The sequence below is a fragment of the Ochotona princeps genome, chromosome 5 (assembly GCF_030435755.1).
Source record: "Ochotona princeps isolate mOchPri1 chromosome 5, mOchPri1.hap1, whole genome shotgun sequence".
NCBI lineage: Eukaryota > Metazoa > Chordata > Mammalia > Lagomorpha > Ochotonidae > Ochotona > Ochotona princeps.
In genome coordinates, this window is record NC_080836.1 from 55,238,514 (window position 1) to 55,382,692 (window position 144,179).

At 39.3% G+C, this 144,179-nt stretch overlaps 1 protein-coding gene and 1 non-coding gene across 7 annotated transcripts; one reads left to right on the top strand and one right to left on the bottom strand.

Moving 5' to 3' along the window:
• Positions 1 to 9,675: 9,675 nt before the first annotated feature.
• Positions 9,676 to 98,573, bottom strand: LNPK (lunapark, ER junction formation factor). 6 transcript variants are annotated; one of them, XM_058664664.1, is made up of 14 exons: positions 96,739 to 96,875; positions 89,457 to 89,545; positions 85,767 to 85,808; positions 84,371 to 84,558; positions 69,371 to 69,429; positions 58,856 to 58,896; positions 49,864 to 49,947; positions 49,735 to 49,786; positions 38,368 to 38,580; positions 23,236 to 23,341; positions 20,143 to 20,213; positions 19,409 to 19,579; positions 17,814 to 17,896; positions 10,555 to 10,694 (listed from the first exon to the last, which is right to left on the bottom strand). In XM_058664664.1, exons 2-14 carry the CDS (start codon positions 89,481 to 89,483, stop codon positions 10,686 to 10,688), a joined length of 1,146 nt encoding a protein of 381 aa, XP_058520647.1. In that variant the 5' UTR covers positions 89,484 to 89,545; positions 96,739 to 96,875; the 3' UTR covers positions 10,555 to 10,685. The 6 variants fall into 6 exon arrangements, with proteins under 6 accessions (XP_058520645.1, XP_058520646.1, XP_004577094.1 ...); XM_058664662.1 differs by lacking the exons at positions 17,814 to 17,896; positions 96,739 to 96,875 and adding an exon at positions 98,528 to 98,573 and having other exon boundaries at positions 9,676 to 10,694; XM_058664663.1 differs by lacking the exons at positions 17,814 to 17,896; positions 96,739 to 96,875 and adding an exon at positions 97,448 to 97,478 and having other exon boundaries at positions 9,676 to 10,694.
• A 21,382-nt stretch (positions 98,574 to 119,955) lies between these two features.
• On the top strand, positions 119,956 to 120,142 carry LOC118757980 (U2 spliceosomal RNA). The gene has a single exon (XR_004995479.1). It is a non-coding gene; the product is annotated as a U2 spliceosomal RNA (small nuclear RNA).
• Positions 120,143 to 144,179: the final 24,037 nt, after the last annotated feature.

Genomic DNA, 144,179 nt, shown 5'->3' on the forward strand with positions numbered 1-144,179 from the left:
AAAACTGCTTCCCTTCTGAGACTTGTGATTCTATCTCCCTTTTTTTATTCTTTATTTTGTGACACAGTTTAATAGGTGTTGGGGTTTCCCTTCCTTAAAGCTAAACGTAAGTCAACACTTTCCCAAAGGCCTTTGTACATATGAGAATGTTCTGAATCTGAAACTATTAGCTTGAATTTAGAAATGCTTCTGTAGCAGGGTGATTTGTTGCAGATTATTATTCTAGCTTTTAAATTTTTTTAATTTTTAAGGTAATCCATATTTTTCACATTCAATTTAGAAAATACAGGAGAAAAAGCAAGCCCCATCTTACAACTAAAATATACTCAATCGAAACACTGTTAATGTCTCTGCAGCTTTTATATGTGTGCCTGTGTATATGTACTTATGTATGTATGTATATATATATATATATAAAAGATGAAATTAAAGCTTATTTTGTGCAAAATTTTTTGAAATTCAGCATACCAGACTACACGTGTATTCTCAAAGCCTATGAACAGATTATGTACAGTGTAACCTCACATCCATGTTTTCCTTAATAATAAGCATTTTCTCACTTCTTTTAAACTTCAAAAATATTGTAAATACATTAAAAATCCTCCCAATTCCTCAGAATTTTGCCACACTACCATAGTTAAAACTGTGATGAACAGCATTTCACAGTGCAACAGGATCTGAGCTGTAGAGCAGAAGTGGAAACTCAAACTCATCACACTGGGTGGGTGTAGAGGCAAGCCATCAGAGAAGATATTAGAGAAAGTAGTAAGGGCAGGCATCCAGGCCCCCAGCCTACCTAAGTAGGAGGAAGAAACAATCATTACTATTTATTTGACAGCTGTTCTATGGTTTATAGCAAGTTAGAGGGGACCAATCTCTTCCCAATGGCTAGATGTCCACATGGCCTCAAATGATACTGAGTGGTCAGTGGGGGACTCTTTGAGAATAGTAGGTGATGTGAGAGGAAACACAAAGTAAGGGTATCCCCACACAGAGTACGCCAGTCAGAGTTAAAGCCTAAGAATACAGGCAGGTACACTACAAGGACTAAAGGCTACAAAGGAAATACAAGAAGAGAATGCAATGAAATTTATTTTTTAAATTTTCGTCTTCTCATTGCATTTTGTACCTCTAAGCCTTAAACATGAAGAGGAAACAGGTTGGCAATGGTGAACAATACTTGTTTTACAGTCTCACTGTGAAAGCACGAGTGTCCATCAGGGGAGGGTGCTGGAAGCAACTTGAGAATAAACCAAAGATGTGGGGGGAATAATACTATAATACCAAATTCAGCAGAGTACCTTTGATTACTTATAATACTCCCATATTGCTTTCAAAACTCACTTTCTATGATTAGTCCGACAAATTTCAAGCTGTTCTCATTCCAAAAGTGAGTTTGATTTATTTCAGAGGCAGAGTTAGAGAGAGGGAGAGACAGGAGGAGATCTTTTATCTTCTGGTTCACTTCATAAATGGCTGCAACAGCCAGCACTGGGCCGAGCCACAGCCAAGATCCAGGAGCTTCATCTGCATCTCCCATATAGGCAGTAAGAGCCCAAATACTTGGGCTATCCTCTGCTGCTCTACTAGGTGCATTAGCAGGGAGCAAAATTGGAAGTGGAACAGCTGCGACTTGAACTGACACCCATACAGAATGCAGGCGTAGCAGGCAGTGACTTAGCTTAATGTATCACAACACTAGCTCTTAAAAGTGGTAATTGATTTTAAATATATATATACTTTTGTTCCTACTACTTTTGAACATGGCCTTATGACTTCTGGCCTTAGAGATACTTGGAAGGATTCTTTAATCTCCAAAGAACAGGTACTATACTTGAGAGTCAATTGGATTTTTTACATCATCAATCTAATCACACTAATGCTAAGTAATATCTCTCATAACTATTCTCCCAGAAGAGAGCTCAAACATTCCTCCTCTGTTGATTTATTGTGCTCATCAAAAACTAGATGATAGCTGTATTATCTTCCTGGAGAAATGGCCATGCACAGATTCAAACCACTGCAGGGAAATTTCCAGAAACCCTGGACTCCCTGCATCTGTGCAAACTTCTAAATCAGAAAGAAAAGAAGTTACAGAGAAACAAAATATGCTTTTAGATGACCACTGGGCAAAGATAACAATATATCATTTTTAAAAAGATTTGATTGAAAAACAGAGTTAGAGAGGAGATGGAGAGAAGCCACATCTTCTGGCTCACTGCCCAAATGCCAACACCAGCCAAGGCTGGACTCCACAAAAGCTAAAAGCGTCATCCATGTCTCCCTGGGAATCTGCTACTTTCCAGGCAAGTTAGCAGGAAGCTGGACTGCAAGTGGAGCGCCCACAGTTGCAGACAGTAGCTTCACCAGCTACATCACAATGCTGGCCCCACATGTTAACATATCTTGGCACATGTATGGTAAAACTCTTTTGCACTGACACAGTGTATAACCTTTCCGTAATGCACAAAGTGCCTTTAAATCAATTTGCTCAATAGCATAAGATCATTAACATCCTTTCTGAGTTAACTATTGGGCCTTATGAAAACACATGATGACATAAATATATAAATTGGAATTAAAGCACTAAAATTGTTAAAAGTGTGTAACTAGAACTTAAGGGCATTTTTAATTTTTGGTTTTGCACTAAAGATGAAAACTAAAGCTCCATTTCAATGTAGCAAGGGTAATTGCTGCATTTACTGCTCATGTCATGTTGATGTATGACTATGTATCAAAGGTCACTCTTCTGTACTCATACATTATCAAATTTGAAAGCACAATATTTGATTGTGACCAACCTTTAAACTGCCCACAATGTCTGTGAAAAATAGATGGGCATTCTACCTTGGGTTTTTAAAACATGAACCCATGTTTCGGAAGCAGAAGGGTCAAGAAGCCAGTGGCAAGGTTAAATGTCAGCACTATGAATCTCATACTGCCTTATCTTATCAATGAGGTCCAGTACAATGATTACAAGTGAAAATTCCTGTACTAATGAAGACAAAGGTCTCAAAAATTAAATAGCACAGGACCTCTGACAGGGGCAGTTCCTGGTGGACAATAATGCAGAAATAAGGACATAAATCACTCTTAAGAGACAATAAGACCTATAATGCACAAATTGGATTGTTTACATGCCCACTGAAAGCCCTGTTACACCCGAATGTCAGCCACTGTACCTCTTGTTCATCTGGAACACAGTGGAGGCAGGTCGTCTGTTTCCCACTCTGCTCTTCCAACTGCAAACACACAGCACTGCTATTCAGATCCAGGTAGCAGCCTTGTGGCACCCTGACTAAGAGGAGTGCTGGACATCCCACGTGATGCAAACCAATGTCTGCAATTGTTTGCCAGGAGGAAAAATTGATCTTATCAGAATGTACTAAAAAGCCAACAGCAGCTGCTCCCTCCTTTGGTGGTTGGGGTGCAACGGTGGGGGCAGCAGCAAAAGGAAAATTCCACTCATTTTCTATCACTGTGTTTGTTCTGAAACAAGGGAAATACAACTTAATGCTATCAAGCCAAAGTACAGGAGATTACCTTACAGAAAAGAAATGTTATACAAAAAAAGGAGAAAATGTTTAGAACCCATAATATCCTCCCCCAAACACATCTAGCATATCAATTTTATTTTATAGTCAAGTTATTTTCTAAAAATTCATGTGTTCTTTAGCTATACTAGCACTCATTATTTATAATACAAGTTCATTCTAAATAAGTTTTTTGCTGCTACAAATATTTAAAAAGCAAATCACAATATTTTAATGTCAACTTTTGAGTCTTTAGAATCCTTTTATAGACAGCAAAATACAAGTACTTTTAAGCTTTAAAAATAGCCCCAACTGACTACCATTCATAAAAATATAACACGTTAGTACGTGTTTTACCTATGTTTGCATATATACCTTACAGTTTCATTGTTCATTTGATCTAAATACCCAAGATCTGAAACCTAATGGCTACATCCTAAGAAAGCAAATATTCTTAAGTTCTATTGCATGACTCATCAGATGTGTATGTGCAAAAAGCACCAACATAAACCATAATTTCCTCAATTTAATATTGCTTATAGCATCAAATGAGTTAGAAATAATAAATAAAATCAGTATAAAATATTCCTAACACTTCATTTTATGGTAAAGAAAATACTGGAGCAGGGAGAACCATTAAGGATCTTTGAGAAGGGAACTTTGTTAAGTCAACCCAAACTAATTTATTCACAATTTGGCAATGTTATTTGAATAATGGACTCATGAGAACTGAACAGTTCCTGCATTACAACCCCACCCCAGTACCTGTGCTTGGTATAGGTCATCTCCCTCTCAGGTCACACATGGCTACTGAGCATCTCCTACATCAGGCACTGAAGGGACAAAAACAGATGAAATCTCTTGCAGGTCCATGTGATCACAATCTCTAGAGCCAGCCTTCTCACTTTGTACTTTTAATTCTGTTATTTGTAAGAATGTCAGGTAAAAGTAGCACACCAACCACTGGTGCTGACAAAGCCAATTCATCACTTGTTTATATGACTCCACGCTCTAGACAGACACATATCAGGCATCGTGCCAGTTATGGGTTTTGTCTGACTGAGATCAAGAGAGAGAAAAAATAAATAAAAATTGAGAACCATGGTCTAGGCGTCTGTGTTCATGGCGAAATGAGAAAATCCAACACAACAAATAACAAGAGGTCAGGAGACCACAGGTCACATATACAGTGTATAAAATACACTGGAGACAGAAAGTAAGTAACTGCTCAGGAAGTTGAGGGAGATGTCACTCACAAGGTTATAGATAAAGCTGAGTCTTGAAGAAATGAATTTAACAAGAATAGCATCACAGAAGAGCAGAGAATGACATTTCTCAGAAGTATGAAATACTCATCTGTGGCAGCAGTGTGAGGGAGAATATGGAAAACAGACTGGAAAAGTGATTTAAATTCCAAAGGCATCCCTGCAAGTTGCCCAAGGAGTCTCCTATATACAAATGAGTCACAGAATATTTTCAAAGATTTTGGAAATCTAACACTGGTGAGGACAACGGCTGGGTAAAAGCTAGTGGAACTAGTTGAAATTTGCTTAAATTGTGAGGAACAAGTTCTAGGGGCTTTTCCTTAGTGAGCATTTAAAAAAACTGAGATTTTTAAAATTCCCCATACTCTAAAATCTGCACTCAGACCACATCAGTATTTTCCATTATGTGTGTTGTTTGTGAGCACGCTATTTATTCAACAGATGATATTTACACTACATAATGGGAATACAGTGAATAAAAACAGATATAACTCTTTCTTTAACAAGTATATGATCTGGTGCAGGAGACAGCCTTATGAGAGAATTACAAAGAGAAGCCATATTTGAGCTATCACAAAAATGTGAGAAACCAAAAACAACAGCAATCACTAGTAAACAATTCACAGCCCATGAAAAGAGCAAAAACTTAAAATTCCCTTTACAACATCCATAGAATATTTTTAGGAAACGAATCTGTTTGACAGTACTCTCTTTCTTCACATGGTTGACAGAACTACAAGAGAATGCAGGAAGAAAAAAAAAAAGTACCTGGAACACAATCTTTGACCAACAGTAGGCATTTAATAAATGCGTAATTCCCCACTTTCTTCACCCTTCAAAATCTAGGAGAGAAATACTTATTTTCATGCAAATGATTTTTCCCAGTTTTCCTAAATCATGTGCCAAAGATCTGGTAAAAGTCATTGGCAACTGAAAATCTGGCCTATTCTCATAGATGTCTGGACTGAGAATTTAAACATCTAATTTATGAGAGATTTTCGAGAACACTTTTTAGTCTCCCTGCATACTTCCAGCTTGTCAGTTTTGCTGCCAAAGCATAAACACTTTTAAGAAAGAAAAAAGGCATTGAGCAGAAGATTTTCTTCTCTTATACATTAAACCATTTAACAGATGACCTGGAGGAGAAAGAACAGCAAATTAAACGGAATCTAAGGTTCACACAATAGTGATAATAAAAAGCAATTGAGGGTAAGGGACACTCACTATCCAATAAACAGCCACTTTTTTTTTAAAGGGACATTTTAAAATAGTGCTAATATAAAAAACAAAATTAATAGTTTATGAATTGATATTAGTCTTCAATTCTTTTTCATTGTTTTTCTTGCATTTTAACAAATGTACATTTTTGTACTTATATATCTGCCTACATTCTGAGCCCAAATATTTTTACATGACTGATAGAGCTGATATGCTTAAAATGCTAACACATTTGAAAGAACAAATTATAAAACTGTAAGATTTATCAGAACATCGTTTCACAAAGAGCATCTCTGTCTTGGTTCATCTTTGAGTATTTGGATTTAACAGCTCTTTAGGAGTTCAAAATATTAGCTCTTAATCTCTTCTACAACTTATCTGATGGAGTTATAACAGATAGTAATTCACTCCATTATTTCCTCCTGCTTTTCTAAAGCATCTTTCTCCATGTTCAATTTCAAAATAGCCGTCCATAGTTACATGCATTCCTTGACCTTTTGACAGATTTGCATACCAATCCAACAGGTAGCCCTGTAAGGTCATATTGTAAAATAAAAGTTTCATTAACAAATAGTCAGCCAAAAACACAAATAGCAGAAAACATGCTATAATCTTACACTCTGTCCTTGATATTGACAGGCTATTAAAAAAAAGTAGTCTCAGCTTGGCTAAGCTGCCTGCCATCCATTTGGCCTAGCGAAAAGCTATTTAGCATTTTTGAAACAGCATGTACTAGTTAATGATAATCATTACATAATCAGAGTTTCACTCAGGCTAGAGTGTATATAATAGATGGCAAGCAGACAAGATTGGGAAACCACTTTGGGAAATCCTTGATAATCTTGAATAATGGATGCTTGAATTAGAAGAGGAAGGCCTCTGAACTTGCTGTATTTAAATCCCAGATTTTGCATTTCTCAGGTGTGCCAGTTTGAATAAGTTGCTTATTCTCCCTACACTTCAGTTTCCGAATCGTCACAGGACTGTTGCTAAAGAACAAATTAACTACATACACATCAACTAGCATTCTTCATAGCATAAAAAAGTACAAATGTTTGTTAATATTAATGTGATGTGAATGAAAAAAGAAATGAGAATTAACTACAAGATGCTTAGGAAATGGGAATGGACAGCTTGGATACAAGCAAAAGGTTTGACTGGACAGACAAGCTTGGAAAGGGGTACTATCCGGTGAAATGAAAAAGGTGCTTACAGTCTGAAGGAAAAGCGATTATTCCTGACTACATGCATTATCAGAGATTTGCCAGCATGCAGGTGAAATGCTGCATAGAGCTACATAGAGCTCTGAAATGAATGAAACAGACCAACACTGGATACCTGAGATTAAGGAGCCATTAAGTCCATGGGCAATCATGAGCCTCCCTAGAGACTATGCAGAGAAACAAATGATGACTCCAGGAAGAATCTAAGCCGCATCAACACCTAGAGAAAGGACAGGCACGGAGAGGGTATGGTGCTACACTGGTTGCAACACCTACAGCCCATATCAGAACGGTAGGACAAAGTGTGGCCTCCACTGTCAATCCATCTTCCTGTAAATACACCCAGGAAGCAAAAGATCAGATGGCCCAAGAACCTGGATTCACATATCTGACACTTGCATTTAGCCTGGTACAGCCCAGCTGTTGTAAGCATTTGAGGATTGAACCAATGGATGGAAGATCTTCCTGTCACTCTGCCTTTCAAATAAATCAATAAACTGTTTTATAAAAGAATGGGTGGGCAAGGGAAGAAAGTCCTGCAAAGCACAAGGAGCAAGCAGCCAGAGAAGTTAGAAAAGCAAGATGCATTAAAAACTGAAAGAAAAACAGTGTTTCAAACAGGCAGTATTTTATATCAATACTGCCAAACAGTGAAATAAAAATGAGAATTTTCACCAGGTGTAGCAACAAAGTCGCTCATCCACATAATAAATGCCTCAAGTATTATGCCAGGGCTTCGAAATACAGACATGAATAAGTAAGACCCTAACACAGACTCTGCTGTAAAAATAGATGTACTTGAGCAAGTAAATTAAATACCTGTATTATGTGTCAAGGACCATAAGTAGAGTGACACGATAGAATAAAGGCTAACTTCAGATAGGCAGTTCAGGATGATGACATCCCAGAGGAGGGAAAATTTAAGGCACCTAAAGCAGGAGGAAACACACGTGACTCCAGCAGATAAGGAAGGGATGGAGAGAAGCTAGAATGTGTTTATACATCACACTGAGGGCAAGGTAAGAGTGGATGATCACAGCATTGAACTTTCTAAGAAGGGAGTTCAGATCAGTCTAGCCAATGATACGGAATAGCTTCATTTTCCTCATTGATATTAGTCTTAATAATCAGAAATAGGACATTTTACTATCCTTTCAAGCACTATTTATTTAACGTAAGCTAAACTTCTCTGTTTTAAAGGATACTACACCATTATAAGCATATTATTATTTCGTTAGTTTTACGTACTCTCTTTAAAGTTTTCTTCCTCACTAATATTCCTCTCATATATTTCCTATAACACCTGCTTGGTTCTATCATTAAATTGTATTTTTCTTAGGTGCTCATTTTCAAGCAATGTACATCAGAATTTGAATTTTTCATATAAGGATTCTATACATTTCATATAGGGATTCTACACATTTCCAGTAACACAAATGAATTGGTGAAACTGTTTAAGAAAAATTATGTTCCAGTTTGTTTCTTATTTCCTAAACCTAAGTATTTACATACATATATACAATAAAATTGATACATGAAACTTGTTTCATTTAAGCAGCTGAATTTTCATTCATTTTAAGTTTTGTTATCCACAACATGAAAAACTGTAAGGCCATTCCATATTAACAATGCTATCAACAAGAAATTAATTACTTATTATCTATAATTTATGAGGCAGTGAGCTAGGTTTATTACATAGCCTACAAAAAAATACAGTATTTCTTTCATTTTACAATCTCAGATGTAAGGTGACTAGCCCGAGACCACAGAACTGGGATTTAAACCCAATTCTGTATATTTGAAAACTATGGTCATTATATCAGGATGCTCAGATTATTAACAGATTTGGTTTCTCAAAAACACCTATCAGATATGATATTAAATCAAAAAATGAAATTTTAAGTGATAAAAATGTTTTATTCAATCTTTATTAAACTGTGTACAACTTAGGAACATTAGCCATACACACAATTATTTCATATTCACTCTCTGGCGTTAACAGTTTGATTTCAAATTCTTAATATTAGAGAAAAGAGACAAAAGAAAACTATAAAAGATAATGACACTGTATTTAATGTCCATGAATTATTATCATGATTCTAAATCTTTTCCAGCTTATACTTAGTATGTGTATTAATTCCAATGATTTATTGGCAATTTACTGCCTGTTCTCACAAAACAGTGTCTCTCAAAAAGATAACAAATGGCCCAAGTTATTCCTTAATCAGAAAAACCTAACCTCTGATTAGAACTTCTAAATCTCCTTAGTTCTCTGAATTTAAAAGGCAACACGTCTGAATGTATGCATCATAATTTGCTCTAAGCAGGATCTATGATTGACTGTATTATAAGCTCTTCCTACTAAGACTTTTCAGATAGCCAAAATATCTACCAAGACACTACTTGAAAAAGTCTATAAATATTAACCAAAAGAAATTGCTGCCATATAATCTTTATTTTCCTTAACAAAAATACACACAAGAGCACAAAATTCACTTATATATCATTATTTTACAAGCATAAATAATACTCAGAATTCAAGTACAGTCAAGTGCAGAAATATTTCCTATATGTTAATATGTAAACATAAACTAATTATGTACATCATGTGCCTTTGGCCCAGCTGCAAAATAAAAGACACCAAAAAGAAACACTGCACTTGACTGTTCAATTGCATTCCTATTGAGAATTCGTACCAATGTCTAATAGCAACAGTTAAAAAACTTTCATATCCCTTAATGTAAACACCTAAACACATTTCCCTCCTACTGGCAATATCTCAAGAGATAAAATTCTATTCATTTTTAATGATAATATTCTCCAAATCTTAAGTGTTCTTCATTCCCTTAAAAAAACACTATTAGAGAACTTGCTCTTAACCAAAGTTCTTTCTATGCAAATGGATATTATTTACAAGCTACACATACAGAAAACAATACGATTATCTTTAGAGTGGACCAAAAAAAAAATCCAAAAGTTATCCAAATAGTGTGAGTCTTTGTACATTTAAAACATTCTCCCTTTATGGATATCACTTGCTTTTAATTAATACCTAGAAGATTCAACTCTGATATATGGAACTAGCTAGACAATCTGAATTCAAATATTATCAAGCATCAACTCAGAGGTGCAAAAACAGAAGAAATCAAGTACCATCTAAAAACCAGTAACCAACATCAATAAGACTACACATAACCAGTTGAAGGCACGTAGAAGCATTTACTACTTTGTCACTGAAGCTTCTCCACTTAGTTCAGGGTTGGGAATACAATCACATCTGGCAACTGTAGATTCAGCTTCATTCACTGCTTCCTCACTCTCAGTCTCTTCTTTCTTCTCTGGTTCCTCTGAGATTGATGCTTTTTCAACATCCGGATTTATCTGCTCTGGAGTTAATATTTCTTCATCTACTTCCTCTGTACTATTTTCAAGAACATCTTGCTCTTTTAAAGGTTCTGAAAAGATAAAGATTTAAGACTTTAAGAATATCCAATTGTTTAAACTGTTAAATGAGGTGAACAAAATATACACACAAAGAGGCTAAAACAGAACGGTCTAGCAATGTCCTTAAAAATCTTTTAAAATAAGTACTTAACTCCCTATATCCCTACACCATTCAGAATATTACACAACTCCAAGACAGAAATGCAGTTAAGTCACTTGAATGTTACTATTTGAGAATCACAAGCAGAAAATAAAAGCAGAGAGGGCAAATGAAAATCTACAGACATTTGCAGACCAATTTTGCTCAAGGGCAACCAAGTGCTACTATGGAAAGCTTCCGGAGCCATCAATCAATTGTAATCCATGCTCATAAAATTTACCCAGAGGAAAACTGTAAGTTTTATACAACTCTTCTGTCACAGAACAATACTTAATAGGCAAAAGTTCTACAATTTGCTATAGCTTAACAAATCTTCTTAAGCAAACCAATAATGTCACACAGAGTTAAAAACCAGAAGCTCAGAATTTAGGATTCAACTCACCATTGTACATGTTTAAGTGAACACAGTCCTGGATAGATAATAATATTCTGTCTGACAAATTTTCTCAATACTGTACTGAAATAGGAGAGGTACCAAAGTTTAAGGTTTATTCTATTAAAATTTTGGTATGTTACTATTTTTCAGGAAGAGACACTTAACTACTAGCCAAAGCAACTAAATTAAAAAACTTGAGTGACCAAAATTTCCAGTAAATATTACATTTCAGATTTAGAACACACGAAAAGACAAAAAAACTACTGCAATGATGGGACTGACTGAAAGGAAGGGTATCGAGGGATCCCCTTGGCTATCATCTTAGAATTTTATCGATAAATCTGTTCTTTCATTAACAAAAAAATTTTTAACCAAATCAGCCCAGTGCCCATTGCACTGTCAGTTAAGTGTCTGTGTGCATTACTGTAATCCCAAATGGCGCCCATTCACATAATGGCTGCTCGACTTCTGATCCAGCTCCTTGCTAATACCTTGGGAAAGCAGCAGAGGATGGCCCAAGTCCGTGGGCCCCATGTTGGAAACTTGGAAAAAGCTCCTGGCATCAGACTGCCAAATTCCGGCTACTGTGGCCATTTGGGGAGTGAACCAACAAATGGAAGATCTCTCTCTTTCTCTCTCTCTATAACTCTGCCTTTGACATGAAAATAAATTTTAACAATCAAACAGCATATTTATGGCTTTTTTTTCCTTTCTGTATTGATTTACAGAAAAACCATTTTTTTAAAGATTTATTTATTTTATTGTAGTTAGATATACAGAGAGGAAGAGGAGAAAGAGAGGAAGATCTTCTGTCCAATGATTTCACTCCCCAATCAACCACAACTGCTGGAGCTGAGCCAATCCAAAGCAAGGAGCCTGTAGCCTCTTCCAGGTCTCCCACGCGGGTGCAGGGTACCAAGGCTTTGGGCTTCGACTGCTTTCCCAGGCCACAAGCAGGGAGCCGGATGGGAAGCGGGGATGCTGGGATTAGAACCAGAGCCCATATGGGATCCTGTTGTGCTCAAGCCGCTAGGCCACTACACCAGGCCCGAGAAACAATTTTTTTAAAAAGACTTATTTTTACTTGAAAATTAGAGCTACAGAGAGAAAGGGAGATACAAGAGAGTGAGAGGAGGGATCTTCCAGCCAATAGTTAATCCCCCAGATGGCCACAATAGCCAGAGCTGAGCTGGTCTGAAACTAGAAATTACTCATTTTCTTCTGGGTTTCCAATAGAGGCCCAAGGCCTTGGGCCATCCTCAATTGCTTCCCAAGGCCACTGGCAGGGAGCTGGAGTGGAAGTGGAGTAGCTGGGAATATGAACCAGCACCTATGTGGGTTGCAAGCTCTGTGATTAGATTACAGTGCCAGCCTCAGAAAAACAATTTACTAGCAATTACACTGTAAAAAGATGTTGATACCAGTCAGTTTAAAAGAGACAGGCTTGGGCCCAGCAGCGTGGCCTAGCGGCTAAAGTCCTTGTCTTGAATGCCCTGGGATCCCATATGGGCGCCGTTTCGTGCCCTGGCAGCTCCACTTCCCATCCAGTTCCCTGCTTGTGGCCTGGGAAAGCAGTCGACGGCCCAAAGCTTTGGGACCCTGCACCCGCGTGGGAGACCCGGAAGAGGTTCCTGGTTCCCGGCTTCGGATCAGCTCAGTACTGGCTGTTGTGGCTCACTTGGGGAGTGAAACATCGGACGGAAGATCTTCCTCTCTGTCTCTCCTCCCTGTATATCTGACTTTGTAATAAAATAAATAAATCTTTAAAAAATATATATATATATATATTTAAAAGAGACAGGCTTTTGATATAATTTTGTAAGAAGTAATTTAGGGACTGGCACCATGGCACAGCCAGTTAAGCCTCTGCCTGCAGTGACAGCATCCCTTATGGGAACCAATTAGAGCTCAAGTTGCCCCATTTCCAATGTAGTTCCCGCTAATGTACTAAAAAAGTAGTGGAGGATGCCCAAATGCTTGCATCCCTAAACCCACACAAATCAAAACAGAAGAAACTCCTGTCTCTTGAATTTGGACTGGCCCAGCTATGACAATTGTGGCCATTTGGGGAGTGAACCAGCTGACAGCAGATCTTTCTCTTTCTGTGTCTTCTCTTTTTGCAACTCTGTTTTTGAAGTAAAAGTAACATAGTTTTAAAAAGTAATTCGAATGAGATCTGAATAAACTAAGTGTAAAATTTCATAATTAAAGCACAGTACTCATAATGAGATTTACTCAACTGTTTCAAAAGTATTTACTTTGTTTCTATGGGAGAGTATTACTTGCCCATTCTAATAAGCACAGTGCATTTTTCTCCACTACACAACAGATGGGGAATAAATATCCAGAACTTAAGAACTTCAGATACTCAATATAGCAAAACAAACAACCCTGTGACGGAATCAGTGAAAGACATGAACAGACATTTTTCAAAAGAGCAAATTCAAATGGCTAACATGAAAAAATGCTAAGGCTCTCTAGACTTTAGGAAAATACAAATATAAACCACATTGAGGTTCCACCTAACTCCAACGAGATTGGCCTACAATGAGAAATCTAATAACAACACCTGCTGGGGATGTGGGGGAAAACACCCTACTCCACTGTTGGTGGAAGTGTAGACTAGTGCAGCCATTACGGAAGTCATTATGGAGAGTGCTTTACAACTGAGAATTCATTTATCATACCAACCACCCCTGGGAATGTATTTAATTGAAATAAAATATGTATATGGGAAAGCAACCTAAAATCCTGTATTTATAGCAGCACAACACACAATAGTGGACAAACAGAAACAATCCAGATGCCTGTCAACAGATGGTTGGGTAAAGAGATGGTGGTACATCTACTTTATGGACTACTACTCAGCCATAAAAAAATAAAGAAAACCTACCATTTGCAACAAAAATGGTTCCAAATGGAAACCATCATGCTTAGTGAAGTAAGCTAGTTCCAAAAGGACAAATATGGTCTCTCTGATATAAACAGACTTCAGGGTCTGGTGTGGTGGTCTAGCAGCTAAAGTCCTTGCCTTGAGTGCACTGGGATCCCATATGGACACCGGTTCTAATCCTGGCAGACCCGCTTCCCATCCAGCTCCTTGCTTGTGGCCTGGGAAAGCAGTCGAGGATGGCCTAAATCCTTGGCACCCTGCACCCACATGGGAGACCTGGAAGAAGCTCCTGGCTTCTGAATGGCTCAGCTCTGGCCATTGCAGTCATTTGGGGAGTGAATCATCGGACAGAAGATCTCTCCTCCTCTCTGTATATCTGACTTTCCAATAAAAATAAAGAATCTTTTTAAAAAAATAAAATAGACTTTTTTGTAAAGTATATAATAAATAGACAAGGGTAAACAAATACATACATATAGTCTCATAATGTATAGTGCAGACTAGCATAGCAGGATATAAGGATATGCTGCAGGACACATCTCTACTCCTCAATAAAAGTAGAACTTCCAATGGAACATTTAAATATAAAGTATGACACTCGATTTGCTGTCTTTGACTATACTTAACAAGTCATGAAACATTTAAATAGTAGAAAGTTAAAATTGTAACTGTTACTAAGGAACTATACTACTGTGATAATACAGGGGGAAACGGGGGGCAAACAAGGAGGGAGAAACTCGAGGTGGAGGGATAAATCCCTATACCTACAAAACTGTATCATGGAAAATAATAATTGATTGTACAGTTTTCCTCATAGTTTAAAATAGCTTGGTGGAATAAAAAACATTTCAGAAGATGTTAATATTTGGGCATAAAACACTAAAAGAGAAAGCAGTCTTTACATTAACACTAATTAAACTGCTACTTTTCCCTGCATGACCCAGTTTAAGAATATAACCTACAAAGAATGACCTAATTCCACCCATAAGAAAAATTTTAAATTAACTTTGGCAGAACACAATATCAAGAAAGCAACATATCCGTGTGATTAAAAAACAAAAATGGAATTTGCTTCTTTCCCCCTATGCTTTCCTAATATTCTTGAGAGAAAAACTTGTATCTTTTGTTTGGGTAAAGCTTAAACTCTGCTAGACAACTCGTAAAACTGAGTATAATTTTATAATGAATAGCACTGCCTCAGCTAAGCCACACACACGCAAAAACAGGCAAGAACTTCATCTTACCTTTAGGTTTTTAGCACAGCTCTTAAAAGAACAATTTGGAAGGAAATCATGGTCTAGCAGCAAAACAGCTTCTTTTTTTTTTTTTTTTTTTTTTTTTTGCTTTAATAACATTAAAATCGCACCCTTCTAGCCTGGTGCAGTAGCCTAGTGGCTAAAGCCCTCACCTTGAATGCACCAGGATCCCATATGGGCACGGGTTCTAATCCCAGGAACTCTACTTCCCACTCAGCTTCCTGCTTGTGGCCTGAGAAAGCCATCAAGGACAGCTCAAAGCCTTGGGTTCCTGAACCCGTGTGGGAGACCTGGAGGAAGTTCCTGGCTCCTGGCTTCGGATCAGCACAGCACCAGCCACTGCAGTCACTTGGGGAGTGAAATCATCGAACAGAAGATCTTCCTCTCTGTCTCTCCTCCTCTCTGTATATCTGACTTTTAAATGAAAATAAAATAAATCTTAAAAAAAATTGCACCCTGCTAACACATCAGCACTCACTTGTTGGGTAGATTATAAACTAACCCAAAGGAACTTTGTTAAATTGAAATTGACAGTCTGTCTTTGAACTTGAATGTTTTAAAAAAGGAAGTTTTTACAAGATTTTCATGCCTCAGGGGAAATGCCTAGTTACATTTAAGGAACAAAAGTATAGCTTTCATCCCAAATCAACATTTTGGACTCAACAAGTAAGAGTCAATTAAAATGCAACCCACGTATAAGAAAACAGCTAGTATTCAATACACAGAACACCATTTACCATTGTTGAACAAATGAATTAACCAAGGTATGAGTTTCATTATTAAGCAATGACCTAAAACTAAACTATTTTGTCAAAGTTTTTAAAAAAGGGACTCAGAAAGCCAACATTTCTGTGAAAAATAGACATGGAAAAACCTAGTATAGGGGCAAGTTGATATCTTCAGTAACCCACACATAATTAAACAAATGTATAAGCTTTTTGGCTCTGATACATACAACTAATTCAACCAAATTTAGACCATTAAATTGCTCAATTTCTTGGAGCATCAAATAAAAACACTAAAAATAGGAGTTTGCCTTTTTCATTGCAAGTTAATAAAACAGTATTTTCCATAAGGAAAGGGAGGGAAGAACAGAAGTCAAATTATCAAGATAAATTTCACCTTACATAAAGTTAACTAGTCTAGTATTGACTAGATTTCATTCAGTTGAATAAAAGCTGTTTACTATCAAAAAAATATGTAAGACATAGACAAGCACAACTGACAATGAAAACACAGTATTTTTAAAAAGCTAGTCATAAAGCTCTCTACTTGTACACATACAAAGCTAGTATTCTAATGATTATTATATCTAGCAAAAGGATGATATATATCCAGTCATTTAGAAATCGTGTATTTTTAAAGGCAAAACTGGTATTTTTTAAAAAAAACACTTCAATGTAACTCTACAGAGATCAAAATATTATTACAGTACTCATGGGATCATAACAGAAACTGAGGAATGTAAAAACTTTTTATTATATCTAGTATCCTCACAGATGTAAATAAATTTGGTAAATGTCTTGCATTTGTCTATTACCACAGTATCTGGGTTAACAGTTGTAGAAAGAAAAAAAAAACTTTGCAAAAACAAATGAGCAATTAGTGGGAGATATTTCTTCCAGGTTTCTTTGATGAAAATTTTCCAAGATTCCATAATGGTGTCCTAAAGAATGGTCCAGAAATTTTTAAATCCTTCTGCCTCATTCTAAAGGCAAACTTCTCCAATCTCAGAATACAGATAAAATTAAATTTCAAAATCTCATGTAAAAAATTGGAAAAAAAATTCTTCAATTAAATCTACATATTCATTCTTTGAAGTGGCTACTAATAATTGTTAGAAAAACAATTAAGATAGAAAAAGTTTCCTTTTGATTCCATCTGTGAATTCACTAATTTCTACATTTGCTGCTGCTGTTGAGGAACTGTCCAAATACATTTTAAAAGTAACAAAGTGTTCTCAGCTCTCAAAGTTCTATGTCATCAGAGAATTTAGAAATCAAAAATTGAAGTCCCTGACTATTAGCACAGAGTAGATGAGTGAGATAACATAGTTTACTATTTTAGACTGTTCCTTTTTTAGGTTTTGTTTTTGGGTGTTGTTGTTGTTGTTGTTAAACAGTGTTTCAATCAGGGTATACCACTGGCAATCGAAACAGTGTAGATTCATCGGTTCATCAGAAATATTTTCGGTAACTTGCTAAAGAAATCCAACTTGGAAGTGGTGACTGTATATACCACAGTATTGAGAAGTCTTGAAGGAAGGTCTGTCTTCTGCCAAGCTCAAGGAGAAAAGGTACTTGTGCAGCCTTGATGAATCCAACAAGAGGCGTGAGAGGCACTACTCTAGAAACTGTCTCAATCAAATGAAATTGTTGCTTCCATTTTTGAGCACTACAGTAATCACACCCTGTCTGTAATTTAGTCTTCACCTTTCGACATTACCTTATTAGGGTTGAGTTTGAGCCAGTTAGACTTCATTCCGGAGATTTCAGACAGAAAATGAGACATCGGGGATATAGCTCCTCCTAGATTAGATGAGAAGGAAAGGTATAGCTGGTGTTTGTTAACTATCCATCTTGACCTGAGCACAAGATAGAAAGCATGGGACTCATTACCAAGATTTTTTATTTTGCTGGCTGTTTTTTCCTTTCTTTTCTTTACTTGGTCCCAATTATTGACTTTCAAACATTTGTTTAGTTTTCCTAAGCAAGTTATTCATGGAAAGGACTTCAACTTTTCCTCTAGGCATCTTCAGTATGAAATTCTTTAGTTTTCCAGTTCCAAGAAGTTGCAAAGGCAAGGCAGATGATTTGTATATGACAGCATGCAGCTCAGAGCATGATTTAAGCAAAAGAAAAAAATTGACACTGTGTTTGGAGTTGACGTTGCTGAGCCGGAGAAGACGAATACATTGATTCGATGTTGGAAGTGGATATGACTCTGTCAGCGATCTGTGCTCAAACTTACTGTGGTATTTGTTAGTAAGCCAAAAAGCCAAGCCCAATTCAACATACATATTTAGGTTCAGTCTTCAAATAAACAAAAAAGGTATTCAAATTTCACAAAATAGATACTCAAATTTCTTACATCTTAAAACTTAATGCCTCATAATATTCCCAGATAATTTTGCAATATTCAACACTTTTTGAAAAATAAACCAAATACAAGTAAATGAAAATTTCTAGAAATTAAAGAGGAGGAATACTGACAAGTAAATAAATTATGTGAACTACAGATCCAATGTACATATTTTCTATATCAGGTATAGCACCAGAATTTTACGGCCCATGTGAAAATTTCAGTATTCTTTCTAACTCAGAGCTGATGAACAAAAAGCTGATCAAATACTAACAGCAGGTATACTTGACAATAGTTAGATCTTACATATTATCTTTCCACTTCTTAAGTAAAACTTCCTCAAGAAATTACAAAACAGAAGTGCATGATGAATTCTAACATTAAACAGAGTCTGATAAATTCTGTTTCTCTAAAATAAGACAGATTTTATATCAAAGGCAATGTCAATTTCATGGACATCTATGAACTGCTTCATGGAACATCAGTCATATTGATTACAGTCATACAAAAACTACAAGGAAGACTCTCAATTTCAAAGTTGCTTGCTTTCTGATGATTTCTACTGATTCAAGTAGTAGACAAGCCTATTTTATCTACAAATCTTACATCCTTTATCTTATGAATAGTAATCTACATGGTTCCAATAATCATCTTAACTCAGATAAATTGAAACAATGAGCCCATGAAATCAGAACTAGTCAAATCTTCAACAGCTATTAGGAGTGCTCGCTCTCACAGACATTTATCTGGCTAATGCAAGCAGCTGCTTGTCACAATAAAATCTGTATTTTAAAACAAGCACATCACGTGAATCACAAAAAGCCTATCAGAGCAATTGCCGACCCATGCAAATTGCAAAATGACAAATTCATTTTTATTAAAAATCATTATGCTTTTATTATTGTTAAAGAGCACACATTTTTTAACAGATAAAGCTATTTAACTGACAATATTTATACCTTCATTAAATTGGTTATCCGATGGAGGCAAACTTCCTGATGGCAAAGGATCAACTACACTTGGGTCTTCTACAGTCTGCTTCTTCTCAAAACTAAACTCTGGAAGCCTTGGAGCTTGGGGTCTAGTTTTTCTCGCAGGATTCAAGAAAAAACAGTAGGCACACCGAAAAGCTGCAGAAGATTTTTGAAAAATGAAACCACAAATCAAAGTTAAGTGCAAGGACTTAATAGGTAACTCAGAAAACTACTTTTCCAAACAAAGGACCCTTCAAGTTCTTTACTGCTCATGAAATTCACATTCTTTTAATAATATTATGGTAAGTGTTCAAACCCAAAATAACTCTAAAGCTCACTTGCTTATTACTAGTATTAAAACACTGACTTTAAATCAGAAAAGGTAGAAGTTACAGAGCAATATACTAGCAATAAAGTACTAACAACAACAAATTCACACTGTACAGAGTTTAAAAATGCTGATACAGACATATCACAGATCAACTAAATCAGACTCTGTAGGTGGGTCTTGGTCAAGTCTGTCAGGTGATTTTGACAAGCAATAAACTATGAAAACAACTAGATACGTATTGTACGAGGAAGAAATCTGCCTTCCTTCCCACTCAGAGTACCTGGCAGTGTACACAGACACAATATCCAACGTAAAATGCTATTACAATGGCATGTAATTAAATAGTCAAGGGTAATATATTTTAATTTAACTGCTCAACACTTCTTACCAATGTATTCAAATTCTTCTTTCAAAGCCATGCCATTATGAGAAAAACACTGTTGACATATAAGTGCATACCTACACAAAAAGAAAAAAGCAGATGAGTTACAATTGTAGGCAAACATCATGAGAGAGGCTACAGTTTAGTCTTTCTTGCTGAACTAAATTTTAACATGGCTAAATATGCCAAACATGTTAGACATTACTTAGTAAAACATTAACAATACTCTTTAAACAAAAGCCAAAATTAGCCAAAACCATTTCAAATATTGAAAAATGTAATTTTTGGGCTGGCGCTGTTGCAAATGGGTTAAGCTGACACCCATTAAGCTGCAAAATCAGCATCTTATATGGGCACCGGTTCCCCTTCCAGGCTGTGCAACTTCCCATTCAGCTCCCTGCTGGTACTCTTTGGCAAGCAATGGGAGAGGCAGACGGGGAAAAAGCTCCAGGCTCCTGGTTTTGGTCTAGCAGAGCACTAGCCTTTGCAACCATTCTGGGAAATGGAAGAGCAGATGGAAGGTGTCTCCCTCTGTCTCTGCCCCTCTCTCTGTGTAATTCTGACATTTAAATAAAGAAGTAAAATTTTTCTAGAAAAATTTTAATGTAACTTACAAAGTGAATTAAAAATAAGCTAAGCAAGGCCAGTGCAGTGGCATAGCACACTAATCCTCAACCTGTGGTGCTGGTATCTCATGTTTACATGGCTTCATTCCTAGCTGCTCCACTTCAGATTCAGCTCCTTGCTAATGGTCTGGGAAAGCAGCAGAGAATGGAACAAAGCCTTGGGCTCCTACTCCCCCAAAAGAGATCCATAGGAAGCTCATAGCTCCTGGCTTCTGATATGCCCAGCTCTGGCTGTGGCAGCTATTTGGGGAGTGAATCAGCAGATGGAAGATCTCTCTCTCCCTCTCTCTCTTGCCATCTATCTATCTCTCTATCTCTTCCCTTCTCACTCTGTAATTCTTTTAAAGATTTATTTATTTTTATTGGAAAGGCAGATTTACAGAGTAAAGGAGAGACAGAAAAATCCTCCATCTGCTGGTTTACTTCCTAAGTGGCCGTGGGAAGTGGAGCAGCTGAGACACAAACCAGACCCCACTAGAACCCCGGTGCATGCAAAGCGAGGACTTTAGTCACTATGCTCTTGTGCTGGGCCCTCTCTCCCTGTATTTAAAAAAAAAATAAAAGAAGTAATAACTAAGTAAGTGTTCCCTTAGTTAAGTTAGCAGAAACATTTAGTAACTGAACACTAAATTTTTATGTTTCCAAATGTGTATTTCTAGGAATGACAGCTCACAAATTAGTAATCAGATAAGACTAGAAAAGATAACAGCAAACATTTGACCTGGGGCTGAAGACACTAGTTGGGCACCTCTGGATCCCATATTTTAGACCACGTATGTTCAAGTCTCAGATCTACTTCCTATCCTAGTTTCCTATTAATGTGCATCCTGGAGGGCAGCTGGTAATGGTCCGAGTGGTTAGGTTTCTGCCTCCCACTCTGGAAGACAACTGGGGTTTTGGCCCCCAGCTTCTGCCAAGATTCTGGGTAGTGAATCAGAACAGAGGCACACTCTGCTTGCCTATCTGGGCATGTGCCTCTCCATCTGTCAAAACAAATACAAAAATCCCTTTTCTAAGTTGGTAAGGATGGAATCATCTTAGAGATTCATAATAAATATTAAAACCTCTGAAACACCCTGCAATTAAGAAATTTCATTTTGCTTAGTACAGTTCAAAGGTTAATTTGTATGTATGATTCCTACACCTTTCCCAGTTACACTTAAATATCTTATTCATTTTTTACTCATATACTTTCTTCTCTGTGCATATAACTCAACAAATATAATTTTATCTGTTTTGAATAAAATACAAATAAATTATAAACATTAAAACTGAATCCTTCGGTTACTGGCACAATGGCCTAATGCCTAAATCTTTGTCTTATAAACACAGGGATCCTTTAAGGGTCCCAGTTTGTGTCCTTGGCTGCTCCAATTCCAATCAAGCTCCCTGTTTGTGGCCTGGGAAAGCAGCAGAGGATGGCCTAAAGCCTTAGGACGGTGCACCGCAAGGGAGAACTAGAAGCAGCTCCTTGCTCCTGGCTTCAGATCAGCTCAGCTCCAGCCACTGCAGCGACGTGGAGAGTGAACTAGCGTATAGAGAATCTTTCTGTCTCTCCTGCTCTCTGTATATCCACCTTTCCAATAAAAATAAATAAATCTTTCCAAAAAAAAGTCTTGTCCTTTTCTGAAAAGGATCATGTTTACTATCAAGCATCTCCTTTAGTATCTATAAATCTTTTAAAAATCTATTCTATGACAATCGCACTACTCATATCATACTTACCTTCCTGGATCAAATAAGATAAAATTGGAAAAACAGTTTGAGAACTTTGAGTGTTAAATGCTGTACACTAATTTCATAACTATCAGGTGGTCATAACTACCACTGAGACAGTGTTGTGACACAGCACGTTAAGCTGCTAGCTATAGCAATGCTACCCCACAGCTGATCTCTAGCGTTCTGGTTGCTCTGCTAATGTACCTGGGAAAACAATACAAGATGAAACACGTGCTTGGGCCCCACCACCCACCCAGAGGGCTTAAATCAAGTTCCTGGATCCTGACTTAGACCTAGCCTGGCCTGGTCTGGCCAGTCCAGCCCAGCCCTGGCACAACAACCACTGAGACAATACGGGAAGTGAACAAACAGATGACAAGGCTCTATTTCTCCTTCTTTCTTGGTTATTCTGTCAAATAAATTTTAAAAATAAATAAAACACCATTTCTAAGAATTTATCAGGTTTTCACTATTTTTGTGCTCTCCCAGTTCAAGAGGTTCAATGCCCCTAAAAATGCTCATAATGTAGAGTTAATCTTATTTTTTCAAAATGGCTCTTATCTAGGCTACTTTGTCCAAACTACTAAAAACCAATTTAATATATTTTCTTTTGCAGGGCTATAAAATAGTATGTTCTAAAAGTTAGGCAGTAAGAGCCACAACCATCCAGTGTATCTATATATACAATTTGATAAAAACCTTTTTCATTTCCATTTCTCTGTCATACATTTCTATTTATCTAAGCAAACATTACCTGTTCTGTGGACCATCACCAACTAAATATTCAACAATTCTATCCAAAGCACCCCGTTCTCGGGGAAGAATGGGCCTTGCTAAAGGTGGACCTGGAGGATGGAGACCTGTTAAAATAAATAATATACATAAAACTTCACTCATTTACAAAGACATCAATGTTTGATAGCACTTTGAAAGATTTTTAACCAGAAAAATATTCATTTCTATAAATCTCTGTACAAAGTTCACATTTTTATTAAAACTACTGAGCTACACAAGATATATTAAGCCACCTATATAATCTATTAGGATATGAAGTTATGTTAGGTTCTATTCAAGTTAATTTTTAAAATATCTTAACTCTTAAAGGTGTTTATAATGATAAAGAAATTTCATCTTGGATTATAACAGAATAATGGGTCAGATTTGCCTTCCTATCTGAAACAACTAAACAAATGTACAAAATGTATGAAATAACAGTTTTAAAGACTGGATTTCAAGCAATGTAAGTTAATGTTCACCTATAGACTTAAAACAAAAAAACATATTACAATTACCCAGGGCTTATTACCTGAGTTTCCAGGTATTAAGGCTAAAAAGAAAGCAGTTTAAACACAGCTGTCTCCCAGAGACAGCTCAAACCACAGGGAGGTCAAAGTGACCCAAGTTCATAGGGAAAAACACCAAAGAGGAAAGAAGATCCAAAGAAGGAACACCGAAGAATGAAGATGAAAGTACTGGGTAGTGCCTGCGACAAAATTACCTGAAAATAAAGAACTATCCAGAAAGATGAAAGGAAACAGTGCTCACAAAAGGTCAGTAACACTGCCTGTACCCACCAGCAAGACAGGAAAATCTCCTGACACACAATTCATTGTGTAAAATACCCCGAAGAGTTTTGTACAGAAACTCCCAAAATCAGTATACACCCAGGTGAAGTTAATAACTTAGAGTATCAATTCAAAAACTAGAAAACACATGAATAAGCAGGAAAATATCATCTAAAATGAGGAATTACAAATTAAAAATCACACCAGAAATGACACAGATGGTTGAATTAGCAGATATGAATATAAGAGCACTTATCATGACTACAGAATCTAAAGAATCAAAAGGTAAGAGTAAGAATGCTAAGTACAAATACAAAAAAAACACTTTTTTAAACACTTAAGTTGAATTTCTGTGGATGAAAACTTTCTGCATAAAAATTCCACAGATGCAATAAACAGAAATTCAGAAACTGTAGGGAAAATAGATTGGTGAATAAGAAGAAAGATTAAAAATTTTTAAGTGAACAAAGCCTCAACAAACTTTAGAGCAACCATAAGTAATCTAACATCTGTATAACTGAAGTTCATGAAGAAGAGAGCAAGAAAAACATTTGGAGAAATAATGCCAGGGCAAGCATTTGTTAGAGCAGGAAAACCACTATTTCAAATGCTCACGTTCAACTAGGAGTACCTGGGGGTAAAAACCTCTTATCCCAAACCCAACTTCCTGCTGAGACACACCCTGGGAGGGAACATGAGTTCAGTCCCTGTCATTCAAGTTGGAGGACTGTACTGAGCTCCCCAGCTGTTGTGGGCATCTGAAGAATGAATCGGCAGCTGGAGCTCTCACTGTTTCTCCCTCTCCCTCTCTTTTTTTCTCAAAAAATTCTGGGTTTTGAAAAAAAAAATAAATGTCAACCCAGAATACTTCACCTAGTAGCTCCATCTGGCTTCACATCAGCTCAGCCCCAGCCACTGCAGTCACCTGGGGAGGGAACTAGCAGATGGAAGATATTTTCTCTGGCTCTCTTTCTCTTTCTAAAATCTTTCTAATAAAAAAAAAATTTTTTTAAAAAGAAATAAATAAAAATAAAATAATAGTAACCATGCACATAAAATAGATTTTAAGTTAAAAAATGTAAAAACAAAGAGTGTCAACATATAATTATCAAAAGATTAAGTATTCAATAAGGAAATACAAAAGTAGTAAATGCATATGTTCCCATCTTTGAGTACACAATAGTGCAAAGATTATTAGACCTAAAGAGAGAAATCAGTGACAAATCTTAAATTTTAAAATTAAATTTTAAAAAAACCCGAGTAAAATAAAGATAATAAAACACTGAAAACTACACAAACACATGAAAGCTGAATAACATGTTCCTGAATAATGTCTCACTAAAAAAAAAGTTAAACAAAAAATTCTAATGTTTCTTGAGGGACAGTATTTCTCCTATCAGTAAAGGCACCTTTATCCCGCATAAGTCTGGATCCAGCTCTTGACCCAGGTTACCTGCCAGTGTAGACCCTGATAGGCAGCAATGACCTCTCCAGGAATTGGGTTATAGAAACCTAGATTAACTCTGCAACTCTGTTTCAGCCCTGGTGTAGCCCCAACCTTTGTGGGTGCTGAAGAAGTGAAATAGCAGGTGGGATCTCTGTATTTGTTTTTCTCCCTTTGGCCCGCTCACACAGACATACATAAATACATAAAAATTAAAATAAACATCAAAAAATCCTTAAAATCAATGAAAATGGAAATACCACATACCAAACCCTATGGGTTACATTAAAAGCAATACAAAGAGGGAAGTTTATAATAGTAAATGCCTGCCAAGCTGAGTCAGAACAACCACTGACATGTGTGCGATCTAAGGAAACAGGCCCGGTTGGGGGGCTAAGGGGACACCCTAGCTGGGTGAAGGTTCCCACCAAGGGGCGCACGAGCTGGAATGGGGCTGTGTTCTGGTCAGGATACAGTTGTAGTCTCCCTTGGAGCTAGTGAGGACTGGGACAAGATGCATCAGGCCAGGCCAGACTGCAATCACCAGATCTGGAGGACCAGGGTAGATGTGGGACGGACCAGGCTAGGTCTCAACCTCAACTGAGCCATGTATAAGCTATATGTGGGTATGGACGAGCCGTGGCTGGGCTGAAACATCCAACAGCAAGAACCAGAATGGGTTGAAGGCCAGTTAGGAAAAGCCACTGTTCCTGCTAGGACAGGAGGTCAACTGAGTAGTGCTGGCTCATGGACCCCCTGGTATGCACAAAATCTGGCATTGGGAGGGGTTCTGATGGAGGAGCCTGGGCAACTCCTCTGGAGGACACAGACCCTGCAGGTAAGCACAAGAAGCATGGAAGGAAACAGCCAAGAGGTCATGGAAAGTGTACCGCTGGCATACATTTGGCATGGGTCAGACCAGGCTGAATCAGTTCACATCATCCACTGGCAAATCTGAACACTGGAACAGAGTGTGGGTCGAGCCAGGTTTGGTTGCAACAAAAGCAGTTCACAACACGGAATGCCAAGGTGAGGTTGCCTGTACTGGATGTGACCGCAGCACCCAACCAGCACACGTGAGAACCAGGAAGGGAGGGGCAGAGCTGGCAGGGGAATAAGGGGTGGTTCCCTTGCTGGACAGCTACTCCCACTGGAGAGTGTGAGCTGGGATGGGGACAGACTAGACTAGGCAGGGCTTCGGCACCTGTGCACCTCATGGGGACCAGATCAGGGAAAAACCAGGCTGGGCTGATTATTCATACTGGTGTAAGCATAAATTAGAGTGGGTGAGGGTTGTTGGGGCTTAGCTGCAGCATCAGCTGGCGGAAGCTGGCACTGGGGCTGGTTCTGTCAAGTTAAACCACAGAACCTCCTGGAGAGTGCATAATACGGGAGTGGGAGTGGCCTGGGAGGGAAATAGTCGGCTCCTCCCTCTTGGGTTACCACCCCCCAAGGGAGGGCATGAAAACTAGGACAGGGGCTGGGGTGGCTAGACAGAGACACCCAACAACATCCGTGAAGGCTGAATAGTTGAGCTGGTTAGATGGAACAAGGTTTTAATACCCATTGACATGTACGAGAGCCAAATGGGATGTGGGACAAACTAGACTAGTCTGCAACACATACTGGCAAACCAGGGTAGGGGCGGGCCTGGTGGGGGTAATTGTGGGTCGCTCCGGCTGGGCTGCAGGTCCCACTGGTTTATGTGAGGGCTGAGTATGTGCTGGGCAGAACCAGGCTGGACTGCAAACACCCATTGGTTCCAGTGGAAGACAGGGATGGAAACAGAACCGACTCAGCAATTGCAACCACCAGCTGATTGGGGTGATGGACTGTGCCGGGCCCTGTGCTTGCTAGTACATACGAGAATCTGGTCTGGGAACACCTCACACAAAGTTTCTTTGGGGATCTCCCCAATGGAATGGTTGGACTCAGAACGCTAACTGTCAAATGACAGAGGACAGAACAAGTCAATCAACCACCTCAGCTATATGTTGGCAATGAAAATACTGGGCAAACGGAGACTATATGATGGACTATGTCAATCGGTGGATTCTCCAACAACCGCATCGTGCTTGGAGTGGTGAGAGTGGCAGCAATTCATAACTGTTGAACTATCAAAACCACTTGAGCAAGACCCTCAGAGCATGCCCCACATCTGGGACCTGGGGTGGTTGGGAGACTGGGTGGGGCTTCTCCCTTAAAATCTCCTTTTACATCAGATATATTAAGGAAACAATAAAAAGAAAAATAACAAGTGTCGGAAAAAAAATAGTAAATGCCTGCATCAAAAAGTATAGATATCAGAGCTAACATGGTAGGTAAAGCAAACATCATCCAAGACACCAGAGTTCAAAGGAGCACAGGTTTGTGTCCTGGCTGATCCAATTCCAATCTAGCTCCCTGCTAATGGCCTGGTAAAGCAGTGGAAGATGACCCATGTGTTTAGGTTCCTGCCACTCATGTTGAAAACTTGGATGAAGCGCCTGGCTCCAGGTTTTGGTCTGTCTCAGCCCTAGCTGCTGTGCCCATCTAGGGACCAGCAGTTGGAAGACCATCCTGTCTCTAACACCTTCAAGTAAAAAAATTTTCAAAAAATATATCAAATAAACAATATGACACCACATTTTGAAGACCTGGAAAATATAAGAACAAATTTAAAGCCAACAGAAGGAAAGAAAAAAGATCAGGGCAGAAACTAAAGAAACAATATAAAGGACATTTAAAATGAAGAATTGATTCTTCAAAAAGATAAACAAAATGAACAATATTTTAGCTAGACTTAACAGCAGTTGCCACAACTTATTCCACAAAAACACAAAGAATTATTGCAGACTACTATGAAAACCATATCCCAACAAACTGAAAATCCAAGAAAAATTGAATAAATTTTTGGACACAAAATCTACCAAATATGAACCATGAGACATAGAAACTCTGAACAGACCAACAATGAATATGGAGATTGATTTAATGACTGAAAGTCTCCCAAACCAAAAAAACCCAGGGGATTTAGCAACTTCACTACTGAGTTCACCAAGATTCTATGGAAGAACTAACACCAATTCTCTTCAAAAACTTGAAGGGGGAAATCATTTTACAGGGCTACATTACCTTAATCCCAAGCCAGATAAGGACACAACAACAACAACAACAACAACAAAAACTATATATCAACATCCCTGATGAACACAGATGCAAAATTTCTCAACAAAATACCAGTAAATCAAATACAATAAAACATCCAAAAAATCATTTATCATAATCAAGAGGCATTTATCCTACAGGTTGTAGAGAAGGGGCTTAACATCCACAAATCACAAGAGACCAAGCCAACAGAACAAAGAATAAAATCAAAGAGTATCTCAAAAGACACATAAGAAGCATTCAATTAAGTTCAAGATCCATCTGTGATTAGAACCTGAACACATCAGATATAGAAGCAACACAACTAAACATACAGGCTATATATGACTAAACCATAGCCAACATCATATCAATGAGGAAAAGTTGAAAGCATTTCCTCTAAGACCAAGCTCCAAACAAAAATACACAGTTTCAGAATTTTTACTCAATACATACACAGCAATTTTAGTCAGAACAATTAAGCAAGACAAATAAATTAAAGGCATAGTAATAGAAAATGAGGAAGCAAGTTACTCCTATATATAGGTGACATAATTCTATACAGAAACCAAAAGACACTATCAATAAACTGCTAGAAATAATAAATGAACTCAGCAAATTTGCAGGCTCCACAATTAACACACTAAAATCAACAGCATTTTTATACACCTGTACCAAACTTGTCAAGAAACAATGGGGCAGGTGTTTGGTGCAGTGGTTGGGATACTGCTTATGACACCCACATTCCATATGAAAAATCCTGGCTTCCACTCCCACTACCAGCCTTCTGCTGATATGTACCCAGGAAGGCAGCATGTGATGGGTCAAGTTCTTGAGTTCCCACCATCAATGTGAGAGACCCAGATTGAATTCTTGGCTCCTACTCCAGCCTGGCCTCGCCTTGGTTGTTGCATGTATTTGAGAGGCAAACTAGTAAATGGACCTCTGTTTCTCTGCCACTTGAATAAGTGGTAAAACTTAGAAGCAATTTCATTCTTCACAGTTACAAAAACATGTAATAAAACACCTTTGATCAATCTAACCAAGCATAAAGAACACCTCTACAATGAAACTTACAAAACACTACTTAAAGAAATGGAAAAAATATAAAGAGTTGGAAACATCTTCCACGTACATAGCTTAGAATTTCACTTAAATGTCTACACATTTAAATTCTACATACAGCAATTCACACATTTGATGCAATCCTCATCACAATCATAGCACTAAAAAAGAAAAAAAAACCAACTACTTAGGAAAGCACAAATTAAATAGTCAAACCAATTTTAAGCAAAAAGAACAAAGTTGGAGGCATCACAATACCAGATTTCAAGACTTACTAGAGCTATCTCAAGCAAAAGGACATGAAACAGGCATAAAGATAAACACACAATGGAGTATAAAGTTTCAGAAATAAATTCACACATCTATAATCAAATGATCTTTAATAAAGGCATAAAAACATATCCTGAAGGAAGGACAACCCTCTAATAAATGGTTCTGAGAAAACTAGACATACATACATAGATGACTTATATAACTCCCTCACTCCCAAACCACACTATATAAAACTCAACTCAAAATGGATCAAAGATCTAAATATAAGGCGTGAAATTACTAAACTACTAGAAGAAAACAAGATATTGGCATAGGCAATGACTTTTTGCATAAGACCCCTAAGGCACAGGTGACCAAAGCAAAAATAGACAAATGAAATTATAATAAACTAACAATTGTTTTGAACAGCAAAGCAATCAAGAGTGAAGAGGCAACCAATAAAATGGCCAAAAATATTCACAAAATATTCATCTGAAAGAAGATTAATACCTAGAACACATAAGGATCTTAAATACATATATACACAAGGCCCGGCGGTGTGGCCTAGCGGCTAAAAGTCCTCGCCTTGAACACACCGGGATCCCATATTGGTGCCGGTTCTAATCCCGGCAGCTCCACTTCCCATCCAGCTCCCTGCTTGTGGCCTGGGAAAGCAGTTGAGGATGGCCCAAGGCCTTGAGACCCTGCACCCGCGTGGCAGTCCCAGAAGAGGTTCCAGGTTCCTGGCTTCGGATCGGCACAGCACTGGCTGTTGTGGCTCACTTGGGGAGTGGATCATCGGACAGAAGATCTTCCTCTCTGTCTCTCCTCTCTGTATATCTGACTTTGTAATAAAAATAAATATAAAAAAATACATATATACACACAAGACAAAGAAACAATTTGGTTAAAAAGAATTGACGCTAGATCTGAAAAAGCAGTTCTCAAAACAAGAAATGCAAAGGGCTAATATATACATTTTTAAAAAGTTGTGCATCACTATCAGAAAAATGTAAATCAAAACCATAAGGTACCCACTTTGCTTCAATTTGAATGGTTATTACCCAATAACAATAATAAATGATGATGAAAATGTGAAAAAAAGGAAGCCCTCATGTATTTTTGCTGGGAATGCAAAATAGTACAATTATGGAAGAACATAGCAATTCTCAAAAAAATAGAAAGACCTACCATTTAACCAAGCTATCCCATTTCTTAGTATATCTCCAAAGGAACTGAAATCAGCAAATTAAAGAGATAACTGCACTCGCATGTTCACTGCAGCATTATTCACGATAGCCGAGATATGGAATCAACCTAAATGTCCATCAATAGATGAACAGATAAAAGAAAATGTGGAATAGAGCATTATTCAGCCATAAAAAAAGAATGAAATCCTGGTATTTACCACTAAATAGATGGGACTGCAGATCATTACGTTAGATGACACACAAAGAGAAATACATTGTGTTCTCCTCCTAGGTGAAAAATAGTTGATTTGAACTTAGAATAGTGATTATTACAGGCTAGGAAAGGCAAGACAGAGGCAGTCAGAGAAAGATCAGACAACAGATACACCAAAACACAGTCAGGCAGAGGTTAGCACAGTAACACAGCACAAGGAAGCAACTGCAGTTCTCAACAGTATATTATATTGCAGCAGAGAAGTTGGGTGGCTCTAGACACAAGGAAAAAATAAGGAAGTGGATAAGATGGTTGCCTGGCTTGATTGCTTCAGGCTGTGTGTGTGTGTCTGTGTGTGTACATAACGATGACACCATACTCTAATAAAAAGTGCAACTACTGGGTGTCAATCAAAATTTGAAAAATTTAGAACCCACAGATCTGAGTATCAGAAATTCCAAAGCACACAGTTTAGAACCAAGACAGAAGGTGATTAAGAGTCTAAAATCAATGAATGATAAAGACAAAATTTTCAAGTAGCCAGAAAAGACACATTATAAACAGAGAAATAAAGAATGACAGATTTTTCATCTAGAAAGATTTATGCCAGAAGACAGTAAAACAATATTCTTAAAGCTCTGAAAAATCAACTATAAACACCTTTTTAAAATTTTTTTTATTTGAAAGGCAGAATTACAGCGAGAGAAGGAGAGATATAAAGACAGAACTTAGATTACTTCCCAAATAGCCATAATGGCAAAGGCTGGGATGGTGTGAAGCCAGGAGCTTCTTCTGGGTCTCCCACATGAGTGCAGGTACCAAGGACATGGGCCATCCTCCATCCCCAGGTCATTAGCAGAAAGCTGGAAAAGCAGTGAATCAGCCAAGACACACCTATGCCACTCTGTGGTCTCATGTTGTGGCTTTAACTATTACATTAAGCCTCTACATTTTGCATCCATATCTTATATTGGTATTGATTCAAGTCTCAGCTGCTCTGCTTCCAATGCAGCTTTCCACTAATGGCTTAGGAAAGTAGTGGACAATGGCCCTAAGACCTTGGGTCCCTGTACCCACTTGGAAGACCTAGAAGAAGCTCCTGACTTTGGATCAGTCCAGATGGAAGAGCTCTCTTCTCTCTATAAATCTGCCTTCCCAATAAAAATAAATAAGTCTTTCAAAAAAAAAAAAGAAAAAGCGTATGTTTTACCAAAGACGGGATTTTATGTGCTTTCTGCTTCCACCTTAAAACAAGCCAGAAAAAAAGCAAAAGAAATCTAAAATACAAATTACATTAAAGTGTAGAAATGGGTGTTTGGTCTAGCATTCAAGACACCAATTAATAATGCCTATGTCCCAAATCAGAGTGCCTGAGTTTGATTCCGTGCTCCCAATTCTTTCCTGAATACCACCTCCTATTGATGCAAATTCTAGAAGGCAGTGGTGAAGGCTAAGCCATTAGATGTTATCAATAACTTAGGAGACCTGGATTAAGCCGGGGATGAGGGTTAGCCACCAAATGGAGTGTGTGCATGCTTTCTTTGTCTCTCTGCTTCTAGAAGTGAGGAAAAAATATGTAACATGGTAAAATCTATAAAGATGTTACATAACAAGGGAATACATTAGCTTTTTGCCAGGTAAGTGCCACAGTAAGATATATATAAAGTCTTAGACTACCAAATTATAAAAATTCACTCAAGAACAGAGATAATGATTTAATTCACTATAATTCTGCTCAGAGAAAGTTTTCATTTACATTTTTGTGTGACATTATCCTATGGGACTTCTTTGTTTATGATTTATTTTTTATTTTTATTAGAAAGATAGATCATATTTTATGAAGAGGAGAGTCAGAGAGAAAGATCTTCCATTTGTTGATTCACTCCCCAAGTGGCCACAATGGCCAGAGCTGAGCTGATCCAAAGCCAGGAGCCAGGAACTTCTCCCAAGGTTTTTTGGCCATCCTTGACTGCTTTCCCAGGCCAGAAGCAGGGAGCTGGATGGGAAGTGGAGCAGTCGGGACATGAAAGGCCACCCATTTGGGATCCCAGCACATGCAAGGTGAGGATTTAGCCAACGAGTCATCATGCTGGATCCCTTTTAGGAGGAAATACTAATACTATGAGAACTACACTAATCTCATATCAAAATACAAAACAACAGGGGCAGGGGCAGTAGCATACATAATACTTCACCTATGGTGCTGGCATTCCATATAGGTGCTGGTTCTAGTTCTGACTGCTTCACTTCCAATTCAGCTATTGGCCGAGGAAAGCAGCAGTTGATGGGCCAAGGCCTTGAACCACTGCACCCAAGTATGAAGGTCTAGAATAAGCTCCTGGCCCCCAGCATATGACCAGCCAATTTCTGCCAACGGCACCCATTTGGGGAGTAATCCACTGGGTGGGAGATCTGTCTTCCCCCACTCCTCTCTCTGTATCTCTTTTAAATAAAAACTACACAAACTTTAACAAAAAAAGAAAAAAGAAAAAGAAGAGTAATACAGAGTAATATAGTATTTCTAGTGAATAATTATATAAATATTTTTAACAAAATGTTACCAAACTGAACCTAAATATACTTAATTGTTTATATACTTACACACATATATAATTTTATATACACATATGTGTGTATATAAAAATATATATACAGAGAGAGAAAGGTTACATATCATGACCAGGTGATATTTATTCTAAGAAAAAAAGATGGCCTAACATTTACTCAATGTAATTCACTATGCAAACATTAAAACAAAATGCACATTTCAATGCAAACATCAACAGATGCGTCTATCATCTACTGATAAAAACCTTCAGTTAACAGGAACAGGACACTCCTCCTTCAACCTGATAAAGGTATTCATTTTTAAAACAGCCAAAATATCTCCAGCATTGTTTTGAATGATAAAGAAGTTATTTACTAAAATCAACAAGATGTCCGCTACCTTCACACAGGTTCTAACCAGTATAGCAAGAATAACAAAAATGAGCAAAAGGCAATCAGATTGGAAAGTGAAAAGTAAATTTTTTTCCCCACAGACATTGTAATCATCTAAGTACAAAATGCCAGGTAAAACCCATAAAGTCATTTAAGAAACTCACAGGATAACTCACAAAATATAATTATGTTTATATACTTGTGTGTATATATACACATGGCAATAAAAATATTAATAAAACTATCATGTGTAAAACTATGAAAATGTGAAATAGAAGTAAATTTGATCCAAAAATGTGTAAAATCTATATGCTAAATACTACAAAACATCACTTAGAGAATTTAAGAATTAAATAAATTCAGAGACAAGCTATGTTAATGCAATAAATCAGGCAATATCAGGAGAAACTACTAGAAGAAGAAAAGCAAAATTTAGATAATGATTTATATTAACATATAAAAATAACAAAAATAACTGCACAAGCTGTTTATGTTGTAAATATATGACCTCTCAAAATCGAAAGAAAACTGGGTGATATATGGAATTGAGAAACATTACAGCAGAAAACACTGAAAGCCAAGTAAGAAAATAAGTAACATGTTATGTTTGACTTTACAAAACAAGACAAAGTGAAACTCAGAATAATCTGGGTAGCAATGGAGATTTGCACAGAGACCACAGAAAGATTTGAAATAAAATGGAACCATGCTGGAATGTCACAATACAAACATGTAAGGTTTCTAAAATAGCTGTGAGCGAAACTTTAAAGCATTCTAAGACTGGATTTACCATAACAATATTATATCGATGTTTTAAAAAAATAAGTAGAAGATTTTCGATGGAAATAATCAGAAACCCAAAAGTTCCTACCAACTAAAGGGTAATGGATATCAAAACTATATGTATGAATAGGGCCTGGCCCGATAGCATAGTGGCTAAAGTCCTCGCCTTGAACGCATCAGGATCCCATATGGGCACCAGTTCTAATCCCAGCAGCCCCACTTTCCATCCAGCTCCCTGCTTGTGGCCTGGGAAAGCAGTCAAGAAGAGCCCAAAGGCTTGGGACCCTGCACCTGCGTGGGAGAAGCTCCTGGCTCCTGGCTTCATATTGGCTCAGCTCTGGCTGTTGTGGCCGCTTGGGGAATGAACCATCAGACAGAAGATCTTCCTCTCTATCTCTCCTCCTCTCTGTAGATCTGCCTTTCCAATAAAAAATAAAGAAATGTTTTAAAACTATATATACCTATGAGTAAATGAAATTTGGGTTCTTATAAAAGTTCTTAGTATTAGAAATCAAGCTTTTTTTTTTTAAATGACAGGCCAGGTAATTGACCAACAGACCAGCTGACCAACCAGACCAACCAGACAACCAGTTGGCTAAGACCAACACCCCTTACTGGAGTATAGCCCTGAACAGCACATTCAGTTTTTTTGTTTGTTTTTTGTTTTTTAGTTAGATATTCAGAGAGAGGGAGAGACAGAGAGGAAGATCTTCCATCCATTGATTCACTCCCCAAGCAGCTGAGATGGCCAGAAATGTATCAATCAGTAGCCAGGAGCCAGGAACAAGAGCACCTTCCAGGTCCCCCATGTGGGTGCAGGGCCCCAAGGTTTTAGGCCATGCTCCACTGCTCTCCCAGGCCACAAGCAGGGAGCTGGATGGGAACCGGGGCCTCTGAGATTAGAACCAGCGCCTACCTGGGATCTTGGTGCACGCAACGCAAGGACATTAGCTACTAGACTACTGTGCCAGGCCCAAATATGAAGCACATTTTTAACACAGCAGACAAATCATTATTCACTTGTACTAACATTCAATTATCATTGAAAAACAAACCAGGGAGCCAGCACTGTGGTGCAGCAAGTAAAGCCAACACCTGAGGTCAAGTCCTTGCTGCTCTCTGACGCAGTTCCCTTCCCTGCTCATGGCCTGAGAACAGCAGCAGAAACGCTCAAGCAGCTGGGCCCCTGCTTCCACATGGGTGACCCAGCAGAGGGTCCTAGCACCTGGCCTCAGCCTGGCTCAGCCCTGAGCATTTGGGCCAACTGGGGAGCAAGCCAGCAGCAGATGAAGGATTCTGTAGCTCTGACTTCCAAATGAATAAATACATAAGTCTTAAAACAAGCAATAAAAACTTGTATGCAGATACTGTCATGGCCTATTATCAAATTTTCAACTTGAATGAACACACCAAATTAAATTTTGAAAGCATTTAAGCTAACCTAACTTTCAATGAAGTATTTCACTTCAACATGTCTCAAATGAGTTTATATACAAAGAAATCCAAATATATAAAACAAAAGAATTCAGAAAAACATCCTAAATCCTTGTCTTCCTAAATAAATGTCTTCACACTCATGCTGTTATGGACAACATACAAACATCAAAAGTAATCATTGTAGAAAAACTGGTCATCTTTACACAGCTTGGCAAACTATCAAGTACCTGCTGGTTATTAATTTTCAAACATATGGGAGCCCTGTGGTAATACATAGTAAATTGAATCTTTTACACAAATATGGAGTAATGAAAAATGAATTATTAATATTCTCTGTAATAAATCATTTAACTCATTCACTTTTGGGTAATTTAAATAGTCTTTCACACAGAAATTAGTTAAAAACATCAATATAACATGTTATATAATCATATAACCAAATCCATTATTCTTCCTTTAGTTCTACCATTATATACATACAGTTCTCACTAATGTTTAAGGGTATTTATAAAAATCTTTGGTAAAATAGAACTAAAAATGTGAGTTTACTGTGTTGAAAAACTTTTTCACAATACATGAAAAATGCACATTATTAAAAGAGCTTGAATTTCAAAACTAAGCATCAAAACAAACTCATACTTTTAACTCTACTTTCCATAAACATTCTGAAAGAGATCTTGTATACATGTTGTTAAGCTTTTATTTCCTAAAAAATTGTTACAATTTCATTAAACCAGAAGAACTGAAATTGGCAAATCATGAATATCCCAGATTAACTAGGAAACACCTGAAAGATGAATACTTTTCAATCAGTTTAACTGTTTTCAATTTTATAAAATACTTGGGTGCATTATAATGATGGCTTCATACATTAAATTTATTTTTAAATAACTATTTTAAAACAATCAGGTTTATATATATTTCATTTGTAGTCAGTCTTATTTATAAAATTTCTAGTCTTGTAAACTTCTATGTTGTATTTTTAAAGAAAAACAGGTTAAAAACGATTCATTTTTATTAATGACATCATTAATAAATTATAATAAATAATATTTCATTTCTATTACATAAAGCTGTTTACTCAATATCAATTTCTGCCTAGTATCAAAATCATTGTAAATTATGTTAATAACTAACTCTGAAATGCTAAACTATTCTAAATTAGCATTAAGAATCCTAAAATAATTTACATATTCAACAAACTGACATGAAAATCTATAAAAACCAATGCTAAAGCAGCAAGCCTCTATGCCCCAATCACACTCCGAAACCAAAACACAGGTTATTATATTACACTCCAGATCTCTTATCTAGAGATCGACTTCACTGAAAACAAAAAGGTAAGAAATAAGTAGTAAAGGCAATATGCAATTTAATGAAACTTTATGAAGTAACAGAAAATACTACAGTTCTATAACTTTAAAAAAAAAATCTACCTGCACCACAAGCTAGGAAATATTCTTCCTGAAATGTCAATTGCCATGTTTAAAAAATAATGTGCATGGTTTAGCAAAAAAAAACATGAAAACAGTCCAAAAGTGTTCTCTCATATCTTAAATAAATCTTGAGCCATTCTAAAGTTGAATATAAAAAGATATGTTATATTGTTGACTACAAATACTCAAAGTTTTACTGCCATTTAAACAAAGAAGTCATTACAGTTAAATGAGCTCAAGAAATAGATTTCAGCATCACAAGGTGCCAGCTGTAAAGAGTTATGGCTAATTGAATATGGAACTCCTGCTTAATCAGATAACTGCTCTGCTATTTCCAAATGAAATGTCATTTCCACACTGTCTGAAATGGCCTATTTTATTGGTAACCAGAGTAAACAATATAAACTGTAAATAACATTAAGTGCTCTGTTTACCCATTCCAGGCACAGAAGTAGCAGGGGATCCAAGGCGTCTTGGTAACATATTTGATGGTACGGCTGAAGTAACAGTTCTTTCTGGGGGTCCACCAGGGGCTGAAGTATCCTTTGGTGGTCCAGGAGATACTGGAACTTGAGGAGTAGGGCCCTGGTTAGAGGCTGGGGGTGCTGGCGACACACTTCTTTGAGCTGCAGTTCGCTGACGAATCTCTGATAAGAGTTGAATATATGCTGTATTTAATATCCAATATAGGGTATCAGTAATACCACAAATGATGTGAACACTTAGCAAAAATTTTGTTGCACTGAAAGGTATTGTAATGTATTTAACTGCATATAATGAGAAATTCATAAAACATAACAATGAAAACAGTTCCCCATTTCTGTACCTACTAGAATCCAACTGCAGGTGTTCATACAAATCTACTTGCTGATATGATTTTAAAAATAAACTGAAGAAATCACTTAATTGTATCTCTTTTATAATAAACCTTTTCAATTATAATAAAGAAAAAGTTAATTAAAATTAGTGAAAACAACAATTTGCTCATTGTTTTCCAAGCTTAAACATTGATGAATTAGAGTATATTCTGGAGTTATCAGATAATCTATAACATAATTAAGTAATTACAGAAATGTTGAAAACGTATTCTAACCAATGCCAACAAAATTGTATCAAAAAACAAACAAGAAATAAATTTAAAAATAAAAAGTATTCTAAACTACTACATGCTACTCTCATTTTCCTTTGTGTTACTGCTGTATTTCTTGGAAATTTTCTTTTCGCTAATGCATTCAAGATAAAATTCTACTATGTAAAAACAATGCTTCCATTGTAAATAAATCTTAGCTTTTGGTTGTAGAATAACGGATCTGCAAATGCGCGAAGTCCAGGCTGCCGCCCATCTTTGTAATTTTATTGGAACACAGTCCCACTCTTTGTTTACATATTGTCTATGGCTGCTTTCAAAAAGTTAAGTAGTTGCCATACAGACCATATGGTTCTCAAGCCCATTTATTATATTTACTACTGGTCCTTTGCAGAAAGTCTCATGATCCCTACTCAGTAACCTAAATTTAAACCTCATCATTCCTGAGTCCCACCAATATCTTACTTGATCTCAAATCAAGAGGCTCTTACAGCTTTTTACTTCTATTATTACGTTAAATCATCACAAATCCTGACTTAATCAGGTGAAACTACAAAAATTTTAATTGGCACCAATAGTAAAAATGCATACTCCCAGAAGGAAAACACTTTATTTGGAATCTATCTAAAAGCTAAACATTTTCATGAAAAGTTCATTGCAATTCAAAACAGATCACTAGAGTCAGATCCCAAATCACTCCAATCTACAATACTAGTTAAGAACCTGGGTCAGGATATGGGGAGGGAGGAAGACAGGAAAGGTAGGTATTCAAGTTAACCTATCTGAAGACAGGATTCCAACTAAACCTGACTGCGATGCCCAGGGTTTTTGTTGTTGTTGTTGCTGTTTTAAGGTTTCTTTATTTGAAAGACAGCTGAGGGGGGAGGAAGAAAAAGAGAGGGACAGAATCAGAGTGTGTTTCCTGACTTCAGATAGGCTACTGGACTTCAATAAAACAGATTTTAATTTGTGAAATTAGCACAGTGACATTCTTCACTCACAAAATTGATTTCAGGGTTAAATAAGATAACATGCTTATTATTTAAAATGATGATTGTCTCCACACCACTATTTTCAAATTATTTTAGTTATAATTACTAGGATGAACTATTTTCTATTGGTTCATAATTTAGTCTCTTATCAACCAAGTGCTATAAGTGACAAACCACTATCATTGTACAAATAGAACCATTTTTATGGTTGCTACTTTCTATGTAGTTTATGCAGAAAATTTCAACTATACTTTTGCTATTCATAATCTGACATCTTCAAATTAGCAGGCCATTTAATTGTCTTTTACTCACAGGAATAAATAGGTGGCTACATATTAGGAATAGCATTAAATGTTGCTAAAAGTCTAAGATCAATAAAATTATATTAAAACTTGTTTATTAAAAAAATAAAGCATCAAATACTCTAATTTTTAGCCAATTTTCAGGTAGGCATCATACAAAAATGTTTTACTAGATAATTAAAAGTTTAGTATTTTGGGGGTTATATTAAAGTAGCTATTATTCTTTCACTTGAACAATGATTCAACACTGCTTCCTCTGAATGTGTCTTCATTCTGCAAATATTAACATTTAAACATCAAGTGTCAACATCCAGTGCTACCTGGCAGCAGACTGCCCGGAGAAGGGGCTCTGGGAATGTATAGGAGTGGGAGCGGCTGAGGGCATGTCTGGCAAGGGAGGAATGACTTCTGAGGTCTTCAACAGATCAGGCCACTGCACTTGCAGGTAGGTGAAGAGGCTGAGATGAAGTGGTTTAGAAGGGGGAAACCAGAGGGCATGTCTGGGTCAGGCCAACTAACCCACCCACATGGTAGACCTGAGCTGACACATGCAAAGCTGAGGTGGGGGACCTGCCTGGCTGGGCTAGGTCCCAGAACCTACCCACAATAGTCAGAGCAGGGGTGTGCCATATCGGGCTAGACTGAAACACCCACCAGAATACAAAAGAACTCAATCTGAGGGCAAATTCTGTAGAATTGTGGGTGCACCTTTGTGGGACTGCAGTACCTGCCATTTTACACAGAGAGCTGGAGGCGGTGACAGGCTGAGTCAGATTGGGTCACAGAATTCACCTGACAGGGATCCACCTGACACTCACAGGAGCTGGGGCTGGGAGAAAGCTGGACAGGGCCAGGCTGCAGTACCTGCTAGCACATGCAAGGGCTAGTACTGAGGGCAGATCAAGCCAGACCAGTCCACTGCCCTGCTGGTACACATAAGATCTGGAGCTGGAAACAAGCATGGTAGGGGAACTTGGGGAACTCTCTTACTAGGCTTCAGCTCCCACTGCGGAACACAAGAGCCAGGGTGGGGACAGGCCAGGCCAGGCAAGTCTGCAGCACTTGTCAGCATTTATGAGGGCCAGATCTGGCAAGAAGATGGCCTGTGCCACAGCACCTGTGGCATACACAAGAGTTAGGCTAGGCTACAACACTGGTCAGTGAGAGCTGAGAATGCGGGTGGTCCAGGCCAGACTGGAGGAAAGCACCAGCCAGCACATACAAGACCCAGGGTTGGGAATGCGCCTGGTAGGGGAACCCTGGGGACTCCCTTGATGAACCTGCAGTTTCCACTGGAGAATGCAAAAGCCAGAGTTGTGGCAGACTAGGATGGGCAAGGCTGCAGGATCCATTGTCATACATGTAGGCTGAGTCTGGGGGTAGATCAGACTGGGGTAGGCTCCAGCACTTGCTGATGCTCACAAAAGACAGGATGGGTGTAGAATAGGCTAGGTTAGGCCACAGCACCCACTGGTTCACCTGAGAGCTACGTCTGGCAGTGGGCCAAGCTGGGATAGGCTGTAGCACCATCAGTGAGAGCTGGAATGGGTGCAGGCCAGTCACGCCAAGCTTCAGTACCTGCCGGTGAGTGCTAGGACTAAGGCAACGCCATCGGTCTGGGTAGCAGGATCTGCTGGCACGCTCAGTATCTCTTGCTGGGAGTGGGTCTTGTAGGGGAACCTGGGGAACATCCTTGCTAGACACAGCTCCCACAAGTGAGTATGTACAATAGCCAAGGCTGAGGGTAGGCTAAACCACGCTGGGCTGTAGCACCACTGACACATCTATGGGCCAGGTCGGGGATGGGCTGGGCAGGGTCAGTCCTCAGAACACTAGCATGACTGACAGACAGAATGGGATGCAGGCCAAGCCAGCTGGACCATAACACCCACCAGATTACACGAGAGCCTAGGGTTGGCCAAGCTTTGCTAGACTGCTGTACCCACTGGCAAGAGCTAGGACTAGGGGCAGGGTGGACTGAGTCAACCTGTAGCACTGCTGGCAAATGTCAAGACTGGGGTTGGGCCATTTCAGACCGGGCTACAGCACCTACTGGCACATGCAAGACCTGGGGCTGGGAGCAGGCCTGGTAGAGAAATTTTGGGGACTCCATTGCTGGGATACTATATCCACTGGTAAGCATGAAAGCTGGGCCTGAGGACAGCCTGAGGAAGGGCCAGGCTGGGATAAGCTGTTGTAGCTGTTGGCCTGCAAGATAGCAGTCCCTGGCAGGCACAAGATCAAGGGCTAGAAACATGCCTGGTAGAAGAACCATGGGCACTACCCAGTTAGGCTATCATTGAAGAGCACAAAAATCAAGGCTGGAGGCGGGCCAGGCTAGCAAGGTGGCAGCACTTGTTGGCATACATGAGGACCAAGCTGGGCCTGGCCCAACTTGCGTGCACAAGTGTGCACGAGAGCTGGACGGGATACAGGCTGGGCTGGGTCAGGCTGCAGGAGAGGCTGGCATGTGAAAAAATCAGAGTTGGGGGCAGGCCTGTTGGGGTTATTGGGTGTCACCCCAACTACACCATGGCACACGTGAGTACTAGATCTATGTACTATGGCAGGCCGTTTGGTTGGGCCATAGCACCAATCTTGTTCTCATAGGGTAAATTATTAGTTACACTGCATTGTGATTTGTGCCTCCCTTGTAGTCCTTTGCATACTAAACCTGCTTATTTACATATATATTTCCCTTTTAACCAAGAGCTAATTTGTGGAAGCTACACCTTGTAGCCTAGGGAACTACCAATGTAACTGGCATAGAATATGCACTTCATTAGTGGTGACCAAATGAATCCACTTTGCTCTTCTATTTCAATATGAAGTTTCCAACTGCCTTTTACCCAGCCTGTGTGAAAAAGCAGACTATTGGTTTCCTGAAGAGGTTCACATTCTTATTCCCACAACCTATAAACACACTATCTCACATATACAAAGAAGTAAGATTATACATGGACATAAGGTTGCCAATTAGTTACATTTATGTTGCATGCTGCATTAAGAATTATAGCCTAACTTCATGCAATTATGGGGGAAAAATTACTTTCAAGCAAAAAAAATGCTATTATACCACTTACCAACATTTAGCAAAGTTTCCTTTTTGCTACTGTTGTTATTAGCTACCAAATTAAGAATATATTTGGCAGGGCTGGCACTGTGGCATAACACATTGTGCCACTGCCTGTAGTGCAGCATCCCCTAGGGATATCAGTTGGATTTCAGGTGCTCCTCTGCTGATGCAGCTCCCTGCTAATGAGCCTGGAAATGCAGTGCAAGACAGAGTAAGTGCTTGGGCCCCTGCACCACATGGGGACCCAGTTTGGAGCTCCTGGGTTTGGCCTTGCCCTGCTGTGGATGTTGCAGCCATCTAGGGAGTGAACCAGTGGATGGAAGAGCTCTCTATCGCTCTCACTCTCTTGCGCTCTCACTCTTTCAACAAAATAAAGTAAACAAAATACTAACTTTTTTTTTTTTAGTTTTTTGGACATTTGCTCTTTTTTTACTACTGTGATTTACTTCTGGTCTGTTTACCTTCTTACTCAACTTTACAAAAACCTGAACCTCATAGTTCACTATGGTCTCATTTGGTAAATTAATGTTTTATAACACTAATAAAATCCAGGATTTGCTTCAAAAGAAGCTTCCTTTCATCTCCTTCCATTCAACGTATTTATTAAATCACTATAAATAAAGTACTAAACATGCACAACTAAAACTATTAGTATTCAAATGCAAAATAACTGGCATAAAAAGGAAGCCAACAAAGTACTGTGAAGAGTCCAGGCTGAGAGGTTAGTATTTACACTCCATAATGAAATACAGAAATAGTGATGGTGGCATTTGAACACCGAAAGGCAGAAAGGGAAAGAAATGCCTCTGTTATCTATAGTCACATTAAAATTTATATAGCAGCTTTCAAGTAAGTCTACAAAATCAAATTCACTTCCCAAGAACTGATGGAGGATATATCTGTACATCCTTCCCCTTGCAACTGTACTCTCTGATTGCCTGACTAAAGAGAAAATAGCTGTACCAATTTCCAGGTTACTTCTTCTCTCTTGGGATGTTTGATTCTGGAACCCAGTGATCACGTGACCAAGGCCAAGCAACCCCATGGAGAAGTCCATGTAAAGAGAAACCAACAGACAACACCCACTATCCAGCCATGTAAATAAACCATCTTAAAACCCAAACCAATAAATAGCTCCAACACTGTAAGCCCAAGATGAGCTCTCTCTGCCACACCCTTATCAAGTTGCAAATTAAAGACAAAAATAAACAAATATAAGCTAAAACTCTGGAATAGTTTGTTATACAAAACATAGTGAACCAAAACAGATTTAACTTAAGAACATCCAAAAAGTCAATTATTTTATAAGGCATTTTACAAATGTCCTTAATCAAATACATTCTCCAAAACAGCAAGATATGAATTATCTTTCTGCTATGAAGAACAGAAAAGACATTTCTCTTCTTTTAATTTTCTGTATATGCCAAGGAACACAAGTGAAAAATTCTAAAAATGCACTTAAGTAAGTTGTAATCCAGTCACCAAAACTACTAATTTTTATGCAAAAGCTGATATAACAAACTTATCAAAAAAACTATCATCTTGAGCAAAAAAAGAAAATATACAATACCAACTGATTTCTCCCCTAATATGAAAAACATCTGTCAAAATTAATAAGCTTCTATTAACACACTATTCACTAAAGCCTGAATTTATTCAGATTTCACCATTTTTTGCACTAACATCTCTTTTCTGTTCCAGGACAACACATTTCATTTGGTCACTGTGTTTCCTTCGGTTTCACTTTCTTTACTTTCCAGCCTCAATAGTTTTGAAGAAGTCTATTCAGGTGTTTTATGTCCCTCATTTAGAAACTGCTTAATGTTATTCTCGTAAGAGTGGGCTATAGGTTTTGTGTAAGAATTCCCCAGAGGCTAAGCAGTGCCCATCCAATGTATTTATCAGGAGGTACACAATACCAAGATAAATTATCAATGGCAAACTTAACTTAGATCACTTAAGTCTTGTCTGTGAGGTCTCTCCACTGTCTGTAGTAATAATTTTCTTTAAGTTAATATACCCCCCTTTCCATATCTTAGATCTCTAAGTGAGACACCAATTGAGCAGAGAACTAGAGAGAAAAGCGTGTACCTTCATGCCCTCCAAATTTGATGTGGTTCTCCTTGGTCTGTGTTTAAACATCCCAGCAGAGCACGTTTCTGAGACACGAATGTCTCTGCCCCTGTTGTGCACCATGCAACAGACTGCAGTAACACCCCAGGAGTTGAACATAAAGGGAGCCCCGGAGGGTAACTCTGAAAGATCATTTGGTCACGGCAGCATATACTATTTCCCACTTGTGAAAGGATGCTCACTAGGGACAAGAACTTGGCTGTCACTCTATCCCCTTTCTGTTCTGTTATCCATTCTCCAGTAACAAAGTTCCATAAGGGATGACTAACTCTACAACAAAATGACACATACTCTGTCACTCTTTCGTGTAAATAAGATGATCTTTTTAAAAAAAGATTTATTTTATTTGTATTGCAAAGTCAGATACACAGAGAGGAGAGACAGAGGGAAGATCTGTCAGCTGATTCACTCCCCAAATAGCTGCAACAGCTGCAGCTGAGCCAATCCAAAGCCAGGAGCCAGGAGCCAGGAGCTTCCCCCAGGTCTCCCACGCAGGTGCAGGGTCCCAAGGCTTTGGGCCATCCTAGACTGCTTTCCCAGGCCATAAGCAGGGAGCTGGATGGGAAGTAGAGCTGCCAGGATTAGAATCAACGCTCATATGGGATCCTGGGGCATGCCAGGCGACGACCTTAACCACTGCGCTATCGTGCCGGGCCCAGGCTACCAGTTCTTGCCTTTGTGCTAGCCCAGTCCCAGTAGTTGCCACCACTGAGAAACAAACCAGCAGATGTATGCATCTCTATCTCCTTCTCTAACTCTGCCTTTCAAATAAATGAATACTTTTTAAAACTGAATAATAATAAATGTAGAATTTTTTTTTCAAGGAAAACCACAGAATCTCCAGATTGGCAGAGGGTCAGTCTGGAAGAACCTAGGCTTCATGTCTGAGTGTGAACTTTCCCTTACAGTTCTCTACTTCATTATTGACTCCGTTAATGCCAATACACAGCTGTGTGGTATTAGACAATGCTCATTCAAAAGTGGGCAAAGAATTATCTCTTATTTTGCCTAAAATGAACTAGGGCACTGGGTCTTATTGGTAGTGAAAAAGGGCTTAGGAAAAAAAATAACATTTTGTCTATTTTGTTCATTACTATGTCCTCAGGGCCTGTAACAAATTACAGACATTCATAAACATTTACCAAATAGAGCATAACAATCAAACTTACGTCTACATATAAAACCTTGAAAAGAGAGTTAATTTGGGGCTGGCAGTACCACTCAGTGGCTTAAACTGCTACCTACCTACACCGCTGGTATCCCAATGGGCAACAGTCCAAGTCTCAGTTGCTTTAATTCTGACCCAACTTCCTGCTGATGTGCCTGGGAAAGCAGCAGCAGATGGCCCGACTACCTGGGCCTCTGCACCCATATGGAAGCCCCAGGTGAAGCTCCTCACTTCTGGTTCCTGGCTTCAGCCTGGCCACTGCAGACAATAGGGAAGCAAACCAGATGAAGGAAGATCTGTCTCTGCCTCTCCCTTTGTAATTCCGCCTTTCAAACAAAATAAATGTTTTAAAATACATACATATAGAAAGAAATTTAATTTTTTGTCAGCCCCAAATAACTAAATCTCTTTATTCTACAGAAGGAATTTGTTCTTTTCAGGAATTTATAATGGGACAAACTCCATTTTTTTTAAATATAAACACAAAAACTATTCATTTTTAATCTAATAAGGTTGTCTATCTCCAAGCCCATCCATGATTTCCATAAAAGTATAATATCACTATTTAATGTGCATAAATACAGATCTCCTTATTAATGTTTATTCCTCCACAGCAAACAATGACACTGATTTTCTAAGATTAAACACCACTGATTAATGATTTCTTATAACAAGTGAGCAGGTGGATTGGGAGAACAGTAGAAGATGGCCCAACGCCCTGGGACCCTGCCCCTGCATGGAAGACCAGGAGGAGGCTCCAAGCTCCTGGCTTTAGCTCAGATATAGCCATTGTGGCCATTTAGGGAGCGAAACAGTGGCTGGAGGATCTTTCTGTCACTCCTTTTCTCCATAAATCTAATCTGTTTTTCCAATAAAAATAAATTTTTAAAAAGTGATCAGGGTACAACTATTAACATCATCAAATACAAAGAACATCTGAGAAGCTATTACAGCTTAAGACGCAATAGTTAAATGCAATGTGGTTTCTGGCATGGGATCCTGGAACAGAAAAAGGACATTAGGCAAAAACTCAGAAAACTTGCATAAACTATGAAGTTTGATTAACAGTACATTCTGTAACCCTAAAACTGTTTAAAAAAAAAACAAAACAGAATCTACTAAAAGAGGTTTGGAGGTTGTCAGGTTGGATAGGTTAACTTCCCAATAAGCATGATATTCCTTTTCGTGAAAAACATAAGTCAAAGAATATTATCCTAGAAATTTATAATTAATCTCAGCATAGTTATGTATTATTAGCCACGCAGCAACAAAAGAAAAAACTAGGGCCCAGCATGGTAGTCTAGTGGCTAAAGTCCTTGCCTTGCATGTTCTGGGATCCCATATGGGCACCAGTTCATATCCCGGCTGCTCTACTTCCCATCAACTCCCCATTTATGGGCCGGGAAAGCAGTAGAAGATGGCTCAAAACCTTGGGACCTTGCACCTGCGTGGAAGACCCAGCAGAAACTCCTGGCTCCTGGCTTTGGATTGGCTCTGCTTTGGCCATTGCAGCCACTTTGGGAGTGAACCAAAGGATGGAAGATCTTTCTCTCTGTAAATCTGATTTTACCATAAAAATAAAACTTTTTAAAAAATAAATTAAATAACAGTTGTGGCTCAACAATCATGCAAGAGCTAGTAATAAGATCACAACTGGAGAGAGGTGCTGTGGTGCAGCACATTGTTAAGTCTCCGCCTGCGGCAACAGTATTTCCTCTCAGAGCACTAGGCTGAGCCTTAGCTGTTCTGCCTCTGATCCCTCTGCTAATGTGCCTGCGAAGCAGAGGATGATGACTCAAGTTCTGTCACCCACGTCAAGGACCTGGCTGAAGCTACAAGCTCCTGGCTTCAGCCTGGCAGCATGTGTCCATTTGAAGAGTGAATTAGCAGAAGGAAGATAAGTCTTTCTCTTTCTCTTTCTCTCTGTTTCTTCCTACCTCTGTAACTCTACCCTTCAAATAAATAAACCTTTCTAAAAGTATATGCATTTTAATCTACTTTTTAAGGATTAAAATTCCTGAGTATGAATTTCAAATTTTTCTATCAAAATAAATTTCTCTGAATTCCATTTACCATGAAAAATTTGAAGACCCCTCATATGATTATTTTAGTTATATAACCTTTACTTTTATCAAGAGTAGATTGAAAAAAGTAAAAAAACCAAAACCCTACTTTCAGAAAGATGGAGAAAGGGATTCTTCCCACAAAGGTCTGTCTAATAAAAAATCTAAAAGTATTACTGCTTCTACAGTATCCATGACCTTGTGGAAATTTATAAAAAGGATTATTTTTCCAAATTCTAAGCATAATCCTAACTTCACAAACTAGGCCACAATTCTGATGAACCATAAAGAATGGCAGTCAATTTAAGTAGTATGTTATATATTAGAATAAAAGCCTTGCAAACTGTAAGAGTCTAGAGAAAAGAACAAAGATGAAAGCCAATGTAAACTCAAATACTCTACATGCCAATCGTGGGACAATTCTCTACCTCCAAGACAATGATGCTTAAAATTTTATGCAATATTTAATGATATAATGCATGGCTTTACTAATATAGTAATACAAACTCATAATGGATAACATAATTGCATTGCAGTAATTCAATTCTTTTTTCTCATTTCTAAAGTACTTTTCTTATTAAAAAAATATTTTGGAAGAAACATAAAGCTTGTCAGACATTTTCACTACATACATAAAAGTAATTTAAAGTTAATTTTAATTACTTTAATCATAAGAGATATTTTAAGAGATTATTATTTGATGGAGAAAATCTAACAAAATATTGGTGAAAATTTTTCAAAATATTAAAAAACAATCATATATTTAATTTCAATAGACTTAACATCTTATTTAACACATATTCCCTAATTTCAAAATAAAACACAATTACTGCCTCAAGTCATAGCACAAATCAACCAAATACAAAGTAACACAAAAACATTCTACAAATGCTTTTACACACCACCAACACACTTTAGAACTCACTTGGGAAAATACGGATCTTTCCAACAGGAGCAGCAGTTTCTACAAAGTTATTTACCTTGTCCAGGTCTTGAAATTACAGCTGCTCCAGCAGATGGCGGCTCAAACTCCTGTCAATTATGATAATGTTACTATAGTGACCTATTACAACATGCAATTTATAATAGTAGTGATACTGGAGCCTTACCTTTGCTTTCTTTGAGTCTGGACCAAACCTTTCAAGAATTAATTTAGCCGTCTTATAAGTTTCTTTTTCCATGACTTCTTCCAGCTAAAAACAAATTTTTCCATAAATTGTCACATTTTAAAACAGTCACTACTCACATTTCTATAAGCCCTACTCAAAAAGTATACAAATACAAGGTTTAAAATAAGCAGCATATACTATATCAAGGCACAATTAAAGACTTCCTACAAATAAATAATTAAAATTCAGATTTAAAACAGCTACTAACCTCTAATATGTTACTTGTATTTAACAACCTTAATGCAAGAAAATACCATATATTGCTAATTGTTTACATATAATGAGGAGAATAATTACATGCACCAACTTCAATAATGGAATGTGCAAAAATCTATCAGCCATCATTACTGGAAGTTATTATACATGACAAGCAAATGACAGGCAATTCCTCCGATTTATTCCCTCATAGCACTTAATGCTATTAATTTAAAGAAGGTCGTTAGCCAAGAGCTTTACAAAATAAAATCTCTGTGCCAATTAAATGCTGTCAGCATCGATTTTAGATTATTTATTAGCAGAAGCAATTAGCTTGCTTCAAATGCAGGGAAAACTCACTAGCTGGGAGAGCAGCCATGGAATTTTCTCAAATGACTATAAAAACTAAGTTACCCCTCATTTTTTTTACTTACATTCAAACTTTAGAGGAAAGAACTAAACACAGAATGTAAGTAAAAATTTTACTGAGTTATATTCTTACACTAGGGACTACAACTAAAACACTTCATTATTATGGCATTGTATTCACAACGCACTCAACTCACTTCACAACTTAATACAGGAGTTTAATTTAAAAAGTAATCACTAGTAAAGCATCATATTCATAATTACAGTCCAATATCAGAAGAGGTCGAACTTCAGTACAAGACATAATTATGACAAACAGTTGAAGTGTAAAATATAATCCGTTGCAAAAACTGAAACAGGGCATTTTCCCTCTCATTAAATATCGTATTCATTCTAAAAGACACATGACTTAAATGCAACCCAGAACACATGTACTGCTAGAAATGTAATGCAAAATATGTTGCCACAACGGTAGTTAACAGATTGCTCATTAAACACTCAATCTAATATTTAAGAAGTTGAAGTGTTTAAATGAATGATTACTAATCCTGATTAATGAAATTAACAGTTTCAGTTATTTCAAAATTATCATAAATTCTCAGAATATACAACTTGAATTTAATTCATAACACTTTAGAATTGAGGGGCAAAATACTAGAAATGGGAGTAAAAGGAGAATAACTTCGGATTATTCCCAAATCCATACACTCTTTCATGGAACAACAAAGAAGTAAATCCCAATCTTATATTAGACATCTGATTTTAGGCAAATGCTATGCAACAAGAGCATTATGTTATGTCTATGCAGACATAACAGTAGCTACTGAACTATTTTAAGCAGTTGAACTGCTGCTTGTGTGACTAAGGAACTGAATTTCTTCTTTTATTTCATTTTAAGTAACATAAATTTAAATTTAAATACAGATCTAAACTAAGAGTACTTATTGGTAGGTGTAAAACACAGACTAGCAACAACTGTGATATTCAAAACAACATCCAAAACTCCAGACCAGAATAATGCTTCATCAAATTATTGCAATGCCTTGTAGTTTCTCTGGTTAGTATTTATGGATATGTCTGTTTCCTTTATCTTAAAATAATTTTTAAAGTATTGAAAAGTATAAATGAAATTTATTTTGCTTTTGTATTTTTTACTCACAAAAAGTTTTTACATAATGGCCCAATTAACACACTTATCCACACATTTAAGTGAATAATGTACTTTAAAAAGACGCTATTATCAATGAAAAGAACATGAACTTGATATTTCAGTAAAAAAAAAAATCCGGAATCAAAGTATATTTATTTCCATTCTTAAAATGACAACAGCAAGTACCTATGAAACTGTGTCACATAATACAATGTAACTAATGAATAAAAAAAATGACAACAGCAAGTCTGGGTCTCAGCTTCTCCTTTTGTTAGGGTGGATATATCAATATTTTGTTCTATTGTACTATAGTCGTGCAATAATGTAGGAGGAAAGAGTCAACAGTAGTAACTAACAAGGAAACAATTTTCAGTGACACCTCAACAATTCAGGATGAATCTAAAATTACAGTTTTTCCAAATGTCCAAGTTATCTCAGGGTTAATGAAAAAGAAATTAGAATTTGGGGGAGTTATTAAAGTCGAAGCATTGGCTACTTAGTAATATTTTCACAATAAAACATTTAAAATAAATAATAAAATTTAAAAGTGGATCATTTTTAGTATAAAATAAAAGTTTCAGGACCTTTTGAATTTTAAAATATATGCTATATTATTATTATGAATCTACACTGTGAAGAGTATCTATTTCAGTAACAAAAATTACTTTTATATGATAGAGCCTATTCACCACAGAAAATGTTGAAAGGACCCTAACACAAAATTAAAGTCCACAAAATTTTCTAGGGGGCCAAAAGTTTGGCTTAGCGAGTTAAGACTTGTTGCAATGCAATCTATATGGGCGTAGGTTCAACTCCCAGCTGTGTCATTTCCTATCCAGCTCCCTACTAATGCATTTGGGAAAGCAGAGACGGATGGCACACGTCCTCAACCCCTGTAGTCACATGGGAAACGGGGTAGAACTCCAGGTCCTGGCTTAGTCTTACCCCAACCCCAGCCACTGGGGCCACTTGGGGAGTGAATCAACAGATGGAAGACCTCTGTCTCCTCTCTGCGTGCGTAACTTTGCCTTTATAAACAAATGAAATCTTTAAAAAGAGAACTTTATATACTCAAAGAGAATTCTATGCATATTTAACACGGAAATGATCACTCCTTTTTTAAGATGTACTTATTTCTACTGTAAAGTCAGATATACAGAGAGAAAGAGAGACAAAGATCTTCCACCTGCTGGTTCACTCCCTAAGTTGCTGCAATGGCCAGAGCTGAGCAAACCCAAAGCCAGGAGCCAGGAGCTTCTTCCAGGTCTCCCATGTGGATGCAGGGTCCCAAGGCTTTGGGCCATCTTTGACTGCTTTCCCAGGCAGAGAAGCTGGATGGAGCAGCTGGGACATGAACTGCGCACCCATATGGCATCCTGGCACATGCAAAGTGAGGACTGTAGCCACTAGGCTACCACACCGGGCACAGAAATGATCACTCTTAAAATTTTAGAATACTTAACAAAGCATTATTTGCCCTATCTAAAATTAATCTTTAGTTTTTGACAAACATTCCAGATATACAAAATTTCTTTCTTTTTACACTGATTTTGGTGAAAACAGGAGTGCATACAAAAGAAATCTTCAATTCAAAGCAATAGGGAACATATATATGAAAACTTTTTTATTTATAGTGTTACTTTTCCTATAGGCGATTCAACAATAAAAACATTTTTAAAACATAAGGGTAGTGTTTCTACTTAAATACCTACAAAATAAGTTGATGATGCTTGCTTACTTCTTGCTTAAAAATGTGACATTCTTTGTATCTCACTACGAGCACTGAGCTCCTAAATCACCCCTGACATAAGCTGCTCCAAAGTGTAAAGCTACTCAATGTTGAAAAGGCTTCAGCTATAAACATCACAAACGAGCTCCCAGTAACAAGATCATTATAACCAACTATAACCAAGCCAATGCAATGCCAATTCATTTTTCTTTAGTCATACTGCAAGAGATGCTATACTGAACCATTCTATAGTGTTGACGTCTCATGAACCATTTAAATACAAAGAGCTACTAATCTCTGAACTGAATTCCTCAACTGTTATGCCCAAATTCAGAATTCAACTTCCTACCAATGAGTAATCTAGGAGAAAGCAGACGATGGCTCAAGAATTTTGATCCCAGTCAACAACATTGGAGATTAAAATTAAAAGAGCTCTTTCTCCTCTCTTCTTTCTCTCATTTATGTCCTCGCTGTTTCTATGCCTCTTCGAATTAAATTTTTTAAAATAAAATGTGTAATTTAAAAGCTTTTAAAAAAAAGATTTATTTTACCAGCGCCATTGTGGTGGTATAATCAGCTACTCCTCCACCTTCCAGGAACAGCATCCCATTTGGGCACTACTTTGTGTCTCAACTGTTCCAGTTCCCGAACAATCTCCTGCATATGACCTGGGAAAGTAGCATAGGATGGGCCATGTCCGTAGGTCCTTGCACTCAGTGTGAGACCTGCAGAAAGTTTCCGGCTCCTGGTGTCAGACCAGCGCAGCTGTGGCCATTGAAGTCATTTGGAAAGTGAACCAGCAAATGGAAGATCTCTCTCATGGTCTCTCCCCCTTTCTCTGTAACTTTGACTTTCCTACTAAAATAAGTATGTTTAAAAAATAGAAAATACTTATTTTACCTGAAAGAGAGAGAAATATTCCATCTGCTTATTCACTCCCCAAATGGTCATAACAAGTGCAGCTGGGCTGGTCAAGAGCTGGGAGCAAGAACTTCTTCCAGGTTTCCCACATGAGAGTACAGGGGCGCAAAGACTTGGGTGATCCCTCCTCTGCCTTTTCAAGCCACTTGCAGAGAACTGGATCTGAAATGAGCAGCCAGGACTAGAACCAGCTCCCACATAGGATGCTTGGGACCCCAGGTGGAGGATTAGTCTGCCAGCACTAGCCCCTTTAACAGTCTTTAAAAGAGTGTTTCCTAATCATGTGATGTCTGTTTCTAAACATTTTGAAATTTTTTGTTCTAATTTTTTTTCATTTTTTCTCTTCCTTGTCTTTTCTAGAATAGCCCCACTTTACTACACTGAGGGGGAATATCCCAAGACTTCCATGGATGCCTGAAATTGCAGGTAGCACCAAAAACAAGCATGGACTATGGAGTCCATCGCAGTAGCCTAGTGGCTAAAGTCCTCACCTTGCATGCGCCAGGATCCCCATAAGGGTGCATTGATTTCTGTCCCAGATGTGCCACATACCACACAGACCCCTACTTGAGGCCTGGGAAAGCAGTCAAGGACAGGCAAAGCCTTGGGATCTTGCACCTGTGTGGGAGACCTGGAGCAAGTTCCTGGCTCCTGGCTTCAGATCAGCGCAGCTCAAGCTGCTGTGGCCACACAGCAGTGAACCAGCAGATGGAAGATCTTTCTGCTTCTCCTTCTCTATGTAAATCTGACTTTCCAATAAAAATAAATCTTTAAAAAATACACACTATTTTTCTATGAGTAAAAGCAGTTTTTAGAAAATGGAATCAAAGTTCATTGTGGTGCAAAAAGAGTTGAAATCTAGATACACAGGGAGACTCAAAAAGTTTAATCACATGCATACCATAGAGAAATTATGTGTAGATTCCAATGTTTGCACAAAAAATCTTCCAAACCCTCTGTGAAATATACTTTCACATGTACACATGTACATAAATTAGACATAGTAGGAACACAGTAACACTAAAAATAATTAAAACAATGTCCTGAATAGATTTAAACCTATTAATTATTTCTTTCTGGAATTTCCATATACTCTTAGACTACTACCGAGCATGTGTAATTAACACCATGAAAAAAAAAACATAGATAATCACTTCTTGGCCTTTTGGCTAAGATCGAGTGTAGAAAAAACATAGATAAAAAGGTAGCATGGCAGTACTGCAATGTAACAAGTATCAGTTCATTTTAGTAGGAGCAACAGTACTACTGGTTCCTTTCATCTCATCAACAAATCAAACCAATCATAACACAGCTTCTACAACACTCAAACTATCGATAATTCACAGTTTTGAAGTTCTGAACTTCCAAAGCGTGCAGAATGATAAAACATACTAGTATAATGAGCATATCCTATATTTCAACTAAGGACAATCAAAAATCACCAACGCTGTTTTGGAAAATATTTCACAAAACACTGAAGAAGTATAACAAACCTAGATAAGGAATACTTTCAGAATTAAAGTTTACTTTTCAAGTATTTAACATCAAAACTGCAGTCTTTACTGATTCACCAAATATTTTAACATTAATCTTAACTGTCATATTTTACTAATTTTATACATAATTACTCATTACATTCTAGACTAAAACACACTGATCAATTTCACTCCATTAAATTTCACTAAGAAAATTTCCATAAATCATGATAATACTCCAAGCAATTACCTTTTTCTTGTTAAAGATTTGCTTATTTGAAGGGCAATGCTACATGGGGAGGGAGAGAGAGAGACAGAAAGCTCTTTCTTCTGCTGATTCACTCCCTAAATGGCTGTAACAGCAAAGGCAGACCAGGCCAAATCAAAGTCTGGAACTCCATCCATGTCTCCCACTTGGGTTGGGACTTACGTCATTTTCTAATACTTTCCCAGGAAACAAAGAAGCTTGGACTCTAACTGCAGCACAGATGAGATGCTGGACACACACACAGCAAATTAACCTGCAGCATTACCATAGTGGCCCTGGAAATCACTGTTTGCACACTTTAAAAAATTATAAGAAAAAACATAGGATCCTGCAAAAGTCCACGGAAAAAATGCAAATTATTGAAATTATGTACTTTGGGGCTTGGTACAGTAACCTAGTGGTTAAAGTCCTCACCTTGCATGTGGTGGGATCCTATATGGACGCAGGTTCATGTCCCAGCTGTTCTACTTCCTATCCAGTTCCCTGCTTGTGGCCTGGGAAAGCGGAAGAGGATGGTCCAAGCCCTGCACCCTGCACACATGTGGGAGATCTGGAAGAAGCTCCTGGCTCCTGGCTTTGGGTTGGCTCAGCTCCAGCCATTGTGGCCACTTGAGGAGTGAAGCAGTGGATGGAAGATCTTTCTCTTTGTCTCTACTTCTTTTTGTGACTCTGCCTTTCCAATATAAATAAATAAATCTTTTAAAAAAAAATACATATATATATATTGGGGGGGGTGGTCCAGTGCGATAGCTCAGTGGCTAAAATCCTCACTTTGCACATGCCTGGATCTCATGAGCACTGAGTCATGTGCTTGCCCCTCCACCTCCCATAGAGCTCCCTGCCTGTGGCCTGGGAAAGCCGTAGATGGCAGCCCAGCACCTTGGGGCCCTGCACCCTTGTGAGAGACGTGGAAGAAGCTTCTCGCTCTTGGCTTTGGAAGGGCTCAATTGTGGCCATTGTGGAGCGGATGCTAATATCCAAGTACTTCACCTTCTGCCTTGCAGTGGGCACACTAACAGGAAATTAGATAAGGAGTTGCTAGGACTCAATCCAGTCACTGCAATACAGGATACAAATTACTACTCAAGTAGCAACTTTACCACTACACCAAACACATGCACAAATTTCAAGTTTTGTTTACGAAAAGTTATAGTTCCATTTTTCTACAAAGTTCTGGAAGCAACCTCACATATCAACCTTTCAACACTTAAGGTCTTTCCTCATTTATTGTACTTGGTCCTTTTCCAGTGCTGTTAATTGGCTCGATAACAGATATGCATGTAATCATTATTATGTAATTCGCCCAGAAGGTGCAGTTAAGAAGATTCAGAAGCATAGCCACTCCCATGATACCAGCCACTCATCTCACAAATCCCATCCTTTGCTATGATCTCTGCTGAAACTAGAGAAAAGACTTAGGTGAAAAGCAGTTTAACATAACACAAATCAGGGCCCCGCGGCGTGGCCTAGCGGCTAAAGTCCTCACCTTGAACGCCCCAGAATCCCATATGAGTGCTGGTTCTAAATCCAGCAGCTCCACTTCCCATCCAGTTCCCTGCTTGTGGCCTGGGAAAGCAGTCGAGGATGGCCCAGAGCTTTGGGACCCTGCACCCATGTGGGAGACTCGGAAGAGGTTTCTGGTTCCCAGCTTCGGAACGGCACAGAACCGGCTGTGGCGGTCACTTGGGGAGTGAATCATCGGACAGAAGATCTTCCTCTCTGTCTCTCCTCCTCTCTGTATATCTGACTTTGTAATAAAAAAAATAAATAAATAAATCTTAAAAAAAAAAAACATAACACACATCAGTGCACTGGTAAGCTGTTACACTTGCATGTTTTCTTTTTTTTCAATTATTAATTTTATTAGAAAGGTAGAGACAAGTAGAAAGTGAAAGACAAACAAAAATCTTCTCTCTGCCAATTTACTCCCCAACTAAGCCAGGCCAACACCAGGAACCAGAAACTCAATCTAGGTCTGCTGTGTGAGTGACAGGCAGTGAGGCACTTGAGCTCTCATCTGCTGCCTCCCAGGGTGGACTTTAGCAGGACTGGAAAGAAGAGCAGGGCCAGGACTTAAACCCAAACATCTCAATATGGGATGCAGGCATCTCATGCAGCCACTTCCCTGTGGAGTCAAATGCTCACTATTTCTGAGGTATTCTTGATATCCACTCTCTTGGCTTCATGTTGTCCAGAACACAGGAGAACTGACCTATACAGAAGGTTGCGTCCTTTAATGGCTCTGTTAAACAATCTGGGCACCTACCTTTTTATCCTCTTTTGGTTCCATTTTGTCTTCCAATATGGTTCATAAGCTCACACAAGATATAAATTCTCAAAATTTTAAAAGCTCATCTAGATTCTTTTTTCTGTTAATCATTAAATAAAAAAACAATTCAAAACAGTTTAATTTTATCATCAAAATGCTCCCAAAAGGGGCCGATGTTGCAGTGTAGTAGGTGAAGCCATGGCTAGATCAAGACCTGCTACTCTGCTTCCCAACCTGCTCCTTGGTAATGAGGCTGGGAAAGCAGTGGAAGATGGTCTCCCTTGATACCATCTGGGAGGCCAAGAAGAAACTTGTGGCTCCTTGCCTTCTAAATATGGCCCAGGCCTGGCTACCACAGCCACTTGGAGAGTAAATCAACCGACGAAAAATCTCTGTCTCTCCCTCTCTCCTTCTAAATGTGCCTTCCAAAGAAAATGAGAATGCTTACTAAAAGCATTGTTCCTTGGAGAATCAACAAGTTATAACATATAAACATTAATTACTCAGTTTTAACTTAGTTTATGTAATATATAACTTTTAACAAATGTTAACTTACAATTTTTTTCTTCTGGGATTTTAAATCATCCAATGCTTCATCTAGAAAATAAGAATGAAATCAAAGCTAAATCAGAGATTAAGATTCTAAAATATACTAAAAAAATCATGCCAAATGATACACAATAAACAAATGCAAGAAAACAATCTCAATTTGGGATTTCTCTAAATGTGATATGTACAGATAAATTTCAATTTTTATCCATACTTAACTCATATTTTTCCTTTGTTATATGATAAGCCATTCGGAAAAACAGTGAATTTAATATAGCACTGGACACAAGATCTTCCTCTCGTCCCTCCTCCTCTCTGTATATCTGACTTTCTAATAAAAATAAATAGAATCTTTTTTTAAAAAATGCATGAGTTTCAAGTTTTTTTGCACTAAAATGAACTCTTCATTTAACTGCATTTTTGTAGCAACTTTTTCAAGTAAACTTGTATTTCTAGAGAACTAGAAAACCAATTAAATTTATAAGCTGACACTGAATTCATAAATTATATCATTAGAATTGATTCTCAGTGTCTCATCATGCCAATCTAAATAAGCAGTCAAGTGTTCATGTTTACTTTTTAAAAGATATTCATTTGCAAGACCATCCTCATTTATAACATGAAAGTACTTCAAAGTCTATAGAAAACTGAAACCAAAAGCTAACTTTGCTGAAGCCAGCATGGTGGATCAACGGGCTAATCCTCCACCTGCCAGAACCAACATCCCATTTGGGCACTGGTTCTGGTACCAGCTGCTCTACTTCCAATCCAACTCCTGCTTATGGACTGGGAAAAGAAGTAGAGAAAGGCTCAATGAATGGAAGAACTTGGGCCCCTGCACCAATGTAGGAATCTCAGAGGAAGCCCGTGGCTTTGGATCAGCTCAGCTTTAGTCATTGCAGCCATTTAGGGGGTGAACCAGTGAGGGAAAGATCTTTTTCTCTCTGTCTGTCCTTCACTCTGTAAATCTGCCTTTCTATTAAAATCCCCAAAAAACACAAACATATAAAAATAATTTTGCAGTAAGAAATTGTTTGCAAACTATGTTGTACTCTTTCACTGCAGATTTATTGCTAACGGGATGATGGGGCATGGGAAATCTGTTGACATCTTTAAAGAGATTGCATAGGAAAACCACCATCTCTAACATTAAAATTAGCAAACTTTTTCTGTAGAAGATTCAGTAGCAAATATTATAGGCTTTGTAGGCAAAAAGGCAAAATTAAGCTTACACCATTAAAACAAAAGAAAAAAAATTCCACAAACCTTTAATTGAAGAAAATAGTAACATCTGAGCACAGGAACAGAATGAGATTTGGGGAAAGGGCATAATCATTCACTGAACTCAAGTTTACAGCTACATTCTCTGCCATCAAAACCAACTATAAATGCTAACCTCTTCATGCTACTTTGAAATGAGATTTTGTACGTTTGAGTTTTGAAAGTATCTTCTAACACAGACAGGTACTACCAAATACTGATATCAATTCATGAGTGCATGATTTTAATTGAACATATTCATTGTTTGGAAGGCATTTATGCAATTCTATTAGATTTTTCTCTTGAATTTTGCTTTTTAGCATGTCATTATATTGCAAATTAATCACTTCCAATTGGAGACTAGTGGAAGTTCCTCAGTCATCCAGTTAAACAGCTTAGCAATATGGAACTCTCCTTTGCACTTAGACCGAGATCTCAAAAATGACACTGGAACTGTAGTTTAAGACCATGTATCTGTTGTATAGCTGTATGGGAATTAAGAGGTTCTACGTTTTCAGAGCACTTTTTGAAAATTTACTTTTCATCTTTACAATGTTAGTTGTTTTCCAAATGACTTCTCAGGCTAGGTTTTGCAATGCATGCATTCTTTTGTCTTGTGATCTCATGCTGAATGCATTATAAACTGGTACCAAGTCAGCAGTAAAACAACTTCAACAGCTACTCAGTAATGGTTGCAGGTGGCTCCAACCCTTCAGAAACAGTCCCATCTGGACCCTGAGTTCACAATAAAACCTGGTTATAACCACTGTGACATCCAACTGTTGTGTGGCAGGACAAGTCAAGATTTTCAGTCTTTGACAAAAGTTCATGTAACTGACAATGGTTGTTAAACCCATGAGTACATACAAAATTGCCCTTGATGCTACAAGTTCAACAACACAATGAGAGAAATCAGGTAAAGCCTTCCAAATATTTGCTCCTGAATAAAACAATAAATAATCACAGATTTAAAAGCCTTCTAGTGTTTTTACCACCAACAGTTATATTAACGCATCGTAGCAGATTCCACTTCAGGTTGTACTGAATTAGTATGTTCCTAACTTCTGTGAGAAAATATTCTCACCTAAAATTGTTCCACACAGACAACTAATCATAAAGGCTAATTATTTGGTAATATCAAGTTTGACGCTGACTCATCAAACCATATATCAGTACTAGCTGTCAACTCATCAAGAGCCAAGGAAGACTACATGAAATTATCTGACTTTTTAAAAATTGACTATTCACTTTGCTCCAATTTTCAACTCTCCAAGAAACTGTTCTCTTGCTGAAAGCCTACTAGTTTTAAACATATACCAGAATATATTTTTTCTGCAGCTGTAATCAAACACAATTTCATTAACTCACCATTAGTAAATGGCTCTCGTTGCTTCACAAACAAATAAGCCACTTAGAAACTTACTTTGACTGAAGCCCCATTTTCATTTTTTACTTTTCTGAAGAAATTCTGCAATGATGAGATATTCCATTTTAAATTTTCTAATTTTTAATTACCATTACTTTTCAGTCAATTGGGAATATCATGAGTACATAGTATAATGTCATTTTTTATTGCATTCTTTTGGCACAATTGGAATTTCACTATATAATAAATCCAATGCTTCGCATTTTGAAAACAAAATTGTTCACACTCCATTGTGCCCTAAAAGTGCAACATTCAAAATTTGTTCTCTCCTCTTCATGTTGATAGTTATGCGATGCTTATAAAACAAATAAAATTGTCACAGCATAATAATATATGTGGCAGTTAAAACATTGCTGAGTTAATGGCATTACTATGATTTGTCATGCAACAGTTTGAAATGAGAAGATGTGATCTCTTCTACAAAAGCAATCTGAAGAAATGAGTGCACCAAGCAGTCTGTCACAATCACCCAACACTGCTACTGTAGAAATAAAAGCCACTATAGGTCATACATAAATTAAAAGATGTGGCTGGGACCCATCGCAGTAGCGCAGTGGCTAAATTCCTCGCCTTACACGCACCAGGATCCCATAACAGTGCCAGTTCTAGTCCCTGCGGCCCCACTTCCCATCCAGCTCCCTGGGAAAGCAGTTGAGGACAGCGCAAAGCCTTGGGATCCTGCACCTGCATGGGAGACCCATAAGAGGCTCCATCTTGGCTTTTGACTTTGGATTGGCGCAGCACCAGCCATTGCACCACTTGGGGAGTGAATCAATAGACTGATGATCTTCCTCTCTGTTTCTCCTTCTCTCCATATATCTGACTTTCCCATAAAAAAAAAATCTTAAAAAAAAAAGATGTGGCTGAATGCCAATAAAAATTGTGATCTTATCACAAAATATGATTCCTTTGCCTTTCTTAGTTCATGAGTTGCATGAAGTGGTAGGCAAAATGACTCACAGAAGGGCCATACCATGAAACAGCAGTTAATCTACCCTATGGTGCCAACATCCCAAATGAGTGCTGGTTCCTGCCTCTGTTCTTGTCCTGGATGCTCTACCTCTGCTTATAGCCTGAGGAAGCAAGGAGGAAGGTCTGATTCCTTGGGACCCTGCTTTCACACAGGAGACATGGAAGAAGTTCCTGGCTCCTGGCTTCAGATCCCCTTGGCTCTGGCTGTTGTGGCCATTTGGATATTGAACCAGCAGATGGAATACCTTCTCTATCTCTCCTAGTCTCTCTATAAAATCTGCCTATCTAATAGAATTAAATCTTAAAAACAAAAAAGAAAAAGAAAACTTGGCTTAAAAGGGCATACTTTGTCAGCTGCTACTTTTACCTATACTGAGTCCAATTCTTGAAACATGAGAATTTAAACTACTAAAGAATGGATATGACCAATAACTTCAGATTAAAAATAATCAAGTTCCTGACTTAATGCTCTTAAAACAATGTGTAAAACTGCAAGACAATGTTTCATAAAGTCTATTTTAAATGTACATGACATATCTATCCAAATGGATTAAGTAAGATTTTAATAAAAAAGGACCCTGAACGGGGTACATGTAAATAATTATGATTCCTTATGAAGGACTACACTATTGTAATAAAATGGGAAAAATCTGACATGGGGGTGGGAGTGTGGGGGAGAATCCCAGCCTACACAAAATTGTACCTCACAATTCAAAATTCAAAATAAAAATAGTTTTAAAAGGACCCTGAAATAATTTTAAAGTAAAAAAAAAAAAAAACTGGCATATAATAGATACATACAGATTTACTTGTTTATAAGTTAAAATATCAGGTCCAGCGCAGTAACCTAGTGGCTAAAGGCCTCGCCTTACATACGCCAGGATTCCATATGAGCATTGTTTAGCATTCCAACTGTGCCACTTCCCGTTCAGCTCCCTGCTTGTGGCCTGGGAAAGCAGAAGAGGACAGCCCAAGGCCTTGGGACTCTGCACCCGTGTGGAAAACCAGGAAGAAGCTCCTGGCTCCTGGCTTAGGATTGGCTTAGCTCCGGCTGATGAGGCATTTGGGGAGTGAACCAGCAGATGGAAGATCTCTCTCTCCTCTCTGTAAATCTGACTTTCCAATAAAAATAAATAAATCTTAAAATAAATAAATAAGTTAAAATATCCACATATTTCATCTCCTTAAAGAAGTGTTCCTGAGTACTCTTTCAAATAGTATTTTTATATCTTTTCCTATTTTGTCACTCTCTGAGGTCAGAACACATACTTGTTTTAAACTTATTCCTGCTCTCCCACTACCTACTATATTACTAACTCACTGAAAATAACATAACCTTAATTTCCCTAACCTAGTATCACCATTTTTCAAATCACAGCCAATATCAAACTTAATGACTAAAAAAAAAAATTTCCTCTAAAATTAGGAACTAAACAAGGATATGTGCTATTTCTATCTCATGTCCATATCAAAATAGGCACCCAAAATTTAAGATACGTAAAATTTAAAAACTTAGAAAATAATCAGGGCCAGTGTTGTGGTACAGTAAGTTAAACCATCACTTGCAATGCCAGCATGCCATCTGGGTAACGATTCACGTCCTGCATGCTCTACCTCCAATACAGCCCTTTGCCAGCATCCTGGGAAAACAGCAAAGGATGCCCAAATGCTTGGCTTCCTGCCACCCATGTGCGAGACCCAGATGAAGCCCCTGGCATAGGTTCAGCCTGACCCTGGCAACTGCAGCCATTTGATGAGCGACCCAGTTGTTAGACGATTATCTCTGTATGATTATGCGTCTGTTTCTCCCAGTCTTTCAGAAAATTCTTTACATAAATAAATAAATAATAAGTAAACCAACACCATGAGCTTATATTTGTATAAATTATAACAATTGTATGTTTTCACAAATTGCTGCATTTAGTATTGACAATAGTCCCAGCTAAAGCAAATATTTCTGTTCCCATTTGATAAATTTAAGAGAATTTGTGCATAGGACAAAAAGATGGTCAGAGTAGTGACAGCAAAAGTGGAAAAAAAGGAGTGGGAGAAAATGGAGTCAGAGAAAAGGATACAAGTCAGAAGGCAAATAGAGAGTTAATTCCAACTACAATGGGAAGCAATTAGAGAATTTTAAGCAAAAGACATAAAAATTGACTTACATATTTTTCCATCCCCCCTTGACTTATATGCTAAAAACAAATTAGTAATCCATTTGCAGCCGTATAAGCAACAGCTGAAAAATGATTTACATTAGATCTAGGGCCCGGCAAGGTGGCCTAGCAGCTAAAGTCCTCGTCTTGAACACACCAGGATCCCACATGGGCGCCAGTTCTAATCCCGGCAGCTCCAGTTGCCATCTAGCTCCCTGCTGGTGGCCTGGGAAAACAGTCGAGGATGGCCCAAAGCCTTGGGACTCTGCACCAGAGTGGGAGACCCGGAAGAGGTTCCTGGCTCCTGGCTTCAGATCGGCACAGCACCAGCCATTGTGGTCACTTGGGGAGTGAACCATCAGAAGAAAGATCTTCCTCTCTGTCTCTCCTCCTCTCTGTGTATCTGACTTTGTAATAAAAATAAATGCACCTTTAAAATATATATATATATAATTGGGCTTGGCAGCGTGGCCTAGTGGCTAAGGTCCTCGCCTTGATCCCATATGGCCGCTGGTTCTAATCCCGGCAGCTCCACTTCCTCTCTATCTCTCCTCCTCTCAGTATATCTGACTTTGTAATGAAAATAAAATAAATCTATATAAAAAAAAAAATATATATATATATATATATATAATTAAATTAGATCTGCATCTAGTAGAGAAGTAGAGAAGGTCAGAATTTGTCAGACTTGAATTGATTCTGGAACTTAAGATGATTAAGATTTCCTGGCAAAGTAAATGAAAGAATCAAGAACACTTCCCAGATTTTTATTTTTATGACCTTTAGTTTTATGTGTTAGCTTGAACGGGCTACAGGGCATCCGGGTGTTTGGACAAACAGAATTCTGCATGTCCAAGAGGGTGATGTGGGGATGTGGGATGTGATTAAGATTTGAGTTGGTAGATTATTTTTCTTAGGGAGTGAAGCAACCCTCATACAACCAGGTGGAGCCCTGACTCCAATGAGAAGCCTCATATTCGCTCCAGTGAAGGGATTCCTCTGTCTGATGGCCTTGAGCATCTCTTCCAGTCTTTGGACTCCTATTGAAACCTTAGCTCTTTCTGCCTCTAGAACCTCCCTGAGCTTCAGGCCGAAACGTATGCCATGGACTCTCCTGATTTTCTAACTCAGATTGAAACTAAACGATCAGCTCTCTTGAGTCTCCAGTTTGCTGAGCACAGATCTTGGGACTTTTAGCCTCCATAACTGCAGGAGTCAAGTCAACATATACATTATATTATATCTATATTTTACGCCTTTTACACTTACACATATAAACATACTGCTTTACTAAAATGGGGAAGAAAACACAGGAAAGAACTACAGAGAAGTTATGAGCAAAGGGGAAAGTAACACCAATTCTATTTCAGCCAGGCTAAGTCTGAGATGCCTGGGGGACTCTCCAGTAGAAACATCAACTACAAACAGAAACATCAACTACAAATGTAAACATCAGTTACAAAGAATAGAAGTCTTCAAGGACAGAGAAACATCTGGACTAGAGACTCACATTTCAGTCATTAACAAATCCAAGATTTTGAATCTATGAGAATGGATTAATTACAAAGAAATAAAATATAAAATCCAGTCCTTTGTTGCACTAACTATATTTCAAAGGCTCAGGAGCCACAAATAGGTAACAGATCCTATAATTAGTCAGTTACAAATAATTTTCTACACCATAGGAGGTTCTGTGGGGCAGCACAGAGCTAAACAAATTTCTGAAAGGAGAAGTTAAGGAGAGGCTTTGAATAATACAGGAGGTTAAAAACAAAACATTTTTTTAAAAAAGTAAAAAAATTTATCTCAGGGCCAGTACCAAGGCAGAGTTGGTTAAGGCTGCATCATCAGCATCCCATACGGGCACCAGTTTGAACCCTGGCTGCTCCATTTCTGATCCAGGTCCCTGCTAATGTGCCTGGGAAGGAAGCAAAGGATGGAGCCCAATTACGTGGGCCCTTGCACCCCTCTAGGAGACCTAGAAGAAAATGCAACCCCCTGGATTCGGACTAGTCTAGCTCTGGCCATGTGTCATCTGGTGAATGGACCAGCAGATGGAAGATCTCTCTCTCCTTTGCTGTCTGTAAATCCGCCTTTCAAATAAAAATCAATCTTTTTTTTTTAAGATATTGTTCCAAATAAAATGGACAACTGAATTAATTCAGATGCTTATTAACAGTCAAATTGGACGGGAAAAGAGAACTGGACTGCTGTCTTTCACAAGATGCACATAATTAGTGACCTTGAAATGAACCAGTGCAAAAAGATATGAAAACAATAACAAAAAAGTAGAAACAACCTAAACAAGATAGGATAAGAGAATACAGGCGAGGGAAAAAAGAGATACCAACTGTATGGAAATTTTTAAAGAAATGTTTCTTGGAAGAAGACAAAGAGAAATAGCAGGTAATTTAAAGGGAGTACAGGGTTACAGTAATTTCTCTCCCCACAGACAAGTATATTGAGGCAAAATTTCGTATCAATGTAAGTAACCCAATAGTAACAGATGAAAGAGATTATAATTTGAAGAGGTAACAGCAAAAGTCTATTTTGAGGTGGTCACAGCATTTAGAATCCAGAACAAATTAAAATTAGCCATAGATGTGCTCAAATTCAGTCTTCCAGAACATCATGAAAGGTAAAAACAACCTGATTGTAGATGCAACTGACCTAATATATCTGGTGGTGAGGGTAGTACTCATTTATTTACATCTATAAATAATACCATAAATTAACAATACCATAATTACTTTCAGTATTACCAGAAGTAATACCATAAATTATGAGGGGGCAGAAAAATTTTGTAGGATTTTAGTACATTTGCTAGTGACATGTGATTTGGTAAACGACTTTCACCCGGCTTGATTTTTTTTTCTTTTTTTGGTGAGCAAACAGGTATTAGGGAATAAAGAAAAATGGTATCAGTTCTCTCAAAGATTGAAAAAGTGAATTCACAAGTGCTGGGTGCACACTTGGTACCTGCAATTAGATTAAATCAGCAGCCGTATGGCTTTTACTCTAAAGTTTATCTGCTCTGATGAGATATACAAATGGATTTAGAGATTTAGCCAGAGTAGTGTTTTATTGGTCATATATTAAGCAAAAAGGTGTTTAAAAAGACAAGGCTTGCCAGAGAAGTAGGGTGGAAATGAGGGACAAAGGAGTCAAGGTGATCTGTAAGGAAATGGTCATGAGTTAGATCACAAGACCAGAACTGGGCAAAAGCAAGAGCAGCTTACAAGCAACACATTTATACCAGACTTACGGAATCTTAAGTCAACCAAGCAAAATATTTTTTTAGGCAAATGACATTAAGGTGATATAACTGACAATCTAGTATTTTTACATTTTATATATTATGATATTAAGATTCTTTTCTAAGTATGAGAATACACTGTGTTCACACATTTTTTTAAAAGTCTACTAAGGGACAGATATATCTGAGACACATTCAAAATAATACAGGAGGTGAATAAAACTAGGTGGAGATAAAAATGAAACAAGGGTAGCCATGAATTGGTAAGCTGAAGTTGGATGACAGCTCTTCACAGTTGTTACAGATTTCAGCCCACTTTTGCGTACTTTCAAATTTTCAATAAAATTTAAAACAAGAGTAAAAAAACAGGTCAATATGTTCACTGGAAATTAGATTCTTATTTCACTGGTCAGGTTTTTTTTTTTTTTTAAGATTTATTTATTTTCATTACAAAGTCAGATATACAAAGAAGAAGAGAGACAGAAAGATCTTCCATTGGTGATTCACTCCCCAAGTGACCACAATGGCCAGTACTGCACTGATCCGAAGCCAGAAGCCAGAAGCCAGGAGCTCTTTCAGGTCTCCCATGTGGGAGCAGAGTCCCAAGGCCTTGGGCCATCCTCGACTGCTTTCCCAGGCCACAAGCAGGGAGCTGGATGGGAAGTGGAACTGTCAGAATTAGAACCAGCGCCCATATGGGATCCCAGGGCATTCAAGGCAAGAACTTTAGCTGCTAGGCCACCTTGCCAGGCCCTCTGGTCAGTTTTAAAACCTGAAAATATTGGGCTGGGCAACACAGCCTAGTGGCTACAGTCCTCGCCTTGCATGTGAGCACCAGTTAGTATTCCAGTTGTTCCACTTCCCATCCAGCTCCCTGCTTGTGGCCTGGAAAAGCAGTTGAGGACGGACAAAATCCTTGGGACCTTACACCCGCAAGGGACACCCAGAAAAAGCTCCTGGCTCCTGGCTTTAGATCGGCTCAACTCTGGCCATTGCAGAGATTTGGGGAGTGAACCAGCAGGTGGAAGATCTGTCTCTCCCTCTCTGTAAATCTGACTTTCCAATAAAAATATATATTTTTAAAAGTCATTGCTTATTAAAAAAAAAACCTGAGACTCTTTAAACCTTATATACAGAATATGGAAGACTATCATAATTCACGTATTTCAATTAATACAAAAGTCAAAGGGCTGCTGTGTTAAAAAGACCAGCAGAATTAATACATATTAAAAATTCAGTGTTATTTTATTCTACTAACAATGTCCTCTACAAATATTAGTTCAACTAATATGATTTCTCTGTATATAAGGAAATATTTTATTTTGCGTAAATAAAATTCTAAACAAGAAATTAACAGTTAAAATAGAACCGTCTTGATTATTTACAATGTCATTGCAACTTCACGAACTGCATCACAAATTGACAGATTTTTTTTTTAAATTGATAATAACTTACTATTTCTTTCTGTTCTCTTGGAAAAGAAGAAAATAAGGACTGTTCTTATGCTCCAGATGCTAATAGGGAAAGAAAATTCAGAAACAAAAGCCATGATTAGGATAGTTGAATTAGAAATCATATAAAATGGAGACAAACATATAATTCTAAGTAGTTATGTATACTGTTTCTCTTTATACATCAAAAAAATTTTTAAAAAGACTTCTTCTAGTCAAAGTATCAGAACTCTATCACCTGTGCTTTCAAAGAAAAGAAAGAAAAACTCATTTAGAAATGTCTAATTCTATGTACTCTGTTTTCAAGGTTGGGGGAAAGGAGTAAAGATGAGGAATTACATTATGAAAGACCACAGGAAGGCACAGCAGCTAACACACTGCTTAAAAGGCTGGCATCCCAAATCAGCGCCTGAGTTCAAAACCCAATTTCAACATTTATGTTCACACACACCATGAGAGGCAGCAGGTGACAGCTCTAGTGCTGAGCATCTGCCACCCACACAGAAGTCTCCAAGGCCCCAGCTCCCAGCCTCAGAAGGGCCCAGCCACAACTACGGCAGGAATTTGCAGAGTGAATCAGCAAGTGTTATCTCTGTATTTCTCTCTGCCTTTCAAGATATTTCTTTTCCAATTTCAAAATAAATAAATTTTTTATAAATTCTTTTTTTAAAATTATTTATTTAGTTTTGTTGGAAAGTCAGAACTACAAAGAGGAGCAGAGACAGAAAGATCTTGTGTCTGCTGATTCACTCCACAAGCAGCCACAAGGACCAGAGCTGAGCTGATCCTAAGCCAGGAGCCAGGAGCCTCCCCATGGTCTCCCACATGAGTGCAGGGTGCCAAGGCTTTGGGCCATCCTTTACTGCTTTCCCAGGCCACAAGAAGGGAGCTGGATGGGAAATGGGGCCACCAGGACACGAACTGGTGTCCATACAGGATCCCAGCACGTGCAAGACAATGACTTCAGCCATTAGGGTAAAGGCCCAATAAATAAATAATTTTAAGAGCCATACAAATACATGCTTGCTGTTTAACAGTAACTCTTAGATTATAACACTATTCTTACAACAAATTATAATAGCTAGAAAAAAAAACACAAAAGATCACCACATATCAAGATCTGTGGCATAAAACTAAAGTAATGGTCAGAAAATATCACAAAATTAAATATGTATACACTGCATTTTGCTAATAAAAAAGGCATATAAAGCATTCAAATTTAAGTTAAAAGAAAGCCTTGGAGAACAACAGAATTAATAAAAAAAAAAGTAACAACTTTGAAAAGCAGATTTCTTATAGAGAAAAAATTTAAGCGAACAAAATAATAAAGAGAATATACAGAGAACAAGTACACAAAGAAACACGGAAGCAATAATCATGAATACATTATATATATGTATGTAACATATTCAGATATACTATCTAAATAAATTTTTAAAGATTAGTTAATTATATATACTCATCTAAAACTAAATACACTCAACTTTCAGCAAAAGTAACTATGAAAGAAATGGAAAGACTAAAAGAATACTATTATTGCTATTATTGGATATTTTTTGCTTTTTTTCAGGTTTTTTTTCTCTGTTTACTGGATTTTTTTCCATTACTGAATTTTAACAGTAATAATAAGTACCAGGATCAAAAGGTTTCAAAGCGAATTCTATCAAATTGTAAGGACAAGATCATCCCAGTAATACTTAAACTGTACCAGAGCTCCAAGAAAGGTAGGCTTCTCGGGGCTTTTACATAACAATCACAGAACTACAAGTAGAAGCTTTCTTCTTACTTAAAAATGACGAATTTGATATAAACCATCACAAATGAATAAAATGAAGATGCAACCAACAGAATGACAGAAAATTGTTGCAGACTACTTGACAGACAGGGGACTAATATCCAGGATTGGCAAAGAACTTCAGAAACTCAAGGACAGCAAAACAAACAACCCTGTGAAGAAACAGGTGAAGGAATGAGCAGACATTTTTTGAAAGAACAGACTCAAATGACTAATAGACACGAAAAAATGCTCTGGTTCTCTAGTGACGGTTGCCACAGTTACTGGAGGAGGGCGGCACTTGCTTCAAGCTGGTCCCAGGCTGCAACCCCAAACAGAGGCTGGAAAATCTGGTGGCCCCTGAGGCAGTGAAATCACCACTGCCCTAACAAAGGGTCGAAGCAGCCTGGCTCCAGCTTCCCTGTTGGGGGACTTTAAAACCCCCTTGCCTGGCTCTTCCTGGCTTTTCTCTCCTTTGCAACTCACTCTGCTTTTCCGCTGCTTGGGCAAGTAAAGTCCATGACCACGATTTCCTGGAATAACGGCCAACCAGATTCTTTTCTATATTCAGCTGATGTATTCTTCCCCTGGTGGTTGGCAAATCTTACACCTAGCTATTAGGGAAATACAAAGAAACAGCATTTTGGAGTTCCATCTAACTCCAGTGAGAATGGCCTACATTCAGAAATCTAACACCTGTTGGCATGAATGTGGAGAGAAAGGAACCCCCACTCCACTACTGGGGGGAGTGCAAGCTAGTGCAGTCACTATGGAAATCAGTATGGAGAATGCTAAGCCAATTGAAAATTTATATGATCCAGTTATCTCACTCCTGGGAATATATCCAAAGGAAGTGAACTCTGAATACGAGAAAGTGACCTGAGACTTTACAATTTATAACAACACAATCCAAAACAGTGAAGACATGGAAACCCAGATGTCCACCAAAAAAGGAGTAAAGAAATTGCGGCACATCTACTCCATGAAATACTACTCAGCCATTAAAAAGAATAAAATGTTACCATTTCCAACAAGATTATCCCAATTAGAAACCACTGTGCTCAGTGAAATAAACCAATTCCAAAAGGACAACCATCATATGTTCTCTCTGACAGGGCAATCTTCACGCAAAGCACAAGTTAAACAGGTATGCAGGTAAACATGTATATGCATTTGTTCTCATAAATGAATTATGTAATACAGATTAGCATACCAGGAAGTGAAGATACATACAGTATGCATCTCTACTCCAGAATAAAAAGATTTCCACCTAAACTGTTAAATACATTTTGACAACAGGCTACTAACTTACTACCATTGTCTATACCTACAATGCCGTGATACACTTAAATAGCAGAATGTTGGTGTTGAGATTGTTGCTGAAGAATTATACTATTGTAATACTATGGGGAAAACAGTAGGGAAGATGGGGTATAAGTGGATAATCCCTATACCTATGAAACTGTATCATGGGAAACAATATTCTTAAAAAAAATTCTGCCTTCTATAAACCTGTTAGAGCAGGTTTATATGCCAACTTCCACTTATATGCCAATTTCCAACAAGGATGATCTTTATTTCAGTTTCTCTTATACTATTCGTCATTTTCATCAGAGACCTCATCAGAATTGCCATATCCGACCATTTTAATCAGAACAACTTAAGAAATCTCTAACCTGCTCTTTGTAAAATGAGACAGACAACTGCAGCAGGTGTCATCAAAGCAGTGGACACAAAATGCCACTGGAGCAGAGATCACCAGCCTGCCCAGAACACAGGGCAAACTAAGTAAGGACCACCCACTGCCACGGTAAGCAATGTCAGAGCTAGTGATTGCAACCGCCACATAAAACTAACAATAAATGACTTGTTAATAATAACAATGCATTGTAAAGATCTTCAAAACAAAAGAATGTTTTGTGGCTTATTTGGGGGGTTTTATGCAAAGCAGTTCTAAGTTCTAGTTTTTAAAAGCAATAATACTCAGTAATGGTAACAACTTGACGAAAACCTGTCACAGAATTTTAAAACCCATTAAAACAAAATTGAAGGAGAAAAAACATTAAAAGAAGTTTCAGGCTTTCCTTATAGCTTCCTTCTTCCCTGATGCTCCTCTCACAGCAGTACAGGCATTTGCAAGCATTCACTACAAAGTATCCCTTGTCCTTATCCATTATCCAGTTCTAATGCTGCTCCACATTTCTAGGAGTTCGTCATAGCAACAATCTCACTTCTGGCATCAATATTCTGTTTCAGTCCATTTTGTACTGCTGTAATAGAATACCTAAGACTAGGTCATTTATACACAATAGAAATGTATTCTCATGGCTCTGGACATAATGTACAAGTAGTCAGGAGCTAGCATTTAGTGAGAGCTTTCTTGATGCATTTTCCCATGGAGAGGTTTAGAAGACACAGCATAAAAGCTAAGGCAAACTCCTGCTTTGATAATGAATCTACTTCAGGCATGGCATTCATCTCTTAACTCGGCCCTCACGCCCAGATTCCCGGGCATTAGACCACCTTTCAACCCTACTCTCTTTGGAAATCAAGTGTTCAAAACATGCTTTTTGAGGGACACATTCAAACCACAGTATAATCATCTCACAAGCTGTAAGATACAAAATCTCATGGCTATCTCCACAGATAATAAAACAATTTAATAAAACTCAGCAACTTTTCTGGCTTAAAAACATTAAAAAATAAGTTTAAAATAATCTTCACAAAATTCTTTAGTATGATCAAGTATAAATCAATAAACTAAATAATAGTTACAGAATTTCTTAATATGATCAAATATGTCTAAGTTCAAAAGTCAGAATAATCTCTAACAGGGAAACTTTGCACCCAAAAAAAACTAATGAGGGGCAGAAGGGGAATGGTGCAGTGGCTTAGCAAGCTAATCTTCTGTCTAGAGCACCAGCATCTAATGTAAGCACCAGTTCCAGTCCCAGCTGTTCTATTTATGATGCAATTCCCTAGTTATGGCCTGGGAAAGCAATGGAGATGGCTCAAATTCTTGGGCCTCAGCACCCATGTGTGAAACTCGGAAGAAGCTCCTGGCTCCCAGCTTCAGACTGCCCCAGTTCTGGACATTAAGGTCATTTGGGGAATGAGCCAGCAGGTGAAAGATCTCTATCTCTCAATCTATAAACTCTGCCTTTCAAATAAAGAATGAATCTTGAGCCCGGCGGTGTGGCCTAGCAGCTAAAGCCTCACCTTGAAAGCCCCGGGATCCCATATGGGCACCGGTTCTAAACCCAGCTGCTCCACTTTCCATCCAGCTCCCTGCTTGTGGCCTGGGAAAGCAGTTGAGGACGGCTCAATGCATTGGGTTCCTGCACCCGTGTGGGAGACCTGGAAGAGGTTCCTGGTTCCCGGCATCAGATCGGCGCAGTACTGGCCGTTGCGGCTCACTTAGGGAGTGAATCATCGGACGGAAGATCTTCCTCTCTGTCTCTCCTCCTCTCTGTATATCTGACTGTAATAAAATAAATAAATTTAAAAAAAAAAAAAAAAAAAAAACAGAATGAATCTTTACCAAAAAAAAAAAAAAAACAAAGATGTTAAGTATGTTAATTATTTTCTTTAAAGTTTAACATGGCCCTGAAGTTAACTAATAGCCAAGATTAAAAAAAGAAATTACACAGAAATTCCAAGAGAAGGTAGTAAAATTATTACTATTTTTAGACAACATGACTTAGCACATAACTCTTTTAAATTCAAGATCCATAACGTATCTATCAAACATGGGATTTTTGCAAAATAATTTTCTTACCTACCAATTCAAAGAGTAAAACAAGGTAGGAAAGTGTCACATTTAACATCTCCTTTAAGATTCAACCATTGTTGATGAAAGATAATAGGCATTTTATTAGAATATCATCAAACAAACAGCTTTCTTCAAAAGGTTACACACTTTGTTTTGCCAGCTTTCTAAGTGAACTAAGGAAGCTGGATGGGGAAAAAGGGAAGAAGACATAAAACTGTGTTAAAATTAAAGCCATTTCAAATGAAATACCTGGGACTAAACCTAATTAAAGATGTGGAAGACCTCTATGAAGAAAACTATAAAACACTAACAAAAGAAATAGAAGAAGACTTCAAAAAGTAGAGAAATATACCATGTTCCTGGATGGGCAGAGTCAATATCATCAAAATGTCCATATTACCAAAAGCAATATATACATTTAATGTGATACCAATCAAACTACCAAGAACATTCTTCATAGAGCTGGAAAAAATGATACAAAGGTTCACCTGGAAGCACAAAAAACACGAATAGCCAGAACCATCCTGAAGAATAAGAACCTAGTGAGGCAGGGGGGATCACAACCCCAGACTTTCGGACATCATATACGGTGGTGGTTATTAAAACAGCCTAGTACTGGCACAGAAAAAGAGAGGAAAATCAATGGAGAAGAACAGAAGCAGCAAAAAGGAACCCAGACAGAGCCAAACAATCTTCAGCAAGAAAACAGACAACATTCCAGAGAAAAAGGAAGGTCTTTTCAATAAATGCTGTTGGGACAATTGACTGATAGCCTGCAGAAACAAGAAGCTAGACCCACACCTTTCATCATACACAAAGATCGAATCTAAATGGATAAAAGATCTAAATCTACATCCGGAAACCATCAAACTTTCAAAAGAAAAAGTTGGAAACACTGCAATATTTAGGTGTAGGCTCTGACTTCCTAGAAAAATCAGCAAAAGCAATAGCAATCAAGACCAAAATAAACAAATGGGACTACATCAAGCTAAGAAGCTTCTGCACAGGAAAGGAAACAATTAACAAAGTAAAAAAGCAATCACAGAGTGGGAGAAAATCTTCACACACTACACAGGAGACAAAGGGTTAATCTCCAGAATACATAAAGAACTCCAGAACAACCAGAACAACAAAACAAACAAACCAGTCAAAAAATGGACAAGGGAAATGGGCAGACACTTTACAAAGCAACAAATCCAAATGGCTAACAGGCATATGAAAAATGCTCAAGCGCCCTGGTAATAAGGGAAATCCAAACAAAAACATCACTGATGTAACGCCTAACTCCAGTAAGAATGGCTCACATACAGAAAACCAAGACCAACACTTGCTGACAAGGATGTGGGGAAAACCGAACCCTACTCCACTGCTGGTGGGATTGCAGGCTGGTGCAGCCTGTATGGAAATCAGTATGGATTATACTCAGACAACTGAAAATCTGCACCTAAAGGAAGGTATAATGGAAGTGCAGCAGGAATAAATTTGTCCATAGGCAGAAAGAGAGAAGTATATCCCTGTACTTGTAATACAAAGATGGACTCACAGCAAAACAACAGATAAGCCCTTACATCGTTGCCAGACACCTCAATGGCAGTATGATGGACTTCTGAGGGCACTCGGAAGACACCTAGTGAAAGACTGAAGAGGAGACCAATGGGGGGGAGGGGAAGGGTAAACCCCAGTGCCTATTAAACTGTCATAAAATAAAGCATTTAAAATATAAAAAATAAAGCCATTTCCTTAAATGGCTTTCAATTTAGGTAGAAATAAAATAAAGGAAATGGGGACATATTTCAATTCTCTTGCTTAAATTTCTTTGCTCCAATACTATTATAAAAGAAAATGGGCAGCAGATATTTACAGATGCAGTTAAGACACAGCCAGGGATGCCCACATTCCCCTATCAACATGTCTGGGTTTGAGTGCCAGGGCTGCAGTCCCAGCTGCACAATCAGCACCAGGCTCCTAAAGCATATCCTGGGACGCAGCACAGGATGGCTGCCGTAGCTGCGCTTCTGCCACCCGTGTCAGAGACGTCAACTGGGTTCTCGGCTCTTGTCTTCCTTGGATTGGTGCAGACCACTGCAAGCATTGGAGGAACGAATGATAGATGAGGTTTTTCACTCTCTTTCCCCTTCCCTCTTAATTAAAGATGTATTTTTTTGAAAGGCAGAACAGCAGAGAATGGGAGAGAAAGAAGGGGAGAGAAGAAGGTAAGTAGGAGAGAGATATGAAGAGAACCTCCATCTGCTGATTTCACTCTCAAGGTGTAGAAATCAGATCTGGGCCAGGTCAGAGCCAGGAGCCAGGAACTTCATCCTAGTCCCCATCACGGTACCTGGGCCTAAATACTTGAGCTGTCTGCTGCTGCCTTCTCAGGAGCACTAACACGAAGCTGACTGGAAGCAGAGCAGCCAGAATGAGAACTAGCATTCCAATACGGGATGCAGATAGAGCAAGCCATGATTAAATACCTGCACCACAGTGACAGCCACCCCCCGCCCCTTCACCCTTGTTTTAAAAAGCAAAAAAAAATAAAATTCTATGGAGAATAATGATGGCTACCTACTCTAGAAAGGTAAACATTTTACAATAATTGACTTCAGAATAATTAACACAGAATAAATGTCTATAAAATTATAATTTATACAAGTAAGTTATCCTGGGGCCAGCACTGTGGCATAGCAGTTAAACTCCTCGCTTACAAAACCAGCAGCCCATATGAGTGCCAGTTCAAGTCCTGGCTATTCCATTTCCAATCTGGTTTCCCCTTAATGGCCTAAGAACTGGAAAATGGCACAAGTGCTTGGGTTCCTCACTATCAAATGGGAAGCCTGCAAGAAGCTCCTGGTTTTGGCCCATCCTGGCCACTGGGGCCATCTAATGAAGCAGCAGAAGGAAGATCTGTCTCCTTCCATCTCTTTCTAGCCCTGGATTTCAAATAAATAAATCTTTTTAAAATGAAACAAAACTGAGCTGTCCAAGATTCAAAGTCTATAAGGGAACTTGAAAGTTAATAAAAAGACAAAAGTTGATGGTTCACTTAGTGTAAAAAAAAAAAAAAAAAAAAGAAAGAAAAAGAAAAAAAACCACTAAGAAGTAAAACAATCACTCCTTCTGCTTCCAATTCCTTGATGTAAATCCTAGTCCAACACTCAAAACTGTTTCAAAAGAAAAAGTCCAAGGGTAAGCTTGGGTAACAGCTCATGTTACAGACAAAAGAAAAATTACCATGGGGGGTCTTCTACTCACCACAAAGTTCACTTTCACATAAATGCATTTTCTTTCATGCATTTTTGATTGTCATCAACCAGAACACAATTCTATTCTTTGTTGGCTAACTAGTCTACATTCCCAACAGCAAAGAGCTCACTGAAACAGAAACTGAGAACAGGGTCACAAATGTGAATGAAAACAGTGAGAAGTGGCACCAAGTGGCTCTAAAGCTTAACAAGCCAGAAATACTAGATGCAGGTGACGCAGAACAGTCAGAGTGATACCGCAAGGCTACTAAAGCCACATGCTAAACAATGAAAAGATTCAACTAGAGAAAACGTATTTAAGAAATAAAACTTCTACACTTTTAAAAAACAAATAGTAGTGCTGATGCTGTGGCACAGTGTGTTAGGTTGCTGCCTGCATCCTAGATGGACACCAGTTCAAATCCTAGCTACCCCCTCTCCAGCTCCCTGCTAATGCCTATGGGAAAGCAATGGATGAGAGCCTAAGTTCCGGGACCGTTGTGTTTACTGGCAGACATGGAAAAGGTTCCTGGCTCTTGGTTTCAATTTCAGCTTGGCCCATCCCTGGACATGATGGTCATTTGGGGAGTCAATCAGTGGATGAAAATATCTTTCTCTCTGCTTCCGTGTGTGTGTGGAATTCTGCTTTTCAAATAAATAAAATATATCTTCACTATAAAATATATCTAATCCACTGAAATTTGTAGATAGCCTTAAAAATGAGCACTCCATTATATACTAGGTTCAAATATTTTATAATCAAAAAATCAAGTCCCATATTTAAAATGCCCTGAAGCCATTTTGTTTGGCTTTTAGTTAGCTCTTCATATGCAGAGGATTGGTTCCAGGATCCCTCCCAGACACCACCTCCCTTAAGCAATGGTACAATATTTCCATATAACCTATGTTATATCCCATTTACTTCTAATCATCTCTACATTACTTATAATATTTAATGAAATGTAAATTAAAATTGATACACTGTATTGTTTTGGAAATAATGACAAGGAAAAAAGGTATAAAATTGGTGCAGGGTTTATTTTTAATATTTCAATATGCATTTGGTTGAATCAATGAATACAAAAGATGTGAAGATATGAAGATATTTTAAAAAGGTAATTCAGGTTCTGCACCTTAATTGTTGACAAATGTCTTGTTAGAGTTACAAGCCAGTCTAGATTATCCTAAAATCTGCCAAGATCAGTAAAATTATACTTCAACACAACAAATGGCTAAATACGAAAATGAAATAGACACGAGACAGCTGAATGGTACCTTATAGCCATTTTAAGGTATATAGCAGCCGGTCCTGTACACAAACTAAAATTGAAATGTCAATGAGCAAATCATAGGTTGTGGTTAAGAACTTGTTTTTTGTTTTTTTTTTAACATACTGGTTACGCAAAACCATGTCAATTCCATAATGTTACAAATTGCTGTTAATGTTATATTGGGACTCTTAATTGACTGGGATGATATTCTACCAGCTCTAACTTTGGACCAGAAATGGTCTCCCCAAGAAACTGTTCAACCCATCTGGACAATAAGTAGCTGGACTCTATGTTTGGTATATGTTTGCAAGGAAAGAATCTTGATTGAATTTGAACTGTAATACTGCACCAAGGTGGAGGAATCCACCAGGGGGGAGGGGCGTGGGGAGGGGTGGGGGGATTCCCAGAGCCTATGAAACTGTCACATAATGCATAATAATTAATAAAAAAAAATGGTAATTCAGGGCCAGCATAATGGCACAGCTAGGCGCATAGGACACTGGCAGCCCTTCTGGGTAGATCAAATTTCAGCTGCTCCACTTCCTATCTAGCTCCTTGTCAAGGGCCTGGAAAGCAGCAGAAGATGGTCCAAGCGCTCAATCCTGGCCACTCACATGGGAAATCCAGAAGTTCCTGGCTCCCAGACCTGGCCTGTCTGTTCCAGCCCTGGTCACTGTGGCCATTTCAGAAGTGAACCAGTGGATGGAAGAGCTCTCTGTGTGCCTCTCGGTCTCCTCAAATCTGACTTTCAAAGAAATAATTTTCTTGGGCCCAGCAGCGTGGCCTAGCAGCTGAAGTCCTCGCCTTGAACGCGCCAGGATCCCATATGGGCGCCAGTTCTAATCCCGGTAGCTCCACTTCCCATCCAGCTCCCTGCTTGTGGCCTGGAAAAGCAGTTGAGGACGGCTCAATGCATTGGGACCCTGCACCCACGTGGGAGAACCAGAAGAGGTTCCAGGTTCCCGGCTTCGGATCAGCGTGCACCGGCCGTTGCAGCTCACTTGGGGAGTGAATCATCGGACAGAAGATCTTCCTCTCTGTCTCTCCTCCTCTCTGTATATCTGACTGTAATAAAATGAATAAAATCTTTAAAAAAAAAAAAGAATTTTCTTAAATGCAAAAGTCAACCTATCATTTTTTCCCTTTTTAAACTTCTTTTCTCCTTTCTTTATGAAAAAAAATGGAAAGGAAAAAGGGAAAAGGAATCAGCATTATAAACTCTGCCACAAGGACTAGGATAAAAAGTGTTCTGAAAGATTTCACCAAAAAAAGGAAAATCAAGAAATTAATAAGTGTGGGCCCGGCAGCGTGGCCTAGCGGCTAAAGTCCTTGCCTTGGAAGCCCCGGGATCCCATATGGGCGCCGGTTCTAATCCCAGCTGCTCCACTTCCCATCCAGCTCCCTGCTTGTGGCCTGGGAAAGCAGTTGAGGACAGCCCAATGCTTTGGGACCCTGCACCCGCACGGGAGACCCGGAGGAGGTTCCTGGTTCCCGGCATTGGATCGGCGCAGCACCGGCCGTCGTGCCTCACTTGGGGAGTGAATCATCGGCCGGAAGATCTTCCTCTCTGTCTCTCCTCCTCTCTGTATATCTGACTTTGTAATAAAATAAATAAATCTTTAAAATAATAATAAGTGTGCAATTTGAGCTCTTGGATTTGAACAATGGATGTTCAAATTTGTATAAATGAGAAATGAATCTAAAACTTTGAATTTCTGAGTTTTTACTTGAAAACGCCCTGCACTGAAAACTAAAGAAACACAATTTCTTACTATCCTAATCTCAAAAGGAAAGAGCCTTCTGCCACAAAATCCCAAACCAAAAATTTCAGTATCATCCTTGGTTCTTCCTTTTTCCTTTCCCTCTCATTTTCTTCCACCAAATTCTGAAATACTGCCAAGTTATCTATATTCACTAAGCAGTTGCTTTCAGATTAAGCTTCTGTAAGAACTCTTAGCTGTTTCTACTCCTTTTCTCTTCTTTCTCAATCTGCACAGCGCAGCATGAGACACTATTAACTTGACCTCATACCATTCTTCCACTAAGCCTTTACTAAACTCACATTTCTCTCAAATTCAAACTCCTAAATCTGACCCTCCATAGTCTGAATCTTTCCTGATCCTCTAAGCTCATCTAATATTATTCTTCCTCTTCATCATACATTTCACATGCATATACCTTTGTGGCTCTCAAGTAAATCATATTCTCTCCTAATTAGCAGCCTTTGTATTTTGTGTTCTCTTTTCTTAGAAACACACTCCCTCAACCATAGCATTTCTGATTTGAGAGTATGAAGAACTCATTGACACAAAAAAAATCGAAACACCCAAAAAGGCATACAGAAAGAAGTAATTACTTAAAATTCTGCTACCTAGAAAGAATTACTCCTAATATTTTTGAGGACAATCCTCCTATACATCTCTCTATAGATCTACAGGCCACTATAAGCAGTCTATCATAAATTCTAATTCTTTCCACACTGGTTCTTCCTCATATTGCAGTTGTGAACTCAGAAACCACTCTTCAAAAAGGGCCTTCTGAAACCATCCATCTCCATGGAATTTCAATCAATCAATCAGTCTCTCTCAAATTAGGTTTTTTGTTGTTCCTATCTGTATTTTTTGTCTTTCAAACACTAACTGAATGTAAGCTCCTTGAGGGCAGACATTTCATCACTACTTTGTGTATTACTAGGATCTGGCTAACAACTAATACATCACAGATGCCTAATACTTTATGCTTGAAGAGAAGATGGTTTCAATTATCAATCAGACGCTACTAAGTTTTAAATCTACATCTCCCACTCAGATTTTGTTATGAGATTCATATTCAAACTTTACCATCTTTTGGTAGCTCTAGTTCAAAAGTATCCAGGCATCTTAGTCTTGGTGGGTCACCAAATTTGTTCTTCCTCATCATGCTCCCTATTTAGTTGGGATACACTGCCATTAACCACATTTCCCAAATCACAAATTTGAATTTTACATTTGATTTCTCCCCCTTAGTCCATGCCCATTCACTTGCCAAAAGCCTCTCCACTTATCTATTAAATCTCTTCAGTGCATCTACTTCAATTCATTCAATCTGCTTCTCTTCAACCCCAGCACTCAAGGACAAATCACCACTCATCAGTTCTCTCCTAGACAGTTACAATCTTTTAATTTCCTGTTCCTCTAAAGCTACAACCTCAGTGGCTACAAACTGCTTCTAACTATATTATATATATATAGTTAGAATATATATTAGATATATAAGAATATATACTATATATTCTTATGGAGATATGTATGTGTGTATATATATATATATATATATACACACATACATATATATGTATATATGAAATATCCTCTAACAACTACCCAGACTTTCTTTATGATCAAGTCTTTGGCCTTCTTTTCATTGTTCAACTAGATCAAGCTCTAGCATACCTCGGGGCCTTTTAAGCAGGTTTTTGTTCTGTCTAAAACACCATGTCACACCACCTTACACACACATACTCATCCTTCAGGTATCAAAACTTCTCATTTTTTTGGTAGGCATAATTCTAAACATATCCTTCCAATGATTTCCATCCTCTGGATTATAATCAAATATTAATTTAGCTATTGCTGTGAACGAACTCTGCAGAGGTAATTAAAGTCATTACTCAGGTTTATTTTAAGGTAGGAAGAGTATCCTGCTGGATCAAATATAATTCACTTAAGTTCTTATAAGCAGAGCTATCTCCTAGCTAAGAGCAGAAGAAAATGTCAAGACTTGCAGCAGAAATTGGTCAACAACCCAATAAAGCCTAGAAACAGATTCTCCCCTCAAAACCTCCACAGAAGATGTCAGCAAAGTGTTGCAACAGGTTAAGCTGCCACTTTCAACTTCACTACCCTTATCAGAGTGTGGGCTTCAGTCCCCGCTGCTCTACTTTGGCTCCAACTCTGCTACATGCTTTGAAAAGCAAGACAGCCCATGTAATTAACTAGGTCCCTTCCATCCACAAGACTAGTATGATGTTCCTGACTCCTGACTTCAGCATGGCCCAGGTCTGACTTTTGCAGTCATTTGGGAAATTAAAACAGTAGATGAAACATCTCTCCCTCGCTCCCCTCTCTGTAGTTCAGCTTTTTAAATAAATCTTTTTAAAAAAAAAATTCACTCCGTGATCCAGACCATGAAACTCTAAGCAGAGACCGCAGCAAAGCCACCTAAACTTCTCACCTGCAGAACTAGAATTTAATGGCTGGGGTACTAAGTGACTAAATTTGTGAGTCTCTCACAGCTATCTCCACCCACAGGCTGGGTTGGGACCTGTGATATACACTCCCCTAGCACTTTATCTTTTTTCGCATGGTATTCATCATACCTACTATACAATATATTCAGTCTAACAACTACAGTCAGAGATTTTCTATTTTTGTGCACCATACACCATCATAATCCAATGTCTGCACAACTGGTATACGTCTATATATAAAATGTTAACCGGAAACACAAACTTTGTATTCAACAGTCTTTCAAAATTCTTCATCAAAACATCACCTATAAGGTGCTATACTGTACTTCTATACCAAGGGTCAAAGTTCCAATGAATGGAATAATATCTAGAATCATTTGGGCATTTGTTCTGTTGGTTTTACAAACCCTCCTTTACCACTACTCCCCACTCCATGAACAACGATCCCAGAGGATCTTGGCCATCCAAAAAATCACAAAACATTGTCATATAGACCCATCATTACTAATCTCTCTGAGTGATATTTCTCAAATATGTTGAATTATAAATACAGGCTCAAAACAACTGTTCTACTATTTTGAAGAAATATTTTTCAAACTACAAAGAAAATGAAATTTTTTTCAATCTCAGGCATTACTATTTTATAACAAAAAGACTTCATATGATAAAGCCATCTGATAAAAGGAAGAAAAGTCAAGTAAAAGAACATATACTTACACCAATGGAAAAGCAAAAAATGGGAGTGTCATGGTAAGTCTTGCTGTAAGTTCGTCGGGAAGGTACCACAAGTATACAATTAAGGATGTAAATAGATAGAGAACTGAAGAATAAAGAATTAATCTTCCAACCCATAATTTTTGTAATCTCTGATTTTTTTCCCTAAATTCTTCCAATGCTTGAATTTCCTGTTAAGAGAAAATTATTTCACATATTAAATCTTAAACTTCAAAATTCTCAACATGATAAACGTTATATGGAAGAATTCTTAAAATTTGCTGAAACATAATGCTCCAATAATTTTAAATATGAAAAACTAAAAAGGAAGCTAAGATTTTAAAATGCCTATTCTGACTACTCAAACAAATCACTGCTTAAAATGCAAAATTACTACTTTACCCTATCAACTCATCAAAGCTTAAAGGAATGAAATGTGCATCAAGAAATAATACTGACTGAGTCATACAACTACTGATTCTCCTAATACAAGACCTGAAAGCTTTGGTAACTAATATTAAAAAAAGACAAAAATTAATGGGGTCAGGCTGGAATTCAGAGTTTAAGCTCTGGGCTTCAACTTGGCCCATGCAACAGCCATTGCGGCCTCTTTAGAAGACCACAGATGAAAGATGTCTGTCTCTCTCTCTCTCTCTCATCCTGTTCTCCCTTTTCAACTCTGCCTTAAAACTTAATCTTAAAAAAAGAGGAGGGGGGGCCTGGTATGATAACATAGTGGCTAAAGTCCTCGATTTGCATGCCCGGGATCCCATGTGGGCAGCGTTTCATGTCCCAGATGCTCCTCTTCCCATCCTGCTCCCTGCTACTGGGAAGGCAGTAGAAGATGCCCACCCTTGGGATCCTGCATCTGCATGGGAGACTTAGAAGAGGATCCTTACTCCTAGCTCCGGACTGGCTCGGATCAGGCTGTTGTGGCCACTCAGGGAGTGACCCAGAGGATGGAGGATCTTCTGATTGTCTCTCCTTCTCTCTGTAGACCTGACTTTCCAATAAAAAAAAATATTAAAAAAAGGAAAAATTACCCATAATATTCATCCAGTCTATCACTTTTATTCCCGAAGAATTACTACTCTTGATGGCAGATAATAGTTTTAAGTTTTGCAGACCTTTAAAAATCACTGTACATCATCTTATAATCATTTTATAACACTGATTTCACATTGTGGGTATAATTTAATTCCAATAGACTCTATTACTTGATAGAAACTTAAGTCACCATGGGGGATTTTTTTGAAATCATGTAACATTAAAGTTCTCAAGTTTCCTCCATAACACCTCTAAATTTCCATATCTATTCTCCATAAAATTCAGACTAAAATGATAGCTACTTCATACCTAAAATGAATTAAAATGAATATCTCATTGATAAAGAACATACCTTATCTATATTTTCTAGAACTTCCACAGTTGAAGGTTTTGTCTGTTATGGAAATAAAAATGAGACAGCATTAAAACTTATGGCTATAAATCAAGAAACATTCTGATTTACACAGTCATAAACAACATTATTATCAAAAGTTGAGTTTTTTACAAACATTTCACAACATATATTCCTTTCTGTAATCAGACTTAAATAAAAAATTATAATTACAAATAGAATTATGTAAGATTTAAGAAATAAGCATTTCCCTACTTAACTTCTTTAGCCTCAAAAAGACTTTTGACTCTGGCAGTTCAATTCTTCCCATTTTAAACCTCAGCAGAGCATACTTTCATATAGAGAAACAATTTTCCTCCAAGAAAAATGTTCTTAAGACATGATTAATTAAAAGAATTTATATTTTAAAAAAAACAGACTAGAACATGAATATGGCAAATTGGCAGCTTCCGTCAGTTGCTGGCAATAGTTTAGAGTGATGACAAATATTATTTTGATTTTTTTGTGTGTTATTTAGTTATGAGGATAGTGTATGGTAAGCAGTCCGTTTGATGGTTTACTAATTTCCTCGTTGTTGAGAAGTCCGAGTTGATTATGTATTTAATATGATAACCATTTGTATGCTGTGAATTGCATTAAGAGTTATGTAGGGCAGAGTTGATGCTTACTAAATGTACAAAATGGATTGATGAGATTAGCCAGTTAAATCTTTTCACCAGTAAGGCACTCAACAGCCCATGAGATATTTATTAAAAATGTCAAGTAAATCCTCTTCTTTTTGTATCATAGTGTCAAATAGCAGTAAAACAAACATGTTAAGATCCTTAATCTACTGCTATGTTTTACTGTAAAATTTACCTTTGTTAAAACTTGCTTCTGTTCAAATTTGTTGAGACCGCACATAAAAGTATCCTAATATTACTTTGGCTGGTATTTTCTAATTACTGTATAATATTTTGGGAATGCAAATTTCATTTGAATGTCAACTACAGTTAAGCATGTGCCGTTTGTTTTTTCTTACTCAGGTTTTGTAATTTGATGGAATGTTTTTATCACAATTTAATAAATGTTTGCTTTATTTAATAAAAAAAAAAACAGACTAGAGATAATCTGATGTGTTATTTACCAAAAGTTCATTTTCAACTCTAGGGGTCAAAATCAACAGGTAGTAATACTTTCATTCTAAATTCTTAAGTATCTTTTTGAAAGATCAGAATACTTCATTATAGCAGAGTTTGACAATTTTTTTTTATGTCGCCTAGAATAAAAACGAGCAAAAATGGCAAATGTAATACTTAGAAAGATATTTACCAATTACATACTCAACAATCAGAGTAATGAATATGAATTCCTTTTAGTTCCCATAAGAGTTGTTAACTTCAGGCTGAACTGTATGAAACTGCCATTTTTATAAGCATTTAACATTGGCAATTTCATATGATTCATCTGAGTTAGAAAGAAAAAGGAAGCCTAAGGTTTCCATAAAGGGAGTCTTCTCACTCATGTGAAATCTAAAAAAGTCCATCTCATAGAATTAGAATAGAATGGTGGCTATCATAGGGTGATAGATTTGGGGAAGAGGGTTACTGAAGAACATGAAATTACTATTAAGATGGGAGAATTAAATTCAAAATATCTATTATACATCACACTGACTTTATCTAATGATGATATATTCTTGAAAATGCTAAGTACATGTTAAGTGTTCTTACTACAAAACTGATAACTATGTGAGATAATACATTATTCAATTGGCTAGATTTAATCATTCTTAAAACAAATACATGTCAACAGTGGAAGTGCAGAACAGTTTTAGGAGGGGTGTGCAGAGAAATCTTCAACGCCTTAGTGAGGAGTAACTAATCTTTGTGTCCTACCTAGTAAGGCATGTGTGAGTCCACACTGACCGTTTCCTGACTGGTTCCAAGCTTTCCTTGTTGTTCTCTATCTATTCCAGTGTGTGTGTGTGTGTGTGTGTGTGTGTGTGTGTGTGTGTGTGTGTGTGTGTCTGTGTGTGTGTGTAAACCATTCTGCATTTCAACTGTTGACATATGCCTTGTTAGAGTTATAAGCCAGTTTAGACTATCCCAAAATCTGCCAAGTTCAGCAAAATTATGCTTCAACACAATAAACTGTTGAATGCTAAAATGAAAATAGACACGAAACAGCTGAATAGTACCCTATAGCCATTTTAAGGTGCATAGCAGCCAGTTCTGTGTATAAACTAAAATTGAAATGTCAATGAAGTAGTCACAGGATATGGTTAAGAACTTGCATTGCATTTTTTAACATATTTGTTACTCAATACCATGTCAATTAATTCCATAATGTTGTAAATCGTTGTTGATGTTATGCTGTGGCTTTTAATTGATTGGGATGATATTCTGCCAGCTCTGCTTTCAGACCAGAGATGGTCTCCCCAAGAAACCGTTGAATTTTCTGGACAATACGATGCTGGACTCTATGCTTGCAATGAAAGAATCTTGACAGAATTTAAACTGTAATACTGCAACAAAGTGGAGGAATCCACCATGGGGGGAGGGTATGGGGAGGGGTTGGGGGAATCCCAGAGCTTATGAGACAGTGTCACATAATGCAATGTAATAAAAATAATAATAATAATAAAAATTTTTTAAAAAATACATGTCAATATATGTAATTTTATCTGCCAATTTAAAAAATAAAGGAAGATAAAGGCAGAATCAGTATAATGGCAGTTCAAAACAATGCTATCCTAACAATAGTTCAAAAATTATATTATGTGCAAAGTATTGCTAGACTCTATTATAATACAAGGAATCAAAAAATAAGCAATTTGTCCTAGGTTATATCATCTCCTCTTACATTTATATTTTATAGCTCTAAATTTGAAATACTTCTAAACACTTACCCAATACAACCAAACCGCATTAACTTTAGCTAACCTCTAATTCCTAAAACTCTAGCGTGACTTCAGTAAATATTTGTGATAAGCATTACGTTAAGAAAAAACAGTCTTTAAAAATTCTATGTGCAGAGGCCAGTGTGCAGAACAGGGTGCTAAGTCCCTGCCTACAACACCAGAATCCTGTAACAGCACAACTCTAAGTCATGGCTGTCCCACTTCTGATCCAGCTCCTTGCTAACTAATGTGCCTGAAAAGGCACTAGAAAATGGTCCAAGCACTTGGACTCCCAACCCCATATGGCAGACCCGGATGGAGTTCCAGGTTCCTGGCTTCCAGTCTCTCCCAGCCCCAACTGGTGTGGCCTTTGGGAAGCAAACAGCAGCTGGAAGCTCTTTATCTGTGTCTCTCCCTCCCAATCTGTAACTCTGACTTTCAAACAAATCCCTTGGAAATTTTAAGTCTGTTACAGAATATTTAATTTCCACTATGTTTCAAATAAGTTTGAAATCTAGACAAAAGATGAAAACAAGAAAACATTTTGACAAAAATACATGAATACAGAAATACAGTTCAGTTATAAGTCAAACAGCTTTATTAAAGACAATAGATATCTATACAAAAAGTAAAACTTCTAAAATCAAAATAGGAAAGCAAATTAGAAAGAAGAGAAATTAACTGGAGTTAAGGATAATATCAAACTACTACTAAAGGCAACAGCACAGAGGAAACCGTTGCAGATACCATTATGTAATATCTTTACATAATTACACTTAAGAGCTAGCAAGTTGTAAAGAATAACTTACCCTCCATCGAGAAAATAATCCACCCATCTTTTATGCATAGAAACTGGGCACAATGACAAATGTCATCAACCATCCAAAGAAAGTCACAGCTAGAAATAGAACAAGTATTTTCAAATGTTAAGTTAAAAACACAACACAAATGACAAAATTTAGATGTTGCAATATGACCTAAAAATACTATAACACATTAATTTATTTAGACTGTATGTAGAACTTGAATTAAATCATTTTGATGGATTCCACCTTTTAAAAAATTCTTTCTGAGTGGGCACTGTGGCATAATGGGTGAAGCTGCATCCCAGAACCACAAATGGGCATCAGTTTAAGTGCCAGCTGCTCCACTTCAAATCCAGCTCCTTGTTAATGATCTGGGAAAGCATGGCACAAGTCCCTGGGCTCCTGCACCCACACGGGAGACCGGATGAAGGTCCCAGCTCCTGGCTTTGTTCTGTTCCAGGCACATCCATTGCAAATGGGTAGTGCACCAAATGGAAGAGATCTCTCTCTCTCTTTCTCTCCCTCTCTCTCTCTGTAGTTCTGCCTTTCAAATAAATCTCTTTTAAAAAATCACCTCTTCATAGTGAGGACATATTTTAAAGTGAAAATAAAACTGGAAAGATTTTAAATTACAAGGAATTTCTGAAATGTATATCATTTCACCTCACAGTTCCTTGTTGTTCCTTTAAGGCAAGTTTTATTATACTACCTTCAGTCAATATACTTTAAAACATCAATATGCTTTAAAATACCATTTCTGTCAATGGTCTCCCCAAGAAACTGTTCAATTCATCTGGACAATAAGATGCTGGACTCTATGCTTGGTATATGTTTGCAAAGAAAGAACCTTGATTGAATTTGAACTGTAATATTGCAACAAGGTGGAGGAATCCACCATGGGGGAAGGGCATGGAGAGGGGTTGGGGGATTCCCAGAACCTATGAAACTGTCACATAATGCAAAATAATTAATAAAATTTAAAAAAATGTACCATTTCTGTCACTCCTGTATCTCCCATCTAAACTAGTTATCTGGAATTACCGGTGTTTTACAAGGTTTAGAAAAACATCAGAGCCAACTGGAATTTGAATAATAAATGTTACAAGGTTACCTGCGACCTTAAGAAAACCATTTAAATGATTCTGAGCCTTGATTTTCTTATCTGTAAATTACAGAAAATATGAATCCTTTCTCACAAGATAGCCTTTAATATCTTAAATTGAAAACAAAACAAAATCTAAGTGAGGGGCCTCCACTGTGGTATATATAGTGAGCACCAGCTCCCAGCTGCTCCACTTCCGCTCCATCTCCCTGCTAATATGCCTATTGTGTGTCTGGGAACTCAGTGGAGAACGGCCCAAGCGCTCAGGACCCTGCACACATGTGGTGGACCTGGAAGAAGATCCTGGCTGGTGAAGACATTGAAGAAATGAACCAGCAAATGAACATCCCTGTCTCTCCCTCCCTCTCTGCCTTTCAAATAAATCAATATATCTTTATTAAAAAAAAAAAAAGCTAAGTAAACAGAACGATTTTTCCAACGGCTCAGAAGAAACAAATTTTATAAAGCCCTTTTATCTTCTGACTGCTGGTCTCTATTATTAAACACTACAGTCCAACTCTTCAGTAAACATTTCAGATATTTTGTCTAAGTCTCTCTAGCTATTTGTTCTTCATGTCACCTAGCTGTGTTATCATCTGGTGTTTTTCTATGACTCTCCAATATTGTGTAATAATATCATACTCTAAATAAGTTTATATTCAAAAATTATATAAATACTATTACGTTAAAGCTGAAATATTAAAAGTATACCTTCAAAGTAACATATTTTTACCAAATTATAGCTTGTACTTGCTGTGTGGAACTACTTCATCTCCAAAACAATCAAAAATTATCTAGGCCATACTGCTCACATTTGTAATCATAAATGTAAATTACAAAGTAATACCAATGCCCAATAAGATCCTTCACCTGCAGCAATGTAAAGGAATCAGTACAAGGCATACCTATCTTGGAGTTTCTTTTTCAGAAATGTAAGAGTGCCTAACATGGGCCCGGCGGCGGGGCCCGGTAGCGTGGCCCGGTAGCGTGGCCCGGAGGCGTGGCCCAGCGGCTAAAGTCCTCGCCTTGAGCATGCCGGGATCCCATATGGGTGCCGGTTCTAATCCCAGCAGCTCCACTTCCCATCCAGCTCCCTGCTTGTGGCCTGGGAAAGCAGTCGAGGACGGCCCAAAGCATGGGACCCTGCACCCGCACAGGAGACCCTGAAGAGGTTCCTGGTTCCCGGCATCGGATCGGCGCACCGACCCGTTGCGGCTCACTTGGGGAGTGAAACATCGGATGGAAGATCTTCCTCTCTGTCTCTCCTCCTTCTGTATATCCGGCTTTCCAATAATAATAAATTCTTTAACAAAAAAAAAAAAAAAAAAAGAGTGCCTAACAGCAAAACACTATTACTTCCAAAGTAAATTTTAAGACCCATAAAGCTAACCAAGATAATAAATGCTACAAGACAATTTAAATTATAACCTAATATGATTAACTCTTCAGTATTAGCTCAGTGTTCAAATTTATGAAATGTAGTTCTAGGAAATCCAGGAACTTTAAAGAAAAAAATTGATAAATTTCCATCTGAGTCAAAACATCAAATAAACCTTAACCTTCATAACATGCTAAAAATAATCACAAAGAAAGGTTAGAGGTCTGCAATATAGAAGAACCACTCAACCTGATATTCTCAAAGTATACATCACCACATTATTTTGGAACTGGTGTATGGTTTTATCTAGCATAGTGTTTTATATTCAACCAAACACACTTTCGTTTGTAACAAAACTACATGCTTCCAAATTAAGTCTGTAGCCATCAAACACTAGGCCAAATTTTCAATAAATGAAATTAGTAACAAAACCAATGTCAACTATTTAAGGTCTCATCTCTAGCTGATCCTGAAACAAATGCTTTCCACAATTTTTATCATTTAGGTATTCCTTTCCCCCACATCACAAATAAGTCATCTGAGGGAGAGAAGTAATTTGCTCAAGTGCTAAAAAAAGACATAAGGTAGCAAAGGTAGGCATTCTTTCTTTCTCAAAAGCAATCAGCTATTTTAAGTAATACAAAAATCAGAAATGAAGTCGGCTTCATATACATTAGATAGGAACAGTTATATACCAATATATGAAAGTTCCACTGACATTCTCAGAGTGTTGTTAAACAGAACTACCTAAGTGGAAATGGAGTTATCAACGCAAGACAGACAGTGTTGAGCACGATGTATCATGTAATTCCATTCCTTTATCTGATTAAATGTCAATGTTTAAATCTCCATTAAGGAAAAGCTAGATGACTGCCAAAATCATGCAGCTCCAGAAACAGGCAGAACAATCACTGTAAGTCTACAAGTTTAGCCTTTATTTGTTTACCACTTGCCACTCTTAAAATAAGCACAATATGAAATGCATGCATAATAGCACAATTAAAACCAACTTTGACACCAATTATTTGCTTGGAGGATTGATTTGGAGCTAATGAAACAATCAGGGCTTAGTCTCTAAGATCCCAAAAGCAAGGGTTTGTGCTTTTAAATTTTTGCGATAAAACTGAGTTAAGATGTGGCCCGGCAGCGTGGCCTAGTGGCTAGGGTCCTCGACTTGAACGCCCCGGGTTCCCATATGGGCGCCGATTCTGATCCTGGCAGCTCCACTTCCCATCCAGCTCCCTGCTCGTGGCCTGGGAAAGCAGTTGAGGACGGCCCAAGGCTTTGGGAACCTGCACCCACACAGGAGACCCGGAAGAGGTTCCTGGTTCCCGGCATCGGATCATCGCGCATCAGCCCGTTGCAGCTCACTTGGGGAGTGAATCATCGGACAGAGGATTTTCCTCTCTGTCTCTCCTCCTCTCTGTGTATTTGACTTTGTAATAAAATAAATAAATACATCTTTAAAAAGAAAAAAAACTGAGTTGACAGTCAATATGCTATATCCATGCTTTCCTATTCATAACCAAAGAAACAGTCAACCGTTATTGTTCCAGCAAGCTTTCTAAGAAATTCAGGTATTTGCTAAAAGCTGATTTACTATAATGCACATGTAACGAGTGGTACTTTACAACAGACATGAAAATACAACAAAACTAAATAATTAAACATTTCTCTTTAGTTTAAATGTCATACTTCTACTTTCAACTAATGGTTCTCTCCTATCACCCAAACATCTTAACCCCAATTCCGGTGTCCCATCACTTACCACGAAAGCTTGGGCAAATAAATTTTTTTACCTCTCTGTTACTCAATTTCCCATTCTACAAAGGCTGGATAGATAAGGACCTTCTGAAATTCTGAGAGGCTTACATGACATAACCTATTCTGAACTATTTATACCAGTGCCTGATACAACTTTTTACTTCTACGCTCATTGTTGATTTCCCATAATTTCTGCTTCCTTTCAGATACCTGTACATTGAAAAACACATGGGACCGCACGGTGGCGTAGCCCAGCGGCTAAAGTCCTCACCTTGAAAGCGCCTTGCATCCCATATGGGCGCCCTGCTGGCAGCTCCACTTCCCATCCAGCTCCCTGCTTGTGGCCTGGGAAAGCAGTCGAGGACGGCCCAAAGCTTTGGGACCCTGCACCCATGTGGGAGACCTGGAAGAGGTTCCTGGTTCCTGGCTTCGGATCAGTGTAGCACCGGCCATTGCGGCTCACTTGGGGAGTGAATCATCGGACGGAAGATCTTCCCCTCTGTCTCTCCTCCTCTCTGTACATCTGACTTTGTAATAAAAACAAATAAATCTTTAAAAAAAGAAAAAAACACATGGGAGTCAACCCAAGTACTTCCCTCAGAAGCGTAAATCAATTTGCCTGTACTTGAGTGGACAGATGGCTCAATCTCAAATGGGTTGTCCCCAGGAACTCTTCCATGGATGTGTACAGTCTCTTCTACTTTAATATCACAAGGAGATCTGGCATGACCTTAAGAGTTGGGTGCATTTCATTGTGTTTTTCTTTTCTTTTCTTTTCTTTTAAGATTTTATTCTATTCTATTACAGAGTCAGATATACAGAGAGGAGGAGAGACAGAGAGGAAGATCTTTCATCCAATGATTCACTCCCCAAGTGAGCCACAACGGGCCGATGCGCGACGATCCGAAGCCGGGAACCTGGAACCTCTTCCGGATCTCCTGTGTGGGTGCAGGGTCCCAATGCATTGGGCCGTCCTCAACTGCTTTCCCAGGCCACAAGCAGGGAGCTGGATGGGAAGTGGAGCTGCCAGGGTTAGAACCGGCGCCCATATGGGATCCCGGCACATTTAAGGCGAGGACTTTAGCTGCTAGGCCACGCTGCCGGGCCCCCATTGTGTTTTTCAAAGAGCAATAATAACATCAATCATACTATTTAAATGCTTTCTAACTGCTAGTCTCACTCAGCTTTAAGTATCAGAATTTAAAATTTTGAGAAATGTTTTTCTTAAATCTTCCATTCTCTTCAGAAAACATGAAAACAATGGAATAAAATAGGCCTGGATTTAAAATACAGCTCAATCACATGGGGGTTATGGGATCTTAGGCAAAACACTTTAAACTCTTTGAGACTCAGTTACCATTTATAAAGTGGTGACAACATCTATACATTGGAGCATTGGCATCTGGCTAAATGATGTTATGTAGCATCTGGCACATTATCCAACACACAGTGCTTAATAAATCATAACAATTCTTAATACTGTTATGAGAAAATACATGTAGTACTTACATTAAGCACCTTGAGTGTCTTAGAAGCACCAACTTAATATTTTTTAAATTGCAAATAAAACTACAGTTCATATTTTTACTAAAATTCCATTGCTCTCATTTTCTCTAATTTAAAAAGGAAAGCAAAATATTCTGCATGCTTTTCCATGAAAATAACCCAGCAGGTCTTTCAGAAAAAAGCAGTGGAAGTTTACTTTTATCCCTAATTAATCATGCTTCAAACTTAAGCATAAACTATTTAATCACCATCAAATTACCTCCAATTTGTGCTTAAAACTGATTCGTTTTAGAACTCCTTCAAGTGTCCTAATTGTACTGAGCATTCTGAGATATTCCAAAACCAAATGTCCAAAATTAAAATAAATGAAAAGCAGTACACCTCTAAGAGCAGTTCATATAACTTATGACGATTCAGTGCTTGCTTGCATGGCAAGTCACTTTTCATTCTCACTAAACACTATCAAAAAATAACTGATTTTCCAGAGAACCATACGTTTATGAAAACCTTAACTTCTTTCTTTGCTTATTTTAGTAAAGATAGACACAACACATAAGCAGAATTAGAGATCTGATTTCAGCAGATGTCAGAGAACTTGAAAAAGTCTATCAATGCGCCACTCTTGTATAAGACAAAGTGTACAAAATCAACTTGGTCCTCAATAGAGAACTGAGGTCAAGGGCCAAGCTTCGCTCACTTCCACCAGAACGCTACTGAATGGGATCAGTTCTGCCCAGGGTGACACCCAGGCCACTATTTTAGTAACCAGCACAAACCAAAAGCTACGAGGAGAGGAAAGCGGAACAGGGAAAACTGGGTGCAGTCCCAGTCCCGCTGGGTCCCGTGAGAGCAACCCACAGTCAGCAAAGCTCACCTCACCAGCCCCGCCCGGCGCGTTCTCAATCCCAGACGAGGAGGCACGGCGTGGGAAGACCCGAAACGGACTGAGGTAGGCAAGGCTCACCAGCCTCCGTCTGCCACGCCCGGGACACCTACGCAGCTTCACCCTTCCTCCCCACCCCTCCACCTCATCTTCTCCTGCATAAGGATGAAGGTGCAGAGGCCAAGTGGCACACCACCCACGCCCACACGCCGAGGCTGGACCTGGCCAGTCCGCAGTCCCCGCCGATCTTCCCAACATCAGCCGAGAAATGAGAGATGAGCAGGACAGTCAGAGAGCCCAGAGTTCACCTCGGCATCTGCCGCTCTGGCTCCTTCTGCATCTTTACCCTCCCGAACAGATGGGCCAAAGAACGGAGGCTTCAAGCCAGCCACCGCACGCAAGGCTGGAGAGATCACCTCCGCCCCGAGGTGGCGCGGAGGCCGCACGACGGGGTCTCCGGCACCTCCACAGCCATCCCTGCTCCTGGGCTGCCCAGCCGGGATCGGCGCACACTCCCGCGGGAGGCTGAGAAGCCGCCGCCGCCGCCTCCGCAGAGCGCCTAGGCCACTGGGCATGCGGCAGAGGGACACCGGGAGCTCGGGGACAAAGCTCCGCCAAGGCCCCGCCAGGGACCTCAGGCTGAGCGCCTTACCTGCCTGAAGTGGGTGCAGCCTGGCCCCGGCGTCCACCCCGGGACAGCCTCGGCCGCCACCGCGTAACAAGCCAAACCCGCAGCTCCAGCAATCGGCGGACGCCACTGACAGAGCCCGGGGCCTGGCCAACTCCTTCCCATCAAACCCCGCGCTCCCGCCGCCAGCCAATGGGCGCCGCAGCCGGCGCGCGCCGCTCCCCCGTCACGTGACGCGCCAGGGCGGGCAGTTGGGGAGGGTCAGCCGGGCGGTTGGCGAAGGGATGCCGGTCCAGGCGGCCTCTGTGCCTCGTCGTCGTGTCGGGGCGTGCTCAAGTTTATTGCGACTCTTCCCAATACAGTTATTTCTAGCTCTTCCCCTGCCTCCTTTTCCTTGTAAGTCTTTGCTACCAATTCTCTCGGGGGCTTGGAGGGAGAAAACACAAAACTGATCCTTGTGGTCCTAATCCTCCGTGGAGAGGAGCGAGGGTCGGACCAAGGCTGGGGACGTGAGTGTGTGTGGAAAAGGGTCGGACCTGGAGCGTCCTGGATCATGCAGCCGGCCACAGAGCAAGGTCCCAGACGAGCCGGTGCGGTGCGAGAGGCTTTCCTCAGGCTCGCGCGTCATAAAGGGTCATTGGATGACTCGGAGGCGCTCACCTCACCTCCAGTGAGGTGGATTTCAAAGCCGGGGAGAACAATCCAAGCAGTGTTTTCCACTTAAGATTCTCACCTTAAGAACACTTCTCCAGAGGCCGTGATCCCTGGGCCCGTGATAACCAGCCGGGCTATATTGGGCTTGGATTTGAAACCGTGCCTAAACGGTGTTAGGTTTCCCACTGCACTGGAAAGACAAGTCTAAAAAAAAATCATGTTCGGATGAAAAAATACGAGAGATGTGCCCTCGATAAAGTGGGGAAGGCTAAGTCTCTTCAGCTAAGGCCTTTACCATGTTTTACCCTGAGTGCGGAGCTTTTCGTGGGCTTTTCTCCTACTTCAATATAGAGTTGGTGAGTCTTGAGTGCAAGTTTTAATATGCTATGTTCAAATTTTGGCAACACGAGCAAAGAAAATAAAATGGTCATCGTTTGATAAAAATAATATACCCCAAGCTACTACATGATTCGCTGTCGAGTTGCTTGTACTGAGTTACATTTTTTATTTAGAGCTCAGTCATCTTAGAAGGATGAACTAAAATGTAATGCCTTGTGTGTAGAAATGTAGAAGAAAATAAGCAAACAACTGTTTTGAGAGGGAAATCTGACCTTTTTGTTTTGCAACCAGTTTGAAAGTATGAAAGTCTATGTAGCTAAGTAAATACATCTCACCTCTGGAAACTTTTCTTACTAATAAACAGGAAAGATGGGCTTTTATACTTGTGTTGCAGGATATGAGCAAGATCACACCAGACATGTCTAAGGTTTATTAAGGAGTGTTTATTAACCAAGCTTGGTGATAATAGAGCACAATAGCAAATCACAAGTTCATATAGCACTCCAACCAATCATCCAACCAACCATAATCCCAAAATGAACAAATGGTTATTATCCTTGAGTCCATCCATTAAGCTGAAGACCTATGTCCCAGCTTCCCCAACAATGTAAGTTATCCTAAGAGAGATGCAACAAGTAACCTGGACACACTTCCAAAGCTGCAGACATTCACCTTTCCCTGGCTTCTCTGCCCACATTCCACTACTGCTAGGCCTCACCCCTCCTGGAACTCCTGACAGCCAGCACACAAACTAGAAACAACATTATTATAACCATTGCCCCATCTAAGCAGTACACAGGCACCACGCTCAGGGGATTACCTTTCCTGGGTCAGCCAAGAGTTGAGGTGCCAGAGTAATGGAAGCAGCTGGCCAGAAAGAGAGTGAGAGCCCCTGCTTCCTGGGCCTTTTAAAGGGACTTATGAGGGGGCGTGGTTACACGACAATGCACTACCATCCCCTCTCAGTTGATAGGTGAGTCACAGGTGGGCAGGAGCGAATACCTAAGTGTTGTGGGCTAAGGAGTTGGTTAGTGTTCCTTGGGATGGACAGGAACAGGAACTGGGCTTGTAGCTAAAAATGCCTAGACTAATTGGACTTGTCTGCATCCAATATCCTGGTCAAATTAGGAGTGGGGGAAGTGGTTGAGGATGGAATTATCATTCCATTGCTATTAGGACCCACCTTCAGGACAGAGGATAGGGGACCCAGCCAAATTTCATTTGCCCACTGTCAATGGGTGCTGGCTATCACTGGCTGCACCCCATAACACTTGCAAGTAACTTATCCTCTAGTCTTTGCTGAGCCATCAAGGCCTGTTACAAATAAAGGGTGAGGGAGAGGTGAGATGAAGAGCCAGCAGGGTTGGAGACAGTCCAAAAACTTAATCCTGAGATGAGACAAGATTCCCTGAGGAATGGGAGAGATTTGACCTGGTAGTGGGAGAAAAGAATAATTTAATCATGAACTCTTTTAATCCTCTGAACCACCTATTTAAAAAAAGCATAATTTTTCAAGTGAAACTCTAAAAGGAAGAAATTAAATAGGCCTACGTTGTTGAGGGCAACCAGGCACCCTGCCTCTTATACAAAATGAAGGTAAGTAAACAGAGAAATCAACAGTTGCACTGTATGCAGGACAACAGGGTGATTCCCAACATTTATGACAAGGCCCAAAGTTAAGGGCTGAGGATACAGAGATAAGACAGCATTTTAAAGCATCTGACCACTAACTAATAAGAGAAATCTGCAAAAGAAAAGACCAAGTACAATTCAGGATAAGTAAATGCTATGGTAGAGGCTGATGTTTAGAGTAGTGGAAAATGGATGAGGCAATAGCAGCTGGAAGGGGTGCTGAAAGCCTTTGATGGCGTTGTCTCTCGGAGTCCAAATGTGAAGTTATTGCCTAGGGATACTAAAAGTGTCTGGTGGAGTTTGAGGAAGCAAATTCTACTGAACACCAGGAAATACTTATGAGAAAACAAACTGCACAGCCAGGGGTCTAAATGGTCTTATTTAGCAAACTGAACATTTTCTGGTACAATGAGAGCTTGGGCTAGGGACATTCATTGATCTGCTCAGAGAGATAAGGAAAGACTCCCCTGAAAAAGTCACATGCAAAGATCTAAAGGGTGAGGAAACTGAAGAGGGGAAGTGGAGTATCCTGTGGAAAGGATTTTGGTCAGAAGGGCCCATCACCAGCCTGAGGGACTGAAACTGGAGCACCAGGACTGTGGAGAGTGCTGAAGCACCAAGCTGGAGACGCACTAAGCATGATTTGGGCCACATTAAGAAAGTGTGTTTTCTTAAGAGTAAGAAAGGAGGGGATTTGACCTAATCAGATCTGTGTTTTGGGTAGGTCAGCTACAGTGTGAGCAGACATGCAGGGGGATGGCGGGGGGCAATGTTGGACCAGGTAGGATGTATAATTGGAAGGTAATGTGCTGTGTGATAGTAGATGCAGATAAGTAGAAGTAGCAGATAGTAGAAGTAGATAAGTATAATGAAGAAAAGCGATCAAAAAAAAGGATTCACTTATGATGGGTGTTGGTGGGATGGGATGAGATTGGAGGAGAGGATGATTCAGCATTTCTGGCTAGTCTAGTGAGAATATATACTACTGCCATCACCGAGATATGGGGGCCACCAGAAGAGATCTGGGGGTAAATGGTGATTTCCATTTGAATATGCTGAATTTAAGGTGTTTTCAAGACTTTCAAGGGAGATGTAAGCCAAGGGGATCTAAGGGGCTGCAGCACTGAGAAGTGGCCTGGAAGAAAAAATAGATCACAGTTGGTGGCCTCTTCTGAAGGGTACTTTTTCAAAATGAAACTATTGTTTATTATGAATAATATGTTTCGTGGAAAAATCCATTGAGAGGAATAAAACATTTGGAAGTCCCTAAAGCACTTTCCCAGACTTCTCTGAGAATATGTAGGAAACCTTGTTCAAAAACTAAGATTCTGATTCCAATATGTTTGGTCCTGTACATTTCTACTTTGACAAATGTCACTGGTGATTCTTCAGGCAGTGTAGCTGTAGTCCTGGAAGCTACTACATGAAACTCACTGGAATGTTTTTCCAAGATAGACTCTTGGACTCAGACTAAAACGAGGGGTAGGCAGACAGAATGGAGAGAGAACAATGCTCCCACACCAGGTACCATCATGTCCCTTCATCTTTTTTAAGGTTTATTTTTTTTTTATTACAAAGTCTGATATACAGAAAGGAGGAGAGACAGAGAGGAAGATATTCCATCCGATGATTCACTCCCCAAGTGACCACAATGGCCGGTGCTGTGCCAATCCAAAGCCAGGAGCCAGGAACCTCCTCCAGGTCTCCCACGTGGGTGCAGGGTCCCAAGGCTTTGGGCCATCCTTGACTGCTTTTCCAGGCCACCAGCAGGGAGCTGGATGGTAAGCAGAGCTGCCAGGGTTAGACCGGCGCCCATATGGGATGCAAGGCACATTCAAGGCGAGAACTTTAGCCACTAGGCCACTGTGCCAGGCCCATGTCCCTTCCTCTTTGACAGAGGCATAGTAGGCTCTCCATCTGCCACCTCTGCTGAGTAATAACTGTTGAATTTTGGCAGCAGACAGCTCTCAGTGGCTGCAGTGATAGCTTCCCTGGCTCTTGAGCCAGGCCTCCTGCATCACCAACTGAAACAACATTCAGCCCAGCCACTCTTGATCGCCATCTTTGTGGAGACTCACCTGTCCCTCCCTGGTCCCCCCTTAATATTCCTCATAATAATTTTCAACTCCCTGTCTTTCTGCTTCTTGCCATTTAGATATGTTTCTGTTTATCTCCTTAGCCAGGGCTAGGATGGTATTAGGGTCAAATGCTACAATTTATCCTCAGCAAAGACTTTGTTTTCTTGAGAAACAACTTGGGACATGTTTTTATAAAGACTAATAAGCTATATCAGGGAAAAGCTTTTCTTCTACCCTCTTATGTTCTGACTTTGGAGCCTATAGATTAAACTGACAAAGGGTAGGCTACCACTTGTGATGCCAGCATCCTATATCAAAGCACTTGTTGGAGTCCTAAATGCTCACTTTCCAGTTCATTGTCGTTGTCCCTGGCTCAGCAATGGATGTTGACCCAAGTGTTTTGGTCCCTACCACCTACCCTAGCTCTACCAGTGGAAGAGTGGGAGGGAATTCCTGGCTCCCAGCTTCAGCCTGGCCCAGCTCTGATTGTTGCACCTGTTTGGGGATGAAGGATTTCTTTTGCTATCTCTCCCTGTCTAGTGCTCCACCTTTCCACTAAAAGTCTTTAAAATACATATTGCCAAGAAAAAACTAATTACATTCATACGTAATTATTTATTTTTCTATTGGAAAGTCAGATATACAGACAGAAAGAGAGACAGAGAGAAGGATCTTTCATCTGATTCACTCTCCAAGTGACCACAACGGCTGGTCACTTGGAGCTGCGCCAATCCGAAGCCAAGAGCCAGGAACTTCCTCCAGGTCTCCCACACAAGTGCAGGGTCCCAAGACTTTGGGCCATCCTTGACTGCTTTCCCAGGCCACCAGCAGGGAGCTGGATGGGAAGCGGGCTGCTGGGATTAGTGTCCATAAGGGATCCTGGCACATTCAAAGCAAGGACTTTAGCCGCAAGGCTGTTGCGCTGAGCCCACACAATAATTTATAAGCAAGTTAGCTGAAGGAAGTGGTCACAATTTGGACTCACATACCATCCTTATAAACGGATGGAGAACAGCAAAGATGTTCAAACCATAAAAACTTGACACGTGATTGCTGACTTGCAAATGGAGGAAAACAGCCATAAGCCTCAGAATGCCCAGAGCGCCTCCAGATTGACATCAACTAAATGGGGAAGTCAGTCCTGCAAGGACGAGGAGCAGCGTTACACCAACAACCTGGATAAACTCGGAAAGTCTCCCTAATAGCCTCCAGAAGGAGCCAGAGCCTTCAGAGAGCATTGATTGTTGCAATGTATTGTGACACAAACATAGCATATAACATTAAAGATTTATATTACCATAAGTAGTGCATAATTCCAGAGATGATTTGTGTCTGAAAGGCATGATTTAAAGTTAGGATGCAAGATATTCTACCATGAAGATCTGTTCAAAACTCCATGTGAGCTCAGTGTAGTTACTGAAAAAGAATAAAACAATTTCTCCTTACAATTAAAAAAGAAATAGTATTCTGGACTACACAGACATACATATATATACCAAGTGGATTAAAGCACTGTCAACTTAGTGCCTGGCAACTCCAAAAGATGGCATCTTAAGGCTATGTAAACAAGAATACACATGGTAAATCAGATAGCTGGTGAAACTTGAATCCTCTCCAGTGTGCATGCAAAGCTTATCCATAAAACAAGGAAGATGTAGCTTTAGCTAATTTATACTAAGATTTATTGTTAATAGGAGTCATAAGAGCACATGGGGTTTTACAAAGCATAAAATATGGAAGACAGATTTCCTGCCCTGAGGAGCTTAGTAAAACAGACAGGCAGTAGCTAAAAGGAAAAATATTAAGTCGTGGTGATTTACTAAGTGATCATCAATGGAAGACTTGGTACAAGGAAGATGTCATAAAAAATGGGAAAGTACTTGAGATTGAAAAATATTCTGTTCCAAAAAGCTCAAAGAAAAAAAAGCATAAAAAGAAGAGAAATAAAAGATAAGGTACTAAAAAATGATGAAACAGGAAAAGGTAAATGGAAAGATGAAGAAATAGACTCTGCTTTCTGTAAGACATGAGCCAATGTGTAATACAAAATTCAAACTGAGTCAACAAAACTGTGAAATGAGGCAACTGAAAATTCTATCCAACTTATTTCTTTGAAAATTTAAGGCAAAACTTTCCTTAAAAAAAAACATAAAACCAAGCCTCTTGTTTCAACTATGTTATTCCATCAGTAAAACATGAATATACACATCAAATTCTGTACAAATTCATATGAAGCTTACCTTCAAAGTGCAAGATTTTTTGAGCTATAGTGTGAAATTAACTTCATAATAGAAGATGCATTCGGAAACACTCATTTTCTTTGTATATGTATTAACTGTGTGTTAGAGAAGTCCCAGTGCTTTCATCAGGCCAAAACCAGACCCTTTAGTTCCCTTCAAGATGAAGACACAGAGCAGGCCTTCGGCCTAGTGCTTAGGATAACAACACACCTGCATCCTGTATCAGGCACCATAGGCTGTCTTGAATTAGTTGTGTACACAATATAGGGTACTGATTAAAATTCATATTCATGGGCCCGGCGGTGTGGCCTAGTGGCTAAAGTCCTTGCCTTGAATGCCCCGGGATCCCATATGGGCGCCGGTTATAATCCCGGCTACTCCACTTCCCATCCAGCGCCCTGCTTGTGGCCTGAGAAAGCAGTCGAGGACGGCCCAATGCTTTGGGACCCTGCACCCGCGTGGGAGACCCAGAGGAGGTTCCTGGTTCCCGGCTTCGGATCGGCGCGCATCGGCCCGTTGCGGCTCACTTGGGGAATGAATCATCGGACGGAAGATCTTCCTCTCTGTCTCTCCTCCTCTCTGTATATCTGGCTATAATAAAATGAATAAATCTTTAAAAAAAAAAATTCACGTTCATTTATGCAATGCCAAACTGCTTCAACACCCTCTGTTGAAAAGATTAACCTTTTTCCATTGAATTGTCTTCGTAGTTTTATCAAAAATCTGTGTGAGGGGTAAACATTTGGCACACTCACTAAGATGCTGTCTGAAGGCAATGCTGTGGTGCCTGGGGTTTAAGCTGCGCTTGGAGTGCTACCACCCAGACTGGGATGTCCGCCTGAGTCCCAGCTGTGCCCTTCCAGTCGAGTTCCCTGATGGTTCTCCAGGAAGGCTGCAGAGAATAATTCAAATACTCAAGGCCCTGGCACCCATGTGAGAGAACCGGCAGGAGGTCCTGGCTCCTAAGTTTGGCCTCATCCAGCCCTGGATGTTACAAGTGTTTCAGGAGTATACCAGTGGACAAAAGATCTCGATCTCTCTCACTGTAATTCAGCCTTTCAAATTAAGAAATCTTCTACAAACAGAAAAAACAGAAGGAGCAAGAAGAGAAAAAATAAACATTTGTGATTTGCAAAATGAAAAGTATTCACAATCTGATCACTTTCTGAGATTGGTTCCAACCATTTCCATTTAGGTAATACATGATACATTGGATATAAGCTTGCCATTTTATGACTTGTTTTCTGCCTGTTCCATTTTATTCTCTTCTGTTTACCCTTTTCTGCCTCATTTTGGACTGAGAAGGTTTCAGCATTTCATTTTAATTTGCCAATCACTGGCTTTACCCTACAGGCCTATCTTTTTATGCAGTACTTTTCTTACTTGTTGCAGGAATTACTAAGTGTCTACTTACTTTCCTAGTTTACTTAGACCTAAGATTTCATCGATTCAACTGATGTGTGGAGGTCTTCCAACCACTTTGGACCTTTTGCTCCCACACATAAACACACACACACACACACACACACACACACACACACACACTACTTTACAGTTGTCATGTCTAGTACATCTACAAACTCTGAAAAACCACCGGTCAATATTAAAGCTTATACATACGTCATTAGAGTTTCTGCCAAAAAGCTTTCTATGAGTTTTTGCTAAGGGATCTTGATACCTCAACTTCTTTAGCTTTAGACTACATTGGCTTCTGGAAGTTTTTTCAATTTTTATTCCCATTCCCTACTCACTGCCTGGAATGCTCTCTCCATTTTTGTCTTTCTGGAAAATCCAGACTCTTCTTTCAGAACTTGATACAAGTGTCAGTAATTCCTGGAGAAAATAGCCTGCTTTATCTTGGGCCTTTATACCAGACAATTTTATATCTCAGTTTTGCTTGTATGGCACATTGTTCATGTATTGTAGTAAATTGCTAACTTCTCTGAGGATGAATTTTTCATCTGTAAAATGTGGATGAAAGCACACACCTGGCGGTGTGGTGAGACTATTCAGAAACAAATTATTCATCAATCCTTTTTTTTTTTTTTTTTTTAGTTTTAATTGCGCTCATAGAATGGTGCAAGTATTGACAAAATGTGCTTAAGAGAGGCTTATTATGGTGCAGCTGTTACAGCCTCTACTTGGGACACATGCACCGGATATCAGAGGGCCTGATTCACGTTCCAGCTATTCACACTCCTGTTCAGCTTCCCATAGAGGCAGCAGATAACAGCCCAAGTATCAGAGCTTCAGTCACTGCTGTGGGAGATCTGGATAGAGTTCTTGGCTCCTGGCTACTCTCTACTGTTGCTGACATTTGGGGAATCAGCCAGCAGATAAACAATCTCTCTCCCTCTTGCTGTGTGTGTGTGTGTGTGTGTGTGTGTGTGTGTGTGTGTGTCTGTGTGTGTGCGTGCTACTCTGCCTTTAAAATAAAATACATAAGTATTTTTATAGAAAAGAGAGAGGCTAGAATTATTTATGTCTATGCTAATGTTTTGTAATTTGGCTGAGCAACACGTCTGGAACTAAGAAGTATTAAGCTGATGAGGCATTTGCCTCAGGTACAAAATACAAGAGGGTGTCAAAAAGACTTTCAGAAATCAATATAAATAATATTTTAATTCAATATTTCTTAAATCAATGCAAAAAATCCATGATGAGCAAATACCAAAATTTTAAATACAGGCAGGATCCATACTATTGATTTTCCCTTTTGCCTTAGGCTTTAATGCGGCTTAGTTTGATAGTCGTGTTCAAAATTTGATATAAGAATTTAGAATATCATTTCTCTTTATGTTTCAGAGGAAACTTGAATGACTATTTGCAGCCGCTTTTATAGATGTCAATATTAATTTTTGTAGCATTAAGGTTAATGGATGAATGTAAATATATTATCTGTATTTTATCTTTAAAATTTTGGGGGCGTTTGAAAAATAGCTTCTTGTTTGGAAATCTAACAGTTTCTAATGGAGACAACATCAGTATAGAATGATTTGCTTCATTTTTGCTTACGCTGAAGATACTTAAATTTTACTCTCAAATTTTTTACAAAATGATAAAGTCCAGAATACATCAGAGATTTCCATCACACTTGCTTAAGCATTCTACTGTATGTCAATAAATTGTTCTTCTTTTCCATCTAAATTATGTAGCCAGATTTATTTATGACTATTTTTATGTTCCTAAGTATCTATCTCTACTTGTTTTATCTAAGAAGCAGTAAGACATACACAGATGAAAGTTGCTGCTGTGAGGTCAACATCCCAGACAGAGGCCAGTTCAAGTCCTGGCAGCTCCACTTTAATCTAGTTCCCTGCTAATGCACCTGGAAAGGCACAAAAAAATGATCCACGCGTTGAAACGCCTGCACCTACTCTAGAGAACCCCAGAAAGCCCCAACTTCTTTAGCCTGGCTCACGCTCAGCTGTTACAGCCATTTGGAGATGCAAGATTTGTATACGAGTGTGTGTGTGTGTGTGTGTGTGTGTCTTCTTCTCAATGTATAAATCTTTAAAACCTAAATTCTCATACACAATTGATGGACGTATAAACATATACATGCTTTATGCCAGTTGAAAGTAACTATTGAATGGAATGAGCACCAAGGACTACATCCCTACTGCCAAGGAGACTACGGGGAAATGGAGTGCCTTCGGAGACTAAGAACTTTGAGGTCACCCACCCCCAATTGGATCTACCACACGGGATGGAAGAAGCCCAAATCCTGCCTTGCAGGATCCAAGGTCATTGGAACAAAAACCAGGATCCCTGAGCGGTCCGCAGAAACAGAATAGTAAACTTCCTTCAGGACTAGGGAGAGGAGCTTTCTCTGGTCCTTGTCTGCTTCCAGTTTTGGGTCCCCACCCCCTCTCATAATAACCATCAGGAGCACTCCAGAAACCCCTCAAAACAAACAAACAAACAAACAAAACTAGAATAGATAGAGAACAACAAGGAAAGCTTAAAAACAGACAGGAAATGGTCAGCGGGGATGCACTGGGTGGGACACAAAGATTAGTTACTCCGCACTGGGGTATGGAAGATTTCTCTGCACACCCCTCCTAAACATGCTCACCTAAACTGTTGACATATATCCTGTTAGAATTATAGAGTTAGACCACCTGAAAAACAGCCAGGTTCAGTGAAAACGTGCTTCAATGCTATAAACTGCTAAATACTAAAATTAAAATAGGCATGAGACAGCTGAATAGCAATCTAAGCCATTTTAAGGTGTATAGAACATGGTTGAGTATAAACCAAAATGGAAATGTCTATGAAGAAGTCACAGGTTGTGGTTGAGAACCTGCACTTCCCTATTAACATATTGGTTAATCAATACCATGTCAATTAATGCCACAATGTTGTAAATGGTTGGAAATATTATGTTGGGGCTTTTAATTGATTCGGATGATACTCTGCCGGCTCTACCTTCAGACCAGAGATGGTCTCACCGAGAAACCATTGAACTTATCAGGACAATAAAATGCTGGACTTTATGCTTGGTAAATACCTCCAATGAAAGAATGTCAACTGAATTTGAACTATGGAAAGGCAACAAGGTGGAGCAATCCACCATGGGGGGAGGGTGTGGGGAGGGGTGGGGGGAATCCCAGTGCATAAAAAATGTATCACATAATGCAATGTAATTAATTTAAAAAAATGAAATGCAATAAAAATATGTTTAAAAAACAACAAAAAAGATAAAAAAAGAAAGTAACTACTGAATGTTAAATATTATATAATGTTAATTATTTGATAAATTAGTTTCAGCGTGTTCTTTCTCTCTTGGTGAAAATATACCTTGCTGCTGGTTTCAGGTGCATTGCACTTAGAGAGTGAGGATGAAAAGAATGTGCAGTTTTTAGGTGGGGCGATATTCTAATGTTATTTTGAGATGTGTTTCCATATTTTAAATATTGATTAAAACCAAAATTTTAATCCAAGCAAAATGTTGGCAACATCTAATAAATTTTTGGAGTTGCCTCAAATCTACACTTTGAAAAATGAAGATAATTTTATACCAAATGTAAATAATTCCTCAAATGAAGAATAAATGAGTTGTTGGACTACTGACACTATTTCTTTTAATCTGTCTATTCTTTGAGTGAATAATTCATGCATATGATACAAAACCCTTGAGTTGCACAAGCGTGTAGTAAAAATGAGGGTATCTCTCCCTTCCTATTTGCATCAAACCTGACAGTTCCCCTCTCATGGAAACCAGTATGACCACTTCTCAGGTAGTTTTCCAGGTATATTTTTATGCTCATATGCATTTGTATATGTGTGTATATATATATTCACACATATACATGTGTGTATATATGTGTATGTGCATATATATGCAATTTTTTTACATAAAGTAGTTTATTCTACACACTATATTGACTAGGTTCCTAGAATTATTCCAGTGGTTTTTTAAAAAATATTTTATTTATTTTTATTACAAAGTCAGATATACAGAGAGGTTTCTAATGGCTGTGTTACAATCAATTAAAATAATGATACGGTGGGCCCAGCATGGTGGCCTAGTGGCTGACGTCCTCACCTTGAACACACTGGGATCCCAATAGGGGTGCTGATTCTAATCCTGGCAGCTCCGCTTACCATCCAGTTCCCTGCTTGTGGCCTGGGATAGCGGTCGAGGACAGTCCAAAGCCTTGGGACCCTGCACCCAGGTGGAAGACCAAGAAGAGGCTCCAGGCTCCTGGCTTGAGATCAGCTCAGCTCTGGTCATTGGGGTCATTTGGGGAGTGAATCATTGGACGGAAGATCTTCCTCTCTGCCTCTCCTCTCTACATATCTGACTTTGCAATAAAAATAAATAAATCTTTAAAAAGATAACATGATGGGCCTGGTGCAATTGCTCAGTGGCTAAATCCTAGCCTTGCACAAGTCAGAATCCCATATGGCTGCCGGTTCGTGTCCTGACTGCTCCACTTCCCTTCTAGCTCCTTCCTTGTGGCCTGGAAAGTAAAGGATGGCCCCCTTGGGACCCTGCACCCACATGGGTGACCCAAAAGAAACTTCTGACTCCTGGCTTTGGATCGGCTCAGCTCCAGCAGTTGTAGTCACTTAGAAAGTGAGCCAGCAGACAGATGATCTGTATCTTCTTCTTTCTAAATCTGCCTTTTAATTTAAAAAAAAAGAAGAAATCTTAAAAAATAATAATGCTGCATTTTTTAACATAGTGTTCTACTGGTGGGCATTTAAGTAGTTTCTAGTGTTTTCCATTTGCAAGCAATATACAGGGTCGTGGGCATCCCAAGCAACAGCTTGATTAGCTGTACCACAATGCCTGCCTGCACTGCCAATTTGAAATCATTATGTTTTCATTCCTGTTATAGAAGTCTTGATCATATGAGATAAAACAGCCCTGGAAACATGGCACTTAGGAAAGTCTTACGACTTTAGGTCTTATAGGATAATATGAGAAGTTACATCACAGAGTAACTCTTAAAAAAAAAGTTCTGGCCCGGCAAGGTGGCCTAGAGGCTGAAGTCCTCACCTTGAAAGCCCCAGGATCCCATATGGGCGCCGGTTCTAATCCCAGCTGCTCCACTTCCCATCCAGCTCCCTGCTGGTGGCCTGGGAAAGCAATCGAGGACAGCCCAAAGCCTTGGCACCCTGCACCCGTGTGGGAGACCCGGAAGAGGTTCCTGGTTCCCGGCTTCGGATCGGCGCAGCACTGGCCGTTGTGGCTCATTTGCGGAGTGAAACATCGACGGAAGATCTTCCTCTCTGTCTCTCCTCCCCTCTGTACATCTGACTTTGTAATGAAAATAAATAAATCTTTAAAAAAAAGAGTTCTAAGTGCAAAATATACTTTTGAATGTCATTATTTGGAGGCAGTTAATATTTCTACTCCCAACTCCCTAAATCCTCCTAGAGAAATAGCTTTCTCGAGTTACAATCAGGGATGCCAGTCAATCGGTCAGATTGGTCGATGGAGTAAAAAATGTCACAGCCAAGCCCCTGGCTGCCCTGTAGAATGGCACAGACTCCTGGAATTGAAAGATACAGCTCAGGGAGTCATTTAATCCAGCCCTTGCTATTCCTGCAAGGATGTGCCTGAAATGTCTAAGACAGATGGTTTGGCCCTAAAATTCACCAGAGACAGAGATTCTACAATATTACTCAGGAGCCTTTTCTAATGTTTAATCACTATTACTGTCAGGTCAGTTTAAGCTCTTTCCTCCCAGTTTTTCTCTGCTGACATGAAAAACAGTTGGTCAGCAACCCCCTTATAATCACCTTTCCAATGCACAAGGACAGTTACCAAGGTGTCCTGCAGCCTTATTTTCTTAAGGATATTTAATTTTATCTCATGAGTCATTTAGATGATTTTCATTTTTCTCTTTCCATCTAGTATGTGTGTAAATACATATATACATATAGAGAGAGATAATATCTCCTAACATGGCATTACAGTCAGTTCTTAATAGCATATTGTTTAATTTTAATCACTAGAGGCACTTTCCTGTATTCACTTAATAAGTACTTATTTCGTACTAGCATGAAAAAGATGAGTAAATCTGCTCAGATATAACATGCATTCTAGTAGAAAAAAACAATAACAGTTCCATAAACCTCTACCTATAATGTCATGAAATTTTATAGTGAGACTAACATGACTTGTACTAACTAGGAAAAGGCTAGGCTGCTGCGATACAGAAATTCAAAGATAAGTCAGTGGTTTGAAATACAGATTTGTTTCTTTTATCTGCCAGACCAAGGTAAATATTCTGGTCATCCAGAAGCTGTGCTCCATGGCATCATACAGAGTCCTCAGCCAACCTGTAGGGTTGCACGACCATTCCTAAGGTCATCTTCATTATGGTTGTAGCACTAGCTGAGCCACCCTGAGCTCCAGTCAACATCAGTAAAAAGACGTGGTCAGACTACCCTGAAGCTTGGCAGCACCTATCATTTCCACTCCATTCTGCCAGACAGAACACAGTGCAACAGCCACATGTGGCAAGGGAGGCTGGGAAACACGGCCCAACCATGTGCTTAAGAATAAAACCATGGATTGTGGGCCCCCATAGAGGATTGCAAGTAACTTCAGTATTTCTCCCCAATACTTCAGATCCTTTTGTGTGTCATCTCTAACAGCAGACACTAGGCTGTCGCACAGAGAGCATGCCCTTGAGACACTGGATTCCAACTGCAGAATGCCCGCAAGTGGACTTTTCCCTCTCTTCCCCAAACGCTGGGTACAGAAGAGTGAAAGACCAGCTCCCCTGTCCTTCTCCCCAAGAGAGCCCCACGACTTGACTTATCAGGAGGTTCCCACAGACACAGGTGGAATGACATTCCACAGAGCTGCCTCTTCTTTCCTGTGCTGCCTTTCACATTCCCTTAGGGGTCCCCCAGGACTTCTTTCTTAATGAATCACTCACTTCACTTCTAGGAAAACGACTCTAAATTGTTCCAAGTGTGACAGAAGGTGCTGCGTGGTCTCTGGCACATCACATATGATGTCAAAAGGAATATTTGGAGTTGTGTGGATGACTTAGTTCAATCATTCCTATCAGAAAGATAAAAAACAAAAATGTATCCTTTTGATGCTTTGTTATTATTGTCATGCGGGTTTCTATGAATTCGGCCTTTGGGATTAGGACAGCTACAACATATTCTGAAAGAGATCCTGGCTGTATCTTGTGCTGTACTAATTGAAGCTTCTGGTGGGGTTGTGGAGAGGAAGAGAATACAGTTTAGTGAGTAGAGTGGATGAGGCACACAAATGCCCAGGAGCACACAGCCTGATGGAGCTGAACACAGACCATAGAAAGGACAGCATGCATTCTGAAAGCCCCCAAAAGTGACAACTTTCAGTGGGCCGAATGCATCACACACAATGGTTTTTCACTAAGTGTCCTAGCTGCAGAACCTAACTAAACCTAGTGGCCGGGAGGGGACGAGGAAGGATAACTGCAGAAAGAGCAACTGGCCAAAGATGAACAGGTTTAGGTTTGACTAATTTTTACTATGGTCATCTCATTTGATGCTAACTAAAAAACGAAGAGAAACTTAAAACAATGTTTTACAACAATAAATTACAGAAAGATTGGATTTGTTTGTGTGTGGTGGAGCTGTGAAGGTGTTCACACATGAGAAAGACAGAAATTTTTTAAGGTTTTGTTTTTTTTTTTTAATTTAAAACAGGCTTACAGAGAGAAGGAGAGACAGAGAAAGATCTTCCTGTGGGCTGGTTCACTCCCCAGGTGGCTGCCGCAGCTGGGGCTGAGCCGATCCAAAGCTAGGAGCCAAAAACTTCCAGGTTTCCCATGTAGGTGTAGGGTCCCAAGGTTTTGGGCCATCCTCCACTGCTTTCCCAGGCCACAAGCAAGATGGAAAGTGGGGCAGCTGGGATACAAACTGATGCTCATATTGGATCCTGGTTTGTGCAAGGTGAGGATTTTGCCACTAGGCCATCATGCCAGGCCAAAGATTTAATTTTTTTTCTGAAATAGTTTTCTGATTTAAAATATCACCTAGGAAAAATACATATATCAGCAAACATGTAAGTACAACTTAAAGTAAAGCGAACTTACATAGATTTTAATGTTCTCAGAGCTCTGCAGACTTCTTGGTGACTCTGAATACAGTTGCAATTGTACATTTCTCTTCATGATCATTTCAGTAATGCCAGTCTCCAATCTCTAAACTATACATCCATTTAGGCTGATATTGATCATATTGTAAAGCTCCAGAACCAAACATCTGCCTGACACATGGCAAGTATTCAAAAACTATTGGCTGAGTGAAAAAAAATTAATGAAATTTTTAATGAAAAAAAATTGATGTTAGTTCCCAAAATAAAGCACATTGTGCAAATATCAGTTGGTACCTATAAACTGTAGAAATTGAACAATAAAATGATTCTTACCCGGAGAAAAGTAAATAAATTGTATCCAGTAGGATCCAACTGGTTGTTATTGCACAGATAGACCAATTTTGCATCTATTTGCTAATATACATGCATTTGCATCTATTTCCAATATTCCTATGCCCGTACTTCTATGATTCTTGAAATTCTTCTTAGGAAATATTAGAACATCTATCTACTCCCATCATTATTATTAAATCAGATAGTCATTATTATTAAATTAGTTGATAATGTGGTATGTTTGAGAGTCATTATTTTACTTTCTTTTATCTACTCCCCTCATTGTTATTAAATCAGATAGTCATTATTATTAAATTAGATAGTTGATAATGTGGTATGTTTGAGAGTCATTATTTAACATTCTTTTAGAAAATAACGTTTAGGGCCCGGTGCGGTGGCCTAGCAGCTAAAGTCCTCGCCTTAAATGCACAAGGATCCCATATGGATGCCAGTTCTATTTTTTTTTTTGGTAATAAACATTTTTTATTATATTTTTGACAATCTTTACATAGTTAATTAGGGTAAAAAAAGGTTCAAGGGCTATAGGAAACTGGGTAAGACTATTATTTCCACATTGTTTCCTTCCTGTATCTGAGGTAAAGGGGGATTTTAAGGGAGAAGTCCCACCCAGTCTCCCACCCACCCTAGGTCCCAGATGTGGGGCATGCTCCGAGGGTCTTGTTCAAGTGGTCTTGATAGTTCAACAGTTATGAATTGCTGCCAATCTCGCCACTCCAAGCATGATGAGGTCGTTGAATAATCCACTGATTGACATAGTCCATCTTAGAGTCTCTGTTTGCCCAGTTTTTCACTGCCAACATGTGGCTGAGATGGTTGATTGACTTGTTCTGTCCTCTGTCTTTTCATGGCTAGGGTTCTGAGTCCAGCAGTTCGATTGAGGAGATCCCCAAAGAAACTTTGTCTGAGGTGTTCCCAGACCAGATTCTTGTATGTACTAGCAAGCACAGGGCCCGGCACAGTCCATCACCCCAATCAGCTGGTGGTTGCAATTGCTGAGTCGGTTCTGTTTCCAGCGCTGTCTTCCACTGGATCCAATGGGTGTTGCAGTCCAGCCTGGTTCTGCCCAGCACACATTCAGCCCTCACATAAACCAGTGGGACCTGCAGCCCAGCCAGAGCGACCCACAATAACCCCCACCAGGCCCGCCCCCTACCCTGGTTTGCCAGTATGTGTTGCAGACTAGTCTAGTTTGTCCCACATCCCAGTTGGCTCTCTACATGTCAATGGCATTGAAGCCTAGTTCCATTTAACCAGCTCCACTATCCAGCCCACACAGATGTTGTTGGGTGCCTTCCTGTCTAGCCACCCCAGCCCCTGTCCTGGTTTTCATGCCCTCCAGTGGGAGTAGTAACCCAAGAGGGAGGAGCCCACTATCTCCCTCCCAGGCCACTGCAACTCCCAGATTATACCCTCTCCAGGTGGTTCTGTGGTTTAATTTGACAGAATTAGCTCCCAGTGCCACCTTCTGCCAGCTGATGCTGCGGCTAAGCCCAACCAGCCCTTACCCACTCTAATTGTAGGTTGCACCAGTATGAACAATCAGCCCAGCCTGGCTTTTCCCTGATCTAGCGCACATGAGGCCCACAGGTGTTGTAGACCTGCCTAATCTAGTCTGCCCCCATCCCAGCTCATGCTCTCCAGTGGGAATAACCGTCCAGCAAGGGAGCACCCTCAGGTTCCCCCTGCCAGATCCACCCACTCCCTCCCTGGTTCTCACGTGTGCTGGTTGGGCGCTGCGGTCACATCCGGTACAGGTAACCTTACCTTGGCATTCCATATTGTGCACTGTTTTTTTGTCATGGATACCGGTTCTAATCCCAGCTGTTTCACTTCCCATCCAGCTCCCTGTTGGGAGAGCAGTAGAGGACAGCCCAAAGACTTGGGACCCTGGCAGCCGTTGTGGCCGTTGCACTCACTTGGGGAGTGAATCATCAGACGGAAGATCTTCTCTGTCTCTCCTTCTCTCTGCATATCTGACTACGATAAAAATGAATAAATCTTTTTAAAAAAAAGAAAATAACTTTTAATAGGTTAACAAATACCTTAAGAAATTTTAAGTAGTTAAGGGTTCCTCTGTGTCACAAAGATATATTGAAAATTAACTACAGGAAGAGCCCTGAGCTGTGCCTGAACATAATGAGCAAGGTGGAAGTCAGAATTCAAACCTCGGGGCACAAACAGAATCCTTGCACAACACTTTTGGGAAGGTTTCTACTGGTTCGGCAACAAAGAAATAAGTAAAAAGGATTACTTACCCACAGCTTGTTGGTGATCCTCACTGAAGGACACATAGCCACAAGGTTGGCCACTGCACACCAGCAGTGGAAACTTGCACCCCATAGTTACCCAGGTTAGCCAAGCAAATGTTTTCGAAAGTTCCAGCTCATCATTAAACTCATTATTTTCTATTTCCTTTCGTTGTTATTTTGTTCTTCTTTACACACCATTTATAAGAAGAATGACTTCAAATTAAAAAAAGTAGATAGCTCATATTTTGGGATTTCAACTCCATGCATGTTTCAAGGAGTGCAGAAGTTTTTATTTCAGTTTTTATTTCATTGCTGATGATTTTTTTTTCAAACAAATGTCACAAATCATATCTTCTACTAAGTTTTGCCCAGTTCAGAAACCAAACTCAGCCACAAAGTATGGGAATGCCAGATATACGACAATAAATATTTTTGGCATCGTTTCAAAGCTACATAATGCCAGACATAGACATGTAAAAGTAAAGGCAAGAACTACAAAGATTATAAAAGAAATAAAATCACAGTTCGTAATTCACATGATTATGCTCAATAGCAGATTTAGGCAGCTATTCATATAATAGGATCCACATGTAAAAGCATCAGCTTATTTTACTCAGAAAAAGATAATAAATATTAAAATGGCTTTTAGAAGTAAAGTTTTGTTGAAAGTTCATAAAGGCATTTTGCAAGCTGAAGGAGACAATCTTAAATTGTTTTTTTTCTTTGCTTCTATTTAGATACCGACTTTTGCTTCTATTTTTGTCACATCCAGGAAAAAATATGAAAAATCAAATAAAATGCCACTCCAAGATCTTTTAAATACTATCTCTAAAAGTTCTGTATTAAAATTGAATTTTTAAAAAGTCATTTTCTTGAAATTAAACAAATGGCATCTTATAGTTAGGATGAGGGTAAGCAGTGATCAGATATTCAAACCTTGATTTAACTACTGGATACAGATTAAGAGGCTCAAAACCAAGTGAGTGAAACAGTATTAAGCAGTACCATTGAATTCTGCGCTACAAATTAAATGTATAAAGTCTGTTTGGTTTTTTTTTTTTTAAGATCAGAGATTCCAGCAATATTTTGCGATACTCAGAATATTTTATCTTAGGTTCAAGAAACTCCAAATAAACTGTGGGGTGGGTTTGAGTTCTAGAGATAAAAAGAAAGCGTGTCTTTGTGTTTCTCTTCTGTTTAATTTATGGATTAGAAGCGCTCAGCCCTCAGGGTGGGCTAGTGAAAAGCAAGGGGAAAAGCTAGGGAAAGGAAGGTGGAAGAAATTGTAGAATCTGAGATAAACTGTCAGTCCCTCAGGCAAGATAAGCCAGAACACCACAGAGCCCAGGACAGCTTGTTTTGTTGCCGTTCTGAGTTGAAGTTCATTTTTTAAAAAGGAATTTTACTAGGCTAAAAAACCAGTAGGTGAATTGAAAATAGCCACATTTTAACATTTTATATTAAATACAATAAAATACACTTGCTAGGATTAAAGTTCTAATTTGTTATGTAACAAATACTTTGGTGCCTTTTCCACCTGATGAAAATTTATAAAGCAAGATAAGTTACGGAGCGTTTACTACCTCTCAACTATCATAAAAGAAACACAGTAATGTTTTGCAAACACACATCTTTCAGAACTCCAAGTTCTGCATGATTTTTTTTGTTTTTTAGTAACTTGCAAGCAAAACAACTGTGTGTGTTTAATTCAGGTGTAAAGCATCGGTGGCAATGCCTACTTTTTCTTAAATGAGTGGAAATGTTACAAAAAGGCACTTTCCAATTGAGTCCTATCTCTGCCTACACATGGATCCCTTTAATGGATGTTAAGAGTCTTGATTTAGAACTTTTAATAGGCCAGTTTACATTTTGCAAATCTCTACCTTTGAAATAAAATGCAGTGATCCACCCATCTGCAGACAATTAAGACCAGCAGCCAAATACAAAAGGGTGGAGAACTTTTAATGGGTGTTTATAGATTGGAAGCACCGACCTCCTTTTAAATGAAAAAGGCCAAAGAAGAAATACTAAGTGTTAAGGATAACCATGAAATTAATTAAATCTCCTCCCCACCCCCAGCAGAAGATCTGCAATCAAAAAATTGTCAGGATTCTACAACTTCCAACTTAAGGTTCTAAGCTTAAGTACTTAACATAAGTACTTAGGAAAGAAATATCTTATTTTGAAGAGTTTTTGATTGTAATTTTTTAGCTGTTTTAAGGTTAAAACACAAACCAGCAGGAAGACCATCAGTAAAGTATGTGATATAAAAACAAATATTTCCATAAAAATCTTTGCCCTAGAAAAAAGAGAAATTCTTAGTAGGTTCAAGGTGGGAATTTAGGGAATAGTATTTTTTTACAGGAAATACTGGTTAGGCGTTTTATATAGGGGGTTCTGCATTTGTGAAAGGATAATTTGCTCTAAAATATGTGGGCAACCAGCCGAAATTCTCTAATTGAGTAGTTTGCTCATAACCTGAGGCCATTAGGTGAATGTAAACTGTTACAGGCTTAGTAAGAAAATAGTCCCATTAGGATTTTTGTATTTGTATGTGGTTGTGGGTTAAGTGTAACTGTTTCCAAAATCATGGATTAATGAAAAGCTCTTTTTTTTTTTCTGAGTTTGCAAATACCAGCTTTGAAATGCTCAGACTCAAATTAAGCCAAGGATTCTTTTTAAAATTTTTTTTACAGTTAAAAACATTTTTACAAGATCAACTCTCAACATAAGTTCCATTGTAAGTTATCTAAGGAAACTAAGAGATGCTTATTAGCTGGTCGTTATTAATAAGGGGAGGGAAAGCCTTATTTTACTTGACACTGTCATTCAAATATTTTGGCATTCTTCTAAAACTCACAGTTGTGGCAACCGCAAGGAGCTTACTGTGCAGAAAAATGGGCATGGCTTTTTGAAAATAAGACTCATGAAGAAATTCAACGAATGCAGTGTACATGTGTGTCATTTGGCAATGCCCAGATGCCATGCATGTAGCTTATGCACTTGTGTTTGTGTGTAGGAGAGAACACCTCGAAGCACTGCTGCTAGCTGCGAGCCTCAGGCTCTTCTGTCCTAATGGAGCCCCTCGAGGAGACAGTCCAGCTCCTTTCCCGTTCCTGACTCCTGCTACCTCATCATGCTGTGCTCTACAACAAGTGTGATGTGTTTGTACATCCTAGAGCTGAGCAAAGAAGCAAAAACAGACTGTGTGATATTCTCAAACACCAAACACGATAAATGCAGAACAAACTCATGGCAGGGAGAAAACTATCTGACCAAAAATATTATTTAATAGGCAACTAACTATAAACAGTTCATTTGTGTTTTTCATATTTGTTTCCACTTCGAAATGGACTGTAGCACTAATACGTTGTAAATGGTGTGATATCACATCTTTTAAAAACTGACTTACATGAACTTTTCTTAGTTGCTAGACTTCTTAAAAAAAATCGATATTAGAACTCAATACCCAATTGCTTCTTGGCCTTTTGGCTAAGATCAAGTGTAGAACCCAATACCCATCTTTATTCATCTGCGACAAGGCTGTTTTCACTGGCTATTAAACTTTTTACTCTGCTAGCTTTTCCTCTTTCTACTTTAAAATGTCTTGTGTCAAGACACTGTAAAGTACAGAAATATCCTGAATGAATATTTGCCCAAAAAACTTAGTTGGAAAACTAGAATAATATGGTATAGGAGAAAACTATAGAAAATTTGAAAGAAAAGACACAGAAGCTGGATCATTCTGAAATGACCTGTAAGAAGCAGAGAACGGGGTACAATGCAATGGCTCAGTGGCAAAATCCTCACCTTGCAAGCACTAGGGTACCATATGGGTGCTGGTTCAAATTCTGGCTGTCCCAGTCCCATCAAACTCTCTACTTGTGGCCTAGGAAAGCAACAGAGGACAGCTCAAAACCTTAGGATGGGAGCCTGCACTCATGTGGGAGCTCAGAAGAAGCTCCTGGCTCCTGGCTTCAAAACAACTCAGCTCCAACTGTTGCAGCCATTTGGGGAGTAAACCAGCAGACAGGAAATCTTTCTGTATCTCCTCTCTGTAAACTCTGCCATTCCAATAAAAATAAATAAATTCTATTTTCCAATAAAAATTTTTGAAAACAAATAGAGAATGAATCATTTCTCAACCTTTTGGCTAAGATAAAGTATAGTGTCCATTCTTATCAGATAAAGGATACAACCTTTATCCAAGTACAATACAGTAAATGGATTTTTGGAACAGGAAGTTGGAATATGAGCTTGCTCCTTCCACTCCGCGCATCAGCCTGCTATTGCAGTACTTGCAGGAAGTGTGCACCACCAACAACGACAACAGCAACAACAACAAATTTAAAAAGAAGTGGATAAGAGTTATGAAAAAAAAAAAGCGGAACTTTTAAGAAGCCTTGACACAATAGGAAGATTTGGTTTAAATTCTACAATTTGAAAGACAGTATGAACAATTTCCATAACAGTCTGATAGTTTTTAATCGCTTTGTAAAAAACCTTCTCAAAAATGTGATGAGGAGAGTATGTTTATTCTTTTCTTTAGATTAAGTTTGGAGCTCGAGCACTTTTATGGTAATACTGGAAGAATCAAGAGATGGATTTGCGGAAAAAGTCTAAGGGTAAAGGAAACGCAACTCGATTGTGGTAGCAATCGATCAGACAAAAAGAATTTATCTTCAAGATTCTTCCATTAAGTTCTCGTTATCAAAAATAATGAAATAGTACTGTGGAGTGGAACCCTTCACACACAAGCTTAACAACATACTTAGTATCAAACATAACTGTGAATTGTGTTAAGAACAAAATGAAGATGGATGTTGCCATGGAGAACAGCTGCGCTTGAAGTGACCAGAAACATAGTAAAGCTTAATAATAAAAATTAAAATCCATTCATATTTATATTTGATTGGAAATCATTTGCATATGAAGAGAATCACTCTAGATCTCTCTGAAAGTATACAAATGGATCTTTCTTTTTTTTATTTTTTTTTAATTGTAAAGTCATATACAGAGAGGAGGAGAGACAGAACGGCCAGAGCTGAGCTGATCTGTAGCCAGGAGCCAAACAAAGCTTCTTCCAAGTCTCTCACGCATGGGTGCAGGGTCCCAAGCCCTTGAGCCGTCCTCAACTGCTTTCCCAGGCCACAAGCAGGGAGCTGGATGGGAAAAGGGGCTGCCGGGATTAGAACCAGTGACCATATGAGATCCTGGCGCTTGCAAGGTGAGAAGTTTAGCCAGTTGGTGACCACACCCAGACCCTACAGATGGATCTTAACATCAGATCCATTCCTCTTTTCTGTCTTGTATATGCAACACCTTTAACAAATATTTTTACATAAATTCAAAAAAAAAAAAAAGAAAGAAAAGCAAGTTGGTCGTTACGTAATACCTAACCTACAATAAAGGAGATATGAGAAATCTAAAAACGTGTTCCTTCAGGTTTATGCAAAGGTGATCTAACATAGATTCCTAATACTAGCTGTTCAAGTCAAACATTTCACCGACGTACATTCACGTTTCAATACAGCATGCTGTTCTTTTGATTATGTTTGAAATTGTCCCAAATAATAAAAAGTTTAAAAAGCAAAAAAAACTGGTTTCCTTAAGGTTTGGAGAGTAGATAAATTAAATTGGTATTTGTACAGTTCATACTTAAAACCAGAACTTGGACAATTACTGTGGAATTTCTTTCCTGGGAAAGGATAATACTGTAACATCCGATAATAAAAGAAGGTAGAATGAAGCAGAAAGGGAAGCGCGAGGGAGGGGTAGGGCAGCCATCTGAAGCCCAGTGGCTATTTTAATATTACAAGACTTTGTTTTTCTGATGCTTCACCACCTCATTAACCTATGTGTCATTCTGAAGTATTTTGCCATGCTCTGATGATTAGAGACTCGCTTGCTAACAACACAACATTTTAAATGCAAGCTCTTCCCTGGAGTCATGGTGAATTAATTTTCAATTAGTTTTCATTAATGAACTTCATTTTTACGTGCCTAATTGCTGTCCCAGCTTCAGGAATTTCAGCAAGGGCTCTGGTGGAGCATGGGACGTGGATGGGCAGCAGAGTCAAGAGTGTCCTGACTCTTTCAGAAGCTCTTACTTCACTCATTGTCCGAAACAGAAAGTTATGTCTGAATTAGACATCAAACACCCACCAAGAGAACCATGCGTCTTTTCTGTGGTCTTGAAAGGTATATTTTATTGCTGGCTGCATCTGGTGTTTATCTTGTGGCCCCAAACCTGGCTTGAGGAGGGAAAAAGGTCAGATTTAAGCACAAAGAGCTATTGGAAGCTCCCGAGCAATTGACTAGCAAAAGGGATCATTTTTTTTCTCCTGAGGGAAAAAGAGACCATGGAAGCCTCTGCAGGTCTTGCTGTCACAATTATGTCTACATTTTTAGTGTGTAAATGAAATTCCACCAACTAGGTCACGCTGACTTTCTTATTAAAAAAGGAGTGCGTACCACATTTTTTAGAATTTTCATGCTTCTACAGAAAAACTTCTCACTACTTTCTCCTGCAAGATCACTGTTAAAGCCAGGAAAATTTTGCCTGTACTGCATAATGATTACATGCTGTTTAAAATCATTACCTCAAACCTTTATTTTCTTAATCTCCTTTCCATGCAGAAATTCTACCCTGAATTTTTCTATGTAGAACAAATGTTAAATTACTTCTTACTCAAATAATTTAACTTACCATCAATTAATATCACTGGAAAGCATGTATATAAATGTTGTCCAAGCATAGTACATATCCATAGCATAAAGGATAGGAGAAGTAAAGGCTTGTGCCTGACAGAGTTCTGCCACTAATTATACAGTCTCAGCAATCATTTCTTCTTCTCAATGTCTTAGTCTCCTCTTGTATCAGAGAGAAAGAAAGAGAGAAAGAAAGAGAGAAAGAAAGAAAAAAGTTTAAAAAAAGCGAAATTCCCTAGATTTGGAGAAGTGTAAAATAGTTTGTAAATAATCCAAAATAATCTAATGCATAAAGGTAAACTACATGCTAAAACCAATGTCCTTGTATCACAAATTAAGAACTGGCTGCCTGAGTAATTTACCCACAAACCCACACTTCTATAGCTTCCCCACAGCCTGCCCGTGTGGCGACCCTCTGTGCTGCAAGATAAGACAATAAGGCATTTGTGCTCTTTCCACTTGCAATTTCAAAATTCTGCATTGGAAGTCCATGGCACACTCACCACCCACAGCCTGAGCGTCACCTTAGACAATTTAACAAGCATGTTTCTTCCTCACAAGTTTCCATGAAAGACTTGTTGATGGCTTCATCCTTTTTGTGGTTTTGCTCTGAGAAAAGTACCCATTTTGAAATATACCATGATGGTAGAATTATAAAAAGATATTTAATTTCCTTTTATTCACTTGACTCAAAAACTACAACTATTTGTTAGTGGCGATAATTCCTCATTTCACACAGAAAGGTTTGTTTCAATATGCCGTCAGTCTCATTTATGGAGCACTGATGTACTCGTGTGCTGAGATCTTCAGAATGAATACATTAAAAAAAAAACCACCTGAAAGAAAATTAAAATTAGTTGGAAGTTAAGAACAGTGTGACAAAACAGCAGATGAATAAGTAGGAACAATTGCAATAGAAAAGGCAGGCAGCAGTGTGCAGGGTAGGTACAATAGAGCAAATTATGGTGGCCATAAACCTGGGCTGGTGTTTTATTGTCCTCATTTACTTTCTTCATCAGAAGTGGTTTCTCCGTGTTGCTGATTGTTTTATTGTGAAAACAAACTCAGATCTTAATTCTTTTTAAATGAGTGGTGTGTTCTAGACAGAAACAGTTTCCAGCTTTTTGTTATTTGCACAGAAAAGCGTAAGAACAAAATTGGGGATTTGTTGTGATATAACGTCAACCGCTGCCTCAAAAGTCAATAAGAAAGTACAACTGTGCAATCCTTTATCATGTAAACCTCTATTTAAGACATGGGACATCACTGTCCAGGTTAGAATCTAATTTGTAAAAGAAAGAACTATAAACAATGAAATTGAATGAATAATGTAGAAGAACAAAACCAACACTCAGAAAAATAGGTGGCTGTTAAGTGAATGTGATGAGTTAGGGGCAATGTCAAAGTGTGTACAGACATTTCATCTTCCATAAACACGTATATTTCTAACAAAAATATTGGCAGGCTAATGAGGTTGTTGACTAGAGATGTGGAACCTGGTAGTGGCTTAGCACTAACAACCCAGGTTTTACAGTTAGAGCTGAATTAATTCACAATTCCAACATTCACGAACAGGTCCTTGGGCAAGTGTCTGCCTTTCTCTGGTTCTCCATTTCCTTTGTGACTGAGTAATATATAATTATACTGTCTTTATTGTAAGGCTCTTTTTCTGTCCTAGTGGTTTACAGTCATTGCTGGTGTTGTTTGACTTAGGCTAGACTTTGTCGTGTGGTTTTGGTAAGGATTAAGTGAGTTAACTAAAATGCGATCAGCACGCAGTGAAAACTATTGCTATGATGTATACTCAAGTAATTATGCAGAGGCAAGCACAATTCTAGGAGGATAAGGGAAGTTATCGTACAAGGCTATTTCATTAGTGAAGTCAGTAAGAGGTTTTTATTAAGAAGCACTAATGAATTTAGAGACCATAACCAAGTAAGAATTTTGTGACTGGCATTGCTTAAGCTGTCAGATGAGCAACTCAAAAAGTTGAGATGGATACAGGCGTTGAGCACAGCAGTTGCCCCATCCCGTATCATCAGAGGACCTGCTCCTGACTATGGGAGGCAGCAGGTGATGTCTTAAGGAATCACATTTCTGCCACCGACAGAGGACTTATGTTGTTCCCAGCTCCTACTTTGGCCCTAACCCAGCCCTAGCTATCGTGGCATTTGATAAGCAAAACAGAGGAGTGGAGCACTCATTCTCCCTCTCTTTCTCTGTCTTTCTCTCTCTCTCTCTCTCCCTCCCTCAAATAAATAAGTAAAAACATTTTTTAATTGGTAAGATGTCACCAGTTTCCAAATCACAACTTCTGGCACAAAATTCAAGTGTTTAATATTGCTTTAGCTCCATAACGCCACAGAAACACTGGAAGATTAGTCCTACCTTTCTGCCTAAACTATCAGAAGTTTAAAATCAGCAATAATACACTTCTGGTATTTTTTTCCATGAATAAGATATAAGTGGATATATGGAGTTTTATTAAGTCAACTGGGAAAATAAACTCCCTCACGACCCAGCACCTGTTTTCTACATATTCCAATACAGGAAATATTGGCTCCCTTTAAAGAACCATTGTGAAACTGACCCATAACTACATTTCCCTAAATAGACCACAATGCTTTTTCTTATATGTTCCATGTTTTATCCAAAACATTGAGGGACTTTTTCAGAACTCTTTAATCTGTCATAATGTTATTGCAAGACAAATGGCTTTTATCACTCTACTCTATTTTAGATATAGCCAAGCTAGCATGGCTGAAAATGAAATATCATTATCAGAAAACGGCAATGAGAGAATTGAGTAAAATTATGATTTTAGACTAACGTTGCGGCACAGCAAGTTAAGTCACCTACTACAATGTTGACATCCCATATGAGTGCTGATTTTTTGAGTCTCAGCTACTTCACTTCCAGTCCAGCTCCTTGCTAATGTGCCTGAAAAAGGCCAAAGTCCTTGACTCCTGCACCACTGTGGGACACGTGAATGGAGTTCTAGACTCCTGGCTTTGGCCTGGCCCAGCCCCAACTGTTACATCCATTTGGGGAATGAATCAGCAAATGAAACGTCTGTGTTTCTCTCCTGATCTATAACTATGCTTTTTTTTTTTAAATATTTATTCATTTTATTACAGCCAGATATACAGAGGAGGAGAGACAGAGAGGAAGATCTTCCGTCCGATGATTCACTCCCCAAGTGAGCCTCAACGGGCCAGTGCGTGCCAACCCGAAGCCGGGAACCAGGAACCTCTTCCGGGTCCCCACGCGGGTGCAGGGTCCCAATGCATCGGGCCATCCTCAACTGCTTTCCCAGGCCACAAGTAGGGAGCTGGATGGGAAGTGGAGCAGCTGGGATTAGAACCGGCGCCCATATGGGATCCTGGCGCTTTCAAGGCGAGGACTTTAGCTGCTAGGCCATGCCGCCGGGCCCTATAACTATGCTTTTCAAATAAATATATAATTTTAAAAAATATAATTTTGATTCTGTTAAATACTTCTTAAAATAGGCAATCTTACTCAAGTACTTAAGCACCTAAGCCATTTTCTGCTGCTTTCCAGGTGCATTATCAGGAAGCTAGAGTAGAAGTAGATCAGCCAGACTTTGAACTAGCACTCATATAGTATATCAGCATCCCAAGTGGTAATTTAGTCCACAGCACCAGTCTCAATCATTAGAATTCTTCGTAGTCACAGACAATAATGATTTGTATTCCTACAGATGACCTTTCAGACTCAACAAGGTCAAAGTGGCTTCCATGCCACAAAGCAGCACAAAGAGGCTTATTTTCCTTTTTCTATTAAAGTCATCTTGTTATAGTTCCTGTAATATATGATCCAGAACTACAAATTTCAATTGTGTGAAAATTTTTTTACCTAGGATGTTAAATGAATCATACTATTTCGCTATCCTTAAATCCCTTAAAAAGAGATTTTAAAGGGCCCAGCATGGGGGCCTAGCGACTAAAGTCCTCACCCTGAACGTGCCAGGATCCCATATGGGTGCTGGTTCTAATCCCAGCAGCCCAGTTTCCCATCCAGCTCCCTGCTTGAGGCCTGGAAAAGCAGTTGAGAACGGCTCAAGGGATTGGGACTCTGCACCCATGCGTGGGAGACTTGGAGGAAGTTCCGGGCTCCTGGCTTTGGATCAGCGCAGTACCGGCCATTACAGCCACTTGGGGAGTGAATCATCGGACGGAAGATCTTACCCTCTGTCTCTCCTCCTCTCTGTATATCTGACTTCCCAATAAAATAAATACATCTTTTTTAAAAAGAGATTTTAAAAAAAGGTGTGACATGAGAGCCCCCGTGCAGAGGAGAAAAGCCAGTCTGAGTCCACATGGCCATAGGAGGGAACCTCTGTCATCATTCTGGAATCTAGTAATGTTATTGCCTTCAAGTGGACTCAGCCAGGTTATCCCTTTTTTCTTTTTTGTAGTTTTTCCTAATAAGAAAATCACAAATAGCTAAACCTTCAGATATGTGCCCAATAAGTTCTAATTTCATAAACAGTATCTTAAATTCTTCCTGGGATACTTAAAATAATGCAAACGCAGTTAATTAGATTTTCTATACAAGAAGAAACTTTTTCAGTGAATACAGGTGATTGAGTTGCAATATCACACATATCCTTTGAATATTTATAGTACTCTGTTTTATGTTAACAACTTAATAACATTTACATAATTTTACTAATTGCTTTCAAAGCTAGTTCCTTCTAATTTTTACCTCCCAAAATGCAGTTAAATAAATGATACATTGTTCACAGTTTGCATAACTCCCTTAAAACCTCTCTTCCTGAATCTAATTAGGAAGATACATTGTTGTCTAAAAAAGTTATGGAGTTTTATATTTTAAAAAAATATTTATGTATGCTTTGCTTTGACTTTTTAGAATATTTCACGCATATTGAATTGTTTCTTCATGAAGTCTTTCATTTTTATGTGCATCAGCATTTGAATATTTCCGTTTTGACATAAGGCAGAGGAAGCAAGGAAATGCACAATTAAACCAAAAAGATACTGAGTCACTCAGCACTTAGTGTCGCAGACTGTGGTTAAGACAGCCATGGAAACAGCATTCTGCTGTGTTAAGGTAGCAGATGGTAGGCTTCCACAATTAGCAAACTGTTTTGCTGCTTACTGGCTTGTATCATAGACTCAGTCATAACACTGTAATATTGTTTTTGTTTTTTGAGAGGAGACAGGGAGTGGGGGGAGATAAAAATGTCTGAGATGTGTTTCAACAAGCACTTTGAAGAACTTACACAGCATCACTTTTGGAGATGAGTGAGGTTTGGGGTAAGGAATCACTCAGAAACCCTATTCTGTTTTCTTTAGAGTCCTCTCTATAGCCAGCCGCCCTCCTTAACCATAGGAGCAGCCTCTCTGTCGCTGTCCGCAGACTACATTTTCAAAAGGAGACATAAGAAAATAGTTTGATGAACTTCTTCAGTTGTCCAGTTGTGCTGCCTGCTGCTCAAGCCTAACCCAGGAGGCTAGGAGTTCGTCCTTGGCATTTCACGTGTGCTGTGATGTCTCCAAGGCTGGTTGATACACAGGGTTAGCTTTGGCTTAAATGCCCTTGAACCTACCATGTAACTGAAGTCAATCTCACTTAACTTCAGCCTTGTACAATATTCTGTTTAGACTGTGCACTGTAATAATCAAATTTCAATATGGTTCATGTTTCTAACCCTAAGGAAGAACATAGAATCGCATTTCAAACTCACATAGCCAGGTCACTACGTGACACTGTGTTCAAAATGAAGTGAAGCTTCTCAAAGTTACATAACTTCAACCTCAATGTGCAGGCTTAACCTTCCTAAAGATTAACACGGCTATTACCCATGGTTTCAATCAACTGTAGTGGGGCCTCCTCTTCCTCCAAAGCTTTAGCTATGGCCAGCTGAGTCCAAAACATCGATTGAGCACTTGTTATGTCAGCTGTCAATTTTCCTTGTAAGAGTCTACGTGATAGCGTAGTGGCTAAATCCTCACCTTATATGTGCCAGGATCCCATATGGGTGTCGGTTCGTGTCCCAGCTGCTCCACTTCTCATCCAGCTCTATGCTTGTGGCCCGGAAAAGCATTGGAAGATGGCCTGATCCCTTGGGGCTGTGCACCCACGTGGCAGAGCCAGAAGAAGCTTCTGGATCCTGGCTTTGGATCAGCTCTGCTCTGGCTGTTGTGGTCATTTGGGGAGTGAACCAGCAAATGGACTATTTTTCTCTCTGATTCTTCTGTCTGTAAAAATCTGCCTATCCAATAAAAATAAATAAATCCTTTTTAAAAAAAAGATATTCCTTGGGCCCGGCGGCGTGGCCTAACGGCTAAAGTCCTCGCCTTGAAAGCCCCGGGATCCCATATGGGCGCCGGTTCTAATCCCGGCAGCTCCACTTCCCATCCAGCTCCCTGCTTGTGGCCTGGGAAAGCAGTTGAGGACGGCCCAATGCATTGGGACCCTGCACCCGCGTGGGAGACCCGGAAGAGGTTCCAGTTTCCCGGCTTCGGATCGGCGCGCATCGGCCCGTTGCGGCTCACTTGGGGAGTGAATCATCGGACGGAAGATCTTCCTCTCTGTCTCTCCTCTGTATATATCTGGCTGTAATAAATCTTTAAAAAAAAAAAAAAAGATATTCCATCCCTGTTTCTTTCTTTGTCCACACACAGTGTGGTGCTGCACAGCACAGATGCAAGTTCCACAGGCACAGGTGGCTGGAGTAACCCTAACTCTCCTGGACCATGTTTACAGACACTGGCAGCGTGAGTTCGAGTCTCACACGTGGTTGGCTGGTGACATGGTGCAATGAAGCTCAACTTTCTCCTCCATGAAATAGAGTTCAGAACAACACCTGCTTCATGAGGTTTTCCTGAGATCCTGTAATAACATGCCTTGCATGTACTTAGTGCTCAAAGAGGATTGATTATTATTATGTTATTTATTCATTCACTCAACATACACTGAACACAAACTGCAAAGCATTTAATGGACTGAAAAACCTGAGGCATAAAAATGTTGGGCAGTTATCTGAAGTGCAATATTGTGAAAAACATATTTGTTCTTCATCCCCATTCACTAGCATACCACTCCTCAAATCCTTGGCATCCTCAAAGTGACACATATCTTTTGATTGGCTAATAAGCTGACAGCTAGATGGCAGCACCAAGAGGCTTCAGGCTGGGAGCTGATCACTGGACTGACCCATATAGGATTAGAGAGTCAGGACTTGGCACAGCTACCTGGCCATCTCCAGGAGAGAGAGGCTGAAGTTTATGGTGATCACCAACGGTGCATCATATAGACATTATCCAAGTTCCATAAAGCCACAAAAGGACAGGGTTGGGAAAGGTTCCAGACAGCAGTCACCTCCAGTAGGTCGTTGGAGGGTGGCCCCTTGGGGATGGCGTGGGAACCCTGCAACTTCTCACATATCTCCCTCTGTGCATCAACTTATCTGTGCCCACTGCAGCACCCTTAGAACCAACTGGTAGACCCAAGTGTTTCCTTGAGTTCTATTAACTGCTCCACAAATTAATGGAACTCCAAGAGAGGGTCATGGGCAACCCTGTTTACAGCCTGTAGGTCAGAATCAGGTGAAACAGCCTGGACCTTGCTGTTGGCATCTGAAGCAGGAAGAGGTGTTGTAGACCTGGAACTTCAGCATGAGGGATCAGCTGCTACCTCCACGTGGACACCATTGGAACGGAAGTGAATTGGAGGATGCCCCACTGGGGTCTGCTGGTAAAACAGTTCTTGCTTGGTGTGTGGCGGAATGCCCTGTATCTCTGAACTCTGAGGTAGTTTGTGTTGAGAGGAAAGGAGAAACTGATATGTTATTCCAATATTCTTACAAACTCCCAGTGGAAAGAGGAATGAGACACAGTTGCCCTAATGTCATTTTTTATCTCACCAAACTAACTGGATTTTCTTATGGTGATATTAAAAGCCCAGCGTAGACTTGGGAAACTGCCAGGAGCATCTCAGACGAATGACCCATTTGGGGGCAGCTTTCTGAGGTTGCTGCTTCTGACGCTGGCATACCATGTTGGAGCCTTGTTTCCGATCTCACTTGCTCCATTTCTGATTCAGATCTCACCTGGAAAAGCAGGGAATGACTGTCTAAATTCTTGGGCCCCAGCACCCACCTAGGAGACCTGGATGGAATTCTGGGCTCCGAGCTTTGGCCTTGTCCAATCCCAACCACTAGGGGTGTTTCAGGAGTGGATGAAAACTATCTTTTCCCCGACTCTGTCACTTTGCCTTTCCAATGTCTTTTTTTTTTTTTTTTTTTAATGAATTACTTTAAAGAAAAACCAATTTCTTCTTTTGGTTTTGTAAAGAGCATACTAGTTTTTCAAAGCGTCTTCAGTGCTTACACAGCAAAACAAAATAAGACCAAACTATAAATGCCCCCCCTAAAAATGGCAAAGAAGCATTTAGCCATACAAAAATGTACCTCAGTATTTTACCTGTGTCTTGTAAAATTGCCAGGGGCAGGTAAAGCTTTTTGCCTACAATGCCTGCAGTTCATATAGGCACCAGTTCATGTCCTGGTGGCTTCGCTTCCAATCCAGTTCCTTGCTAATGAGCCTGAGAATGGATGATGACTTCAGTGCTTGGGTCCTTGGCATCCCAAGGGAAATCCAGAAAAAGCTCCTGGCTCTTGGCTCCTGACTTCAGCAGAGTCCACCTAATGTTGTATAATCGTTATATTTTTTATTAACTCACAACCACTGTATCCAACTGCTGATAACACACTACCTGCAAAGCAAATATCACCGTTCAACTGAAAATTTCAAACTACGTTAAAACAAAATATTATATGAATAAAAGACTTAGGTCCTGGTGCGGTAGCCTAGTGGCTAAAGTCCTCGTTTTGCATGCTGCAGGATCCCGTATGGGCATTGTTTCATATCCCAGCAATCCCACTTCCCATCCAGCTCCCTGCTTATGGCCTGGAAAAGCAGTTGAGGATGGCCCAAAGCCTTGAGACCCTGCACCCACGTGGGAGACCTGGAAGAAGTTCTTGGCTCCTGGCTTTGGATTGGCTCTGCTCTGGCTGTTGTGATCACTTGTGGAATCAATCAGCGGATGGAAGATCTTTCTCTCTGTCTCTTTTCCTCTCTGTATATCTGATATTCCAATAAAAATTTTAAAAATCTTTTAAAGAAAAGAGTGCGAAGACTATAAAGTGAAATCAGAGTAAACATATTTTTCACATATTCAGTAGAAATCTTAATATTCAATACTTTGATTATTTCTGCAGAATAGCCCAAAATATGTTTATTAAAAGTGATAAAGTTAATAGAGATCAATAAAATGCTTGTTTGTTGAGTTAATGTGAGAATCTTTCTCACTTAAAAATATGCAACTAATAGCATTAAATCTGTACAAATAATTTGATTAAATTTGATTAGTATCTATAGGTGCGTTTTCCAAACATCTTTGACCAGAATGTCAACGTTTGGTGAAAAGAACATAAATTTGGTGACATTGTGCTCAGAGTTTTAAGTGATGCACCTGGTTTCTCCTCAACTTCTCTACTTAAAAACTACCATAATTAATGATAATAAGATTTGAAAGAACCAAGGCTCAAAATGCAGATTTGGGATGAAAGCTGTTCCGCAGGCTTCTAATCCTTTCGTTAGCCCAGACAGCAACCTCCTTACAGCCTCAGTTCTGCCACTGTGCGTTTCTGATGCAGACAATTTATCATAAGAAAAGCCAGATAGTCCTTGTTTGTGTTCATGTGTTTAAAATTTGTTCACCATGAGATATATAACCTTGATTATAAGACAGTGGGAATGAATATTATCACGAGTAACATGATTTTTTTTTTTTTTTTTGGTCACAGAACTGGCATTTGACAGTGTCATTTGCAAGAACATTAAGTCCTTTAATCCATGTAATGTATGAGGTATCTTTCTGCTGCACATAGTACTTGTCAGGTTGTGATCACATTATAATGTGGAACAGAGCTGGATTTTCCCTTTTGAATGCTGCCCTCCCTGGCATTATGCCAATTATTTTATTTTATTTTTTTTTGGTTGGATTTATTTATTTTTACTGAAAGATTTACAGAGAGAAAGATCTTCCACCTACTGGTTCACTTCTCAAGATGGCCAAAATGGCAGGAGCTGAGCTAATCCAAAGCCAACAGCAGGAGCTTCTTCTGGCTCCCCCATGCAGGTGCAGAGAGCCCCCAAGGCATCCATCATCCTCCACTGCTTTCCCAGGCCACATGCAGGGAGCTGGATGGGAAGTGGAACAGCTGGGACATAGACTGGCACCATATGGGATCCCTGTGCTTGAAGATGGATGACTAGTCAATCAAACCATCATGCTAGGCCCTGAAAATGAGAAAAGTACAGTTTCTCATTGTGTCATGAGAGATGAATTCATGCATTTCTACACTTTAAAAAGTGCCTACTATGCTCCAGCTTGGGCCCTGGGCTGAGAGAGCCACAGTCCCTGCTCGCAGAGTGCTGAGTCTGCTGGAGGACCCAGACTTCCCAGGCACCACTAGTTCATTCCCTAAATGGCTATAACAGCTGGAGTTGAGCCAGTCTGAAGCCAGGAGCTTCTTCTAGCTCTCCAACACAGGTGCAGGGTCCCAAGGCCTTGGCAATCCTCTGCTACTTTCCCAAGCCATAAGCAGGGAGCTGGATGGGAGGTGGAGCAGGCTAGATGCAAACCAGTGCCCATATGGGATCCCAGAGCTTGCAGCGGGAGAATTAGCTGATTGAGCCATCATGCCAGGCCCAGAAATGTTTAATCAAGGCTTCATCTTATGGAGCCAGAGTATTCTGTTGCACAAACTAAAGTAGGATGACTCTGATTAATTTGTAAGTTTTGGGAAGGTCTCTCTCTCTCTCTCTCTGAAGACTTCACATCTAAAAGAAGGCAAAGGAAAGAAAGAGTGGCCTGAACACCTAAATGGAGCCATGGAGTTGACCTTGGGTTGTTACCCTCTGTTCCCTTCACCCCAACCATCCCTTATATGACAGCTGCAAGTTTGCACTGGTGGAGATTCCATCCTCTCCTTACTGAGTGGGCCCTGATTGGGTCAATCAAATTTCCTTGCCAAGGTGATTGGATCACAAATGGATTGACCTAGGCCAATCAACACATGGCAGTCTTTATAAGTTACAGGAATTCACTCGTGGATGGATATGTGACCCAAGTAATCAAAGGCTTCTCCTTGATGATGAGGGAACAACTGCTTTTCCTTCAGGGACTTGAGCCAGGACTTGCAGCCTGGGTGCTGGCAGCCACATCCCAGAAAGGTCAGACTGTGGATAATCAACAGGAGGCTGAACCTTGACGCCATTAGGAGCTGAAATCTTAGCCACTTCCTGGTCTTCCCAGCTTTGTTTTTGTTTGCTTGTTTGTTAATGGTCACCAACAGCATTCTGATTCTGGCAAACAGGATTCTAGGTAGAGGAAATAACCTATACAAGAAAGAATGTGATTGAATGTTAGATATGGCTGCCACCTGCGTAGATCTACTTCATTGTCTCTCTAAGAATACTAGATTCTGGGTTCCTCGCAATAGTACAGCAGACTAATCCTCCACCCTTTAGAGCCAGTGTTCCTTATAGGCTTCAACAGTACCACCCCATATCCAATTCTACACTTATGGCTTGGGAGAGCAGAAGAGGATGGACCAAGTCCTTTAGACCCTGCATCCAAATGGGAGACGCAGAAGAAGTTCCTGGCTTCTGGCTTCAGATCAGCTCAACTCCAGCCAGTGTGCCATTTGGGGAGTGAACCATGGATGCAACGTCTTTCTGTCTCTCCTTCTCTCTGTAAATATGCCTTTCCAAACTTAAAAAAACAAAACAAACAAACAAACAAAAATCAGCCCAACAGGGATCTTGATGAAGATAGCCCAGCATTATCAGGCATCGCTTGGTGGAAGAAGGGAAACCTGATTATGTTTCAAGCATTGGTGTGTTCTAACTAAACTGACTTAGCAGTGTCCATCTGCTAAAAGTAGAGTGCATAAGAAATCACAGAGAGACTTAGGAAAAGCTTCCAAAGCTAGCTTATGTTTTGGCCAATCAAGAATCCTTATCAAACGCTGTTATAAAATGAAATGCAATAAAAATATGTTTATACAAAAAAAAAAATCCTTATCAACATCCCACACTGCTCCAATACCTATAATACCATCTCTCCTGAAAAACTTCTTGTAACACCCAGTGGGATGTGTGCATATCTTTCTCTCCCACTATATTGTTCTTTACTAAAGACAGGGCCCAGGCTGAGTTCCCATGGCATTACTATAACCCAGCAAACAGTGGAGACAAATGTGTATGAAAAGTGGTTGAAGGGGCCCGGCGGCGTGGCCTAGCAGCTGAAGTCCTTGCCTTGAACGCCCCAGAATCCCATATGGGCGCCGGTTATAATCCCGGCAACTCCACTTCCCATCCAGCTCCCTGCTTGTGGCCTGGGAAAGCAGTCAAGGATGGCCCAATGCATTGGGACCCTGCACCCGCGTGGGAGACCCAGAAGAGGTTCCTGGTTCCTGGCTTCGGATCAGCACGCACCTGCCATTGTGCTCACTTGGGGAGTGAATCATCAGACAGAAGATCTTCCTCTCTGTTTCCCCTCCTCTCTGTATATCTGACTTTGTAATCAAATACACAAATCTTTAAAAAAAAAGTGGTTGAAGGATGGAGAGATAAAAATATGGTGATGACTAGATGAGCATATTGTTTAGATAAAGAGACATCTGCATACACAAGTATGTTTAAGTTCTTGGAAAAAGACTCAAGGGACTGTTGTTAAGCCCTATCAGGTTAAGATTCCTCCTGCAATGCTGGTATCCTATAGGAGTGCTGGTTCAAATCCCAGATGCTGCACTTCCAATCTAGCTCCCTACTTCTTCTCCTGGAAGAGCGGTGGAACATGGCCCAAGTCCTTTGGCTCTTGAACCTCCTGGGATACTTAGATGGAGTTCCAGGTTCCTGGTTTTGGCTTGATCCAGCCCTAGCTGTTATTTCCACTTGTGGGAATGAACCAATGGACGGAAGATCTCTCTCTCTGCATCTTCTCCCTCCCTCTATGTGACTCTGTCTTTACAATAAACAAATAAATACATTTTTTAAAAAGGACTGAGGTTTATTTTTTTTTTTTTTTTGGTCCTTAGGATTTACCAGAATACACAAGTGTATTATAGGAACTAGATATAAATATTTATTCAACAAAAATGGTCCTTATTCACCAAGTGATCATAAGATAGATTAAGAGATGTGTAAATAGAAGACCATCCTCTTTGGGAGCTCTGGTATAGCAAGCAATCATCAGTTGCCACTACGGAGAGGCATGGAACACTGCTCATCTTCCAGAACCTCTCAGATAGACTAAAGGTATAAGTATCTGAGGGATTGGGGTGGGGTAGTCAATCTCCCATCGCAAGGAAAACATCTTTGGTCCTGCAGGGAGGTAGAAAAACCTCTTGGGCTCAGAACCTGCAATAACAGAGTGGAGGCCTGTTCCTGACAGGGTAGAAGCCGAAAACACATCTGCTCAAGCCTTGGCACAGGGACAGACATTGGACTCTGTCACCACTGGTGTGCTTACATACCCCATACCAGAGTGCCTCTGTTCCCAGCTCCCCTTCTGATTCCAGTTTTGTGTAACTGCACACCCTAGGAGACAGCAGGTAGTGATTCAATTGCTTGGATTCTTGCCACCCATGTCAGAGACCCAGATTGAATAACCAGCTCTTGGCTTCAGCCCCAATTGTTGCAAGCATCAGGGAGTGAAGCAGACAACGGAAGAGCTGTGTGTGTGTGTGTGTGTGTGTGTGTGTGTGTGTGTGTTTATTCAAATTAATTAAAAATAAATAAGTAACAGACTTGACAGAGATACCCAACTTCTTTGAAAAGAGTAACTATCAGGAGGAACACAGAAAAGACTTCAGCCCTCAGGCCCCGACACACAGGTCCTGTAAAGGACTGAGCATGGACAAAGAGAAGCAAGATGATTCTGCTCCTACAAGGAAGCTGGAGCTAAATTAGTAGATGAAGCACGAGAGCGTGGAAGGAGATCGTGCCCTCAATAATGGCGGAGGATGTTAGAAACACAACTGATGGGTAGCCAGCCAACTCGAGAGAATACACTCCCCCTATTTGCAAAGAGGACTTAAAGAAATGGTGATTACGCTCCAGGATAGAGAAGACCAAGATGTCAGAAGAATCTAAACATTATTCCAGCTTATGTAAGAAGAACATGAGCTTTGGTGTCTCCCAGGCCTTTATCTGTGGGACCATAAACAGAATATCAGACATCAGTTTCCTTGTTTGGAAAATGCAAGGAAGGGGAAAACAAGTGCCAGTGGCGTGGATGCCTGCAAGAATCCAGTGAGTTCAGGATGAAAAGTGATTACCCCCATGTGTGGCGCATGCAAGACACACGATGCAAATGTTGGGAGTCCCTCCAGTCACTCTGTCACCAGTCCCATGGCTGCAATATTTTGTCTGACGACCTCACCTGCTGTGCACAAGTCTTGTCAGCATATGCCAATTTCAGATTTTGATGCAGCAGGGAGAACGCACTCTCTGTCCCCTTGCCCTTGGGTAACCTATGAACTGCGCTTCTTGTCCTCTTGCCCTACTACTTCAATGGAACTTGGAATCCTTTAACAACCCTCTTTCTTTTCCCATCATAACCCTGGATATGGTTACAGATGCTACCTTCTTATTAATACATTACACTAATTGTCAGTAAACTGAAGCTATTTCATTCTTCTGGAGACTAAATGACACATAGAAATATTTCTAGAAAACAAATAGTCCTGGACTTGGACATTTTTCAACATCCTAATTCTTAACTAATTCATCATCCTTCCTAAAATAAGACAGCATCAGAGCAAGGCAGGAAGTGGGAGGACCTCTAGCCGACCTCCCAAGAGATGCAGCTCAGGAAGTTGTTGACAAAGTCAACAATGAAACTCAGGCCTCCTACCTCAGCCAGTCATCATAAAATGGATCAATTAAGTGACTTTTTTTTTTTAAGGTTTATTTTTATTACAAAGTCAGATATACAGAGAGGAGAGACAGAGAGGAAGATCTTCCGTCCGATGATTCACTCCCCAAGTGAGCCGCAACGGCCGGTGCTGCGCCAATCCGAAGCAGGGAACCAGGAACCTCTTTCAGGTCTCCCACATGGGTGCAGGGTCCCAAGGCTTTGGGCCGTCCTCAACTGCTTTCCCAGGCCATAAGCAGGGAGCTGGATGGGAAGTGGAGCTGCCAGGATTAGAACCGGCACCCATATGGGATCCTGACGCGTTCAAGGCGAGGACTTTAGCCTCTAGGCCACACCGCCGGGCCCAAAAAAGCAACTTTATTAAGCCAGAATTGTAGCAGCAGTTGTCACCATTGTCACTGTTATTCAGGCAGTTGGGTTGCCTTAGTTTATTTGATTACTGTGTTTTTTATTTTTTATTACTATTATTATTTTATTATTTTTAATTACTAAGGTTGTCCCACAACAGGTTAAGATGCCATGTGGGACACCTGCATCTCATATCAGGTTTTCCACTTCCATATTCAGCTATTTGCCAATGCGCCTGGGAAAGCAGTGCTTGATGATTCAAGTGCTTAGGCCCCTACCACCTGCATGGGAGACAAAGTTAGAGTTCTTATCTCCTGGCTCCTCCTGACTTAGCTCTGGCTCTTGCAGATATCTGGGTAATGAATCAGCAAATAGTAGGTCCTTCTTTCTTCTCATCCTCCTTTCCTTCCTTCCTCCATCCCTCTCTAACACTCTGCCAGTCAAATAAGTGAATCTTTTTTTAAGGCCAGGACTTTATGTTTGTACATAACTGGATGTTTATACCTCCAAGTTCTTGACAGATTTAATCACAATAGACAAAGCATGAAAGCACGCAGGTGTTCCTCAATGGATAAATGAGTAAAGCAAAATATGGGGCCTGGCACAACGGTTCAGTGGCTAAATCTTCACCTTACATGCCCGGGATCTTGTATGGCCACAGGTTCTAGTTCCGGCTGCTCCAGTTCCCAACCAGCTCCCTGCTTGTAGCCTGGGAAAATGATAGATAATGGCCCAAGGCGTTGGGTTCCTGCAGCTACGTGGACGATTCGGAAGAAGCTCCTGGCTTCAGGTCAGCTTGGCTCCAGCCATTATGACCTTTTGGGGAGTGAACCAGTGGATGGAAGATCTTTCTTTTCTCTCCTTCTCTCTTTAAATCTGCCTTTCCAATAAAAATAATAATAAAATATTTAAAAGGAAAAATATGGCATACAAATATAATGGAATATTGTTTAGCCATAAAAAATTTGTAATTCTGATACATGCCGCATGTACCTTGAAAACATTATGTTAAATAAAATAGGCTATTTAAAAAGGGGTAATTATTTTATGAACTTCTACCTATATGAGGTACCAAAAGTGGACAAATTCAGATAGTGAAAGTAGACTAGAGGTCCCCTGAGGCTTGGGAAGGGAAAATGAGGGGGTGACAACTTAATGATTACAAGGTTTCTGATTGGGTCATGTAAAAGTTTGAAAACAGATACATGGTTGCATAACATTGTCAGTGCAATTAATGTCACTAAACTGAAACTTAAAATTGGCTAATATGATAAAGTTTATGTAATCTGTATTTTATCACACAATAAAAAAATACAAGAAAAGCATTGACAAGTTGTGTCAAAAAGGAGAAGACCTAACAGCCTGAGGGCAGCATGCTGCAGAGACCACCCATCGGTGCTCTGCTTGGCACTCCTGCCTGGGCCAGGCCTGGCAGCCAGCCCTGCACAGGTGTCAGCCGGGAGTGAAGCCTACCCTCCAGCAAGGTCCCATGCAGGGCCTCCAGTGATGTCACCTGGCACTGAGGAATCACCCATCTGAGCCCTGAAATTTTTTTTATTATTATTTCTCCAAATTTTTCAAAACAAAAGCAAAATTTAGGATCAGAGAGATGGAGGGATGGTACACAGCAAAAAAAAAACCTTTCAAACCTCCTATCTGGTCCTAAAAATTATGTATCCCAACACTCTAAAAAGCTACATTTCTCCAATAAATGCTGATTTCATGCTCTCTAGTTGGCACTAGAAACACCAAGAGGCCTTCAGCTTTCCAGAGAGTGGGAGGGGGATGCAGGGGTGAGGAGCAGCATCACAGGAGATGACGAAATGCAGACACATCCAGTCTTCGTTCCAAAGTGATCAAGAGTGATCTGTCTTCCTTAAAGAAAAGGAAGAGATTTAAAGGAATCACTGCTTCAGCCAAATCTTACAGATGATTTGGCACTAACCATGTCAAGGTTGAGGTCAGGGGGCGTAACGCAAGGCTGTCTCCAGGAGGTCTCTGTTCTGGTGTCTAACATTTACTCACAAAGCTGTTGGTGTCATGAAAAGGGAACTGTTTTTTCTGCTGTATCAGTAAACCCTTTTCCTAGAAGAGCTTGACTTATGAAGTAATAGTTTCAAGCCAGCGTAATAGCATACAACTACCAACTGCTACCATTGTGAGGCACTGCCGTGGGCCGGCCTCGCACTAAGCACACGATGCTCTTGAATTCAGGTTTTGAGATCACATAAGCAAGCAGCCTTGGAATAGTCAAGGTCAAAGGGTGACAAATAATTATGATTTGTTCTACATGGTCCTGGATTAGAACTAGAATCAGCGAGATGTGGAAAGGCAGATGTTCAACTAAAGGTAAAACCAGGGTAAAACTGGCAACGCAACTGTGGCACAATGAATTGAATTACCTCTGGACAAGTTCCCCAATTCCTTGATTTGTCATATCCCTCTTCCACTTCAGATCCAACTTCCTGTTGATGAGCATCAAGATAGCTCAAGTACTTGGGAGACCCGTGTTACTGGCTTCTGGCCTCAGCCTGGCACAGCCCTGGCTGCAGGCATTTGGGAAACGAACAGTGAATAAAAGCCCTTCTCGGTGTATCCTTTCCATTCTCTCCTTCTCCCTCACTCTATCCCTTTCAAATAAACTTTTTAAAATAATAATAAAATCTTAACATCTTATTATAAGTTTTTTATAACATAAAAGGCAGAGACATGCACAAGGAGAGAGTGATAGAAAAAGCTGGAAGTCAGCAACGCAATCCACGTTTCCCTCATGGATAGAAGGAACTCATTTATTTGAACATCACCACTCCCTCCCAGGGTCTGCATCAGAGGAAGTGGAAGTTAGGAGCCAGAAGTGGGTATCATATGCATCCACTCCAACACAAAATGCAGGCATCTGAATCACTAACTCAAATACCCTTCCCTCTAGTAGAGGGTTGTGATGCGAAACTACCAAGAGGGACCAAAAGACAGTGGCAGAATAGAAGATTCTGATTTTCACTCCATGCATACCTCTATTTTCCACAGGATAGCAAGCCACAATAACAACAGGTGGAGGAAGCACTTGACCAGAGAGTGAGGGCGCTCCATAGTTGAAGTGAGTACAGTGAGTTCAGGTGGAACACCAGCAGGAAGTCAATATGGTGTTGCCCACTAAACTCTGAGGCTGGTGAGGTATTTGAGGTTTCTGCCCCAGGGCAAGGTTGACCCAAGGTTTAGAGCCCTTATTTCTTACAGAATAGGTCCCAGCTGGCAGGTGCTCATCCACATGGCTCTTGAACCTGGGAATCCCTCTGTGGATGCAGTCTACCAACCCATTTGTAGTTTCACTCTGAGCTCTTGCGGTGACAGCTGAATTTACCTGCAAATTAATAAATTTCTCCTTCAGTTCTATCTTAGTCCCCAATCATGTTGAACATGTTGGGCATTAGGCCGTCATTCATCATCTTTTTTTTAAAAAAAAGATCTATTTATTTTTATTAGGAAGTTAGATGTACAGAGAGGAGGAGAGACAGAAAGGAAGATCTTCCTTCCGATGGTTCACTCCCCAAGCAGCCGCAACAACTGGTGCTGCATCATTGCGAAGCCAAAAGGCTGGAACCTCTTCCCGGTCTCCCACATGGGTGCAGGGTCCCAAAGCATTGGGCCATCCTCGACTGCTTTCCCAGGCCACAAGCAGGGAGCTGGATGGGAAGCAGGGCCACAGGGATTAGAACCAGCACCCATACGGGATCCCAGCCCGTGCAAAACGTGGACTTCAGCTGCTAGGCTACCATGCCAGGCCCACCATTCATCATCTTATACAGCTTAGATTTAACCTTACACTGCCTGCTTGTGCATGTATTTCTATGTTAACACGTATGTGTTCTAATACAAATAATTTCCTATGCCATTATTTTGACACAAAACATCCTGAATCGGAGGAGTATGAAAAGGGGAGGAGGGGTAGCTGGGGCTGGTGCAATGGTTCAGTGACTAAAACTTTGCCTTGCATTTGCCAGGATCCCATATGGGTGCTGGTTCATGTCCCAGCTGCTCCACTTTCCATCCAGCTCCCTGCTTGTGGCCTGAGAAAGCAGTAGAGGACGGCCCAAAGCTTTCAGACCCTGTAGCCACATGGGAGACCTGAAAGAAGCTCCTAGATCCTGGCTTTGAATTGTCTCAACTCCGGCCCTTATGGCCACTTGCAGAGTGAACCAACATGTTTTTCTCTGTATCTTCTCCGCATAAATCTGACCTACCTTTCCAACACCAGCAAAAATAAATATATCTTTTAAAAAAATAAGCTAAAATATTGGTGAATAATGTAGCTGATAAATGGTTAATTTATCAGATATGAATGAAACTCCTGCAACTCAATAAAACATATACTAGAATTTCAAAATGAGTAAAGGAATTAAGTAGACTTTTCTCCAAATAAGATACATGAATAACCACCAGGTATATGAAAAGATGCTCAATATCATTAATTACCAAAAAAAAAAAAAGCAAATCCATGAGCTATCATTGCCCATCTGTTAGTGCAGCTGTAATTTAAAAAGCCACATGTTGATGTGGTCATTGAGAGATTGGGACTCTTGTACAGTGCTGTGGGAATGCAAGAGGTTTATCAGCTATGGAATGTAGCATGGAAGTTGCTTTTAAAGAAAACGTGCTACATGACATAAGAATCCCACTACTGGACAAATATTTAAAAGAATGGAAAGCAGGAGAGTGGAGATGGCTGCACACGCATGTTTGTTGCAGCATTAGTTTCAAGACAGAGAAACAATCCAAATACCCACTGACAGATGAATGAATAAGGAAAACACAGCACATGCATAGGATGTCTTATTTTTTTTTTTAAAGATTTATTTATTTTATTACAAAGTCAGATATACAGAGAGGAGGAGAGACAGAGAGGAAGAACTTCCATCCGATGATTCACTCCCCAAGTGAGCCGCAACCGCCGGTGCTGCGCCAATCCGAAGCTGGGAACCAGGAACCTCTTTCAGGTCTCCCACATGGGTGCAGGGTCCCAAGGCTTTGGGCCATCCTCAACTGCCATCCCAGGCCACCAGCAGGGAGCTGGATGGGAAGCAGGGCCGCCAGGACTAGAACTGGCGACCATATGGGATCCTGGCACGTGCAAGGCGAGGACCTTAACCACTATGCTATCGGGCCGGGCCCGAATTCCCTTCGTTTTAAAATGAGACTTTTTAAAATAAGACATCCAGGCCTGGCGGCGTGGCCTAGTGGCTAAAGTCCTCACCTTGAACGCCCCAGGATCCCATATGGGCGCCCGGTTCTGATCCCGGCAGCTCCACTTCCCATCCAGCTCCCTGCTTGTGGCCTGGGAAGGCAGTTGAGGACGGCCCAATGCAATGGGACCCTGCACCCATGTGGGAGACCCAGAAGAGGTTCCTGGTTCCCGGCTTCGGATCATCGCACATCGGCCGTTGCGGCTCACTTGGGGAGTGAACCATCGGAAGAAAGATCTTCCTTTCTGTCTCTCCTCCTCTCTGTATATCCGCCTTTCCAATAAGAATGAATGAATCTTAACAAAAAATAAAAAAAGGGAATCCTGTCACTTGCAACACTCTAGATTAGCCTGAAGGATTTTATGCTAAGTGAAATAATCTAATTGTGGAAGACTAAATACCTTGGGATTTCACCTGTATGTGATAGCTTTAAAAGTCAAACTCACAAAAGCAGAGAATACACCTGGCTGGAGAGTGGAAGCAACAGGATGTGTAAAATTTCAGCTTTGCTCTAAGAATGGGTTCCAGAGATCTGCTCTACAACACAGTTCCTACAGTTAACCGTACAGCAAATGTACCCCAAAATGCATTCACATTTTGCACATTCTTTCTCCAAAGAACACGAGGAAACCTGGCAAGGTTTAAATGTGTCTCTTTCCTGGATTGTGATAACACTGTCACAAAATAATTGCACATGTCTAAATTCATATATTAAGTGTGTGCTACTCTTTGCATATTAATTATATGCAAAAAAGCTGCTTTTTAGAATAATAAATTGTTTTTTCAATTTACTTATACATTTCTTTATGCATTATTTGTGATATTTACACAGTTGATAAGGATACATATTCATAAAGATCACTGTTTTTTTTTAAAGATTTATTTATTTTATTACGAAGTCAGATATACAGAGAGGAGGAGAGACAGAGAGGAAGAGCTTCCATCCGATGTTTCACTCCCCAAGTGAGCCACAACAGGCCGATGCGCGACGATCCGAAGCCGGGAACCAGGAACCTCTTCTGGGTCTCCCACGAGGGTGCAGTGTCCCAATGCATTGGGCT

Bases quoted from the DNA above. Each gene is read 5' to 3' on its own strand.
- LNPK (XM_058664662.1), bottom strand. From the start codon at position 89,483: ATGGGTGGATTATTTTCTCGATGGAGG. The intron at 69,430-84,370 runs GTAAGTATATGT...TTTCCCTATTAG, and splicing joins TTTTTTGCTTTTCCATTGGT to CATCTGGAGCATAAGAACAG. The intron at 38,581-49,734 runs GTAAATAACTTT...AACTCTTATCAG, and splicing joins AATTTCAAGACCTGGACAAG to AGATTCGTCAGCGAACTGCA.